Consider the following 144,179-nt stretch of genomic DNA (forward strand, 5'->3'; position numbering starts at 1 on the left):
GACATCCAACTGTCTTTCAACTAGGCATCCAACAAACTAAGACATCCAACTGTCTTTCAACTAGACAGCCAACAAACTAAGACATCCAACTGTCTTTCAACTAGGCATCCAACAAACTAAGACATCCAACTGTCTTTCAACTAGACATGCAACAAACTAAGACATCCAACTGTCTTTCAACTAGACATCCAACAAACTAACACATCCAACTTTTCTTTTCTTACCTACTTTCTATATAACTTCATTCTTAGATGCTTCTATAGAAAGTAGGTAAAACAACAAAAAAGTTCTCTTTGCCCTATATAGCGGGGGGGGGGTAACGTTTTCTTTTCCCTATAGGAGTTTTTTTTTAACAGACTTTCTATAGAAGCAGCTGGGAGGTGCGCTGTTCTAAGTGAGCGTGGATTATTGAATTAATTGATTGATTGCTAATTTTATTACTGTCCGCCTTTTTTCAAACTGGTTAAGTTTAGGCACTCTTTCGAAGTTGGTTAAGGTTAGAGTTTGGAATTAGGGCTGGTGGTCCATCGCCCTGCTCTAAAGACAAACTCTAACCTTAACCAACTTAACCAAGCTCACTTAAAACAGCGCACCTCCCAGCTGCTTCTATAGAAAGTAGGTAAAAAAAAAAAATGTAAAACAAATTTGCAATCAATCAATTCACACGATTTTTATTTTGTTCCACAATGACTCATGACCCATCAATTACATCATCCAACATTGTTTAAGCAACTAACACATTCGCCGTGACAGAATCGTTTTTCATTTAGTCTTTATGACCCTATTGATCCATATCCTTTCGTAATGTTTACTGTCCGGTTTGTCCGCCATCTTGCTTCACTTCTAAAAACTTGCATGGCGGAGTGATAGTAATGCGGTTGTGGCCGGGTCCTGGGACCAAGAGCGTGGGGTTAGTACAAATACCCACGTGTAAGTTGACTGTTTCAGCCAATTAGAATCGAGAAATTTGCATGCCGTTGTATAAATAGCAATAAGGTTGGATGAATGCGGCAGTTGTATAAAAGCCATTACAGCCATTAACGACCACCCCTAGGCATGGTCTAATTCTCACAACCCACTCCTGCGCGTGATGTAATGCTTAAGTGACTAATTGTAAAGCGCTTTGGATACAAATATAAAAAAGCAGCCATTTACCATTCTACTAGCATAGGTAACACATGCTTATAATTTCTGCCTCCAATAATACATTCACAACTCTTTTTGGATGGGCTAAAATGAATCCCAGTTAATAACAAATCAGATGGGCTTCTTAAAAAGGGGTGGCCTATTCCATTAAGGTCATTCAGCCAAATGTACACAATAATGCAAAGCTTTGCGTCATACAGGTCCACATTCATATAATTCTGAGTTAACATTTGAAAACCAGTAAGTAGCTAGTTACTGTATCTATAAATTAAGTTATTATTAAAACAAACACCATAGAAGAGAAAAAAACTCCCTCACATCATGATAGTTTCCCTTGACATGGCTTTATATTTACAGTCATCTTAAAACCATGATGCAACCTCATCCTTGAGCTGCCCCAAACTGAGTTAGTCAGTCTGTGAGGAGCCTTCCGAGCCTATGATCTGATGCAGCATGGTGAACGGGTTAGGACTGCACACCACAACACCCTCCTCCTAGGCAGCGTGTCGAAGGGTCTATAAGCAAGACACTTAACCTCTAACTGCTCCCGATGAGCAGGTTGGCACCTTGCATGGTTGCCTCCGCCATCGGTGTGTGAATGTGTGAGTGAATGTGAGGTACAAATTGTAAAGCGCTTTGGATATAAATGCAGCCATTTAACATTTACAACACCACAATATCACAACAACAACCCCACGACAACACAAGCCCAACACAACACCATAACAACATGACTCCACAACAACAATACAACACAACTACAACACACCATCACAACAACACGCCCTTCAGGTCCGGAGGGTCGGCAGCACCGGGAGGAGGGCAGGCGCTGCAGAAAGGAGGTTAGGTAAATAAAGAGCTCCGTCCCGGAAAGCTGCTCCCAGAGACACACCCTGGGACCTGCAGAGAGAGCAGGAGTAGGAGAGGACAGATAATAGACACAGCAGAGGTAGGAGAGGACAGAGAAGAGACACACCCGGGGACCTGCAGGGGTAGGAGAGGACAGAGAAGAGACACACCCTGGAACCTGCAGAGAGAGCAGAGGTAGGAGAGGACAGAGAAGAGACACACCCTGGGACCTGCAGGGGTAGGAGAGGACAGAGAAGACACACCCTGGGACCTGCAGGGGTAGGAGAGGACAGAGAAGAGACACACCCTGGGACCTGCAGGGGTAGGAGAGGACAGAAAGATAAGATATTCCTTTATTGATCCCCTTGGGGAAATTCAGGCATCATAGCAGCATGGGGAGGGGAGGTACAGGTAGTAAAAACAAGCAGTGTAAACAATATAACAAATCAATATAATTAACTAACTAACTGAAATATACAGTATTCACATAAGGTGCAGTATGCATAAGGTAGTATTAGTCCTTTTTAGGTTCCTAGTAGTTGTAGTTGGATGTCTGGCAGCAGTCCCTGCCCACTGTTGTGGAGCCTGATTGGCGCTGGTATGAAGGACTGGCCGAGGCAGTTAGTTGAATGTCGGGGGGGTATGAGTCTGTGACTGAACGTGCTTCTCATCTTGACTAGCTCATCTTAGAGGGGGTGGGAGGGATTCTCCAGGATAGCAGCCAGCTTCCTTCTCACCCCCCTCTGCCACCACCTCTAGTCTGACCAGCTCGACTCCCACCACAGAGCTAGCCTTCCTCACCAGCCTGTTCAGTTTGTTGGTGTCCCTCAAGTTGATGTAGCCCCCCCAGCATGCCACAGCATAGAAGAGGACGCTGGCCACTACAGACTGGTAGAATGACTGCAGCGGTCTATTGCAACCATTAAACATCCTCAGGAGAAGAGACACGCCCTGGGACCTGCAGAGAGCAGCGGTATGAGAGGACATAGAAGAGACACATCAGGGGTAGGAGAGGACAGAGAAGAGACACAGCAGGGGTATGAGAGAACAGAGAAGACACCCTGGGACCTGCAGGGGTAGGAGAGGACAGAGAAGAGCGAAAAAAGGAGTGGACACAGGACGAGGGACTGATTTTATCATTCATACCTAGAGAGCTCAACTTCACCACACGGTACATTGAGCTGAGGCTACCTCCTGGGGTGGGGTTCAGTGAAATGAAGCAGGCTATTCTGTCGCGGCCCCACAGTGGTGGAACATAAACAATAAATAAATAAAAGGTTTTAAAGCAGATCACAATGCTTGTGAAGAGGAAATGTAGAGGTCAGAAAAGAACAGCAAAGGCGTACTTCACCAAAAAACAATGATTTCTTTTGCACACAATGTCATACACACATCCAAAAAGTCAAACGTTTTGCACACATTCTTTATTGGGAGTAAATGTGTTTGAATATGGACACCAGTGACTGATTCCTTGTCTTAATTACAGCATCGTGAAAATAACACCTAGTCTTATAGAGGATTCAATGTCCTCGATGACGTCACTGGTAGCCATATTCAAACTAATTTACTCTCAATAACTGTCAAACTACACAAAACCACACTACAGACGGTAATGTGGTAGTGAAAGAGTTAACCTTCTACAGTGTGGTTGTGAAAGGGTTAACCCTTTGTCGTGTGGCAGTGAAAGGGTTAACCTTCTGTATTGTCACAGTGAAAGGGTTAACCACTTGGTAGTGAAAGGGTTAAGAGGGTAATAAAAGGGATATGATGGTTAAACAAAAAGCTAAGTCAAATGGCTTCTCTTCTAAAAAGAAAGTCTAACAGGATATGTCTCGAGTCTATCCCAGAGCTTTGGGCCATAGACGTTAACACAGCCACACAGTGTATTGTTGGAACTTAGTCTTCAGCTAGAAGAACGGCTGTTAAAGGCCTATAATGTCAAATGTGAAAATATCTCACCATCAGTGTGATCCAGTACTTGTCCAGTACTACATGCTGAATCTACAATATCCTGCATTATCTTTTTTGTGTTATGCAACTTTGGGAGTAGACAGAAACAGACAATTTACTTGCAGTATGACCCTAGAACAGTCTACCCGAACAGCTGAGGACAGCGCAAAACTGTTGATATATAGCCTATACTTTGATACACGTGTACCTCGGACATCTGGGTGCTCCATCATGTAGACAAGGGCCCAGCGGAGGGTGGTTGCCATGGCGTCTATCCCGGCCAGAAACGGGTCAACCGCCGTTATAACCATATTGTCTTCAAAGAATGTCGCGTCTGGGCTCGACCCTGCGCACAGGGCACCAACCAACCCTCTGACATTTCTATGTAGGCTGTGGACACATGAACCCTCCAACAGTCGCAACTGAGAACGAATCACTGTGGAAGTTCCGCTGTATGACCGGCTCACCTTCTGTTCTCCGCAGTTCCTCTGAAATCAGGGTACCCACTCTTTTTGAGAAATCGTTTTTCCAGGACATTTCCAGGAATCTTTCGACAATCCAGGACAGCACTTGCTCACAAACGGTCATATGATTTACTGGTAAGGCCCTAGTATTGACACATTTAACCACCGTTTTATTCCTCTTTTTTAATGATGCAGGATTCATGATGAAGTGTCTCACGTTCATTACAGGTGAGAGAAGATTATACTTCTTCAGCATTTACCTCCTTTACCACCGCACAGAAATTAAGCATTTCAAAAGTGGTTACCAATGGTTACAGGCAGCCATGTTGGAAGAAAGAGAACACCAGGCATTCCACAGATAGGCCTCTATTGCAATCAGGAATTCAACAAACCACACTCAAGACACACAATAGTTGTTTGCTTTTTCTTTATTTTTATTTTTTTGCGTTTTAGGTTTTTCCTTTTTTTCTCTTTTTTTTCTCTTACTAGCCATCTTGTTGGCACTACATAATTAGGGGTGACATGTAAAGATTGTTTTTAAAACAAATGTCTATTCAAAGCCTTCGTCTTGTGGCAAGCAAAGTATGAATACAGCTAATAAAAATAAAGGTTTACATTTTCCTCCTTACTTTACACATAAAATAAAAACACTTTTTGAACCCCCTCAAAAATGGGGGTATTAAAATATTTGACATTTGTATCACAAATCAATGCAATGAGACGAGAGAAAAAAAACTTAAAAACTGTACAAAAATGATAAAATTCATTTTATAAAGAGTTCTTCTGACAAAATGATGCAAAGTTAGATTACATTGTTTTGCTTTGTTATGGTACAGACCACAAGCCTAATAAAATGGAGATGCAAGTTTATTTTTTCTGCTGGATGAAATTCAGATTGACATGGTGCCGGCCGTGGTGGCCCAGGGGGACATGCTGATTGGGGTGCACCACAGAACCTGAGCAGGAAGGCAAAGGTCAAAGGTCAAAACTCAATGCTCACAGAGACTTTGAGGTGTTATTTGAAGAGTATTGAAAAGGTGTTCATTGTGAAGCGACTGCAGGCTTGTAGAATCCCAATCGCAATGCATCCAAACGGCTTCAGAGTATCGCGACAGTATGGAATCAGGAGATGAGCATATTGCATACTGAGGCCATGGTTAGGCGTCGGTTACACACAGGGTGTTTTCGTTTCGCTTAAGATGAGTTTCGCTTTCCAGAGCGCAACGTAGTGACAGCCGAGTTAGACATTGTTTTGCGATCTGAGCACTTTCGTTTCGTCAGAACGAGGCGTGGTCAGACCGCAACGGATCGCGTCTCGAATTCAGCACTGAGCATGAGGTAGTTACCTTGGATGTGCCAATACACTTCCTGCAAAAAAATCAACAAGCCACCATCTTTAAATGCCTCCGTGAGCTATTTAGCCAATGTAGCACTTATTTTTCAGCAAAGAAAGTGCAATAAAAGTGCAATAAACAAAACGGATACATTCACTGTGTGTTCTGCCTCTCATTTGTTGATGAAACAAAACTAACATCAACACAATTGACCACCAAGAGCGGATATTTTAGTCTCACAAAAAGATCTCCGATGTTGTTAGCTACATGCTAACGTGAATGGAATATGCCAGTACAACAGTATAGCATTGTGGCTAGCAGCTATCGTTAGCTCACGTTAGCCAGCCAGCACCAAACTGATGATATCAGGAGCTATCAGTAGCTAGATAACATTAGACAATGCCTCATGTATTAAACAAAGGTGAATAGATGACTGGGCCATTTTGTTTAATGCTTGTTAAGATTGAAAGAGGAGCTCTGAGCTAACAGGGTCCGATAGCTAACGTTAGCTCACGTTAGCCAGCTGCTCATGCAATCGTTAATGCTAGCAGAATGAATGGATGTAAACTTTATTTAACATATTGCAGAATGGGTACAATACAATACGGCTCAATACAAACAATTGTTAAGGGAATGCAGACTGTTGTAGCTTGGACTGGGGTCCTTATAACAATAACTTGACAACACATGGTAGCTGCAGCTATTTGGGACAGCTCTGTCGTCACCGGACGTTGGTGAGGGCACGCAGATGTCGGTATCTACTGCGCATGGGCGTTGAGCAACAACGGCTCCGCGCAGATTACATGACACGTTGTCGGTGAGTTTTGGCGAGTATCCAAAACGAAAACACCTTTTCAGCGTCGTCAGTAGGGCAACGTGTTTTCCTGCCAAAACGGCATTTCTATTTAACTGGGACAGCAAACGTATTCATTCAGCAACAAAACAAAAACAAAAACACCTAGTCTAAGGCCATGGTTAGACTAGGTATTTTTGTTTTCGTTTTGTTGCTGAATGAATACGTCTAATGTTATCTAGCTCCTGATAGCTCCTGATATCATCAGTTTGGTGCTGGCTGGCAAACGTGAGCTAACGTTAGCTGCTAGCCACAATGCTATACTGTTGTACTGGCATATTCCATTCACGTTAGCATGTAGCTAACAACATCAGAGATCTTTTTGTGAGACTAAACTATCCGCTCTTTGTGGTAAATTGTGTTGATGTTAGTTTCGTTTCATCAACAAATGAGAGGCAGAACATTTATCAGTTTTGTTTATTGCACTTTCTTTGCTGAAAAATAAGTGCTACATTGGCTAAATAGCTCACTGAGGCATTTAAAGATGGTGGCTTGTTGATTTTTTTGCAGGAAGTGTATTGGCACATCCAAGGTAACTACCTCCCCGCGCATGCTCAGTGCTGAATTCGAGATGCGATCCATTGCGGTCTGACCACGCCTCGTTCTGACAAAACGAAAGTGCTCAGATCGCAAAACAAATGTCTAACTTGGCTGTCACTACGTTGCGCTCTGGAAAGCGAAACTCATCTTGAAAACAAAACGAAAATACCCTGTGTGTAACCGACACCTCAGACTAGTAATGTCTAGAGCAGCGGTTCTCAAAATATGGGTCGCAAGCCAAAGTGGGGTTGTGGGTAGGTGATTGTAGAGTACGGTAAATAAAATAAAATTATTTTTTAAAATTATGTTCTGGCAACATATTTTTGCTAAATATGCCTCATTTTATAAATGTGTATTGATAACATAGTGCCGTAATACAATTTTCTAATAAATATGCATGATCAAGTTCAACATGTGCTTTTATTTTTATATTCCTTAATTCCACGTTGAAATGATGCGATACATCGTGGGTTCGTGGTATGAAAAAGCTTGAGAACCCCTCGTCTAGAGTGAATAATAACATGCATAACAATGGTGACCTCTAATCTAGTTACACAGGAGCTATGTGGATGTGTTACGGTGTGTTAACTCAGGTTGTGTCACTATTTTAACATCTATATGTGTCCTTCATTCCAACAGCCATCAGACTATACAATGCATCACTGTGCCTCACTGCATCACTGAGGACAGAGTGGCAGTTACCATCTTCCTGGACTTAGTTCGAAACAGCACTGTGCAATACTACACCTACTGTGGACCTCAGTATATTTTTACTGTATATTGTATTCCATTTTTATTCTACTCTTATCCTAGGCAACTTGATTTGATTCGTTTTATTATTCTAATTCGTGACCTGTTCTGTCTAAATGTTTAAATGTTGAGCGATTTGCAGTGTCAAATTTCCTACGGGATAATAAAAGTATTTCTATTTTATTCTATTCTATTACAAGTACAACACACCCTGTTTTTTAGTGTGTAGCCTCTCTCACCTTGGGCCATGAAGGGCTTGCCGGGCTGGAAGCCTCCGTTCCCTTGCTGGAGGAAGTTCTGGGGCATGCGGTAGGGCCAGGATGGGGGGATGGAGAACTGGGGTGAGTTATTGTGCTCCCAAGACCGAGAGCCTTGGGTTACACCCCTGAACGGTCCCTGGTAGCCCGGATCTGTAGAGACAAGAGAGAGAGGGGTAAAGATAATCAAAAAACATTCAACAGCATAATAAACAACAACAGTATAATAACTCCTAAGGCTGAGATCACTTATCGATAACTGTGAAATCGATAATTGGAGTCACTTATCGTTTTTTTTTTAATATACTTTTCTTAAAAAAGAAAAACAACTATTATTTAACGTTAGTTTGTGTGTGTGTGTATGTGTCGTGGGCCAACTACAGAATAGCAAAAACTACAGTGATTGCACGTGAAACACACAAACTAACATTAAATCGTATTTTTTTTAAGAAGTATTTAAATTTGTTTACACCTGCAAAATAACAATAAAAAAAGAAAATCTATATTTATCTGTAATTGTCCCGATTTATCGATTCTTCCAAATGGCATATCGTCTCAGCCTTAACACATTGGTTGCCAACAACGAGATTTCTCGTTATTGACCGCCATGCGTTGGTTGCCAATAACGAGATTTCTCGTTATTTAATCGTTATTTCTTTTATTAGCGATATCCATTCATTGTTCATCCGTCCAGCCTGACGTTATCATTGGGAATGGCTCTGAGCTCGAAAAGGGCAAATACCGCCCCCTATCGTCTCCCGGATGGTAATGCACATTGTTGGATTGGATTGAGTGAAAAAGTGCATCAGAGAAAAACTCAGGTCCAGGGTTTCCCCATCTCTGGCAAGCAGTGTGTTACCAGATTCACTGGCGAGGCTCGGAGCAGCTTTCGATTATGCGTTTCGGACTATAACGTTGGATCAATAAACGCGATCAATATTTGGAATGGCGATCAGGAATTGGATTCATCTTTTTGCAGAACATATGATCTGAGGTAAGGAATCTATGTTACCAGTTTTGGGTTAATCAGAGTTGTTTTTCACAGGGGCGGTCAGGTGGCGTAGCGGAGATTGCGCTCGTCACCAATGCAAGAGGCTGCGGTCTCGACTCCCGGAGTCAGCATTGCCTTGGCTTGGGCTGATCGCTATACTAACTCGTTTGGCTGGGTTAGGGGGAGGGAAGCCGTGGGTGGGAAACTGCCGTTGTGGACAGCGACGCCTACAGGGCAGGTCTGGGCGCTTGCTCAGCGGAGGCAGGACTTGAGGAAGGCAGCGTGACCTCCCACGCGTTACACTTCACCAATGAGAGCCCTCGCTGCCAGGTGAGAAGAGAGCCACTGGCTGTCGCCGCACGTGTCTGAGGAAGCGTGCCGATACTTCAGGGTTCCCTTGTACCGACCAGCAGGAGAACATGCGCACAACAACCAGGTAGGGGAGGGGGGGGGGAATTGGCACAACGACTAAATTGGGACGGGGAGAAAACAGAGAAAAATCTGATACACAAAAATTAAAAAAAATAAAGTTGTTTTCCACAGCGTTCACAATGTGTGTGTGTATTTTTCAGCCCGTTTTTGTATCATGCATAAGAACACAAATACTCTCGATAATCTAGCGTTTATTTGAAAACTATTCATAAATCAGCCGGAAAATGACAACGTGTTTTGTGTATTCCAGTAAATGGCTATATTTTTTTCTTTCTAGAAATCTCCAAAACTATACTCTTATTCAAAACGGAAATGTACTGATGAAAAAACGATCTGTTTCGTACATGTTGACTGCAAGCAAGTCATTGTTAAGCGATTAGACACACAGCCATCATTTAAGATATAGTTTAATCGCTTGCAAATGTGCTCATCCTCCCATTGATTTAACGTGCTGGCATCCAAGCGATAAATCGTCATATCCGGCTGGCAACCAATGTGTTAACACATTCAGAGCCACGCCCTTATGACCATATTAGGGCTAGCGCGCAAACACTGAGGTCAATGGGCGGACGGGGACATTTGCGAACGCTTAAACTACATTTTAAATTATGGCTGTGTCTAATACACCCGTCGCTTATCAATGACTTGCTTGCAGTCAACATGTACGAAACGGATTGTTTTTTCATTGGTACATTTCCGTTTTATACCGTTTTGAATAAGAGTATAGTTTTGGAGATGTCTAGTAATTCCAGAGAAATTCCACGATAATAGCTCTTTAGTGGAATACACAAATCACGTAATTTTTCGGCTGATTTATGAATCGTTTTCAAATAAACGATTATCGATAGTATATGTGTACTTATGCACGCTAGAGAAGCGGGCTGAAAAATCGATTATCCATGTCGTGGTCAGCGCTAACGTTACGCACACACACACGCTGCGATGGCGGAGAAAAAACATCTGATTAACCCAAGACTGGTAACAGAGTCCTTACCTCACATCAGATGTTCTGCAAAAAGATTAAAAAATCGTGTTTATTGATCCAACATTATAGTCCAAAACACATAATCGAAAGCTGCTCCCAGCCTCCCCAGTGAATGTGGTAACAGCTACTGCTTGCCCGAGAAGGGAAACCCTGAGACCGGAGTTTTTTTCTGATGCACAGTCCCACCCAATCCAATGATGTGCAATACCATCCGGGAGACGATAGGCGGCGGTATTTGCCCTTTTCGAGCTCAGACCCATTCCCAATGATAACGTCAGGCTGGATGGATGAAAAATGTATGGATATTGCTAATAAAAGAAATAACGATTAAAACCTGAGTATTCTCTGGTTTTCTCGGGTCTTGGCACTCAACGCATGGCGAGTTAACCCGACTAATCTCGTGGTTGGCACTGAATGGGTTAAATAACACTATACAAATATATACTTCCCAGTGTTTTTGTGTGCACCACAACTACTGTGTTCCCATCACCAGTGTTGTAATAAACAATAATGCCTGTTTCAAGCCACTGGTGCTTCTTACCTGAGCAAACTCTCAGCATAGACAGAGGGAACGTACGTCTAAAATTGTACAACAGATTAATCAGTTTTTAAAACCCACTCAGTCTGTGGTCAGATACAACAACATGTACAACTAGGGATGCACCAATATTCATCAGATACAACAACATGTACAACTAGGGACGCACCAATATTCATCAGATACAACAAGTACAACTAGGGACGCACCAATATTCATCAGATACAACACGTACAACTAGGGATGCACCAATATTCATCAGATACAATAACAAGTACAACTAGGGACGCACCAATATTCATCACCTTTTCACTGCCTCTCCAATCCAATTAATTAAAAACCAATTATCGTTTGACCAAAAAAAGGGACACATTATGGAAAGTGGGTTTTTGCCTAGTCTGTGTGGATTTGAGTCTGAAATGTTCTTTAGGGCAAATTGAACATTTGACCAGGGTTTTGAAGTCTTCAGATTAAAAGAATTACTGCCCTTTGTGACATCACATGATAGGGGTGTGGACATTTCTCGATTCTAAGATGCATCGCGATGCGGACGATTCAGCATCGATCCAGTGACGGAACATAATCGATTATTAAAATAAATGCTTTCCCCCTCTCTTGCTAGCTTTTATGTTCTTTTACAATGTAGTGCTTTGGGATTTGCTCCACAACTATAAAGCACCCTACAAATCAAATATATTATTATTATTGTATTATTAACACTTTCAGCACCACGCTATATCCCCATCTGCGCTGCCGTGGGCCACGCTTAAAAAGATGGTCATTTTCACGGTGCTTCACGATGTTTGCAGAGCTATATCTATATTCTATATTATAGCTATGGAGACAATACTATGGCTCATTTGACAGTCACTATCTCTCGTTCAACATGTAAAAAAAATTGTAAATTCTCTCATGTATACGTTCGCATGTTACTCCGTGGTGAATATTGTATAGTTTCAGAGTGATCCGGGCTAATTCCTGGAAGCTGAGTTATGGAGCGATATGTGCATTTTGCGAAAGTCGTTTGTGTTGCTCGCCTGGACACGATACTATTTCTAAATCAAAGGTATATAATAGGTATTATGTTTCATCATGAAGGCATCAAAAGGGGGGGGGGGGGGGTCGTTTTGTGATGCTCTGATCGTCAGCAACGGCATACGTTTTGGAGTACATGACATATGATCGTTGCGATCGATGTGAAATCATTGTAGGATCAAAGTAGGATTGATGTAGTAAGGGAATTATATATGAAAATCTGCAAACTAAATCCTTACCAATCAATTTCTTTACTAATGTGTTTGTAAAGGTGTGTAGTAAGATGTATTAAAAAGTTGAAGTTGAAATCCTGTATGTTTTTTCATAACAACTGCTCAAAGTTGAGGTACCGAATACTGATTTCTGAAAAATCTAAAATGTTCTGTTTGGCATTGGGTAACTTGTGAGGGGTCAAACTAGGGTTTTTTCATGATTCTGAGTTGATTGCAATCATGTATTTTTCACTAAAATCATTCCTTGGTTGAAAAAAGGCCACGCCCACTCTTATATTTAAATTCAAAAGTAGCTTTATTTGTAGTTATAAGTAGTTACAAGTGCTGATCACTTTACAGACTCCACATGCTGAGATGCACTTAACGCCATTCCTCTTGCAGCTGCACCGCCGGTTGCTGCAATCTCTGTTACAGTTGCAGCTTGTGAACTGCAGTAGCTCCTCAGGAGCCATGGGGTCTAGTGTTGGGACTGGCTCATAGCCATGTACACCTAATGTCCATCCATAGTCACTGGGGTTCAGAGACATACTCTGCAGAAAGATCCAGTCCTGGGTTTGTAGGTAGGCACGGAGAGAATACTGTTCAGCTGCACCCTCTGTTGGAGGTAGAGTTTCTGGTTTGATCAGCCCTGCCGCTGCCTTCCGTGATAACATGTTGTGTCGAATTTCACCCAAATCAGTACCTGGTGCATGGTAAATGTACTGGAAGATGGTAGTACCAGCCTGTATCACTGCATCATTAGTAGCTTGTGTGTCAATGAAGATGTCCATGTGTTCATCAATGTCCCCTGCACAGAACCTGCAAAAGAAATGCACTTTGAGATTTGTTTAAAATATAAAGTGAAATAGAAAAAAAATATACATTATTATTATTACCTGTCAAATAAGGTTGTTTTCCCATGGCCAGCTATTGCAGAAACCGTATCACAACCAGTGAAGATGTGACAAAAGAGCAGGTAGCATCTCTTTCTTTCAGAGAGAGCTTCACGGATCCTTCTGACATAGGAGCCCTTTGATGTTGTGAAGAAGAGTGGATGGTTGGTGCTTGGAATATGGTGTACTAGCATCACCAGCACATCTGCACCTTCTGCCCGCACCTGAAAATAGAACAAGATATGCAAAGCATGTTGCACTATACAATACCAGATAAAACTATTCAAGTTTGAATACTCGAGAGTGAATACTTTTGTTTCCAAAGTAATTGCAGTTTATAAAAATAAAATAAGCTACCTACACAAATGCTACTAACCTCAACAGTCATCTGTAGCAGTGGCCAATGCCTCTCACAATCGAAGTGTCAGCATGTCACACTGCTCCACTGTGATGTTATCTGAATGTTGAAGAGGAGGTGGATTAGCTCACTCTTGTTATTGGTGTTGTCCAGGAACTTTGCTCTTGGTGTCCAGTGTATCATATCCGGTCGAATCTGGAGATCACAGCATGACTTCTTAGCGCGCCAAATGTGGTCATGATCTTTTGGTGATCGGCTGTAGCCATCAAAGACAACAATGATCTTCTGAGAGCGGCGGCCTGCTGTACGTAGCTCAAGTAACTGTTGGCAATCTCCTGCCAAGTCTGACCTTGTTCCCACTTTACCATGTAGAGAAGCCATTCGCCATCAACTACAAGAGTGGAGCAGGATTGGTTAGTGAGGTCAAGTGGATCAGTTAACTCCTTCAGGCTAGTCTTGGAAAAGCCTGCCTTGTTCATTTTCTGATCTTTATTGCTGAAGAGGGACAATGGGAAGGGAGTCAGCTCATACTCCAATCATGGCTGGAGTAACAGACCACGTGGTTTCCATGGGCAGTGAAACTTTCGAATGTCTCCTTGTAAGCAGGCAAAGTTTCGAGTTGCTTCATGAGTTGACAGTACAGCCGTGCACCCTTGGTATATTGATGATGCCCTGCAGCCACAAAGATGTCCAGCATCCTGCTAACAATGCAGCACTGGTGGCCGTTGTGATCTGCAAGCCGCTCAATTCTGATGAAGACATTGATCACATCTACCATGTAGTGGTACTGCACCCAGAGAGCAGGCGTTCTTCCTCCTTCAGCAAGTCTTTTGAAGGTTTCTTCAAACCGCTGTTCAAACAGTGCCACTACTGGATCTGTGTGTCTGGCTCCCATCTTCCCATCAGCTACCTTCTCCATGAAAGTCCTCATTTCACAGAGTTCCTCCTCGGTGAAGGCATGTTTCATGACGTGCTGATAGATGGCTGCATCGATGAGGAGGTGAGCATGGATTGCCTTGTCAAAACATCCTCCATCCAGGATGTGGTTGGCTGTCGTACTCCCTGGATAGATCAGCTGGATCAGCTCCAGTAGTCCAGAATCCTCCATGATGTTTCCAATGGATCCAAGGTATGACTTCAGCAGGTGAAATCCACCCAACCTCGGCATGATAGGTAGATTTGTCTGTTTTATGATGTCCACAGCCTTCAGCCAGATCGGAAGATCGAATGTCACTGTAGTGACTCTGTCTGCAGAGAGCCGTGTGCACTCTTTGAGAGTGGTGAAGATGGTGTTGAGGTCATTAGGGTCACCATCAATGATTGGGAGGAAGTCGATCTGTGTGCGCTGCTTGACATCATCTGCATGGATACTCTTCATCCAGCCATTCAAGTTAGAGTGTGGGAACTCAGGATCCTGGGCTTTGATCACCCACCCTGCTGCCCAGAGTGTATCGCCCGGAGTGAGGAATAGCTGGTCATGTGTCACAGAAGAGGCAAGCTCAGTAATGGGAAGAAATGTGATGATGTTTATCCCTGTCCTTGTTCTGTTGGTGAATGGAAGAATCTTCACTTCAGCTCCTCTCAGGATCTTAGCTTTGTCAAGTGCCTTCAACCTCACTCTGTGGACAGCTGTTGTCGTCTGGGGATCTGGCAAAGATGGTGCCGGAGAGGTGACTTTGATCCAACCCATTGAATGGAAAGGAGTGTTTCCCTGAATAGAGACAATGTTTAAATCTATATTGTCTCCGACAAACTGAGTGAATACATTGGTTGTTTCCCCAACCTCCATGGCCTCCATGACCACCCGATTGTCATGGCTAGTTTCACTTCCACTGGCTGTTGTAAATGATAGATCCTCAAGTGCAGAGTCAACCGCAACCTCATCATCGATCTGCTCATCAGTTTCTTGGATGCCATCTCCATTCCTGTCATTAAGGAAGCAGTATTTTGCAACATTGACAACTAATCATGGAGTAATACATCATGGATTTAACGTTAGCTAGCTAACCATGTTATTGCGCCTACTGTTACACAGCTAACAAGTAAGCAAAGTTGACAACTTGTACAGTATGTTACATTACATTACCAAAGTAGTGACATGAAATATTTCAAGTAAAGAATTTAGATAATACTTACATATCAGGCGTAAAAAGCAGGCTGTCCATGATCAAATGAAGGTTGCAAATGGCTTCAGCATGTTAACTCTAAACTTCCTCACCCTGAATGCCAACCAACTAGCAACTACCACTAAACAATAATAAGTCCTAAAAGGGCAAATAGTAAAATAATCAAACAATGTTTATGCTAGCAGTGGAAAGGCATTGTGGGGGGGTGGAGGGGCCGAGCAGGAATCATTCCACAAAGGAATGATTTTAGTGAAAGATAAATGATTGCAATCAACTCAGAATCATGGAAAAAACCCTAGTTTGACCCCTCACAAGTTACCCAAGGCCAAACAGAACATTTTAGATTTTTCGAAAATCGGTATTCGGTACCTCAACTTTGAGCAGTTGTTATGAAAAAACATACAGGATTTGAACTTCAACTTTTTAATACATCTTACTACACACCTTTACAAACACATTAGTGAAGAAATTGATGTAAGGATTTAGTTTGCAGATCGGTCAAATATTTGATAAAATGCCCTTACTGGAGGTATTCCAAAATGAATATTCCAATTGTCTGATCGCGATTTCCAGTATTGATGTCCATCGGGTCCCTGACATGAAATGGGACAAACTATGCATCAAGTGTGCTGGACGCGTTCCAAGTGGCTCGAATGAAGCATTTCACTTGCCCAGGTCCCATTTCTCCGCCCGGACCATATAAAATGTAACAGTGTGAAATAAGGTTTCAAAGAGGAGGCGATACTGCTACCTAGCAGGATTCGGTCAGCATTGCAATCTCGAGGTCTCAGAATGAGTCCCAATGATATACAATGATAGTGAGACTGTATAGAATATTAAAATCGAATAAAAGAAAAACCGATGAAAACCTGAGTGCTGAGTATAGTCAACTCCGAGTAAACTCATAGAAAATACAGCATCAGGCTATTCTAAAAGTATTGATACTAATAAAAAAAGTATTGAACCGTTTTTAACAGCTGGGTATCAAGATCTTTCTAGTATCTGTATCATGCAACACTAGTAAATACATTCATTTTGACATTCTGATTTAAGGCAAGACACCCCAGGTGAATAGGCAAATATACTTTTTTTTGTTGATTTTGAGATTGTTATACTTTGCTTCTATGAAACTACTAGTAAAACGTCAATAACACACATTTTGTTGTTTATTTTACTTCATTTTGCCTTATTGCATCCATACATGTGCACATATTTAACACTTTCGCGGCCACTGGGGCCCGTCTAATATAATGGTAGAGGGCCAGCTTTTGTAAACAAACATGGGGGTGTTTGTAGAGCTAAATCTATACTTTATAGTATTGCTATCTGTCCATTTTCATTGTCAATTGAGTCCATAAACCGTCCCTTCAAAATAGCTTAAAGAAAAAGAAAAATGCATCAATAGGTTCTCGTTTTATAGCGCCGTGAATATAAGCATTATAGCGGATTTGGTCTAGTATATTTTCTGGAAGGCTAGTTATAGAGCTAATAGCTGCTAACGTTATATCCAATGGCATTTCCGTTTTACAGATGCTACAGAAATAACTCAAACTGCATATGATCCGGACGATCCCAAAGCATGTATGCATGAAAGGGGGGACGTCGTTTATTATTATCGATTACCAATAACCGTGTTCGTCTAAGTAGCCACATACGCTGGTCGGCTGGTTGAGTATCATAGCAAGCTCTGATCAGCATGTAATTTACGTGAAAAAGATCTTACCATGAGCCGGTTGGATCCCCCCCCGAGCATTTCCCCGTTATCGATCGCCATCTGGTAGATCGATATGTCCATTGGCTGATGATAAATCCCCTTATTGCATGGTGAAATCTGCGATTCGAAACGTAATCCAAGCTACAGGCTGCAGATCCAGAATCCAGCTAACTGAAATCTCCGTTGAAAGAAAAAAAATAGACTGATCCGTTCGCCCACAGGGCACACTGCAGTAGCGTGATAGCACCCCTAAGAGGATCTGGCCAGTATTGCACCTTGTCAAATTCATAGAGTAGGGAAAATCTGCAGTGCCGCTCGGCGACCTTGAATAGGTTATTAAAATGGAATAAAAGCAATAACAACTTCCCACGGAGATCTCCGTGATTCTGTCCACAACGCATGGATTCGAAACACGGATTTCTCCGTGCTTCGTCCCCAATGTGTTAACACTTTGATTGCCTAAGGCTAAATTCATGATATACCATAGGTTGCCAGCTCTATTTGTCTATGTAGAAGTTCCCCTTCTTTGCAGGGCTATAACTTTTTAAATTCTATTGCTAAATTGCCATTATTAGGGCCCATTCAATGTCCTATATGTATTGTTCAGGGTGTACGTTAAACTTTTTCATTCACATATTCATACTAAAATATGATCTAAAGTATAAGTATGTTTTCATCTTTCTCCAGAACGTGATTTATAGCCCCAAATGCATTATATTGATGATCAAATAGTTTGATAGCAATCGGCGCGATATAAAAAAATCCAACTGGACGGACTTCTGGAAGTTACTACACGTAATCTGATGTTGACCGGATGGCCGAGGGGGCGTTTATAATTCCGTGGGCAGTGTTATACCATTCATCTAATGTGGGTCAAATGTTCATCATAGCAGTTAGTATCGTACACATTGAAAAATAACGCTGAATCTTACCGTATCTTCCTCGCGCCGTTGGCCGATGAGCGTGGAACAGACATTTTCCTATTATGGGATATAGAAATATCCGGTCCATTTCCAGGTTGTATAATAATATATACGTCCAAATCATGTTGTTTTTTCGAGTTATTTGCAGCGATCGATGTTCACTGTGTGAAGACTGAGTCTCTCTAACATTAGCGAGTGCCCGGACCACATATGGAGTGAGTCCTGCCGGGTTAAAGGTAACATCCGTTTTTTCGATCTGCCGATCGGCCACCAGATGGCGGTCTTAAACCGCTAGAGGATTGAGAGGAGATCACACTTGTGTCTCAGGGCCCCGGAAAGGAAATATGATTCCGATCACAGATTTTTGAAATATTGATATCAAAGACGAGTTACGGCGCCTTCGGCAACTTGAGCATGGCGGGGAAGGACGCCTAAAAGCGTCTTCCGGCAGTTAAAGTGTTAATAGGGGCCTCATTTGCAAATATAAACATAAAATTCTGAAAACGTGCAATATATTTTTTCTTAGTTTATATGTACATAACAAACTGGGAAACTTTCATAGTGATATCTATTCATATTTCTTTGCCTATTAGGGGGTACTACACTGTTACTACACTGTTTGTAGCCTGTGTGTAGTTCTGTTCAGTTCAATAACATCATTATTATTATTATTCAGTTATCAGGCATGTGTTTAGGTTGTCAATTACTAATAGTTTGATTAGGTATTGCGTTTGTAAATAGCTACAAAAAAAAAAAAAAAAAAAAAAAAAAAAAAAAACATAATTCCTCTAATAGTGACCGGTTTTCAATTACAAACCGGGTCTCTATTAATGGCCGGGTGCGCTCTTGAGCTAAGCAATTATAAGCCGACCTCCTAATACAAGCCGGGTTACTAATATACTGAGCTGCATACTGAGCTGCTAAGGTAAAGTTACTTGATTTCACTTTGAAAACGTTGAAATGACCAGTGACCACCTGTAATTGCACTGTTTACTATTTCATACAGTACTTTGTTTCAATAAATGAACCCAGTACATTTTACTGGGTTCAAACTGACACAAAATGTTGATTTATTCATTATGATCTGTTTGAAAATTTGAAATATAGGCCTCTCTCTTATACATGCCTCCTCCTAATAAAAGCCTGGTACCCGCTACAGTTTAAGCAAATACAAGCCCGGGTCACTATTAGAGGAATTACGGTATGGCATTTTACAATACAGAACTTTGAAGGCGTTTTCCCAAAAATTAGTTTTTATGCATTTTTCTTACACGCAAGGGTAGACATGTACCATTCCATAGCACCTACACACACCATACTTTCCACATTTCTTCCTATATATATATACCCTGCATCTTTTTACAGAGGGGTTTGTTGATATATCATTCATAGCCTGATTTATAGTACATTTAGACCAAAAAACATGGCGAAAATTGATTTTTTTTATGACTAGTCAGCATTTCCTGATTCATGGGATGCTAAAAAGACATATCCACAATCCCTTCTGTAAAATGTTCACTGTGTTATGCGTCAACATAATGAAACAATTTTTTTTAAATCTGGCATCATCCAATGTTGGTATTTATACCCAAACGTCATATGCAAATTAGTGCATATTTAATTAGGTAATGCCTATTTTGCATATATAAACATAAGACCTCAGAAAACTTGCAATACATTTTTTCTAAGTTGTTATGTACATAACAAACTGGGAAAGTTTCATAGTGATATCTATTCAAATATTTTTTTTGCCTATTCACCTGGGGTGTCTCACCAGCTGGGTATCGAGATCTTTCTAGTATCTGTATCATGCAACACTAGTAAAGACATTTATTTTGACATTCTGATTCAAGAACTTTCTAAATAAAAGAAAATTTATATATCTTGTATTAATTGATGAAAAAGTAGCCATGTGCAGTAATATAGACTATAAAATTGAGGATGTAATATATTATTGAGCTGCATTGAGATGCATCGTAGAATCTAATCGTGGACAGCTGAATCGTAATCTAATCGAATCGTGAGGCCTGTGAAGATTCACAGCTCTATCACATGGGCAGTTATTCAGATTAATCGATTTATCCATTAAGAGATATCGAATATCTTTCAATGTTTAAACAAGATGTTTCCTTGATTTCGTACACGTTACGCGCGTCTCTTGGAATCAGGTTTCAGTATTCCTAGCCCCTCTAGCCGGACATGATAATATACAGTGCCAGCGTCAGTACGGCGACGGGTGCATCCCTGCATAGTACAACACAGCCGCAGAGCGACACCCACAGAGACAGAGCGACGCAGACGGACAGACAGACACAGAGCGCCGTGATCACCCGGTGAGTACCTGACTTGCCCACGGTGCCGTTCCCCACCAGTGACCCCTGCTGTGCCAGGTGATTGTGCCAGTGCCCATCGCGTCCCCCCGGCACCACGCCCATGCCCAGCTGCCTCCCCCCCGCCGGCTGGGCGAAGATGATGCTGGGGTCGTTCAGGTTCATGGGGCCGCCCCCCGACACCCCGGGGTTCCCGTTGCCGGGTGCCGCTGGGGGGCGCAGGGGGAACTTGAGGCCCGGCGGGGAGGGGGCGGCGCCGGGCGAGGAGGACTGGAGGACGGGTCCGTGGATGGGCCAGGACGTGGAGGGGAGGTGCACGGGGTGGTGGGGCTGGTGCTGCTGGTGCGAGGGCAGGAGGCCCAGGGCGCTGAGGGCCCCCGGGTGGTACTGACCCGGGTGGGGGGTGGGAAGGTTGAAGAGGGGGAGGGGGACCTGGGGGTGGGGGGGCTGCTTGGGGGGGCCGGAGGAGGTGGTCTTGCTCTGGGGGGAGCTGGAGGACTGAGAGGAGGTCTGGGAGAACGGAGCGGGCTGGGGGGAGTAGGGGGGCGTCTGCCGACTATCTGACTGTCAAAGAAAAAAGAAAGACAGTGTTAAGAGTCACTAAAGGGGACAAAAAGATGTAACTCAGGGTTTCTTAAACTTTTGACATGCGACATTCTACAGGCTAGTAAGGCTGCCTGGCTTTCACAGAGGCCTCTGTGAATCGGATATTATTAGTAATTTACAATTAAATTGGTAATTTTTCTACAGACCCTATTATCATACCAGGGGACCCAACAAAAATGGGTCAATCTGGCTAAAGTCAACGCTCTGTCCTCAGTCATGTTCAACAGAAATCTCCATAACATTTTATGACGCTTACACATTCTGAGGCCTGTCTGGTCCTTCCAGGGCGGTCCGGGGTCGTCTGGGGGATGGGGATGGACTGAGAGCTCACCGTGGGTCTCACCATATGAGGAGCTAGGGGGGGGGGGGAAGAGAGCGCAATATGCTTGAGTGTCTACAGCCCCCTACTGGTCACAAAAACAACTGCAACTTTTTTTTGTTTTAACTGAAAGGTTAGTCTTGTGAACACAGACTGCTGCCAATTGCTGGAGGACTAACAGCTGGTGAACTAGAGAACTGTTACGACCTTCTGACTCTAATAATAAACACTGTTAGGACTTATCTGATTCTTAATTATAAACACTGCACTGGTGCAGTGTGTTACTACTGCCACTTACTACTACTACTACTGTTATCACTATTATCATTATTACCGGTACTTGCACTTTGTTCTATGTTCTACCCCCCATGCTGCTATGACACTTGAATTTCCCCAAGGGGATTAATAAAGGAACACTTGACATTTCTAAACGATATTGAACTGACTAATACCTGGTCCCCTCAAAATGCCTCCTACAGGTGTAATACCCTCAGAGTGAGGGTGCTGGTGTAATACCCCTCAGAGTGACTCCTACACGAGCCTGCTGGTGTAATACCTGGTCCCCCGGCGGTCCTCTGTCTGAGATGACGGTACTCTGGACAGTCCCTCCGTACGTGTCCCATGTTGCCACACTGGAAGCAGCGCCACTCCCTCGGCTCTCGCTCCTCCTCCTTCACATCCTCCTCTTTGTCGTTCTCCTTCTTCTTCATCCTATGGGGGGTTAAATGTCAGAGAGAAGACATGTTTAATAGATCACATTCGCATTCACACACACAACATACAGACTAGGGCCGTCACGATTAGTCAACCTAGTCGGCGATGAAATGTCATCGATTTGCATATTCATGATCGATGCGTCGTATTGTTAATTGTATGTGCCTTTTGCGGTGGAAATGGCAGACATTCAAAGTCATAACATGCGCAACCAGGGTTCCCACGCTTGCCTTGAAAACATTTTCCATGCTACCTCCTGATTTTCCAGGTACCATATTAAGTGATGATCTATAGGCCCCTGAAGCTTTCCGCCCCATCCGCGCCCCCCCTCCCCTCACACACACAACCCCCTAGGACACCTGACTACTTACTTGATTTAAAAGATGTGCCAGTCAAGCCTATATTGTAAATGCTTAGAGATTATGTCTTATTGATAATATCAATGCATGAAATAATGCAACAAGCTGTAGATCAGTGGTCCCCCCTGATCCGGCCTGCCTCCACATTTGGCCCGGCCCCCTAGAGCCCCGGAGCTTTAAAAAAATTAATACAAATAAAGATTTTTTTTGTTTAAGATGGCAGCATCCCCATTGTCGGTGCTGAATGTTGGGTAGTGTTTGATATTTCTTTTTGGTTTTTAGTACTTTTAAACATCCATTTTTAGTAAGTAGTAGTTTTCATTTGATCCTATACATTTTTCATTCACCGATTTGTGGACTTTTTTTTAGTGTCCTGAAAAGCGCCTTATAAAAAAAATGCATTATTATTATAATTATTATTATTATTATCATCCAGGAGGGAAAGACACTTTGGATAGTAGGGACTGCATCTCTGCCTGTCCTGGCCAGGAAACACTTTGCAACTGTGATCTCCTCTGGCAGTAGTCATGGATATTGTAATGTGTGGCGAGGGGTTGCAGCAATTCCACTGAGAGAAACTGGTCTGAGGCTGGATAACATGTATGCCTCTCATAAGTTGTTCTCCAACTCATGAGAACCTACTCTCAAGCTCTTGCAGCATTCTGTCGAGGACTGGATAGAACAGTCTCTCTCAGCTGATCTCCTGAGCTGAGGTCTGCGCTTGTGCCACAAGATGACTCAACTACATACTCGTCCATCCTTTTCTGCTTCCCCCTTTGGCTGGTAGTATGTTCCTCAATCCAAAGGCCATTACATATGGCCTTTGTCCTGTCATACATGTCCACTGCCATCTCTGAGGTGCGATAACCTTTGAGTGTGTCCTGCACTGTGCTTTTAAATAGTACAGAGCTAGAGCTAGGTGGTCTGTAGGTAGTAGGTACTGTATATTTATTTCATAAATAGTGTTATTTATTTCATTAATAGTGTTATTATTTATTTCCTTATTATATGTTCTCTCTTCCACTCCTCTCCTATCTCATCCTGTCCTCTTCTCTCCACACCTCCCCTCTTGTGTCCGCTCCCGTCTTCTCTTCCTACTCTTCTTAACTCCTCTCCACTCTTCTCCTCCGTCATCCTCTACTCTCTTATCCTCCTCTTCTTCGCCCCTCTTCTCTTCCTCCTCCCTCTTTCCTTCTGTGCCTTCCTGGTCCCTCCCCCTCTCCACTCCTCTTCCTCCTCTCTACAGTCTGAAGATCTGAATGGTCATGATCAATGATTTTTCAAAAATGTCTCACCCCAAATGTTCCTATTATTAGTATAATTTATTTAACGAAGAAAATGAAAAATCACAAAATAGTTAAAAGTAGAACAAGACTAGACTGGTCATGTCAACTAGTATAGAAGTAATGTCACAGCCTAATGTGAAAATGTATTGGTAGTTAGCTATCAATGCAAGCTAGCCAACACTAGCTAGTTAGTTAGCAAGCTGAATGTTGGCTAGCAAGATTGTACTGCATGTGTTTGCTAACCATCATTAATGAATCCAAATTCAAAACAAACTCCCCTAAATGTGGTGAATAACACGGTTTTAGGAAAAGTCAATGAGTGAAATAGTACATATGGGGATCAAACATAGTTCTAGTATTTTAAAAGCAAGGTAAAAATTACCTCAACAATTCAAGTCAAGTCAAGTCAAGAGTTTTAATTGTCACGGCATACAAGTATACAATGAAATGCGGGTGATCTTGCCCGCAACAATGTGCAATACAGTGGTACAACATATAATAGAATCCAATAAAAATACAGTGGTACAACATATAATAGAATCCAATAAAAAAACAACAGTGCAATAAACAATAAACAATTCTAGTGTAAGCTGCTAGCTAGCAAGATTGCACTGCTTACTAACTAACGTTGATACACCCAGATTTACCACACAGTTAAAACACAGCTACTTGCACAAGAAGTTTCACTGTAGATGTCAAGGCTCCTGTGTTGGCTGGGAAATGCATGTATTTGACCGTTCTATTGAGATCGCGAGTAACGGTTCTCAGTTATTATTCCGGAAGTCCACCAATCCGAAACTATACTTTTAAAGTCCATATCACCAGGTTGCCTGCATCAATTCCAACATCCAATATACCAGATATGATGCCAAGAGCATGCTCTAAAAGCTGTTCACATGTAAAGGGTTTTTATAAACTCATCTTAATTATGTGCTCAATAGTTTCATTTGATTACTATTTTACACATCATCCAATAACATTTTCCAGGACAACTGTTTCAATTTCCATGTAAGTGTTCACTTTTGCTCAGTTTCCATGACTTTTCCATACTGGAAAATTAAAAAATTAATTCCATGTTTTCCATGTACCGTGGGAACCCTGGCAACGTGTAATCTAACTAATGCGCAGTGAATCACGTTAAAAATAGAATTAACTTCTCTTAGACCACTAGTCGTGGTTCTGCCTAGAGCCAGGACTCGACAGTCCCGTAACTTCCGTGTTACCGTGGGCGGTAATAATCTCTCTGGCTGGTATTTTTTTTTTTATCTAAAGCTAAAAAGGATACTCATTAAACATTTTGAAATATTCAATCGAAATAGATTTTTCTGGTAAATGAATGGTCAATGATTAATCGATAAAAGAATAAACTGATTAATCGATAACAAAATAGTCGTTAGTGACAGCCCTAATACAGACACAAGCAACATAAAGACACTTCAATTATAAAGCAATTAGGTGCTATAGATAACATTCAGCCACTAGATGTCGCACTAGAGCACCAGCATGTCATTTATCCAATCAGGTGCATTCCATGTGGGGAAATGCAGTAGTAGATTATAATTGTACTAAACATAAAACCGCAACTTTCAATAAATGTTCATATGTTTTGTAGAGTGGTTTTGTTGTTGTAGCCATCTTTAGGATTCTCCATTCAAAAGCCCTCATGACACAGAGCATCTGTGCTCTGGTACCACTACTAGGTAGGGATGCACCGATCCGATATCGGATATCGGCCCCGATATGACTAAAATAGCTGGATCTGGTATCGGTAAAAAAATATATATATATATATATATATATATATATATATATATATATATATATATATATATATTTTTTTATATAATATAATAAGAAATAAAATAAGAAATTACAATTCAGTACATTTATATCTATATGTTAATTTGTTACATTTTGTTTCACTAAGTTAGGAAAGTAATGTGTTAAGTCAAGCCTGATGTTGACTTGCACAAAAGAATGATCCCAGTCTCTTACACACAGTGAGGCATACAGTTTATTAATTGAACAATGGGTATCGGATCGGTACTCTGTATCGGCCCATACCCGAAGCCCAGGTATCGTATTGGGACTGAAAAAGTCGGATAGTGATGCACTGATGTGAAGATTGTGGCCGATACGATAACCGTTATTAACACTTTCATTGCCAACGAAGAGAGATCTCGTTTTTTTTTTATTAGCGATTTGAATTCATATTTCATCAATCTAGCCTCACGTTAGTGCTGCAAACTCTCTGAGCTCCATTGGGAAAATACCGCCCCCTATCATCTCTCCCTGTGGTACTGCACCCCTTTGGAATGGATTGAATGAAACACATGGGGGGAAAAAAATCCTGCTTCCTTCTCAGACAAGTCACCCGAGAGGATCAGATTCATTGCCGAGCCCCAGAACAGCGTGGAATACATATTTCCAGTACCCAGCGTTGGATCAATAAACGCGATCGATATTTGGAATGGCGATCAGGAATTGGAATAATCTTTTTTATTATTATTTTATTTTTTTTTACCAGTCTTAGGATAATCAGAGCTTTTTTCACAGAGATATCAACGTGTGCCCTATGTGTGTGTGTGTGCGTGTGTGTGTGTGTGCTGATCAGGAAATGAGAGAATCGATTTTTCAGCCCGCATCTGTAGCGTGCATAAGTACACATATACTATCGATAATCTAGCGTTTATTTGAAAACGATTCATAAATAGGCAGAAAAATTACAACGTTTTTTGTATTCCAGAATATTCCAGTAAAGGGCGTTTCCGTTTATCACAGAATCTTTATATTTTCCTGAAACTTAAACAAAAACTAGCGTTTTTCAAAATGGTATAAAAACGGAAATGAACCGATTAAAAAACAATCCGTTTCGACAATGTTGACTGCAAACAAGTCATTGATAAGCAACGGCCAAATTAGACACATTTTAAGATGTAGTTTATGCGTTCGCAAATATGAGAGCGCTATCATTTTAGTGGGTGGTGTCACGGAAGCACTAAATCGTGCGCCCCCTGCTGGCATTGAAAGTGTTAATATTGCTGTTCTGGTCGATACCGATATTTACAGATGTCGATATCTCTGTATAGAAAACACTTTTTTATGATAATCAAATAAAGGGCTATTTTCCAAAAAGGATTTTATTTTTATTTTTTACTTTTGTAACTTATTTTCAGAAATGACTGATATTTTTTTACTATTTAAGAACAAAACATGTAAAAAATAAACCATTAAAAAATTAAATTAAATTAAATAAAAGATTTATAATTTTTTTTAATATTGGCCCTAATTTGATATCGGAACAATACAGATGTGGAAAAAAATTACCATATCAGCCGATATATCACCACTAGGTGCATCCCTACTACTAGGACACAGCGCTATAGAACAGCAGCCGGTCCTGTGTGGCTCACGTACCTGCGTCTCTTGGGACAGTCCTTCATGTAATGGCCGATCTTGCCACAGATCCTGCAGCACCGATCGTTTGGCGCAAGCTCTCCGTCCGTCAGCACCTTGGAGTCGAAGAAGTAGTCCTGACAGACAAGAGGAACAAAAGAATTTAGGAAGAATTAGCTTCCTTTTAGATGACAAGCAAAAGAAACCTCTCAAGTTTTAATCATCATTCTAATGATGATTAATTTAATGCAAACCTTTATTTATTCTCGAAAAGACAATTGAGGTCACCCTCATTTTCAATGTCGTTGAGACTTTACAGACATTTCAATGCACACAGTTCTACAATATAAATAACAATAAACAATAATAAATATTAATAACTAAAGTACTATTTTTTTCACACGTGGACTGCAGTCCAGAGTGGCCCACAGCAATTAGTAGAAAATTAACAGGCATAAAATCAGCACACAATTGACAGAATAAAAAACAATGCATAAATTGCAGAGATAAGAATAGGTATAAAAGACAATAAAAGTAGTGCAATGTAAACGTGCAGACTTAAGAATAGGCATAAAATAAGTACAATGTCACTCAAAGGCATGTGAACCCCCCCGGAACAGCCAGTCCCCCAAACAAATACCCCACACATCAATCCCTACCATCAATCCCTACATTTCTATAACCTTTATTTACCCAGGCAAGCAAGTAAGAACAAATTCTGATTTTATTTATTGTCAAAAGTATGCATAATGTTGTGTTATTAGCATATACTAATACTTTTTAAGTTTCTGAGAGTAAATACACATGTAACACCTCCATTTTCCATGATTCTAGGATGGGGAATCCATATACCGGTATATATATATTTTTTTTTATTATCTTTATTCGCCTTTTTCTGGCCGTGCAGGACCGACAGCTTTTCTTGGCCACGCAGGACCGACAGAGGAGAGAGGGAGAAACGGGAGGAGAAGAGGGGCATACGGCCACCAGGCCTAGGAAACAAACCCGGGGAGACCGCTTCGCGACTCAGCGCACTATGTGGTGTGCTACTGGAAATCCATTTCTGATGTTGTTATGACCATTCTGGCTGGTTGTGATGTTGATAATCATTTTGCTATACCGAAGACATAGGCCACAATGTACCCTTCTATATGAAAAACGGGGGTGTAATTAAGTCTAATGAAATTGTGTGATACGAATTTGACCTTAACACTTTGATTGCCAGCAGGGGGTGCGCTATTTATCGCTTGAGTCAATGAGAGGGTGAGCACATTTGTGAACGCATAAACCAGGGCTCGAGACTAACGGCGTCCCGTCGTCCCTTGGACGAAATTTGGGACGAACAGAAATCTTTGCCGGGACACAAACGGGACGAAGAGGATTATTTTCTTTTCACAGGAAATGTCAATTAGCCGACTGTCAGTGCGCGTATATATTGCTGTCAAACAGTGCGTGTCTCGTGCTGACTATTATTGACAGAGAGACGGCAACATTATCATGTGGGGCTAAACATTGCCGAATCCAATGACTATCTCCGCCTCCCAACGCAGCGATACGCTAATCCAGCTCCTGCCCATCATATCGATACTCTTATTTTGAAAATCCTGTGGAGGGTCTCATTTCCGCCTAAGCGCAGCTCCAGCTATAATAACTATGGCTCCGGCAGCTAGCAATGCTCAGTTCATATCGATACTCTTCTTTTGAAAATCCTGTGGTGTCGTGACTCATATCCGCTCGGCTCACAACACAGCAGTACTCGTCTCAGTAGTAGCAGTAGCGTCTGGAACACGCACATTGCAACATAGCAAGGCTAGTGTGCCTATTTCACCACCCAAAACAAATCCCTGCCGTTTTATTCCGCAACGGGTCAAATGCATCTAACATGCTTTGCAATCGTCGCCATTCCTTTATGACCACGTTGTGTTTAACACTTTGACTGCCGGAAAACGCTTAAAAGAGTCATTCCCGGCCATGCTCAAGTTGCAGAGGACGCTTTACAGCGTCTTTAATATCAATATTTCAAAAATCTGGGATCGGATTCATATTTCCCCTCCGCTGGCCTGAGATCCACCAGGAGGACCCACTGAGCTCTCTGGCGGTTCAGGAGTGCCATCTGGTGGCCGATCGGCGCAATCGCTTAACAGGAAGTGCCGTAGAGGTTGTGCTGGTCTGCCATATTACTTCCGGGCACTCGCTATAGGTCCCGGGACTCGATCTCGACACACTACATAGCGATCGATTGCCAATAACTCGATAAACAACATGATTTGGACGTATATACCATTATACAAGCTGGAGATGGACCGGGTAAATAGACATCCCATAATGGTAAAATTTCTACTCTACGATGATCGCCCAACGGCGCGCGGAGACTGGGGTGAGTTTTAGCGTGTAAAATTACCGTCTTCGATACTAACTGCTATTATCAACATTTGACCCACATTAGATGATTGGTATAATGCTGCCCACGGAATTATAAACGCCCCCTAGCCCATCCGGTCAACATCAGATGACGTGTAGTAACTTCTAGAAGTACGTCTAGTTGGAATTTTTTATATCGCGCTGATTGCCATAAAACTGTATTGCATCATCAATATAATGTATTTGGGGCTATAGATCATGTTCTGGAGAAAGCTGCAGAAAGAGATGAAAACATACTTATACATTAGACCATACTTTACTATGAATATGTGAATGAAAAAGTTTAACGTTGCTACACAATGAACAATACATATAGGACTTTGAATGGGCCCCAATAATGGCAATGTAGCAATAGAATTTAAAAAGTTATAGCCCTGCAAAGAAGGGGACTTTCTCTATAGACAAATAGAGCCGGCAACCTACGGTTGATAATGAATTTAACCCATGGCACCCAAAGTGTTAAGACCGGAATTAACGCTACGTTAGCGTAAGCTAACAACAAGCTAAAACCCTGTTCAGAGCGATAGAACAGCAGAGTGGGGAAGGGAAGGAGGGGGCATTCTCCCTTCTGTGTGTGCGTTTGAAAAGATCATATGAAGTCAGACGATTATATTATATTGATAGTAAATGTACTGAGGGTGGACAGATAATGTTGATATTTAAACATAAAAAATACAATACATAATAAATGTATTCATGATCATCATGCAACATAAAACAATTGCAGGAACGGTTTGGGAGAGGAAGGGGTTTTAGGTTGTGTTCCAAAAAAAATTACTTAAAGTTTAAAGCTCAATATATCAAAACGTGGCACTTTATAGTGAACAGGAGGTCTATTTGTATTAAAAACGATAAATAGTTTTTCATTTAAATGTCTGGAAGAGCTAAAAAAATATATATATTTTCGTTACCTTTTTTGAGTTGATCTCTAAGTGTTACTGATTGTGTTAAATAGGCTTATGATATCATCTCATATCGATTGCAGGCACCTGCATTGTATCGTATCGTGGCGTGGCAGATATCGGCAAATATTGTATCGTTGTCCAAAGAATCGATATCGTATCGTGATGAAACTGGTGATTCCCACCCCTAGTAGAGTCCATACACCCAACACCAAATCCCATAATTCCTTACACGTAACGTGTCTGGCTGTGTGACGTCAACTTGTCAGCATGAAAATGACAGCCAAACATGGCACTGCAACTAAATAACACAAATACAACAGGCACATTTGTGACTGGTACAAATATAACACGATTTATACTTGTGCTACAAAATGTTGGCCTGTGCTACAAAACTATCAACCTCTGTAGCACCAGTGCTATGTGCAAAAAAAGTTAACGTACAGCCCTGCCCTGAGTCTAAGGTAAGGACACATTTAAATCACAGAAGTGTAATGTTAGTCTATTGGAACTGTATACAGTTATTGACACGTTCTAGTTATAGCTGCTTATTATCTTTGTGCTTACAATAATCAAAAGGTACGGTACACAGTTGGTCTCACTCTGTGCCATTATCAGCACAAAATATAAGTCATTGCGCCTTTTTCGTTCCTATCCTTGACAAAAGCATGTATGTGAATAATGATCTGTATATGTTTCGTTGTCTAAAATAAATACCATACCATAATCAAATCGACGTTGATAGATTATATAAAAAAAAAAATGGGACGGTTTACATTCACTTTGGGACGGTTAAAACTGTATTTCGGGACGGTGGTGAAAAAAGTTAGTCTGGAGCCTTGGCATAAACTATATCTTAAATGATGGCTGTGTCTAATACGCCCGTCGCTTATCAATGACTTGCTTGCAGTCAACATGTACGAAACTGATTGTTTTTTCATCTGTACATTTCCGTTTTATACCGTTTAAAAAAGAAATCTGCAGCAATCGCCCTTTACTGGAATACACACAACACGTTGTAATTTTCCGGCTGATTTATGAATCGTTTTCAAATAAACGCTAGATTATCGATAGTATACGTGTACTTATGCACGCTAGAGAAGCAGGCTGAAAAATCTATTATCCATGACCTGGTCAGCGCTAACGTCATACACGCACACACAGACACGTTGTACAGTGAAATATGTGAAAAAAACATCAGATTACCCCAAAACTGGTAAAATAAATTGCTTACCTCAGATCAGATGTTCTGCAAAAAGATTATTCCAATTCCTGATCGCCATTCCATCGCGTTTATTGATCCAACATTAGACCTTGAAACAGATAATCCATGCTGCTTTCGGTTGCCCCAATGAATGCAATAGTCTCGGGTTACATGCCTGAGAAGTAAAATGTGGAATCCGGAGTTTTTTTTTCACATGCATTTTCATTGAGTCCATTCCAATGGGTGCAATATGATCCGGGAGACGATTTCCATTTTATACCGTGATGAATATCAATATATTTCTAGAGCGTTCCGTCTCATCTCAATAAACTCCAGGAAATCGAGCTTAAATGTATTTCCTTAGAAATCGTGCCATTTGTCGCTTGATTTATGAATAGTTTTCAAATAAACGCTAGATTATCGATATTATATGTGTCGTCATGCACGAAGAGAAGCGGGTCTGAAAATCGGGGTCTGAAAAAAAACTGGGCTGGGGCTAGGACTTGGGCTGGGGTTAAGACTGGGGCTGGCGCCGTTTACAGCAAAGTCGAGCCGTCGACCGCAGAGACGGATGCAGATCGTAGAGCAGGGCTGTACACTGCGATGATCTCATCGCGAATTGCCCCTTTAATTGGCCGTTGCGATTGGTAAATATTATCTGGGGGCGGGCTTGCGAGTAGTGCTTTCAAGCCTTGCATTCGCATTTCACTCCTAAATTATCCAAGGCGTGTGATGACGCGATGCAGTCACTCACGCGAGCTGAGCAGTGAGCACTCAGCAGGTATGATCAGCGGGAACAATCGACTGAGCACTCACTCTGATAGACTGGCTGACTGTCTGATTTAGCTATGAAGAAAAGTAACATTAGTATTGCTTCATATTTTCGACGCGTTCGACCTCCTATAGTGAGCCGAACTGAACTGAACTCAGACACACTGAGAGAGCTGCGGCGTCTGCTGCTCCTCCTCCCTCCCGGTGAGACTCGGTGAGCCTGCCAGCCGGCTAGCTACTGATAGCTATCAACAAATGCTCCAGTAAGTCTAGTAGTGCATGATAGCTCGCGTTAGCTTACTGTTCAAAACGAAACGTCCCATTAAACTAAATAGTTCAGATAGCTCCTGATATCAATGTCTAGTTATAACACTGAGTCGCGATGCGTATTCGAGCTGAGGGCACGCTGAATATAGTCAATAGGGTCCAGCTGCAGCGCCGGATAATCCTGGCCGTAGCTGGAGGCTACAGTATAGGGTCCAGCTGCAGCTCCGGGGAATCCTGGCCGTAGCTGGAGGCTACTCGAGTACACACAGACAGTGGAGCTGGTTGCATATAGCGAGCATTTAGACTTGTTGCGTGGTGGCGATGTCTCGCAGATAATACAACTACAAGTATGATTATATAATATATATATTTTATTAAAAAAAAAATTATATAAAATAATTTGTTTTCTTTTTTTTTTTTATCAAAAACAATCGATATAAATAATGGTAAAATTGTTATTTAAAAATGTGCCCCTAAAAAATATTTTTTGCCCCTAAATCTCTCATTTAGGGGCAATTGTGGCCCTAGTAAAAAAGCTTAGCGTACAGCCCTGTAGAGGCGGGGCTTGTGGGGCCGATCGTAGAGGGGCTTGTGGGGCCGATCATAGAGGAGGGGCTTGTGGGGCCGATCGTACAGGCGGGGCTTGTTCTTTGGCTGTTGTCAGCAGTTTGCAGGCCCTGTGCACAAGAAGGGAGCCTCGTTTGATATGGCCTCAGCTCTGACAACACTGGTTGTAGGGGGGAGAGTCAATCCCAGCACTGGCACTGGTGTATATATCTCCCCACGTTTCAGCAGCCGTACTTGACCTGGCCCCTGGTCAGACGTGTACTAAGTACTTCTCTGCAAGTTCTGTGTCCTGCTCTGACAAGGTCTGACCTCCCCAAAGTGGGTCAGATACTGCACTGGGTCAGAAACCAACGCTGCATGTTTGGTCCCAACCTTGCTCATGCAGTCATCTCCAGTGAGTATGTGTGTGTGCCTTGATCACCGTCTTGACCAGTGGCACGGCCAGAATGGTCATAAGAATATCAGAAATGGATTTCTCATCCAAGAATCATGCAAAATGGAGGTATTGCATCAATCAATCAATCAATCAATCAAATTTATTTATAAAGCACATTTCACATGACGCGTGTCAACCAAAGTGCTGTACAGAGGGTAAATACACAAGATACATATAGACAACAATCACACTCCGTTTTATGGGAGGGCACACAGGCAAACACATAGAAAAACAGGGCATGAGTCAGTGAACGGGAAAGGCTAGTAGGTAGAAGTGGGTTTTGAGCCTCGATTTGAAGGCATCTATCGAGGGGGCGAGCCTAATGGAGGTGGGGATGCTGTTCCACAGTTCAGGGGCTGCGATAGCAAAGGCACGGCCCCCCCTGAGCTTGAGGTTAGACCTCCGGACTGTCAGGAGCCTCTGATCGGCTGACCTGAGGGACCTGGTGTTGGAATAGGGGGATAGGAGGTCTGAGATGTAGGAGGGTGTGTGACCATTAAGGGCTTTAAAAACAAATAGGAGAACCTTAAAATCTATCCTGTAGCGTACTGGGAGCCAATGAAGGGAGGCAAGGACAGGGGTGATGTGGTCTCTCTTGCGGGTTCCGGTCAACAGTCTGGCAGCAGCGTTTTGTACCAGTTGTAAGCGGGACAGGGAAGACTGGTTAATGCCTATATAGAGGGAGTTGCAGTAGTCTAATCTAGATGAAATGAAGGCGTGGATGACTCTCTGAAGGTCTGCAGGGGAGAGAAGGGCTTTGAGTTTGGCAATGGTGCGTAGTTGGAAAAAACATGCCTTTACCACTGAGTTTACTTGTCTGTCAAATTTAAATTGTGGATCAAAAATGACCCCTAGGTTCTTGACATACGGCTTGACCAGGGAGGACAGGTTGCCAAGGCTGTTGGTAAGGGTGGTGACAGCGTCTGGGGGACCGAAGAGGATTATTTCGGATTTGTTTTGATTTAGTTGTAGAGAGTTTTGTGCCATCCAACATTTAACATCATGTGTATTGCATGTGTATTTACTCTCTGAAACAAAAAAAGTTAGTATATGCAAATTAGCACATGAGGTTTTATGAGGTAATGCCTACTTTGCATGTATAAATATAACATTTCAGAAAACTTCCAATACCTTTTTTATTTGTTGTTATTTAAGTAATAAATTGGGGAAGTTTCATAGTGATATCTATTATTTTATTTCTTTGGCCTATTCACCTAGAGCAGGGGTCAGCAACCTTTTTGACATGGAGTGCCTGTTTGAAATATAGTTGTAACTAGTGTGCCTCAACAATAGTCCATGCATCGTAATTTTTTTTTCTCATAATCAGGTATTTTTAATGATAATTTGTACATTATTACATCATTATTGTTATTATTATTAACAATATTATTATGATGGTTGTATCGACCCTAAATCTGAGTTGGGGGGGGGGATGCAATGCAGACAAACAGCTGCATACAGTGCGACCATTTCACTCACATTTGCCCATTCATTTTTGGACACATCACACACCATCGGTGTGTGTACTGTACGTGTGCTGTCATAGCTCCACCTACAGGCCTAATGGAGAACACCAGGATGTGAATGGAGGGTGAATGTGAGGTATATCGTGTAAATAAGTTGATTGATCGCAAGACTACACTGTAAAAAAAATAAAAATAAAATTACCAGAACTTACAAATATTGAGTTCAGTTACTGTGCATTAAGGTTTTCAGTTTTCAATCCATAATAAGTTAACAGAAAAATAAGTACACAACCACATTATTTCAACCTAATAAAACTATGTTTATTGTCATTGTTTTAAGAACACAAGTTGACTTGGTAATACTCACATTTTAAGTAAAAAAAATGGCTTTTAACATGTGCAATGTTCAATGAAATAGAAAAATAAATAATAAAGTGTTGATTAATCCCACTGGTCACAATGGTGACCGTAATAATGTTTTTGTCATAAGGCTCTGCAAATGTTACTGAATGATGTAGCAATGTATTTCCAGCTAAATTGAAATAATAAACAAATAAAGGGTCTCAATTAAATATGTGGTAGTAAAAAGAACCTGTGGGAGGATTTCAACAAGATAAATGCGACAACAGTGCAAAATATTTCACTATAATATTTCAAAGCAAAAAAAAATATATATATATATATATATAATTTTTTTTTAATGCTGCCCCCCTGTGCCTATGAAAATGCCCCCGCGTGCCTATGCAGACACGCGTGCCTAGGGTTGCCTACCCCTGACCTAGAGAGTCGAAGGCAGCCATTTTTTATTTGGCGACTGCGGCCATTTCGCCCACTGTGGTGGACCATCACCTCTGTGATTTCGCATGTCCAGGGACCCCTTGACTTAGTCCAAGTGAGAAATTGTGTCAACCCCAAATTGCGAGCAGGACTTATTGGAGCTACTGGATTAAATGCATACTATACGATCACAACGCCGTTATTGTAATGCTTTTTGGTAACAATAAGTTTGTTTAAAGCCTTTTGTAAGGCAGTCTGTTCTGTGATTTGAAGAGGTTGTTGCCCAGTAAATGCACTTGAGCTCAACCTGAACGTCTGCATTATTTGTCGAACAGAGAGGAGTTACACTGTGACCGTCATGTAACTTTTGTTGTTACATGCTATATGATATGTAGACTTTGTAATAGAGATGTTCTGATACAATTTTTTCCTTCCCGATCCGATTCCGAAGCTTTGGGTATCGGCCGATAACGAGTACTGATCAGTGTGCCAGTGCATAAATTAAAAAGAAAAAAAATTGTATATTATATAAATTATAAAACTTAAATTTTTTTTAGCTACATAATATACTGTTTTATATATACCGTTTTTGAGTAATAACTAGAAAGTAATGGTATTTATTCAACAACAGGTGATTGTATAGATTAGTATCATTAATTGACAACTATGCTCAATGAGTTCACCCACGGAACTGTTGTTGGTGTTGGGACATTGGTTCCGCACGGACGTTATACGTTGTTGCACTTGCTATCCAGTCGGCTCCAGTGTGCTCATCATCGTGTCCATGGACCAGCATGTCTACAAGTTTCAGCAATTTAAATGCAAGACTTTTTAAGACATTTTAATGCCAGTTTTTGCAATACAATGTTGCCAATTTTGCAAAAAAGAAAATACGCAATAAATGTGAAAATATCAACGGTTGCAACTTACTCCCTAACAACATACTGTAAACAATCTAAATTGACCCAAGTTTATTTCCAGTTGCAGTGTTGTGCAAATATCAATAACGGACAGGAAATATACTGGGCCCAAGCTGTTCCCTAGCAACACAATTACAGTGAAGCAATACCGTATTTATTAGTTATTTATGAGTAAATATGCAGTTCAAAATGGAACAAGGCAAAATAACAATCACTGGTCGACTTTAACAACCATTTGTCCAAATATGTTTATTAATGTGAACAAATATATTCGTCCTTAATGATATTAATCACTACAATAGTCCTACAGCCAGAGTCTGAAATTAACTTCTTTGGCTGACCTACAAAAAGCCTACTTTTCATAATAGTGTGTTATAGTGCTATCTGTAAGAGTGTGGCTTCTATGGTTGGGCTGGCCATGTTGAGACTATATCAAGGTAGAAAATGCCTATTTCTATGCCAACGGTCATTTAAACCCCAGCTGTATTATTATAGTGGCTTTTAAATAAACAGGTAAATCCCCATCCTAGATGCAAAATAAGAACAGTCATGTTTAGCCTGAACCTAGTAAACCTTCTCTTGTAGATTGCACTGATTATTGCCCTACTTTTTACAGCAACATATTTGGTGGAGTTAGACCATTTTCTACCCGGGCAATATTCCCTACACATCATTTAACCTATATTGTTCCTTGTATTTATAATCTGAATAGGGAATACGCGAGGGGCCGCATGATGAGAATCACCAGCACAGCACTGGCAGTTCAGGTGATGGCTGCAACGACACCCGTTAAGGATCATGAATGAGACTAGCTCTGAAATACAGATTAGCTGGAGAAATGGCTATATGAGCAGATAGGGAGAGCCCTCAGCCAGGGGGGATTAGTAATTGGCTAGCTCCATAGTGGCCAGACCATCCACACAGATGCAATAGCCAATGACGTGAGAGTGGACGGTGATCATGAAGGACAAAGTTTGAGAACACGAATGGCAAAAACCAAAGATTGTAACGTGATAATGAGGCATTCCAATTGAACTCTTATTGATTTTCTTTGCCAAAAATTCACTTTACATGAATTTTGTGCCTGGTGTTAATTTTGGACCCTGCTTATAGCATTCAATAAATACATATTAAAGACCATCACAAACAGAAATGCTTTTTTAAAAAGACCTTTAAATTAGTAAGAATTCATTTAACACATTTTAAGACTTTTTAAGGACCACCCCGGTGGACACAGTGAAGGCTGCACAGAAGCCATGAAAGTTGATTATTACACTTTTTTGTAATTTTATTTATTTATAAAAAGAGACAAAGAAATATGGGGGGGGGACAATGATATATTTATTATTTATTAAATATGTTAAGGGTAAATAATAGGGTATATATATATAGAGAGTATAGGTAGCACCGGTTAGTTTACTTCCTCTCTGGGCAGAGATGTTTGACAGTAGAACGCAAAAAGTGGAACTCTCTGCGTAGGAGAATGGGCATTTTCAACTATGGAAGTTCTAAAGTTAGAACATTAAAAAAAAATATTAAACATACACACGGAAAGGGTTAAACACACATGTTTGCATCATGCTATAGTGCAGTGGATCCTGTGTGCAACCTACCGCCTCCATGCTCGGCTGGGGGTAGAACGGAGTACCAAACAGCTTCCTCCCGTTAATGAAGGCCTTCATGATGAAGTTGGTCACTGGAGGAAGAAAACACAGAAGTCTCAGAGGGGCCGTTTTCAGCTCTGTTCTATTTTTTTGACAGGCGTCCAGGTTTTGGAGGAGAACAAAAAATAAAACTCAAAATACATTAATTAGGAGGGGAAACATGACTTTCTGAAGGACACCCACAGTGGGGGGATTATTAGGGCGCGCAGCAGTCCGCGTCCTGCTATTTTTCAAATAACGCAACTGTCAAATGTGCTGGCACAGAGTTCAGCACGTCATGCAGAGGACAAACCTCTGTTCCACTTTGTAACCGCATCTAGGTCTACAGCCCGGCCTGCACGCCTTTGTTAAACCAGACAGACCTAGTCCACTTGGGACATAATGAAATCCAATGCTAACTTTCTGGTTTAAACAAATATTATATATATATATATATATATAAAAATCATTCCAAAATAACAAAATGGCCGTTATATAAACTACACTAAATGTCGTTATGTCGTCAAACAGCGACATCTAGGCAAAAGAGCCCTTCTATTGGTACTGCGCTTTGTTTACAACTTTTGTTTTTGTCGATGTGCGGATTGGATTTCAGTAGAACGCTGCGATCATCAGCTGCTGGACTACTAGAGGCTCCCAGAAACAGTCAAAAGAGGATCGGTGATGCAGCCTTTATAAACGACGCCCCAAAACTATGGCACTATGGCACAACTCGCTAGATATCTTCAAAAGACAGCTTCTCTCTTTGCTAAGGCATTTAAATGAAACATCAGGGAGACTTGATATCTTGACACAAATTGTATTTTACCTTCACTATTCTTATTCTGCCTACTTTTATGCACTTCCTATCAAATTCATGTGTCAGTTCTATGCTAATTTGATCTCACTACCTCTTATGCACTGTAATTTCGTTAAGAGCGATGCACTGCTGTTGTAATTTAGAACTGAAGTTTGTAAAGAAACTCAAAGTTAAGGGTGATGCACTGCTCTGTTGTTCTATAACGCCAGCTTTTCATTATAACTTTTCACTGTGCGTGAGGTTGTTTGTAGAGCTAAATCTATATTTTATATTATTGCTATGTGTCCATTGTCAATTGACAGTATAAACCTTCCCTTCAATATGCCATAAAGAAATAATTGTTTCATCAATACGTTCCCGTTTTATAGCGTCGTGAATACGAGCGTTATATCAGAATGGTCTGGGATAATTCCTGCAAGGCTAGTTATAGGGCGCTAAGCTAATAACGTTAAAATGTATGGCGTTTTGTCCCTACACAAGCTAGAGTTAAAAATAAAAATGCATATGATCGGTATCATGTTCCACCATGAATGCATGAAAGGGGGGCGGGGGAAGTAGTTTCTGATTATTGATTACCAATAACGGCATTCGTTATTACAACATCATACGCTGACCGGGTGGATGGCTATGAGAACAAGGCCCGATCAGGCACCAGGTCTTAGGGCTGACCTTCAAAGGGGGGGGGGGGAATAATTATATATATATATATATTTTTATCTTATGTTGTGGGACTTGTACAGCACTTGGTAAATGTTGTTTTTAAATGTGCTCTATAAATAAAGTGGATTGGATTAATTAATTAAGTAGTCCATTTCATGACTGTGACGCAGCCAACAAGGTTTCACTCGGCTGCGCTGCCTGGGTGCAGTGGGGCTGCTCTCACAGCCAACGACATGACATTACATAATTATGTTGCAACCTTCGTCTATCAAGCAAACAATTATATAAATATTTATATGTAGTTGATAGAGACAAAGGCAGAATTAGACTTAATTAAGCACGTTTTATTAAGACATATTTTTTTGTATTTTATTTTTTTATAATTTTTTAAACAAACACATAAACAAACATGACAACACACGATAAGATATACAAGCATTAGTTGACAGTGCACATCCAATGAAATCACATTTTAGTTAATTGTCTTATATAGGATATACCCTTAATACCTGTTATCTAAAAACCTACACACATGCTCCAGCTCGTACCCCCCCCTCCCGGACCCCCCATTGGATAATCCATCCATTTTCCCTCGCTCCTAACCAGACATTACCATTATATGCTAGCTTTTATTTTCTCCACCACTTCTAACCACAATGTCATTTTGGATTCATTGAGAGCCAAAATTCTTGCTGTAGATATTTCTTGATAGATCACATCGAGATATGTAATAATCCAGACGTTTCGGCAAATTTTTTCCGGTTGAAACCATTGTGATGCTATCAGCTTTTTAGCCACTGTGATACCCGATAAAACCAATCTCTTTAGCTGTGGATGTACTGCACACTCAAAAACATCATTCAGCAGTAATACAGAGGGGTGTACAGGTATATTCCAAGTTAAGAGATTTGATAATTGCTGGGTCACCTCTTTCCAGAATATCTTAACTGATGGGCAGTCCCCTCGTCCCCATTTGTACATAAAGAGCATTTGGAGTCTTGTATAAGACCCATTTTTTTCAGTCTTATAGGAGTCAAGTATGTCCTGTGAATATAGTTAAGATTGATTTGTTGATGATCCGGGTTCCTTGATGTGAGTCGAACATTTGCCCAGGCTTCTTGCCAATCAAAATCACTTTCCAGGTCTGGTATATCCCTCCTCCAGACGGAGACATATTTTTATATGGGTCGGGACACTTTAAAAAAGCAGCACAATGAACACAAATCTGTCCGACATAGTCTTAAATAACAAACGGCATTGCTTCGCTTCTTCGTCGACATGTCTGCTGCACATGTCCTTGTTGTTTTCAACACAGATAATCTCCACGTGCTTGTTGTAGAGAGGTGGAGTCGAGGCGCTGCTTACTTTTGTTTCATTGGAATGGAGGCGGGAAGGCGCCGCTTACTTTCGTTTAATTGGAATGGAGGCGGGAAGGCGCCGCTTACTTGCGTTTCATTGGAATGGAGGCGCAAGATCTTTCGATTTCTTTTTTAATGTTCGAAGCTCGTGCCATCGAATGAAGCTTCGAAGCTTCGAAGTATTTAAGACAGCCCTACCAGGTCTGAAACAAGGATTACTGCATTCTCGAGACAGTGCCACTACCAGGATCTGGCCGGTACTGCACTTTCCGAGTCCCAATATGCCTTTTTTTATTGAACTATTTTATCACACTTTTTTACTCAGTCTATTCCATTTTATTATTACTGCATATTTTTAAACTGAATCAAACCGTAAACAGAGAGGCCTATTGGGATGTTAGATCCTAATGTGAAAAACTGTGATTTGTCTTACCTTGCTGGTACCTTTTTTATGCTCGCTTTATACAGTATCTCTGTCTGCACTTTATGCTCATCTCAGGCTTTGGAGAGAGCTTTGGAGAAGTTCACAGTATAAAAAGTTCTATTCCAAACCGCACATCAGACCAAAACAAAAAAAAGTAAACAAAGCACAGTACCAGGCGGGGCTCTTTTGCCTGGATGTCACCGTTTCGACAGCATTAGAAGAGTCTACCTTTAAGCATTTTTTTACCAAAGTTGCTGTAGGACTTACTTTTCCGAGAGACTCCGGCACCAAGATTGTGGTTCAAGTCGAAGGGATCTGAGGAGAAAAACAAGTGGGTGAGTGAGTGAGTGGCACTGACCATGACATCATTAACCCTTTCACTGCCACACTACAGAAGGTTAACCATTTCTATGTGTGGCAGTGAAAGGGTTAACCTTCTGTGTATTGCCGCAGTGAAAGGGTTAACCTTCTGTGTATTGTCGCAGTGAAAGGGTTAACCGTTTGGTAGTGCAGCAGTGAAAGGGTTGAGCTTCTGGCTCTCGCTGGAAAGAGCTTCTGGTGCCTGGGTACGAAGTTTGTGTGTGGGAAGTAAAACATATAAGGGGGCCTATAAGGGGGTCTTAGCCTCCCATTTCCTGTAATGTTAGTTATTTATCATTACTTGGAAATTCATTAGCTCAGTGTTTACTCTGATATCACTGGAGGAAACCAGTGGGTGAAACCGATAATTATTATAGTTTAAAAAAACATTTCTGGGTGTCTCATGGTTTCCAGTGTGTCCCTGCACACCAGACACGGATCACATTTCAAATGTCGTGAGATTTTAAAAGAGCATGCACAGATTTAACTTTTCTCGTCATCAGACTCCGGACGTCACAAGAGTCCCAGAGGGTGAGATTTAGAAACATTAGTAGCGGGGTGTAAAACAGAGGGTAGCCGAGCAGTCTTGCGTCATTCAATTACCTTCGATAGCTATGCACTTGGAGGTCCACTGTTTCTCGAAGGTGGTGAGGCGCTTCCGCTGTCGTATGCTGATGACGTGCTCCTTGAAGTCAAACTCCTCTGTGTAGAAGCGCAGCAGGCCGAGCCACAGCTCACCGACGGACTCCTTGTTCTGCTGCAGCTCCGGCAAACGGCGGCGCTGTGTGTCGGCGGGAGAAACATTCTTATTTACTTAACGTCACAGGTGCTGTAGACATTATATGACATAAAAAAAAAGTGCTGTAGATGAGTGTTTCTCAACTGGTGGGTCGGGTCGCGGATGTGTGTGTAAATTTTTTCTTTTTTACAAATTTTTTAAACAAAAGTTCCCTGGGATGTTAAGCTAAGACGGATATATTATTTATTATTTATTATTATTATTATTTTATTTCATTGTGTTTTTAGCCCTAGTTGCACTTTTGTTGCACTTTTTTTTTTATATAAATCATAGTGGTTCAAAAATGTGGGGTCCCGAGGCTAGACCAGTGAGAACCACTGCTGTAGATAACATTCAGCCACTAGATGTCGCACTAGAGCAACATCATGTCATTATATACAATCAGGTGCATTCCACGTGGGGAAATGGAAGTAGGGAGGGATACATAGTACATGTAAACAGCATAAATGTTGGACCCTCCGATACATTCATTAAATCAAAACAAATTTGGTTGAAAAAGTTTTATTCTGCACCTTTCTAAAAAGCTCTGTGGATGTATTTTTTTTAAGGCTGTTAAAGTTAACGCGGTATTAACGCACGATTCTATTAACGCCACTATTCTTTTTTAACTCACAAATAACTTTCTGACTCAAAGTGTGTGTGTGTGTGCGTGTAGGTGTGTAGGTGTGTAGGTGTGTGTGTGTGTGTGTCTGTGTGTGTGAGAGAGAGAGGGGGGGGGGTGAGTACTCAGCCTGTGTGGGTGAATGTAACAAGTTCCTAACATTTTCTTTCCCCTATTATTTCATGCACACTTTATTCATTGTTTTAAATGATTCTTTTCTTTTAAGTTATTTTGTGCATCACTCTGTTTTGAATTTGATGCAAATTTGCAATGCATGAGGGTCATCCTTTTGTGTTAAATGGCTGCATAAAGCAAGCATTTGTTGACTCTAATGTTGATAAGAGTATTAAAACTTGGAACTTGAAAAAGATCCGTTTAAGGTAGATAAAAAAGATTTAACAAAAAAGCGATTAATCGCGAGTTAACTATGGACAATCATGCGATTAATCAGATTAAATATATTAATCGATTGACAGCACATTTTTTTTTTAATGATTACTATTTACGAACATTAAAAAAAATCGATCTTGGGGCGCCCAAGTGGTCGCAACACGGCCGACACGGGTTCGATTCCCGGACCCGGCGTTCTTTGCCGAATGTCTTCCCCTGCTCCGTCTCCCATTCCTCCTCCTCTCTCTCTCTCTCTCTCTCTCTCTCTACCAGACTGCCCGGTAGTTAAAAACCAATAAAAATCTACAAAAACATAACTTGTCCGAAAGGACGAGTAACATTTAAAAAAAATCTATCTAATCTATAGCATAGGGTGCAACAGTACACAAAAACCACAGTTCGGTACATACCTCGGTTTTGAAGTCACGGTTCGGTACGGGTTTTCGGTACAGTGGGGGAAAGTTTGGCTTTCCATGTTCCACTCAGGGGTGATGTAGTGTGCAGTAACTAATTGTACTTGTAGGGATGTCAACGAATATTCTATATTGAAATTAATAATCAACTTGTTAAAAAAAATTATATATATATTATATTAGATTGTGAAAAAAACAGTCCCCGGTGGGCGGTCGTTAGTGGTTAACATACCATTGTATTCGTTCGGTACACAGTCGTACTGAACCTAAGATCCAGTACTGAAACGTGTACCTTTACAACCCAGTATAGCACCTTTAAGTAATAAAGTTCCAAAATAATTTTCTATCCGCAAATCAAACTTTTTTTATACGGTAAAAGATTAGATTCTTGAACACTTAACACTTTGGATGCCACGGGTCCCCGTCTCAAAACATGGTTGAATGCCAGCACCCACTTCAATGATGGCATTGTGAATGCATAAACTATGTCTTAAATTATGGCTATGTGTCTAATCTGGCCGTCGCTTATCAATGACTTGTTTGCAGTCAACTAGGGCTGTCTTAAATACTTCGAAGCTTCGTTCGATGGCACAAGCTTCGAACATAAAAAAAAAAATCGAAGTTAAAAAAAAATTCAAACAAAAACTTCAATTTTTTTTTTATTACTTCGGTGTGTGTGTGTGTGTGTGTGCGTGTGTGTGTGTGTGAATGGGGCCATTGGGTGGGGCCGGGGGACAAATACACTGGAGGAAAGTAACCCAGCTCAGCACTGCCCAAATGATATCATCACTATTGCCTGTTTGAAGGATATCATCCTCAAAACCACCTACACGCCTATTCTCAGTCCTTGCCCCACAATGGTGGAATGAACTACCCACCCCAGTTAGGACAGCCGAATCCCGCCCAATCTTTCGCCGTCGACTAAAGACGCACTTCTTCAACCATTATCTGAAATAAAATTAAAATAAAATAAAAATCTAACCCTAACTAACCTTACTGTCATGCACTTGTCCTAATAAACTAACCTACACTGTAACACACAACACTTTGATGAATATTGTTACTCAGCTGATAGAGTTGTATCCTTCCTGATGACCTGTCGTACAGAACTTGTAAGTCGCTTTGGATAAAAGCGTCAGCTAAATGACTAAATGTAAATGTGAATGTAAATGCCTTACATAAGAAAGAAAGATACTGGGATGAATAAACAAAATAGGAAATAAAATGTAGAAATGCATGCAATACATAAATAAATATGAATCTCCATATATGAAATAGAACATTTAGATAAGCTGCTACTGAGATGTTTTGGTGAGTTCTTTGTTTTTTTGTGGAAGTAGCCCTTCTTAAAAATGCATGAACATTCACTGATAATTGGTCTGTAGTGGAGTCTACAAGGTCTACATTGCCGGACCTTGTAGACTGACATAATTCTGTGCATAGTTTAGTCTACACAGGCCATATTTCAAATAATCTAAATCTTACTTCATTCATCTTAAACATTCTTGATTTGGGGGATTGGTAGTTCCCATGAAATCTGAAGTTGTTCAAACGACAACAGCGATCCACCTTGAATTAAATCACACAGCCGTGTTGGCTGCGTCACAGTCACGAAAGGGGCTACTTAATTCATTAATCCAATCCACTTTATTTATAGAGCACATTTAAAAACAACAAAGTTTACCAAAGTGCTGTACAAGTCCCACAACATAAGATAAAAAATATATATATATATATATATATATATATATATATATATATATATATATATATATATATAAAAAAAAGAAAAATTATAATTTCTTTTTAATTCGAAGCTTCGAATTAAAATCGAAGCTCGGCCCCGAAGCTTCGATTGCCAAAAAAAATTCGAAGGTCAGCCCTACAGTCAACATTTTCGAAACGGATTTTTTCTTTAAATAATCGGTTCATTTCCGTTTTATACCATTTTGTAAAACCCTCGTTTTCTTGAACGTTTCAGGAAAATATAAAGATTCTGTGATAAACGGCCTTTACTGGAATATTCTGGAATACACAAAACGACATTTTTCTGCCTATTTATGAATAGTTTTCAAATAAACGCTAGATTATCGATAGTATGTGTTGTGTACTTATGCACGCTAGAGAAGCGAGCTGAAAAATCTATTCTCTCATTTCCTGATCAGCGCACACACACATACGGCACATGCTGATATCTGTGAAAACAGCTCTGATTATTTTAAGACTGGTAAAATAGATTCCTTATTCTCAGCGTTGGATCAATAAACACGATCGATATTTGGAATAGCGATCAGGAATTGGAATAATCTTTTTGGAGAAAAATTACGTTTTGTGTATTCCAGAATATTCCAGTAAAGGGCGATTATCACAGAATCTTTATATTTTCCTGAAATAAAAAAAAACAAGCGTTTTTCAAAATGGTATAAAACGGAAATGAACAGATTAAAAAACAATCAGTTTCGACAATGTTGACTGCAAACAAGTCATTGATAAGCAACGGCCAGATTAGACACATAGCCATCATTTAAGACAGTTTATGCGTTTGCAAATATGAGAGCTCTATCATTGAAGTGGGTGGTGGCACTCAAGGGGGTAAATAGGAAAACACGGCTGGCACTCAAAAGTGTTAAGGAGAGGAATGTTGTAGACGTGGAAACGTTATTTTCAAGGAGATTGTACATTTCTTTATTTACAAACCATCTGATCAATAAATCAACCCATACTACATAAAGCATTTACTGACGATCACGGAATTATAAACGACCCCCTAGGGCTGGGCGATAAAACGATAACGATAACTATCGCTGTTGTGAAGGATCAGATTAAACCGAATATGTATATTTATTTATATATATATATTTAATTGTATTTGTATATCGTTTGATATCCCCTGTATATTCCTTGTACAATATGCATTGAATATCCCCGTTTCTACTAAACAGCCCATAATAGTTTCATTCTACCATTGGACTAGAACCTGGCGCCAGGTTGCCATACCCCTAGGTTCAAGTTCAATCGTGCCGCCTAACATGTCGAGGCAGCCCCCAGTTCCGCTCAGTAATATGCCGGGCGAAATACGTGTGGTACTATTTGTTCATAGCGCATATATATATGACGCTCGTAAAGTAGAACTTTCTTTTTAGTCCAGTTCTTTACCCTCCAACAGAGTGACAGACGCAAAAGCCTCCCCACGAAGCACGTGCGGTGTAGTAAGGCCTACTTGGCCCAGAATAGGCATTGAGATATCGTGTAGATTAATAGTTGAATGGTCATAGTTTGGCACCATACCGTCGAGTTGGACGTATTCTATTAAGCTAATAATAGTCTATTTATGTATGGTGCATCGTTCGGTTCGAGTTCTACAGTTATCAGTACCCCCATCGTTCCTGACGTTATCTGGACGCTTATCCAGGCTGGTCAGACCCCTAGTGGTGATTGCATCCGAGGAGCTCCGGGTCAAGAGCGACTGGACCTGTATATTGGATTACTCTACCCGACGACGGCGAGCCTTCCACGGCTCTTGGATTATGCTTTATGTGCTTTGATTATTCCATGGATAAAGGCCAACACTGTCGAGTGTTGGAATTACCCCCCGGAGAGGACTACAGGTGAGGCGGCGCTCTACACGTGAGGTCGCACCACGTCTCTCCGTTGTGGACCGGCAGATACCGTTCCACAGAGGGTCCAGCTGTGTTCGTCTACGGCCCGAGGTTCTGTGGGCACTGGGTCTAAGACTTTGGATTCTCCCAAGACACCGTCGGCCAGATGGGATACCGCCAGCGACTTCTCTAACCCCCCCCTCCTACTGTATTACAACCAGCGGGACCCCCTCCCCCCCTTAGTGTATCCAGCTATAATTATTTAAGTACTATCGCTATCGTTTCCTAAATATTCCAGGTTGTATACTTACTCCCTGCGCAACCAGAGATTGGACATTCAATGTTGATTTACCTACGAATACTCATTTGCCATAAAAGTGCATACTTAACATTTCAAATCATAAATGTAATTAAGTGAATATTGTGTACACCCTTTGCTGTATTAAATATTCGATTTGGTCCATTTGTGTTGGTTCGTTTCATCAGGTGGGAAAGTGTTCATCATACTTATATCTTGTACTGGGTGGCCAGAAGTTAAAGTACATGAGGTAGTGGTATTAAATATCATATCTAACAATACAGTCAGGGAATTGTACCCCTCAGCTACAATCGCGATAAATTATTTCCTCGAAATAAACATGAAACGTGGTCGCAAAGTTTCGATATATCGATTTTCCAAGCTTGGATATGAGCACGCACTAACAACCAATCGGTGAAGGAGATGGCCGAGAGCGAAGGAGACCAGGAAGGAGACCCAGCGCTGCACCTCTGGGTAGAGAGGTAGGACTCACTCAACAACAAGGCTTGCTAGGCTAACTAGCTTGCACGGCGACGTTTTATATATTTACGTGCAGAGTATGTGTGCGCTGTGAATTCTGAGGCCACGTTCATAGTAGTGTGGGGTATACAGTGGACGTCGTTTCAATATATTGTGGCGGAAGAGAGTATTTTAGTGTCATATTTATTACATTGCCATGAGATATTCCGCTTGTCGGCTAACTTACATTTACATTTACATTTAGTCATTTAGCTGACGCTTTTATCCAAAGCGACTTACAAGTTCTGTACGACAAGCCATCAGGAAGGGCACAACTCTATCAGCTGAGCAACAATGTTCATCAAAGTGTTGAGTGCTACAGTGTAGGTTAGTTTATTAGGACAAGTGCATGACAGTACGGTTAGTTAGGGTTCGATTTTTTTTTTTTTTTTTTTTTTTTTTTTTTTTAATTCAGATAATGGTTGAAGAAGTGCGTCTTTAGTCGACGGCGAAAGATTGGACGTGATTCGGCTGTCCTAACTGGGGTAGGTAGTTCATTCCACCATTGTGGGGCAAGGACTGAGAATAGGCGACTTCTCTTTGATGACCCTCCCGGAGCTTGGATAGGAGTAGGTCTGAGGCGGCCAGAAGATGCAGAGCGTAGGGGTCTTGAGGGTGTGTAGTTAGAGACCATTGACCGGAGGTAGGCGGGAGCGGTTCCCTTTGCCGCACGGTATGCTAGGTCGAGGGCCTTGAAGCGGATTCGTGCAGCAATGGGGAGCCAGTGCAGGTCCCTAAGAAGTGGGGTGACATGGGCCGACTTCGGTAGGTTTGAGATCAGGCGGGCCGCTGCGTTCTGAATGAGTTGAAGAGGCTTAGTGGCAGTGGCCGGGAGGCCAGCGAGCAGTGCATTGCAGTAGTCGAGGCGGGAGATGACTGTTGATTGGACGAGGAGTTGGGTGGCTTCTTTTGTCAGGAAGGGGCGTATCCTTCTGACGTTGCTCAGGAGGAATCGGCAGGTTCTGGTCGTCGCTGCGATGTGAGCAGAGAAGTTCAACTGGTCGTCGAGGACAACACCAAGGTTCTTGGCGGTCGGGGACGCAGTCACAGCTGCATTCTCGACTGTGATTGAAAGGTCGGTTAGGGGGGAGGATTTGGCCGGCAGGTGGAGCAATTCTGTTTTGCTTAGGTTCAGTTTGAGGTGGTTGGACGTCATCCAGGCTGAGATGTCGGACAGACAGGCCGAGATCCGCACAGAGACGTGGATATCTGAGGGAGGGAAGGAGAGGAAGAGTTGAGTATCGTCGGCATAACAATGGTAGGAGAAGCCATGAGACGTGATAATGTTACCCAGTGATTTAGTGTAGAGGGAGAAGAGAAGGGGTCCTAAAACCGAGCCCTGGGGGACACCCGTCCGCAGGGGGCGGGTGGCCGACAGGGTCCCTCTCCATGACACTTGGTAGGAGCGGTCATTGAGGTATGATGACAGCCATGTCATCAACTTCTAACGTGCGCGGACTGATGACGACATCAACTCGACTCGAGACATTCGCAGCAGCATAATAAGACAACAGGCTGGCTAGGCTAACTAGCTTGCACGGCGACGTTTTATATATTTACGTGCAGAGTATGTGTGCGCTGTGAATTCTGAGGCCACGTTCATAGTAGTGTGGGGTATACAGTGGACGTCGTTTCAATATATTGTGGCGGAAGAGAGTATTTTAGTGTCATATTTATTACATTGCCATGAGATATTCCGCTTGTCGGCTAACTTCTAACGTGCGCGGACTGATGACGACATCAACTCGACTCGAGACATTCGCAGCAGCATAATAAGTTAATTAAACTTGACATACATTATATCGACAATAATTATCGATATCGAATTATATGAAAATAATTTAATAATTTTATCGCGATAACGTTTTTAGTCATATCGCCCAGCCCTACGACCCCCCCCCCCGTTCATCCGCGCATGATGAGTCATAACGTTTAGGATGTACAGTTGACATTTTTAATATAGCGTGTACCGGCAATAAACGGCAGTTGATAATCTATATATGAGTTTATGCCTATAACTCACGTTCTAGGAATTACTGCAGAAAACGATAAAAACATACTTATATTCTAGACGGTATTTTTGGAAGAATCTATGAATGAAAAAGTATAACGTTCCTACATCCTGAACGATAGATAATCGATGTTGAATGGGCCATAGTAATGTCAATTTAGCAATACAATTTAAAAAGTTATAGCCCTGCAAAGAAGGTGAACATCTCCATAGGCTTAGACTGGTGGCAGTGATCATACATTGATGGATAGAAGCGTGGCAGTCAATGTGTTAAATACCTCATGTACAACGTCCAACCTTAGACAAAGCCCCACTGGAGACATAATTGGTCAAATAATCACAGAGACGCTCACCAGTTCGTCTAGGTCGTCGAAAAAGAACGCATTCCAGCCGTCCACCATCCTCTGTGGAACGTTCTGTCCGTCAAAGATCTAAGGACAAGAGTGATGATTTTCAGAGAAAAACAGCATCACTGCCATACTTTAAGTAAGACTCATTTCTTCTCAAAGGTTATGGGTATAGTCTATGGGGAACAAAAACTTAAATTAATTCCCACAGTTTGCACAACTTCATTCAAGAGTAGGAAATTAATGTAGAATTTGGAAGGAATACTATTTAAAATATTCTACTTTAAGGAATTATTCTACTTTAAGAATAATACTTTTAATACTTATTCCTACATAAAGTAAAGTAGCAAGGATACCAGTGTGCTCGAGTATTCCTTCCAAAATCTAAACAAAGTATGTTGAAATAGCTGTGTGGTACCTCCTGGAGGACCGGGATGACGGGGGGCTGCCTCTGTTGCAGGAAGTAAAGCACCATCAGGATGTAGGCGTAGGACGAGAGACTTCCTCTGGACGCGTCCCCGATGTCACAGCGCTACAGTCACCAGAGACAATAGAAGAGAAGGTCAAATACTTACAGGAAAACTCCAACATTTTGGGAAATTAGCTTATTTGCCATCTACCCTGGAGTTAGACAAGAAGATGCATACCTTTTTCTTCTCTGTGCATGCAGTAGGAGTAAGAAGACGTTGGGAACTAGGCTAATGGAGGAACCTACTTCCAGTGACTGGCGCTAAGCTAGGCTAACGGTGCACGTCTTCCTACTCCTACTGCATGCACAGAGAAGAAAAAAGGTATGCATCTTCTTGTCTAACTCCAGGGTAGATGGCAAATAAGCTAATTTCCCAAAATGTTGGAGTTTTCCTTTAACAAACAACAAGAACACACACGTCTCATTAAGTGTAGCAGATGATGGCGGTAATGGTCACACACCTTCGCGAAGAATTTCATCGTGTATCCGAGGAACTGCACGCGTGGATCTAGTGCGGCGTACGCAGCGAGCATCCTGGTGTTATGTTGAGCCTGGAGGGATTTCAAACCAATATATATTATAGGTTTAAAAAAGGTGGAATCTGTAATGCATGTTGTCAAACAGCGACCTCTAAGCAAAAGAGCCCCTGCTTGGTATTGCACTTTGTTTACTCCAGACGTGCGAGTTGAGAGTTTGGTAACTTTAGAAACTTGAATCTCTGCAGACCTCTCTTGGCAGAGTCTGAGCTGTTGCCAGCCAGCAGTAGCACCTCCCCTATAACCACATTTGGATATTGTATCCGCCACATTGCCATGCTCCTGTACTACAAGTCAATTCATGAAGCACCATGAGCAAACAAGTTCCATCACAAAGTACACAAAAAAAACAGATTAAAGTCAAACCAATGACGAGGGGAGTGGGAGAGGAGAATCCTATAAATCCATACAATTAAGACAAATTCAGGTGCGTGAGTGAGAGAGAGATTAGATATACATCTTTATCTGTGCTCAGACACCAAAAGCACCAACCGTAAACACAAGCCACATAGGGTCACGGATACACACACAGCAACCTATCGAAATGGATGGATACCCAGTTTAAGCATTGGAAAACCCAGAGAAGAAAACAACACTCATACTATAAAGTAGGCATAGGTGGTTCCCTTGTTTTCATACGCACTACAGAGATTTGCCAGAGAGATACTGAAGTGATTCATAGCGTTCCTGTCATACGATAGGGCGAGGGAACAGAGTGGTCCCTGGGCAGGCTACCTGCTGTAGAAATAGGCTGTGTTGTTCTACCATCAGTTTTAAGTGGTCCCTGAATATGGCACGGTTATTACTCTTCAGTTCCCCAAGACAAAAACACAACCGAGAGCAGAGAGTTGGAGAAAAGTTTGCGACGGCCACTACAACGACTATCACAGAGGTTCAGAAAATAAAATTACCAGAGTATTGTAGAGGCTGATGTCTCCTTCCAGGCCACTTTGTCTGTGTTCGAACTTCACAATAGGCACTTTAGCTGTTGTGATAGGCAGGATGTTCCTCAGACCTAGAAGAGAAACAAGGGCCATCACCTTCCTGCTTGATACATACAATTGAAACAACATTCTGCAGTTATTGGGGAGAAAGCAAGAACAAAATGTTTTTGTTCTTACCTATATGCTTCTTTAGGACTTTAGCGAGGCCTTCGATGATCTCTTTGCAGTTTAACTTCTGTTGAAAGATTAAAAAAATTAGAAGTGTCAGGATTTGATGAAATGGAGATCATTCATGTCCAGCCACTCACTGCCTCAATCTTCTCGCCCTTCCCCCCCACGTTTACTGAGCAACATCAGCCCCCCCCCACTGTCCCCAGTGCCCCCCCGCTGTCCCCCCAGTGCCCTCTGTCCCCCCAGCTGTCCCCCCGCTGTCCTCCGAGTGCCCCCCGCTGTCCTCAGAGTGCCCCCTGCTGTCACCCCAGTGCCCCCCGCTGTCCTCAGAGTGCCCCCAGCTGTCCCCCCAGCTGTCCCCCCGCTGTCCTCCGAGTGCCCCCCGCTGTCCTCAGAGTGCCCCCCGCTGTCACCCCAGTGCCCCCCGCTGTCCTCAGAGTGCCCACCGCTGTCCTCAGAGTGCCCCCCGCTGTCCTCAGAGTGCCCCCCGCTGTCCCCCCAGTGCCCCCCGCTGTCCCCCCAGTGCCCCCCGCTGTCCTCAGAGTGCCCCCCGCTGTCCTCCGAGTGCCCCCCCGCTGTCCTCAGTGCCCCCAGCTGTCCCCCCCGCTGTCCTCCGAGTGCCCCCTGCTGTCCCCCCAGCTGTCCTCCGAGTGCCCCCCCGCTGTGCCCCCCGCTGTCCTCCGAGTGCCCCCCCGGCTGTCCTCCGAGTGCCCCCCGCTGTCCCCCCAGTGCGCCCGCTGTCCTCCGAGTGCCCCCCGCTGTCCTCAGAGTGCCCCCCGCTGTCCTCAGAGTGCCCCCCCACTGTCCTCCGAGTGCCCCCCCGGCTGTCCTCCGAGTGCCCCCCGCTGTCCCCCCAGTGCGCCCGCTGTCCTCAGAGTGCCCCCCGCTGTCCTCAGAGTGCCCCCCGCTGTCCTCAGAGTGCCCCCCCACTGTCCTCCGAGTGCCCCCAGCTGTGCCCCCCGCTGTCCTCCGAGTGCCCCCCGCTGTCCCCCCAGCTGTCCTCCGAGTGCCCCCCCGCTGTGCCCCCCGCTGTCCTCCGAGTGCCCCCCCGCTGTCATCCGAGTGTCCCCCGCTGTGCCCCCAGTGCCTGTGTACAATTCTTGTTTTCAAAAACCAAGGCCTGCGTCATATGAACATGCCAACATTATGGGAAATGTGCTTACCGACATTTTCCTCTCTGTGCGTTCAGTAGAAAGCTATCCGGCTGCAAGCTAGCCTAGCACAAATCAATGGAATCGGATAAGGACCAGCTAGCCTAGCTGTTGGTCAAGAACTCCTAGTTGTCCTTATCAACTTCCATTAATTTGTGCTAAGCTAGGCTAGCTTGCAGTCGGGATAGCAGTCTACTAGGGGTGTAAACTGTAAAGGTACACTTATCCATACCGAACCGTTTCAGTGTGTACCGTACCGAACAGCTGTGTAGTGTACCGAACGATACAACAGTATGTTAACCACTAACGACCGCCCACCGGGGGCTTTTTTTTCACAATCTAATATAAATTATTTATTTTAATAACAAGTCTGTTATTAATTTCAATATAGAATATTCGTTTGACAGCCCCACAAGTACAATTAGTTACTGCACACTACATCACCCCTGAGTGGAACATGGAAAGCCAAACTTTCCCCCACTGTACCAAAAACCTGTACCAAACCTCGACTTCAAAACCAAGCTACGTACCGTACCGTGGTTTTTGTGTACCGTTACACCCCTATTGTCTACTGATCTATCTTGTGACACGGCCCACCCACCTCTGCGGTCTCATGGCCCTCCAGGGTCATGCAGATGTCAAGGTCACTGTCGCGGAAGCCGAAGCCATTCTTAGAGGAGCCAAACAAGCACAGCTGAGCTTTGTCTATGGGGACATTGGAGGGAGAAAAAAGGTTTGAGTTGTTAATGAACTATTATCATTTCATACAATGTACTGCAGCCTTCACCTGTACTTCGGTGCTACACAGTGGTGATAGATGTGGTGACGAAGGCGGGCGAGCCGCTACGTTGTAAATCGCTTAATGTCGTAGGGCTAGAAAAGCGCTATATTAATAATAACACACTGAGGGACACTAACACTGAAAGTTTGTTTTCTAGCCAGGTGTGCAGAGTAAACACCACACCTGTGACTAGGGATGCACAGATATGAAAATTCTCGACCGATACGGATACCGATTGTTCAAATAACACAATCGGCCGATACCGATATTTTGTTATTTGTGTCCTGGCAAAATATATATATATTTAAAAAAAAGAAAAATTTAAGAATTATAATATAATAATAGTAATGTATATTTGTATGTCTCTAAATGTTTTGATGAATTGAAAATGGAGGACCCTTATTTAAACAAAGGAGTATGCAGGGTTTTAGTGTTCCAGATTGTGGACCAGATTGGCCCGAAACAAATTGAGTCAATTTTGATTGACAGTTGATTCTGCCAATTACGTCACACCGCTTGCACCCACCTCTGCTGTTCTTGCTACCAATCGGAAGCGCTTATTTGCTTTTTCACTTCCTGAAAGTGCGCCATTGCTCTACTCGAGACTCAAAACTGACTTTTCCGAGACAGTAAGTTAATTTGACTTATTCTAGTCTAATGACTAGATAGTGGACCTAGATTTATCAATAGCAATATATACTGTATGTAACATTAATGCCACAAAACAAATGCCTTTGTTAACACTTTGGCTGCCATGAAACGTCTTTAGACGTCATTGCCGGCCATGCTAAAGTTGCCGGAGGACGCTGTACAGCGTCCTTATATCAATATTTCAAAAATCTGCGATCGGATTCATATGTCCCCTCTGCTGGCCTGAGATCCACCAGCAGAACCCACTGAGCTCTCTGGCGGTTCAGGAGCGCCATCTGGTGGCCGATCGGCGCAATCGCTTAACAGGATGTGCCATAGAGGTTGTGCTAGACGTCCGTATTACTTCCGGGCACTCGCTATAGGTCCCGGGACTCTGGCTCGTCACGCTACACAGTGATCGATTGCCAATAACTCGATAAACAACATGATTTGGACGTATATACCATTATACAAGCTGGAGATGGACCGGGTAAATTTACATCCCATAATGATAAGATTTCTACTCTACGATGATCACCCAACGGCGCGCAGAGACTGGGGTGAGTTTTAGCGTGTAACGTTACCGTCTTCGATACTAACTGCTATTATCAACATTTGACCCACATTAGATGATTGGTATAACGCTGCCCACGGAATTATAAACGCCCCCTAGCCCATCCGGTCAACATCAGATGACGTGTAGTAACTTCTAGAAGTACGTCTAGTTGGAATTTTTTATATCGCGCTGATTGCCATAAAACTGTATTGCATCATCAATATAATGCATTTGGGGCTATAGATCACGTTCTGGAGAAAGCTGCAGAAAGAGATGAAAACATACTTATACATTAGACCATACTTTACTATGAATGAAAAAGTTTAACGTTGCTACACAATGAACAATACATATAGGACTTTGAATGGGCCCTAATAATGGCAATGTAGCAATAGAATTTATAGCCATGCAAAGAAGGGGTACTTCTCCATAGACAAATAGAGCCGGCAACCTATGGTATATCATGAATTTAACCCAAGGCAACCAAAGTGTTAATGATAACGTTGATGCAGTAGCGCATACAGTATAGTAGTGTTGTCACGATACTGGAATTTCGACTTCGATACGATACCTTGAAAAGTATCGATACTTCGATACCATAAAAAATAATAATAATCTTTTTTTTTTATTATAATTTTTTTAAACAAATTTAGCTTTAGTTGCTGGTTGATTCTCCTCAGCTTATATCTGGTACTATAAGAGAAGACAAATATAACACTTTTAAAACCCTTTGTTTATCTTTAGATCACACATTTAAAAATAACTGTTCATCTCACTTCAATCATTTTTATTGCAGATGCATAACATGGTATTTTCTCAAGCAGACAGACACTGTAGGGCTGTCCCCGACTAAGGATTTGGATGGTCGACTAGGATTGGCCAAGATTTGCCGTTAGTAGACTATTGGTGGGTGCTTAATGTCTGAAGGAGTCGACTGAAGGCTTCTTGTCCTCTGCAAAAGCATGCAATTGGTCCACTGATGGATACATCTTGATATTTGTCTAGTCTAGAGTGTGTTCATTAGATGGGTGAAATCCTCCTTCAGTGCCTCTGTGCCTGTTTTCGTAGGCAGGTTAGCCACGCTTCTAGGCCTCTTTTCTTTTGGAAAAAATTTGTAAACTTTTTTTTTTTCTTTTTCTCGACTAAGAGGTTGGCCAGTCGACTACGGCTCCTTTCGACCGATTAGTCGACTAATCGATTAATAGGGGTCAGCCCTAAAACACTGTAATCTGTGTTGCATGTACCTGACAAACTGAACTGTTTGTATTACAGTTAGTAACAGTTTCGATTTTTATTTAAAGATAACACGAGAGAGAGAGAGAGAGAGAGAGAGAGAGAGAGAGAGAGAGAGAGAGAGAGAGAGAGAGAGAGAGAGAGAGAGAGAGAGAGAGAGAGAGATCAGCTATGCTCGGAGCATTTAGTAACGTTACATTTTCAACAAGATTGCTGCTATTTAAACACTTCATGGAAACGGGGTAACGTTAACCTTATGTCGACTGTAGTATTGTATGACCTCGACATAACGTTTAAACGTTAACGTTACTCCGTTTTCATGCAGTAATTATAAAGGTGGCCAGCTAAGCTAAGCTAACGGAGCAACGACTAACAGTAGCTAACGTTAGCTAATAGCTGTAACGTTACTAACAACGAATCAGCTGTTGATATTATGCGCCATCAGTAGACAACGTATCATGTATTAAACTAGAGTTAATGGTTTAATGCTTCAGTCACAGTGACGTTGAAAGAGCAGCTGTCACGAACCTCTTTCATTTCTTTATGGAGATCCGCGTTGGCACTGCTCTGTAACACCGCTTGCAAATGGGCATCGTGGCATCTTTAGCTTGTCCTTCGTTGTTTACTTCAAACCCGAAGTACCTCCAAACAGCACTTCTGCTGTTTTCTTTATCCACAAGCACAAGTTGCGGAGGCTCTGCATTTGCCATCTTCAGCTAAAATGTTTGTTTACAAACTGAAGACGACTCTGTGAGGGGGAGGGCTGTAGGAGGCGGAGGGGCAAGCATGCTCTGAACAGCGTGTCAACAACTTGCGGTAGAACACTCGCCAGCTGGTACCGATACTGCAGAAAGTATCGGTATTTCGGGAAATGAGTATCGAAACCGTTTTAAATATTCAGTATCGATATGTATCGATACTTAGATATTTTTGACAACACTACTACAGTATAGTGCGTGATCGTGTATTTTGTATGTGGTTGTGTTGGCTGTAACGGTAACCACGTGAGAAATGTTGCGTGTGTATGGGGGGGGGGTTGTGCAGTTAGATACTTAGCCCTGACTGAAACCCCGCGGTACGCTACTGAAATTGACGGATAATTATTGGCCACTGCCATCGGTACATTTTATCTTGTCGGCCGATAAGCCGATTGCAGTCAACAAGGCACATATCGGCTGATACCGATACGCGACCGATATATCGGCACACCCCTACCTGTGACTGAGGCACCGTACACACCGCTGTACTCCTTTCGGATGAACCTCTCCAGGCCGACCAGGATCTGCTCCCTCTTCTGCTGCCTCATCAGGCATGGTGACAACTCATCTGCAGAACACAAAACGCCAAAAGAGATTAGGGCTGTCCCCGAAGCCTGTTTTTGGGATTCGAACTTAGTCAGGGTTTTTCGAACGGACGTTCGAACCTTCGTCTTTAATATTTTATTTAAAAAAAATTTTATTCTAAAAATAGTTTTTATATATATATATCCTCAAACTAAATCCTCAATTTGAATAAAGTGATTCATCAATTAATATAACTCATCAGTTTTAATACTATAATATTAGTGTAGCCTAATTTTTTGCTGCAACTGTGAAGAAAACCCCCATTGGTTTAAACAGAATGAAGACAAAAAAAAATGAAATTTCTACTTACATTTTTTTAATAAAAAATTCAAATGTTGATTTAGAATTCGAATGCCAATTCAACGAACGAAGGTCCGAACATTCAAACGTTTGGGCGCAGCCCTACAAGAGATCCTCCTGAGTGAGATTTTTGCAACCAGTTACGATTGTGAAGATTTGCCGATATTGATTTATTATGTTATGATGGGAATTATTAGGCTTTTTAAATCAACTCTGAAGTGATATACAGTACTGTGGCAGACCGGCTGGCGCGGTAATGGAAGGCCGCTATGTATCGGCCAAGGTACTGGGGCATATGCCCATATTAGGGAATCCGAGGAAACTCCCGGCAGAGCAGAGAGTGTCTGTGCCAGGTGCGCAATCAACACACAATCAAGCAGCATAGAAAATGGAGACAGAATCATTGGAGTAGCTGAGGGCGAAACCTGTACGGAAGTGAGGAGAGCGAGAAGAGGAGGAAGATTGTCGTCTGTGTGACCCCATGCTGTGTTTATCTACTTTTGGAAGGAGGACCCTGCTGTGTGCTATAACCACAGATCATCTTGAGAACCCGCCTGTGTATCGACCCCTGCTTGCCAAACGTCTCTTCTGCCAGATTAGGCCCCGCCCGTATGAGAACCGGTCTGTGTACCGGACCCCGCTAAGGGACTAAGGCGATTCTCAAGCATTACAGACTGGCTGACGCTCTCACCAACCTCTCCTTTTCCCCCTAAAAAGCAATAAAATTGCTGTTAAAATTGTCTCTACTTTGTGTGCCATGTGTATTTTATTAATTCCAATCTGGTGACAGCTCAAAACACCCCAGAGTCTGTCACAGTACAAGTAAATATAAATGAGCCTGCAACTATACATGGTAGTAGTAGGGATGGGTACAGAATCCAGCACCACGCCGGTACTACAGAGTACCGATTCACTTGAGATGCACCGGTGCCACATTTCGGGGGGAAAAAGAAAGTCAGATGACGTCAACGTTTCATTTACCACGAAACCTATGAAGAGTGCCGCACGTTCACGCCAATGTCCACGCCAATGTCCATGCGCACAATACACGCTTACCTAGGATTTCACTTGATTCAACAACAACAAAGCACTCTGGGCAATGGCAAGCTGAAAACGGTCTCAAGTGTGATTACACTTTACAAAGCTAGATGCAGACAATGCTCGCTGCAATATTATATATATATATTAACAAATTGTTCTAAATAAATAATAATGATAAATTATTTGAAGTTTGGACACTTTTTTTTACAACTGAGGTAGGTAGATACAATTTTTAGAGACTAAAGTACCGTAAAAGATACCATTGGGTACCGGTATCGATTCACAGGTACCGGTAATGGTTCAAATGTGAACGGTACCCAACTCTAGGTAGTAGTAGTCGCTAGTAGCAGATGGATTGCAAGGCAACATACTCCTTGGTGGCTAAGTAAGGGATAATCAAGTAGGTGTGCGTTTAAGTGGTTTTAAACGGCATCTCAAATTTCCCCAAGGGGATCAATAAGGGAATATCTTATCTTGTCTAGTCTTTTAACACATTCCTGGCCAACCACATATATATACGTTATTGGGCGGCGTCTATGCCTTCTACAACGCTGTTCGGTTACCGGGTTCCTCTGATTGGCCACTAAGCCCACGTGACCCTACGCTAGCACGCCCCCATTATCGCCGCCAGTTATCACGTACGCCCGCGCATGAGCTGCGACAAGCGCCTTCAATGACAGAGCTCTCATATTTGCGAATGCATAAACTATATCTTAAATTATGGCTATGTGTCTAATATGGCCGTCGCTTATCAATGACTTGTTTTGTTTACATCAGGGTGAACGCTGTTGCATTCGCAAATATGAGAGCTCTGTCAATTGATAAGCGACGGCCATATTAGACACATAAGATATAGTTTATGCATTCGCAAATATGAGAGCTCTGTCATTTAAGTGGGTGGTGGCAGCGTAACAGCGTTCACCCTGATGTAAAGTAGCGATTTTTTATTGGTTTGTCATAACAAACCAATTACATAATCCAACATATGTGTAAAGAAACAACATATTCCAGTTAACTGTATATTTTCTTAATGATTCATTACGGTATAAATTAGGTTAACTGGAGCTGCGTATTGCAGGCTCTCATATTTGCGAATGCAACAGCGTTCACCCTGATGTAAACAAAACAAGTCATTGATAAGCGACGGCCATATTAGACACATAGCCATAATTTAAGATATAGTTTTTTTTTGATCAATTTTTTTTTATTATTAATTACATGAAACAGGACAACACAATAACCACAGTAACAAAAAACATAACTTCACAGGAGAATAACAAACAATAATAATACAGAATAATAAATTATAAGACAAAAAGAAAAAGAAACAGCGTCCAACCTATCAAATATAGGTGGCTACTTCAATAACAAAAAGGGGTCTTCAAGACATGGCAACCTTTCCCCACCTTTACAAAGTGGAGTGACTTAAAAGATTGTTTATGAGAGTGTTGTCACAGATTTACTGTAGATAGCCTAGGTCCCTTACACATGTTCAAGACTGCCAAACTCGCAGACGGTAAAGTGTAAGAAGAAAGAAATTCCTCTTCCAAGTTGGTTGACAGGTCAATCAGTCTGCCAATATTAGTCCCTTGGGGAGATGGCATGTGAATTGACATATAGCGCAGAATAGCTAAATACCAACCCCCCCTAAAATCCCCCCAGCCAAAGTTAAGAAGGACAAGACAAAAACCAAGACAGACAAGACATTTCCTCCTCCCCCTCCCCAGAGACCGCCGGACCCCCCCGATCAAGCGCCCCAACCCCGCTCAGCCGCACACGGCGGTCTTTACCTTCTCAGCTGCTGCGAACCACAGGTCAATGCCAGCCTGCCCTACCCCAATCACCCGAGCCGTGGATATCTCAAGATAAATCACATCCAATAGAGTTAGGGACCAGTTGATCATTGTCAGCTTCTCAGGCTCCTTCCATCTCATTGCTATAAGCTTCTTCGCTGCTGTGACGCCCGCTAGGACAACCCTTTTCAGTTGTACGGACGCGGGTAGTGTCGTTATGTCGTTCAGGAGTAGCGTAACAGCTGTGAATGGGATAGTTAAGCCACACAGATCTGAAAGTTTGTCCGTTATTGACCTCCAGAAACGGGCCACTGGTGGGCAATCCCAATACATATGCATATAAGTGCCAGTGGCCTTTTGAGAGCACAAAGTGCACCGAGAGTCGGTTATCAGTCCCATAGCAAATAGCTTCCTAGGTGTAAGATAGGTCCTATGAATATAATTAAAATTAATTTGCTGGTGATTGGGGTTGCGGGAAGATAATGCCACATTTGCCCAAACATCATCCCAGTCAAACTCGGGGTCCAACTCCGGGATATCCACACGCCAGATTGTATCCAATGATAAATTTTTATACGTGGATTGAATTAAGAGCGTATAAAAGTCTGAGACAAACCCTCTGGATGTCGTTCTGTCCACTATGAGCCTGAGGAAGGGGTGTGGTTGCAAAGCTTGAGCCCACGGTACGCCATGCGCCCTCAGTGCTGACCTTAGTTGAAGGTAAAGAAAGAAGGACTCGCCGGGAAGATCATAAAATTCTCTTAAGTCCTGAAACGCACGGAGGCCGTTCTTATCATAAATATCCTCCAGAGTATGCACTCCCCTCCTTTGCCATTGAGGAATATTAACCGGCTTGTGTCCAACAAGTAATTGCTGGTTATTAAAAATTGGAGAGTCCAGGTGCCAAGGGCATTTAACCCCACACGACCTCTGTACATTACGCCACGTTTGGATCACGTGAGTTATGATCGGTCCATACCTCAGCCGGCATTTCGCAATAGAGACAGTGGAGTACACTACATCCTGCAATCTTAGCGGAGACACCGCCGCCGCTTCTAAGGAGCGCCACGATACAGCCTCTACAGGGTCTAGCCAGCACATCAGAGGTCTCAGTGAAAAGGACCAGAAATAAAGTTTAAAATCAGGGATTGCGAGGCCCCCATCTTGTTTCCTACGTTGAGTAGTAGCCCTTTTGATTCTCGGGCGTTTGTTATTCCAGACAAACTTAGATACCATCGATTGTACCTTGCGCCAGTGGTCTATTGGAGGGGGCAGGGGGAGCATTGAGCTAATAAAATTTATCCTAGGCAGGATGTTCATTTTGATTATGGAAGCCCGGGCTTGTAAGGAGTTAGGAAGGGACGACCACCTGTCTAGATCCTGGCGTATTTTATCATAAGTACCCGTGAAGTTGTACTTAGTAGTTTGGTTCAGCGTGGGGAATATCTCTATGCCCAGGTATTTAAAATGTTCTACTATGGGGATATCAGCTGGTAGTCGTACCGCCTTGGCCAGTTCATTAAGAGGTAGGCAGGCTGATTTGTTCCAGTTAATCTTAAAACCTGACAATTTACCAAAGTCGTCGATTATCCTCAATAATTTTGTGGCCGACCGGGAGGGGTCGTCCATGAAAATCAGCAGGTCATCCGCATAGAGAGCAATTTTGTGTGGAGTATTGTTGACCATTATGGGGACGATGTCCTCCGATTGCCTAATAAATTGGGCCAAAGGTTCGAGGGAAAGCGCGAACAGTCCCGGGCTCAGAGGGCAACCCTGTCTAGAAGATCTGGAGACTGGAAAGAGTGTGGAACAGTTTTTGCCTGTCAGTATCATCGCAGACGGCGAGGCATACAGGACTTTAATCATATGAATAAAACTCTTTCCAAGACCCATGACCTCAAGTACCTTCCACAGGTATGACCACTCAAGTCTGTCAAACGCCTTCATGGCATCCAAAGACAGAACTGTGGATGGAGTTGTATTGTCTTTACTGTTATCGATTACATGCAACAGCCTCCTAAGATTATCTGCAGCCAGACGCCCCGGGATAAAACCAGTTTGATCGCAGTGTACCAATACAGGCATAAATCTCTGCAGGCGACGGGCCAGCACCTTGGCAAACACCTTTAAATCGGCCCCGAGAAGACTCAAGGGTCTATAGCTACCACAATCATTGGGATCTTTGTCCTTTTTGAGAAGTAAAGAAATCAACGCCATATTGACATCTCTTGAGAACTCCCCTTGTTCGATAGCGTAATTGATCATATCGAGCATCAATGGACCCAGTTGGTCCCAGAAAGCTAAATACACTTCGGGTGGAATACCATCCCAGCCTGGCGCCTTACCCCTCTGCATTTCAACAATAGTCTCCCTCAATTCTACGAGAGTAATCGGTCTCCCCAGTTCCTTGGCCTCTTCCTCAGAGATGTGGGGTATCTCAAGCCCGCCGATGAACGATTCAAATCTAGAGTCATCCAGATTACCCTCTGAGCTATATAACAGTGAGTAAAACTCTTTAAAAGTGTCATTGATCTTTTTCGAATCAGTAGTGACTGCACCCTGGCTCGTCCTAATCGAGGGGATATCTGAGAAATGATCATTTGAGCGTATTTTCATTGCCAATAGATGGCTAGGTCTGGAGCCGTGAAAATAGTAATTTTGTCTTGTCCTATGTATCAAAAACTCAGACTGTTGTTTAAGTATGGAGTTTATTTCTTTTTTGACTATCTTACGTTGTGTGTTTAGTCGTTCATTATAGTCAGTTTGCAAGGATGCGTATAGGTCCGCATATAATGATTCCAGTCCTTCTAGCTTTTTTGACCGGGATTTTCGCAAATTGGAGGCAAATAGTGTGACATGACCCCTGATGAATCCTTTCAATGCGTTCCACAGGACCCTAGGGTCTTCTACTGTGCCAACGTTGATCTGCAAAAATTCTGCTAGTTTACTCCTGAACTCAGAACAGAAGTCATCGTTCTTTAGCAAGGTCGAATTAAAACGCCATCTGGGAGCTCTTGCGGAGAGCCTGCCAAAGGTTGCCGTAAGGAAAATCCCCTTGTGGTCTGAGAGAGCCAGGGGAACCAATGAGACATCGAAACTATCAAACATATTAGGGGACGCGAATGCATAGTCAATTCGAGAGAAGCTTTTGTGTCTGGCTGACAGGTGAGAGTAATCTCTGAGGGTGGGGTTGCATAAGCGCCAGAGGTCTGAGAGCCCCGTGTCTTTGGCCCACATCCTGAGGGCCTTAGAGGCCCGTTTCTGGTCGCTCGTTTCAGAGGGCCCAGACCTATCCATCTCCGCATCCCAGCACGCATTAAAATCGCCACCCACAATGAGAGCGTATCCATTAAGTTCCAACATATTCTTCGTGATTGTATTATAGAACGCTGAATCAAATGTGTTAGGAGCATACAATGCTATTATAGCCATCTTCCTATGCAAGAATTCAACTTTTGCTATAGTAATCCTTCCCTCCGTGTCCGACCATACATCCAAGATTTTGATATCAAGGTTACGTCTTGTAACTATGACTACTCCTTTCGTCTTATCATCGGCTGAGGATGCGGAGATAACGTGATATTGCCGATTTGCCAGTCTTGACACGTCACCTACCATTAAATGCGTCTCACTAAGGAGAGCAAGGTCAATATTTCTCCTCTTCAATAGCCAAAGGACACTGGCACGCTTGTGTGGGGCGTTAAGCCCTCCTGCGTTCCAAATTAAAATATTCAATTTAGCCATGGTCGAGCTTGTATAAGTGCGTAGAGAACATACCCGTGCAGCCAGGCTGAGTACAGAGGTGCCGATCCCGGCGGGCCCGGACGGTCAATCCCAGGAGTTCAGAGGAGGAACACTTACACATATATAAGACAACAGTACATAGAACACATAAAAATACCACCCCAGCTACAGCCCCCCCCCCTTCTACTCTAAACCCTAACCCACCCGTCCTACTATAAGTTCCTCTATACCCACTCTCCAATCCCCACCCTATGCCCCACCCACTGAGGATGGTCATCTTCCTATCACTTCCCACTAGAGACATGGATCAATAAGACGCTTCCCACTCCCACCCCCCTCTAGTTAAACCCCTGAGTAAACCCCCACTAGTCCAATAAACACAAATAATAATAAAAATTAAATTCAATAAAGATATCGGTCGAAAACCACCTGAGCACTGGCCCTAACATAAGACAACCATAATGGTAAAAATAGCCATTATTAAATAATAACTCCACATCAACCTGCAACCATCTATTTCCGAATCTGCGCTTCAACGTCGCAATGTTATGGCCCAAATGGGTACAGGAAAATTCAAAACAAAATTAAATTAAAGCATCCCCGCCGATAGTCTAAGGCAGGATCGGGTCACAGGTTAATTGTGCAAAATTGTGTGAACAATGTCAATTAAACAATGACAAAAATAAGAAAGGGAAAAAAGGGGTTATGGTTAAAGTGCACCCCTGAAGCAGTCCCTCTGATCAGGCACAACGGCTGACATGACATAACCTATGTAAGAATCGACAATAATAGGAAAAGGAAAAAGAGGGTTATGGCTAAAGTGCAAGCAAAGTTAAACTTGACCCAGCCTGTTATCACATATTTATGTATATTCGTTCGAGAGCCAACATGAACCTTGGCCCTAACATGACAGCTATAATGGAAAAATTAGCCATTATTATATAATTACTCAGCATCAACCCTGTGACCAACTACCTCGTAGTCTGCATATTAATGTTGCAACATTATAGTATAAATGGAAAAAGGAAAATTCAAAACAAAATCAAAGCATATCAGCAGTTAGTCTAAGGTAGGATCGAATCACAGTTAGATTGCTCATTCAAATGCCATTAAAACAGCGACAATAATAGAAAAAGGAAAAAGAGGGTTATGGCTAAAGTGCAAGCAAAGCTAAACCTAAGCCAGCCTGTTATCACATATTTTATGTATATTCGGTCGAGAGCCAACGTGAGCCTTGGCCCTAACATGACAGCTATAATGGAAAAATTAGCCATTAATATATAATTACTCAGCATCAACCTGTAACCATCTACCCTGGAGTCTGCATATTAATGTATCAACGTTATAGCATAAGTGCCTCACGGAAAATTCAAAACAAAATTAAGGCGAGTCAGTAGTTAGTCCAAGGTAGAACCGGATCACATTTAAATTGCTCATTCAAATGCCATTAAAACATATAGGAAAATTCAATACAAAATTAAATTAAAGCATCCCAGCCGATAGTCCAAGGCAGGTTCGGGTCACAGGTTAATTGCTCATTCAATTGCCCTTAAAACAGCGACACTAATTATTATATAATTACTCAGCATCAACCTGTAACCATCTACCCTGGAGTCTGCATATTAATGTATCAACGTTATAGCATAAGTGCCTCACGGAAAATTCAAAACAAAATTAAGGCGAGTCAGTAGTTAGTCCAAGGTAGAACCGGATCACATTTAAATCGCTCATATAGATGACATAAAAACAGCGACAATAGGAAAGAAAAAAAAAAGGAAGAGAGGGTAATGTCTAGAGTGCAAGCCATATAACCATATAGCCATTAAGTGCAAGCCATACCCGACCCAACCTGTTATCAAATATTGTTTATGCATATTCAACCGACCTTGGCATCTACCTTGGATCACCAAAGCTCAAAACAACCTGGATATAAAAATAAAAAGCATACCAGAAGTTAGTTAGGGACTCGGTCACTCTTGAACTGTGCAAACCAATGTCCCTTTGAACAGCAACAGCAACCAAAATACGTAACCATTAACGAATGTCTCAGCGCAGACCATAGTCGAAGCCCGCTGGCTAGCCCGAGGCTAGCGCGTAAGCTAGTGACGAATCCGGATAGCACGTTAGCCTACTATGTACATTGTTCAGCTAGCTCGTTAGCTTCCAAAGAGGCGATACACAAGTACGACCATGAGGTCAGCTTTAGCAAGTAACAGAAGTCATTGGGAAGCCCCGCTAGTTGGATGGGCAGAGGACAGTTAGCATGTCTGGGCATGACAGCAAGTGTTTGTGAATAGTCGACCTAATCAATGTATATAGGCCCAAACCGCCAAGTCACTCACCCTCCATAGATATCAAGCAACAGACTCGGGTGTCTTCGCGAGATATTCCTTCGCTTTAGCCAACGACCAAAACAAACGCTGACCACCGACCTTCTCCAACACAGATAGTTTCGCGGGAGCGAATAACGTGGGCCTCAGGCCTAGTCTCCATAGCTTAGTCAGGACCACCTTGTACTCGGCTCTCTGAGCTTGAACCTCCGGTGTAAAGTCCTCGAAAATGGCCACTTTGTGATCGCCAAACCTCAGAGTACCCCTTCTGGTACGAGCCGACCGCATGATGATTTCTCTCTGTTGGAGTCTGTTCAGCTTGACTATGATGGGCCTCGGTTCTTTGTTCACGCCGGGAGAAAACCTGCCCGCTCTATAGGCCGACTCACAGATAGGAGGCGAGGGGAGGACGTCCGTCCCTAGTATCTTCTGCAGCAGTTCGGGCATGGTCTCAGAGAGACGGCCTTCACCGCTGGTCTCCGGTACTCCAACAATCCTGACGTTGTGGCGTCTATCCCGGGACTGCATCTCCTCCATCGCCGACTGTAGTTTGTTGACTTCAGCCTGCCTAGCCAGCAGGGCGGATTCAAGACCCGCCATCTTCTCACATTGTGATGATACCTCCGTCGTTAGCATGGCTAGTTCGTTAGCATTAGCCGATGAGGCAGCGTGAATCGTCTCCATCTTGTCTGTCAGCGGGACTACCGCCAGCCGTATTTCTTCTGATATCTCACGACGGAGGCTGATACAGAAATCCGCCAGCACTTGCTTCTGTGCTTCAGCGATGCGTGCCTCAGAGTCTGCGTGTACTTTCTTCTGTGCTTCAGCGATGCGTGTCTCAGAGTCTGCGTGTAGCTTGGTCATGACCAAGAGCACAGCTTCGCTTAACTCCCCGACAGCGGGAGACGGTACGGCCATGCTCGGCGGTGTCGGTGTCGTGCCTAATTCTTTCATGGCTCTGGTTTCCACCCCCGCCATCGTAGAAAGTCGAAAAAAGTTGATGAATGTATACTAAACACGACGACCTAGCAAACAGATAAAAAACAAATAAAAATAAAATAAAGACTAATGGGGAGAAACGTATATTCAGCACGGTAGAAGGGAGCTCATGTGAAAACACGTCTACTCCATGATCGCTCAGCTCCGCCCCCCCCAATTTAAGATATAGTTTATGCATTCGCAAATATGAGAGGTCCGTCATTGAAGGCGCTTGTCGCGGCTCATGCGCATGCACGGGCGTACGCGATAACTGGCAGCGATAAGGGGGGCGTGCTAGCGTAGGGTCACGTGGGCTTAGTGGCCAATCAGAGGAACCCGGAAACCGAACAGCGTGGTAGAAGGCACAGGCGCTATTGGGCGCCATCCTTAACACTTTCGCGGCCACTGGGATCCGTCTAATCTCACTCTATAAGGCCAGCTTATCATAACAACCTTTCATTGTGCGTGAGGCTGTTTGTAGAGCTAAATCTATACTTTATATTATTGCTATACTTTATATTATTGCTATCTGTCCATTGTCATTGTCAATTGACACTATAACCGTCCCTTCAATATGCCTTAAATTAGTGATGCACGAAATATCGGCCGATATGGCCGTTTTTTTACACAACGGTATCGGTCCGATATCAAGATAGGGCTGATATAAAAAGTAAAAAAGCTTATTACATTTTTTTTAACATGTTTTGGCCTTAAATAGTTTAAAAATATCAGTCATTTCTGAAAATAAGTTACAAAAGTAAAAAAAAAAAAAAAATGCGTTTTGGAAAATAGCTCTTTATTTGATCATCATAAAAAGTGTTTTCTATACAGAGATATCAACATCGGTAAATATCGGTATCGGCCAAAACAGCAATATTAATATCGGTTATCGGTATCGGCCACAATTTTCACATCGGTGCATCACTACCTTAAATAAATAATTTTTTCATCAATACGTTCCCATTTTATAGCGTCGTGAATATGAACCGCAATGTTCTGGGGTATTTCCTGGAAGGCGAGATACAGGGCGCTAAGCTAATAACGTTCAATCGAATGGCGTTTCGGCTATACACAAGCTAGAGCTAAAACTCAAAATGCATATTATCAGTATCATGGTCCATCATGAATGCATGAAGGGGGGGGGGGGGGGGGGGGGGGGGGGGCGCGGGACGTCGTTTCTGATTATTGATTACCAATAACGGCATTAGCCTCATTCGCTGATCGGCTGGTTGGCTATCAAAGCAAGGCCTGATCAGCATGAAATTTACGTGAAAAAGCTCTTAACGTGGGCCGGTTGGATCCCAAAAAGGATTTCCCAGTTATCGATCGCCATCTGGTAGATCGATATTGTCCTTCCAGGCTACATGCTACAGGCATAGCTTCAGGCTAACAGGAAAATTCACTGCAGGATGAAAAAAAAAACGTCCGTTCTGCCACAGGGAACACTGCATTATCGAGACAGCGCCCCTATGAGGGTCTGGCCGGTAATGCACTTTTCCGAATCCCAAGAGTAGGGTAAATCTGGAGTGCCGCTCGGTGACATTGAGTAGGATATTACAATGGAATAGAAGCCAAAACAACCTTAACACGTATATATACACGTGGTTGGCCCTCAAGCGATGGATCCGAAACACGAATATATACGTGGTTGGCCACGAATGTGTTAAACGGCCAACCACGTATATATATGTGTTACCACTCGGTTTTGCTTTTATTCCATTTTAATATCCTACTCAATGTCACGGAGCTGTATGTTGGCTGGAAACGGCATATCGGGACTCCGAAAGTGCAGTACCGGCCAGATCCTGGTATTGGCGCTGTCTCGATAATGCAGTTTCCCTTGTTGCAGACGGGGTGTCACCTTTTTACTGCCGTTATTGGTAATCAATCATCAGAAACGACTTCCCCCGCCCCCCCCTTCATGCATTCATGGTGGACCACGATACCGATCATATGCATTTTGATTTTTAACTCTAGCTCGTGTAGGGCCGAAACGCCAATCGATTTAACGTTATTATCTTAGCGCCCTATAACTAGCTTTGCAGGAATTATACCAGACCATTCCGATATAACATTCATATTCACGACCAGTGATGCCAGTAACTAGTTACTAAATAACTAGTTACTCTAATCTGATAACTTTTTCAGTAAATAGTAATCTAATTTACTTACTTTTTACAAGCCAGTAATCTGATTACAGTTACTTTTGCAAGTGGCTGTGCATTACTATTTAGTTACTATCTCATAATGCTGATGATAAGAGAGCCAGCGGTACAGTCAGCTAGACCGGAGATGGGACGTGCGCTCGCACACGCACAGCCACACACGCACACATGTTTACGTTTATAGCTGATTTTAGAATGGCTTCAGCATGAAGTTAAATCAACTATCCAGTTAGTTTTATAGTGTAATTTGGCTACTTGAGAGAGAGTGATAGTGAGAGAGAGAGATTCATGTTACGCGCGACTTGCGGAGTACGCACTGAGTCCGTTGTCTCAGAATGGATTTGGTAGAGAGAGAGAGAAAATAACTGTTGTCATTCTTATGTTGTGGCAGCAGCAGGGAAGGCGACGACGACTTCGTAACCTAGTTACTTTCAAAGTAACTAAGTTATTTTGATAATCAAGTAATCAGTAAAGTAACTAGATTACTTTTTAAAGGAGTAATCAGTAATCAGATTATTTTTACAAGTAATCTGTGGCATCACTGTTCACGACGCTATAAAATGGGAACGTATTGATGAAAAAATTATTTCTTTATGGCATATTGAAGGGAAGGTTTATACTGTCAATTGACAATGACAATGGGCACATAGCAATAATATAAAATATATATTTAGCTCTACAAACAACCTCACGCACAGTGAAACCTTGTAATGAAAAGCTGGCCTCATAGAGTGGGATTAGACGGGCCCCAATGGCCCTGAATGTGTTAACCGTTTCCCGGCCAACCACGGATAAATCCGTGTTTCGAATCCAACTGTTGAGGACCAACCGGCAAGGTTGTTTTGACTTTTATTCCATTGTAATAACCTACTCGATGTCACCGAGCAGCACTGCAGAAGTACCCTACTCTTTGAATTCGAAAAAGTGCATTACCGGCCAGATGCTCTTATGGGCGCTATCTCAATAATGCAGTGTTCCCTGTGGCAGAAGTTGTCTTGTTTTTTCTGGACCTCCAATGTAGTTTTCTGCTAACCTAAAGCGATGCCTATAGCTTGGAATACGTTTTGGGACGCGGATTTCAGTGTGCAGTAAAGGAATATATCATCAGCCAATGGACATATCGATCTACCAGATGGCGATCGATAACTGGGAAATCCTTTGGGGGATCCAACCGGCCCACGGTAAGATCTTTTTCACATAATTACATGCTGATCAGACCTTGTTATGATAGCCATCCACCCGATCAGCGTATGTGGCTACTGAGGCTAACGCGGTTATTGGTAATCAATAATCAGAAACAACGTCCCCCGCTCCTCCCCTTTCATGCATTCATGGTGGACCATCATACCGATCATATGCAGTTAAGAGTTTTAACTGTAGCTTCTGTATATCCGAAATGCCATTGGATTTAACGTTAGTAGCTTAGCGGCCTGTATCTCGCCTTCCAGGAAATATCCCAGCCGAAATCCCTTATAACACTTATATTCAAGATGCTATAAAATGAGAACGTATTGATGCCGTCTAGAGTGATTTTAGACGGATCCAAATGGCCATGAATGTGTTAACACTATGGTCGCCAAAAACGCCTTACCACGTCATTCCCCGCCATGCTCATTCTGCCAAAGACGCCGTACCACGTCTTTGATATCAATATTTCAAAAATCGGTGATCGCAATCATATTTCTCCCCCGGAGACTTGAGATCTACTGTTGATCCCCTCTCAACTCTCCAACGGTTCAAGAGCGCCATCTGGTGGCCGATCGGCGGATCGCTCAAACCGGAAACAGGAAACGGAAGCTGGTGCTCATTCCAATTCAGTCCGATCACTCGCTAATAGTCCCAGGACTCGAGCTAGACACAATGGATAGCAATCCGTTACCAATAACTCGATAAACAACATGATTTGGACGTATATACTATTATACAACCTGGAGATGGATCGCATATTTCTACATCCCATAATAGGAATATTTCTGCTCCACGCTCATCGCCCAACGGCCCGAGGAAGCTACGGTTAGTTTCAGCGTTATTTTTTAACGTGTTCGATACAAACTGCTCCAATGATCATATCACCCACACTAGATAAATCATCGAACGTTGGCCACGGAATTATAAACGACCCCCCCCCCCATCCGGTCAACATCAGATGATAAGTAGTAACTTCTAGAAGCACGTCCATTTGAAATTTTTTATCTTGCGGCGATTGCTATCAAACTGTATTTGATCATCAATATAATGCATTTAGGGCTATAAATCACGTTCTGGAGAAAGCTGCAGAAAACGATAAAAACATACTTATACTTTAGACCGTATTTTAGTATGAATATGTGAATGAAAAAGTAGAACGTTGCTACACCCCGAACAATAGATACTTGATGTTGAATGGGCCATAGTAATGTCAATTTAGCAATACAATTTAAAAAGTTATAGCCCTGCAAAGAAGGGGAACTTCTCCATAGACAAAAAGAGCTGGCGTGGGATGGTTTATTAAGAATATAAGCCTGGCGACCAAAGTGTTAAGGAACGTGGACAGTGGAGCGCCTCTGCAAAATTTTAAACTGTTTAACGCACACCTACAAGTTGATTATTCCGCTATACCATGGTCATTTTGCCAACAATATATAATAAAAGCATTCACAACTTTTGTGTTTTGTGTTTTCCTTCCCGGTCATTAGTTTATCAAGTTGATAAAGTCAGCTGTGTTGCCAAAGCTTTGACAGCTGTTCTCTAACAATGGATGAAAAAAAATTCCACTATGCTTCTTTGACTTGTGCCTTCAATCAACAAATCTCATCTTGCACCATATGTATTTCAAAATGTTGGCCAATATTCAAATCCTGTATTCATCCTCTCAAATCAGGCCCTAATGGTGAACGGTTTGCATTTATGTTGAATGAAGTAAGAATCCACTGCAGTAAAAATATCCTCACCTCGAGTGGTGGTAGTAAGGTTGACTGACATGAGAATGTCCTGCTTCAGATCCTCATTTTCGATATACTGCACATAAACGATGAGCACAGCCTCGTCTGCGACAGTTGTAGTTTCATCAAGTTGTATGGCAAATGGACCCTTTCTAAGCTTTTCTGACAGCTGCTGCTCGCAATCACTTGACATCTTATCAATTCTGTCTTTCACTACATTGTTCAAGAGTGGTACTGATTTTAGTTTATCCGCCACCTGTGGGCCGCACAGTTTCTAAACCATTTTGATGCAGGCTGGTTTGATGAGCTGCTCGCCAATATTGTGTGGTTTCTTTGCTTTTGCAATTAAAAGCGAACACTCAAAGGAGGCTTCGGTAGCCTTCTGTAAATCACTGCCACCCCTGCTCCACGCTACTCCAACATCAACGGGCTTGTTCGCCTTGAGAGACTGTTCTTTCCTCCGAAAAAAGTCCGGATCCTTCCCAACGGTTTCTGGGTGCTTAGACGCCTGATGTCTCTTCAGCTTGCTGGGCTTCAGGCTAGAGTTTGCCAACTTTTCTCCACAAATCACACACTCAGGTCGTTTGTCTGGTCCCTCAGTGAAGCCCATGGTGATGTAATTTTCGCGATTGCTGTAGGTCCTAACTTTTTTTGCAGATAAGCTGCCGTCATCTCCTTTTCGTTTGTCACACATTTTCGCCTCTGGCGGCTGACTGCAGACGAGCCGAGAAAGTTAACTAGCGTGCTAGGCTAGCTACGGAAAGTGATAGTCAACTGATTCGCGTTTTAGCGGCTACCCGGTAGCCTACTGTTAACGTTAAAAAATCATGTCTAGATGTTTATTTATTTATCTTAATTTGTTATTGTAGTAGAGAGACTATTCATGCTTCTGATGATAAAAATATGCTAATTAAATATTTATCTGAAAGAAGAAAAAAAAATAAAAAAAAAATACCTCAAATCATCTGTGGTCTGGCGGACCCCAGGTTGGGAATCACTGGTCCAGAGGACCGAGCGTTGTCAACAAACCGATGTACTTTCTAACAGCTATATATATACTTTATAGTATTGCTATCTGTCCATTCTCATTGTCACTTGAGTGCATAAACCGTGCCTTCATAATGGCTTAAAGTAAATAAAAATCCATCGGTTGGTTGTCATTTTATAGCGCCGTGAATATAAGGTTTATCGCAGTTTTCGCCTCGTCTTTTTTCTGGGGAGCTAGATAATAGGCTAAAGGCTAGTCACGTTATATCAAACGCCATTTCTGCTGTATATATACCAGGGCTGTACGTTAACTTTTTTTGCACATAGCACTGGTGCTACAGAGGTTGATCGTTTTGTAGCACAGGCCAAAATCTTGTAGCACAAGTATAAAATGTGTTATATTTGTAACAGTCACAAATGTGCCTATTGTATTTGTGTTATTTAGTTGCAGTGCCATGTTGTCATTTTATGCTGACAAGTTGACATCACACAGCCAGACACGTTACGTGTAAGGAATTATGGGATTTGGTGTTGGGTGTATGGACTCTACTAGGGGTGGGAATCACCAGTTTTATCACGATACGATACGATATAGATTCTTTGGACAACAATACGATATTTGCTGATATATGCCACGATATGATACAATGCAGGTGCCTGCAATCGATATGAGACGATATCATAACATAAGCCCATTTAACTCTTTCAGTGCCACTCACGAGATTTCTCTGGTTTTTTTTATAGGTGGTTGCGTGCCACTCACGAGATTTCTCGGAATTATATATATTTTTTTTTTTGCGATCTGAAAAATTATTGCATCACCCGAGCCTACCCGACTATAGCCGAGCTGCGCCGGTGATCACTGTGGAAAAAAGCGCCCCCTGTCGTCTCCCAGATGACATAAGTGATTTTGGAATGGACTCAATGAAAAAAATCCGGTACTCCACATTTGCCAGTTCACTGATCCAGCCGGGGTTACCACAGTTCATTCTGGAGCCTCAGATCCCCGCGGATAATGGAGATCTACTGTGTCGCGTTGGATCCATACACGTATCGATTTTTTTGAATGGTGATCAGGAATTGGAATATACCAGTTGGATACCATCTGATGTCAGGTAAGGACTCTATGTTATCAGTGGTAGGATAATCGGAGTACGTTTGATGAAGTTATAAGCTGTTTTGTGAAATGTCTTCTTTCGGTTTCACTGTAAAAGTCCAAGAGGAAATCAACGGAGCGATTATCAGTGCGCGGCCGTAATGTGCTTGCGTGCACGTATAATATTGATCATCTAGCGTTTATTTGAAAACGATTCATAAAAAGGCCGACGAATATCAACGTTGTGGAATATTCCACTAAAAGACGATTTTCATAGAATGCTCCAGAATGAGCTGTTTTTTATATCAAAACGGGGGCTTTTCTAACTGCTCTGAAACGGAAACGACGCGATAAAAAAACAATCTGTCTTCACAGCACTGACTGGAAAATAGTCTTTGATAATGCGATGGGCAGATTAGACACATAGCCAAAATTTAAAACATAGATTAGGCGATATTAACGTTAACATTGGCGCCGATGGTGGCATTCAAGCGGTAAAACGGAAAACCAGGCGTGGCACTGAAAGAGTTAACACAATCAGTAACATTAGATCAACTCAAAAAAGGCAACGGAAATATCATTTGACATTTTTATTTTTGACCTCATCCAGACTTTTAAAGGAAAAACAATCTATTGTTTTTAATACACATAGACCTCCTGTTCACTGTAAAGTGCCACGTTTTGATATATTGAGCTTTAAACTTTAAGTTAAATGTTTTGGAACTCACAACACGCAACCGTTTTATGTTGCATGATCATGAATACATTTATTTTGTATTGTATTTTTTATGTTTAAATATCAACATTATCTGTCCACCCTCAGTACATTTACTATCAATATAATATACTCGTCTGACTTCATGTGATCTTTCCAAACGCACACACACACACACACACACACACACAGAGAAGGGAGAATGTCTGCCCCCTCCTCCTCACTCTGCCCGTCTGCTGTTCTCTCTATATGGCTCTGAACAGCTTGTTGTTAGCTCATGCTAATGTAACGTTCATTTCGGACTTTATGACGCGAGGATTGCAAAGCATGTTATATGCATTTGACCCGTTGCCGAATAAAACAGCAGGGATTTGTTTTGGGTCGCGACAACACTATCCACTAGCTCTGTTTCAATGTCCGCGTTCCAAACGCTGCTGAGACGAGCTGCTGCTGCTGAGACAGACGAGTCCTGCGGTGTTGTGATCTGAGCCGAGCGGATATGACGTCACTGCTCGCAACTCGCGGGGATATTGTTCGCTAGGGATTATGGGATTTGGTGTTTGATATATGGAGTCTTACGCAGAAGGGACATTGTATTTAATCGCACAAGACTACAAGTACCAAGTGGATAGCGGGCCATCGCACCAGTGCTATTGAAGTCAATCCTTTCATTGCACAGACTGACGTCAGTGTCGCACGTGCGACATATATATCGCACTGTACACCCCTGATATATACGAATGAAATAGAAACAAACTGCGTAGCATCCGGACTATTACAGAGCATCTATGGATGAAATGGGGGCGGCGGGGGACGCCGATTACTATTATTGATTAGCAATACCGTGTGCGTTCAAGTAACCATTTTCACTGATCGATCACGTTGCATTTTAAAACAATGTCCAATCCAGCTGTAATTTGGGGGAATAGTATCCTACCGTCAGCCCATGTGATCGCCGGCAGCATTTCGTCATTAGTCATCGGAATCTGGTAGATCGATATGTCCATTGGCTGATCATAAATCCCATTATTCCAGGCTGAAATCTGCGTTCGGTAACGTGATCAAAGATGGAGTATGTTCGGCTGGGATCGAGGCTCATATGAAACGCCCACAGACAGTAATTTTATTTTTATTTTTTTTTTTATATAAATCGCCCTCAATGATACTGCAGTGGAGCGATGGCGCCCCTAAGCGGATCTGGCCGGTATTGCATGTTTCGAAAATCAAATATGCGGGTAGGTCCTGCAAGTCGATCGGGGACGTTAATAGCGTTATTAATATGGAATAAAACAATAACAACTCGCCGGTCCACAACGCATGGCACCGTAACACGTATAACTCGTGGCTAGTCCTTAAAGTGTTAAGGAACCTACTGGATGTCATCTATATGGAAATCTCTACTGAAAGTGTAATTAGGATGGGACAGGCCAGCATTGAGCTGTGGACGATAAAGTAAAGGCCACTATCTAGCAGCAGAGCTGGGTTGAGGTGTTGGTCCTGGGGGGTCCTGGGGTGGGGGGGGGGAAATGTCTTTTGTGGTGTCTGTAATAGTACAAGTTGGTTTTTATGTTCTGTATTTATTATTGCTAATGTCGTTATTGTTGCTTTTATTATTGTTGTGGTACCGTGTGGTATTTTTATTATTATTATTACTGTATTGTGTTGCCTTGTTATATGTTTAAAATGGAAATATACAAAATATTTGATAATAATCGCACTCCCCGACTGTCCCGACGAGGACTTACGGTAGCAGAGTCTGCAGAGCCCATCCAGGATGTCCCTGAAGCGCTCGGTCATGGGGGGCAGCACCTTGAGCTCGATCTTCTTGAAGTCCTCGGGGCACTCGTCCTTCAGGTGACCGTCTCTCTTGCAGATGCTGCACACGACGGTCGGAGGCTGCGGAGGAGGAGAAATAAAAAAAACACCAAATTATTCAACTTTTTTTTTCTTCTTTTTTTGGAAATTAATCCCAACCCGAGCAAAATGGCCAGTGTGTGAATATGGCCAATATACAAACACACAGCCAGTGATTTTTCTAACAGGTTATAAAACGGCAAGGTAATCGTGAAAGTCAGCTCTGGAAAGATATGGTCGCGGGCAATGATAGGAATTAACTTTACCACAATTCAGAGTAGAAATAATTCTAGAATAATTTAAATATTCAGATTGGCTGTTCTCCCATGTTCTCAAATTGAGATATTTGGCTCTTCGGTGCATTCAGTTATGTAGATTAACATGCACTGTTCCGGTCACATTTACTAATATCCCAACAACAAAAATCCCATCATAATAATAATAATTATGTTTAATCAATTTCAATCACCTTCCCACCAGTGAAAATCATCCTGTCAAATATATAGCGCTGATCCTCTGGTCTACCATGTGCCTCCTTTCCAGAAACGCAGCTCTCCTCTTCTACCACCTCCTCCTTCTCCTCTTCCTCGTCTTCATCACTGTCCAGCAGATCACTCAGGGAGAGGGACACCCTTGTGGGCCTTTCCGTGGGACTGTCCCCCTCGCTGAGAGCCATGTCCGAAAGATTGGCGTCCAACGTCTTCTCTTCCCTCTTCTGGGACAGATCCGAGCCATCGTCTTCATCACTCCCGTCCTGTTCGTCGTCGTCGTCGTCCTCCTCCTCCTCCTCCTCCTCCTCCTCTTCCTCCTCCTCCTTCGTCTCGTGCAGACCTGTTCCACGGCTCTGACTTTTCCCGACCAACACTCCTCCTCCCTTACCAGACCCGTCTTCCTTCTTCTCTGCCTGTTCTTCCAGCCACTTCTTACTGTGCTTCCTGCGTCTCCGGCGCTGCCCGCTGGCCCTGCTCAGGGGGCAGGCGAAGTACTTATACGCGGTGCGGAAGCGCTCCTGGATGTACTCGAACACCATCTGACTGTTGAGGCTCCTCGCGACGTTCCTTTTCAGGGCAAACGGATCTAGAAGGGAAAAAAAGGACATTATGAAATAAACGTGAAAAAGGGGAATGTAATCCTACTCTAGTGGGAGCTAGGGATGTGCATGACTGACCAAAATGTCTACTGTTAACACATTGACCGCCGGAGGTCACTGTGGGCGTATGGCCGTTTGTGCCAGCGCTTTGTTCAATGAAGAGAATGCCGTGTTTTGCGAGTGCTAAAACTATATTAAATATTATAGCTATGGATCTAATAACGTTGTCGATTGTCAGTGAGTTTCTTCTGGTCAACTGTAACATGCAAAAAACTATTATTTTTTCATCCGTACATTTCAGTTTTATACCGTGGTGAATATGAGTATAGTTTGAGTGATTCTGAGTAATCCCAGGAAAAGACGCGAAAACAGCCCTTTAGTTAAATCCACTTATCACATTGCCATTTTTCGCCCGATTATCGAATCTTCCTGAAATCAACAATAAATTATCGTTATGATGTCTCCTCATGCACGCATGAAAGGGGGCTTAGAGCGGGCGCAATAGCGAATAAAAGAAATAACGCTCATAACGAGTTAACTCGTTGTTGGCGCTCAACGATTGGCGGGCTAACATGAGTTAACTCGTTGGCGCAGAAAGGGTTAAGACCGAATATACCAAAATTCGAACCCCCCACGAAATTGTTATTTTCTGTTTTCAGTTTAAATTCAGTTAAAATGTTCAGTTTCAGTTCAATTGAGTTATTCTTTTTAATATAATGAATCATTCAAATCAAAGGGTACATAAATAGGCACTTCAGATAATCCTTCAGAACGTTGATCGGCTCAGCTGACCCGACAATAAATCAAAATGACACCATTCACCATCATAGCCTATAATAACAGCATTGCATTGGCCTATCAACCGGTTTTAATAAACAAACAAACAGTAGCATGTGCATCTTAGATCAATTAGGCTATGACAATTAGGCTGCCTCTAAATATAAAAATGTATTAAATAAGAATGGTTTGCTTCACTTAAAAATAGTAATAACAATAAAAAAAGAAATTCAATGTATATGTTTTGACTCTGACTAGGGGTGTAACGGTACACAGAAGCCACGGTTCGGTACGTACCTCGGTATTGGGGTCACGGTTCAGTACAACAGACAAAAAATATTTATAATAATTATTATTAACCCTTTTCTCGCCAATGACGTGTTACGACGTCATTCTCCGCCATGCGTAATCTGCCAATGACGTCGTACAGCGTCTTTGAGATCAATATTTCAAATTTCTGTCATGGCAATCATATTTCACCCACGGAGACTTGACGGGTGCTGTAGATCTCCGCTCAACTCTCCAACGGTTCAAGACCGCCACCTGGTGGCCGATCGGCGAGTTGCCAAAACCGGAAATGAGCGGCCGGAAGTGGTGCTCACCCATATTTCGGCGTATATTAGTATTACAACCTGGAACTGGACCAACTAGATCGACATCCCATAATAACGATCTTTTTGCTCCAGTAGCATCCCCCATCGTTACGAGGAAGCTGCGGTGAGTTTCAGCGTGTTTGATAATTATTATCCATACAAACTGCTCTGATCTATATATCACCCATACTACATAAATTATTTAACATCGGCCACGGACTTATAACACCCCCCCCCCCCCCCCCCCCCCCCACTCCGGGCACCAGCAGATGATAAGTCATAACGTCAAGGACCACGTACAGTTGAATTTTTTTATCTGGCGTCAATCGGTATCAAACTACATTTGATGATCTAATATATGTATTTATGGCTATAACTCACGTTCTATGGAATGCTGCAGAAAACGATAAAAACATATTTATACTTTAGACCGTATGTTAGTATGAATGTGTGAATGAAAAAGTAGAACGTTGCTACATCCTAAACGATAGATACTTGATGTTGAATGGGCCATAGTAATGTCAATTTAGCAATACAATTTAAAAAGTTATAGCCCTATATGGGCGGCTACGTGGCGTAGTGGGCAAGGCGCTCGCCACGAATGCGGAGACGCTGGGCTCGCCTGTTCGAGCCCAGCGCTCCACATTGCTTTCAGTTTAGCTGGTCGTTCATACTAATACACATTGGCCGTATTAGGGGGTGGGAAACTGATGGGTGGGGATCGGGCGTTGTGGACAGCGACTCCTACAGGTCGGTTGGTGCGCCTGCGCAGTAGAATCAGGAAGTGTCGGGGGCAGCGTGAGCCTCCCACACGTTACTCCTCGCCACTGAGAGATCGAGCTGCGCAGGTGAAAAGATGCGACTGCCGTTACCTCAAGTACCGGAGGGGACTTGTGCTATGTATGACTTAGTCCACATTGCAGCCGGCTTGTGGGAGGCAAGAAACAGCGTTCGTGACATAGCCCTGCAAAGAAGGGGAACATCTCCATAGACTTACAATACTGGCAGAGAAGGGATTAAGATGAGAATAATCTCCGGCAGATAAAGGGTTAATATAATTTCTCTTTTTAATTTTAAATTGATATATTATATTTATGATAATTATTATTATTAAATAGAATAACTTTCTATAGGCTTGCCGTGGTGGTCAGTGATACTGGTGCCATTCTGTGTTCAGGCATCCACTTGCCTACTGCCCCTTTAAACTTATCCTTGCTAAGTTTCAGTTTCACTTCCAGAGAGAATTTAACATTTCACGACGAGACTGAATACTAGAGAACAGATGACATATTACAACAATGGCAGAGGATTATTTGGATTTAAACACAGTGGAGCTCAGATGATCTGTCCGGAAAAGTATGTTTCTTCTTTTTATTTGATTGTGCCTGCGAGTCCGGCGGGGGAGAATGTTGATGTGTTTGTTGGCGCGTGTGTGTGTTTCTTTCCATTGGTTTCATTTGGTTAACGTTATTGGGCGAACAAGAAAACGAAAGAAAACTGTAATGACCCTGCAGCTGTTCCAATGTAAATGTGCCTCTCCTCCGTGCACTTTCACCGCTCTGAAGTCTGACTCGGTGGGCCCGGCCACGCACGCTGTTCTCGCACGGACCTCGCGAGTGCCTGCATGTGGGTGTTTGCGCTGTGGGGCGTAATCGTCGCATGGGTGCGCGTACCGCACCGTGGCGGCCGTACCGTAAATTCACGGGACGAATACACGTACCGTTACACCCCTAACTCTGACATGAAAATCGAAAGAAAAAATACCAATGGTTAAACACTTCAGATGTTTAGGAGTTGAAGTATTCCCTACTATAAGCCAAACGGTGAAGTACAATTACATAAAATTCCAAGATAAGATCAAATACGACTTTGACAGGTGGTCCAAACTTAAAAACTCAGTACAGGCACGGGTATCAATAGTTAAGATGGATGTTTTACCTAGAATCAACTTCATTAGCTCAATGTTACCGTTACCCCCTCCTGATGGTTACTGGAAGAAATTACACTCCACCGCGTACAAATTTATTTGGAATAACAAACCTCCACGTATAAAAAGATCCACCGCACAGAGAAACAAAGCCGACTGAGGTATGGCATTTCCAGACTTTTAACACTATTTTAAAGCGTACTCTTTAAGACCACTGACAACCTGGTTTGATTCCCAAGCATCTGTATCCTGGAGAAACTTAGAAGAAAATATAGTAGCACCACATAGACTGCAGGACATAGTATACACCATATTATCAATTAAGCAATGCGAATTGAAATTTGGCCCCCTTATTACTCATGTGATCCGGATATGGCGTGAAACACAAAAAAAATATTCTAACCAACATAAATGGCATAGTCATACTCCCCTATTCAATAACAATGCACTCCTGATTGGAAAACGACCTATAAGATACCCTAAATGGGAAAAGCAGGGCATACACACATTAGGAGATGTTTTCAACAAACAGGGTTTTTGTAGCCATCAAGACATACATAAAAAAATTTATCTCACCAGTTCCACATATTATTTTTACGCACAGTTATTGGTTTGTTTGAAGGCTCATGGAGTCCCATTAAGGATACCAATTGAGCACCACAGATATCACAAATTCTTCTATGAAAGAGAGACATCGAGAGGTTTCATATCTGATTTTTATCATCACTTACTAACGTCCTCGTATGGAATCCTCCCCCTAGATTCAGTCTGGAGGAGGGATATACCAGACTTGGAAATAAATTTTGATTGGCAAGAAGTCTGGGCAAATGTTCGAATTGCGTCACGTAACCCGGACAATCAACAAATTAATCTTAATTATATTCATAGGACATACCTGACTCCTATAAGATTGAACAGAATGGGACTTAAACAAGACTCCAGATGTTCCTTATGTACAAATGGGGATGAGGGTACATTTATGCACATGTATCGGGATTGCCCACCAGTTAAGATATTCTGGAAAGAAGTGTCCCAGCAATTATCAAATTTCTTATTTCTGAACATACCTGTACACCCCTCTGTACTGCTGTTGAATGATATTTTTCAGTTTGCAGCCCCTATACAGCTAAAGAGACAAATTTTATCTGGTCTCACAACGGCTAAAAAGCTGATAGCATCACGATGGTTTCAACCGGAAAAAAATTGCCGGAAGGTATGGGTTCTTACCTATCTCTATGTGATTTATCTAGAAATATCTACAGCAAGAATTTTAGGTGTCAGTGAAACCAAAATTGCAATCTGGTTAGAAGTGGTGGAGAGAATAAAAGCTAGCATATGAATTGTAGTGCCTGGTTAGGAACGAATGATAATGGATGGATTATCCAAGTGGGGGTCCGGGGGGGGGTGAGTGAGCGAGAGCATATGTATGTAGGGTATTAGATAGCAAGTACTAGGTATATATCTCGTATAATACATTTATTTAAATGGTGATTTCATTGGATGTTTACTGTTAATGCTTGTGTGTCTAATTTGATGTTATGTTTAAAAAATAATAATAAAGAAATACCAAAAAAAAAAAAAAATCGAATGTAGAGACTGGCACGACTATTAGAAATGTCTAACTCATCCCTAGTGGGAGCAGAGCGCTAGTCCGAGAGGTGCTTTACCCTCGATGGCGAGCCTGCGGCGGGGCCAGTTCTTGGCCTCCCTGGAGAGGTGCTCCTTGAGCCGGATGCTGATGATGTGCTCCTGCAAGGCAAACTCCAGTGTGTAGAACCGCAGCAGCTCCAGCCATAGCTGCCCCAGTGACACGTCTTTGCAGAGGCCAAGGGTCAAGCGGGTCTGTACGGAAACATTTACATTTGGTCATTTAGCAGACGGTTTTATGCAAAGAGACTTACAAGTTGTGTACAACTCTGGCAGCTAAGGGTCAGTAAGATTGTTTGTTAAACCGTGTCGAACAGTGCTGCACTCTTGAGTGCATAGTAGTATAGACATATTAGCATAGTAATATAAGCACAGTATATTACTTAGTAGTATAGTACATAATAGTAAAAGATTAGTCTTTTTTTTTTTCAGATATTGTTTGAAGAAGTGTGTTTGTAGTCGATGGCAGAACATTTAGTGTGTTTCAACCATCCTGAATGTGGTGGGGAATTCATTCCATCACCGTGGAGCAAGGACAGAGAATAGCCTGCTTCTCTTTGATGACACAGCATCAAAGCTAACAGGAAGAATGTCGGGTGACACGGCTAATTTGGTCTCGTGAAACACAACAGAGATAAATGGAGGCCATAGTAAATTGTTAAAAGGCTAAAGATACCGGGGTTATGGGATCTAAAGGTCACTCACCAAGCCCTCTCCATACTGTTGTTTGCGTTCAGGTTTGTTCTGCTCCGGCTTGGGCCTGGCGTCCCCCCTGCCCTCCCCCCGTCCCTCTGTGCTGGGGGGTCTGTGTTCCCATCGGACAAAAATGTCCAGAGAAATTCCAGTCAAGTGATACTCATCCGCGTGTTTAAGATCAAAGCCTTCGATCTGAAAGAAGCAAGAACAAACAAACAAAAATAGGGTCACGTAGAACTGGGGGGGGGGGGGGGTCTAAGGACAAGCTATAGCTTGTGTGATGACCTAAGTTAAAGCTACAATGTACAAGATTTATTTGTGTGAATTTTCCATCTTAACATGACATGGACACCCCAACTCAGATTACTGCAAGTGAGTTTCATTGACCAGTGTAGCAGCAGTGCAGACAATATTCCCTTTTAAAGTTTAACAGAGAGGCTCCCCGTTCTAACCAATCGGAGAAGGTCAAGGGGACTACATTCATACAATAAGAACGTAATTTAATAGTTAAGTAATTTAATAGTCTCATTGGGTGGAATTTGTATGTGGATGGGTCTACGCAGTCTCGTTCCCAAACTATCAAATCTTACATATCACAGCTTTAATACAAATCAAAATATGGGGACTAGTTCTGTGACCATTGTAGTCCTTTCATTTAGATTAGTTAACGTACCCAGTGACCCAGGTAGACGGGGAGGATGGGTTCCTTCCTCTGCTGCAGGAAGAAGATGACCATGAGGGCAAAAGAGTAGGAGGGGAGGCCTCCTTCTGCCTGGCAGTCGATGTGGCACAACTGCAAGAGAAGAGACAAAAAAACTGTTGGTTAGTTAAAAGGAAAACTCCAACATTTTGGGAAATTTGCTTATTTAACATCTTCCCTGGAGTTAGACAAGAAGATACATACACTTTTTGTCTCTGTGCGCACATTTAGCTTAGGGAACAGTCGCTCCGTTAGCATAGCTTAGCTTCATCACTGGAAGTGAGGCAGATCCGGAGCCTTACAGTGTATAGTTTCATTGATTGAAAAGTTTATTAACAGATTGCAGAATACACTCCAAAACGTTCATGTAAACATGTTGTGACCTGTGTATTCACCACGTGGAGAAATAAAAAATAATTGAATTAGACAATTACGTTTTATAAGCAAATATACTCTGAATTTTTTTTTTGCCCAACCACTACTCTATGAGCGCAGCCAGTGATTTCAACGTGACGCCGTGTTTGTTTACATTCTCATTCATTCAAAAGATCCGAACCGATTGAAGTTTATGGATACCATGACTTGAAATCCTCTTACCTTGACGATTAAAAGCCTCCCCAATTTAGAAAACAGTAATCCAATGGCTGGTATTGTTATATACCGGACGCTCTGAGCTAACCGGAGCTAACACAGACCAGGATCGTAAAGCATATATAATGACTTCCTTTCTGGGGTTGTCAAAATAAAAGTGCGACGTTTATAGCAGCGAAAAACGTTTATTTTGTACATTATCTAACGTTAACACGAACCTAAACTAACGTTACAACTAACCTAAAGTTAGTTTAGGTTCGTGTTAATGTTAGATAATGTACAAAATAAACGTTTTCCGCTGCTATAAACGTCGCACTTTTATTTTGACAACCCCAGAAAGGAAGTCATTATATATGCTTTACGATCCTGGTCTGTGTTAGCTCCGGTTAGCTCAGAGCGTCCGGTATATAACAATACCAGCCATTGGATTACTGTTTTCTAAATTGGGGAGGCTTTTAAATCGTCAAGGTAAGAGGATTTCAAGTCATGGTATCCATAAACTTCAATCGGTTCGGATCTTTTGAATGAATGAGAATGTAAACAAACACGGCGTCACGTTGAAATCACTGGCTGCGCTCATAGAGTAGTGGTTGGGCAAAAAAATAGTTCCGAGTATATTTGCTTATAAAACGTAATTGTCTAATTCAATTATTTTTTATTTCTCCACGTGGTGAATACACAGGTCACAACATGTTTACATGAACGTTTTGGAGTTGTATTTAGAGTGTATTCTGCAATCTGTTAATAAACTTTTCAATCAATCAATCAAACTATACACTGTAAGGCTCCGGATCTGCCTCACTTCCAGTGATGAAGCTAAGCTATGCTAACGGAGCGACTGTTCCCTAAGCTAAATGCACGCACAGAGACAAAAAAGGTATGTATCTTCTTGTCTAACTCCAGGGAAGATGTTAAATAAGCTAATTTCCCAAAATGTTGGAGTTTTCCTTTAAAGGTGCTATATAGATAATATGTTTATGCAGAGTAATAAAGTACTTTTTTTAGAAAGAGCTTTTAGAAATGTGCGTAATAAAACGATTGCTTTCCACCCACAAACATTTATTAATTAAATGTATAATTTAAAAAAGAAATTGCGGTTCCAAAATGTATGTTGTTGTTTACATGATACTTCCGACATGCTGGTGCTCTAGTGTGACATCTAGCGGCTGAATGTTTATGACTCGGAAATGGGAAATGAAAACGTGGTATCCATGCCTCTCTAGTTGATATATAATTGTAATAAAAAGAGGATTCCTAAAATTAGAAATTACCCAATGCATAGACATTACAGTATACTCTCATAGAATATGTTGCACATTGGGAAGCTATTTTTTTTTCCAGCAAATATGTTGGGTTTTTCTTGAAACATTTAGATGCTTCCTCTCTAGAGACAAATAAAAGTAGGCTAAATACAACAACAAAAAGAATGCAATCTAGGCCGCAATCTAGGGACGGAGCGGGGTCGGGGTGTTGGTCCGGGGGTCCTGGGGTGGGAGGAAATGTCTTTGGTGGCGTCTATAATAGTATAAGTAATTTTTTTTTATGTTTTTATGTTCTGTATTTATTTATTTTATTTATTTATTTAGCTAATGTCATTATTGTTATTATTATTGCGGTATTGTGAGGTCTTATTATTATTATTATTACTACATTGTGTTTGTCTTGTGTATAAAAAGAAAAAGAAATACAAAAAAAAATAAAAAAAAAAATAACAAACTAATAAAACAAAGCAGTGATTTGTATGCATCTCAGCAGCAGTCTCACCCTTGCCCAGTGACGGAAAGCCAGGACCAGAGGCACCACTCTTGGTTCCAGTCTACCCAGAGCAGCCAGGTGGTTGGTGGTTAGACAGGCCACATCATTACCTGCACTCACTTTACACACCAGCTCACTGGGAGGACACACACACACACGCGAGTTACACACCCAACTCTGAACGGTTACGGTAGTAACACCATGTGACAAAAACATTTTCCTCTCTGTGCGTTTAGCAGAAAGCTTGGTATCTATCAACTTGTTAATCAACCGACCTGGTGACGTCCCGACAGAACACAACAGGGACTTTGGCGTGAAAGTCGGACTCCACCTCGGAGTATTGCGCTGGAGAAGAAAAAAAAAGTGTGACAAAAACAAGTTAGTCGTCATAAACAAGATTAACAGCCAGGTTTTACTTTTTTTTCTTTGTTTTTATACTTTAAACTCATTCAGCGCCAAGCACGTAATAATACACGTTTGCTCGCCAATGCTTGAGCGCCAAACATGTAATAATACGTTTTTAGATCCCTTGATCTTTTTCCTCTGATCCCCGTTCTAAAATCATCATCCGGATCATTCTAGCCATCCCTGGCTCGTTTGTATACATTGGAATTGCAATGCCGAATATCACCAGGTGGCAGTATCGTCTGTGTCTGAACTGGAATTGCATTGGTGTGGATACAAGTCTTCCTTTTTTTTGTAAGGGCTCCTCCTCCTGTTTGAACAGAGATTCACATTGATCGCCTTGAAATTCCATTGCCCAAGCGTATTTACCATCAAAACGTGTATAGACATATAGACTGGTAATCGCAATGGCGATGCAATCACTTGGAATTATTATTCTTTTTGGAATACCTTCTGGCTAAGGTAAGGTATATTCTATGGGCTAGATCCACAAAGAATGACAGACGACTACGGGTTTGTGTGTCAGAAGGACCGTGCTGTGTGTACTTTATGTTTAGAAAATGTAGTTTGGAGAACGTCAGGTGTGAAACGCCATTTTGAGACGAAGCATCAAAAAAGTTAAGGCAGGATCGATTAAACGTGCCGTGGCCAGGTATGGAAAGCAAGCCAGCACCCTCAAAGTGTTCACGACTGCTAAAAACCACGCAACTGAAGCAAGCCATCGCATTGCTCAATGCATTGCGAAATGTGGAAAGCCATTCACTGATGGCGAGTATATCAAGGAGGCTTTTCTCTGTAGCTCAGATGTTTTGTTTGAAGGCTTGCCAAACAAAGAGAATCAAATCAAGGATAAAAGATATCCCCATGTCAGCTTGAAGTGTCGAGCGACGCATAGGGTTGGGCACCGAAAACCGGTTCTAATTAGGAACCGGTTCCTAACTTCCGGTTCTGGAACCGGAAGTAACATACCTGCATTTCGATTCTTAAAAAAAAATATTTTTTTTTTTAACTTTGTTAATTAATACCCTAGTTACAGTACAGCAACCAAATTAAACTGCATCAAGTCAACTGAAAATGTGAATAGTATGAAAAAAAAATGTAAAGTTTTCAAAAAAAAATATATATTCTCCTGCGAAATAAGCTGTGACCTGCACCTCAAAGAATCGGAATCGAGAATCGTTCAGAACAGGAATCGATATGGAGAATCGGAACTGTTCAAATCCAAACGATGCCCAACCCTAGCGACGCATCAACGAAATGTCAGAAAATATCAGAGAACAGCTGGATTAAAAGATGCTCCGGTGTGCAGCTTAAAGTGACCAACTACAGCCCCCAGATAACGGAGCTCAGTAAAGCAAAACTGTTTGTCTGCATTGCACCCCCGCCCGAACTCAGATGTAGGGTTGATACAACCATCATAATGATATTGTTAATAATAACAATAATGATGTAATAATGTAAAAATTATCATTAAAAATACCTGATTATGAGAAGAAAAAAAATACGATGCATGGAATATTGTTGATATGGCACATTGGCACAGGCACACTAGTTACAACTATATTTCAAACTGGCACTTCATGTCAAAAAGGTTGCCGACCCCTGCTTTATAGTATTGCTATCTGTCCATTCTCATTGTCAATTGAGACCATAAACCGTCCCCTCAAAATGGCTTAAAGAAATAATGTTCTTGTAGAAATCGTCGGAAAGGAGAGACGCACAATTTCTATCTTGCAACCACACCAAGTAAGTAGTGTGTCATTTATTATCTTCTTAGCACAAGTGACAGCTGTCAGATCTATGCCGTGCTAAACTCTGACAGCTCCGCGTCACCAAAAACATTTTATGAATGACATTCCACCAGCGCGTCTTCTCTAAGCCCAACCCCCAACCAACCTCATTAAAGTGACAGTGCCCCATCAATACATCAAAACAATCTAATGGTGAATTATGTCCATAGCACCCACTACATACGTCCCCCCAGAATTCATCATAACAAAAGAAGTCAATGAACAGGAGGGCGGAGAACCCTGCCATAACGGCTCCGCCTGACCCCTGTAGCGGCCGGCACCGCTGTAGGGAAAACCTTAAGGGCCCTACGGCCACTCGGGCACAGGATAGGTGGCGAGGGGGTCTCGTGGGCCTTACTCGGAAGACTGGGCAAGGTAGGGGGTCGTCCCCGCCGTGGGGGCTGGGCCAGTCCAACAGGTTTGCCCAAGTCCACATGAGCCGGTTTAAGGCGGTCTATGGAAATGTGTTCCAGCTTCCCGCCCATGTCCACCACAAAGTACTTGTCTCCAGCCTCCTGGACACGGAACGGACCGTCGTATGGAGGTTTCAAGGGGTCCCGGTGGGCATCGTGACGGATGAAAACATATCCCGCTGACTGCAGACTTGTAGGGACGTGCGACCGGGGAAGGCCGTGCTGTGAGGTGGGGACCGGCGTGAATACCTTAGCCTTCTCCAGAAGTGCTGTCCGCTGCTGGGCTGCACACCAGGGGGCAGTAATGTTAGGGATGAAATCCCCTGGCACCCGCAGAGGCTGACCGTAAACCAGCTCAGCCGAGGAGGTCTGAAGGTCTTCCTTGGGGGCCGTCCTGAGACCAAGCATGACCCACGGGAGCCGGTCGACCCAGCCGCTGTCAGTAAGGCTGGCCCGAAGTGCTGCTTTCATTGAGCGGTGAAAGCGCTCGCATAACCCATTGGCCTGCGGGTGGTATGACGTAGTCCGGTGTAGCTTCACGCCCAGGCTCTTGGCGACCGTGTTCCAGAGCTCGGACGTGAACTGTGGGCCCCGGTCTGAAGAGAGGTCGGCTGGAGTGCCAAACCGGGCGACCCAGGTTCCAATAAAGGCTCTGGCCACCTCGGCGGACGTCGTGCCTGACAGTGGAACTGCCTCTGGCCAACGGGTAGTCCTGTCCACCATAGTAAAGAGGTAACTGAAGCCGTGTGAGGGGGGCAGGGGGCCCACTAGGTCAACGTTCACGTGGTCGAACCTCCTTTCAGGTACAGGGAAGTGCTGCAGGGGGGCCTTGGTGTGACGGTACACTTTAGCGCGCTGGCACTCCAAACAGGAGTCAGCCCAGTCTCTTACATCTTTTCTAAGCCCAGGCCAGACAAACTTGGCGGACACTAGCCTCTGCGTAGGTTTCTTTCCCGGGTGGGAGAGGCCGTGAACAGCGTCATAAACACGCCGCCTCCATCCTGTGGGAACGATGGGGCGGGCCTGTCCCATAGAGACATCACACAGGAGTGTGGTGCCAGCGCTGTCAAAAACCACATCCTCTAACCGCAGGCTTGAGGTGGCTGACCTGAAATCCTGCACTTCAGGGTCGGTAGCCTGGTCCGCCGCCATACCGGTGTAATCCAGCCCCAAGTGGATGGCGCCCACTACAGCCCGGGAGAGGCAGTCTGCGACAAGGTTTGCTTTACCTGCCACATGTTGAATGTCAGTAGTGAACTCTGAGACATATGAGAGCTGTCGCTGTTGACGGGCGGACCATGGCTCAGACACCTTGGCCATGGCGAACGTCAGCGGCTTGTGATCCACGAAGGCCGTGAACTGGCGGGCCTCGAGCAGGAAACGAAAATGGCGGATGGCAAGGTAGAGGCCGAGGAGCTCCCGATCGAAGGTGCTATACCTCCGCTCGCTGGGGCTTAACTGGCGGCTGAAAAAAGCGAGCGGCTGGCAAGCCCCGCCTACCCACTGTTCAAACACTGCGCCCACGGCAAAATCTGAGGCGTCGGTGGTGATGGAGATTGGGGCCTTAAAGGAAGGATGTGCCAGCATGGTGGCGTTGGCTAGGGCAGCCTTGGCATCCAGAAAAGCTTTGTCTCTCTCAGCAGACCAGTCGACCGCATGTTTTGGCGCTTTACCCCTAAGGGCCTCATACAACGGCCGCATAATCCGAGCCGCCTGGGGAATAAAGCGGTGATAAAAGTTGATCATTCCGAGAAACTCCTGCAGTGACCTAACCGTGGGCGGCCGGGGAAAATTCATCACCGCTTCCACCTTCATGGGAAGAGGGACCGCTCCCTCTTTAGTGACTCTGTGCCCCAGGAAGTCAATGGTCGACCGCCCAAACTGGCATTTGGCCGGGTTGATTATCAGTCCATGCTCATTTAGCCGCTCAAAAAGCATCCTGAGGTGGGACATGTGCTCAGCCTTAGAGGCGCTGGCTATGAGGATATCATCCAAGTATACAAAAATAAAATCCAAGTCTCGTAGCACAGAGTCCATAAGGCGCTGGAACGTCTGTGCAGCGTTTTTGAGGCCGAATGGCATGCGCAGAAATTCAAATAGTCCAAATGGAGTTATGACTGCTGTTTTGGGGACATCCAGCGGTTGGACGGGCACCTGATGATACCCACGCACAAGGTCCACCTTGGAAAACATTAATTTCCCTGAAAGGCGGGCAGAAAAGTCCTGAATGTGCGGGACTGGGTACCGGTCCGGCGTCGTAGCATCGTTGAGCCGGCGGTAATCCCCACACGGGCGCCACCCGCCTCCCGGCTTGGGGACAATGTGGAGGGGGGAGGCCCATGGGCTGTCGGAGCGACGGACAATGCCGAGGCGTTCCATGTTCTCGAACTCTGCCTTGGCAATGCTGAGCTTGACCGGGTCGAGGCGCCGAGCCCGGGCATAGACTGGAGGGCCGGTCGTGGCGATATGATGTTCCACTCCATGCTTGGCTGTAGATGATGAGAACGTGGGCCGCGTGAGGCCCGGGAACTCGGCGAGAAGGTGTTGAAACTCATCTGCGGCGGAGAGCATGCTAGAGAGTCTGATGGAGTCTGCACCCCCAAGCGCACCAGCATAAGAGCAGAATGTAATGGCATCAATTAAGCGGCAATTTTTAACATCCACTAACAGTCCATAATCACACAAAAAATCAGCGCCTAGAAGAGGGACGGCTACATTAGCTGTGATAAAGTCCCAGCCAAACCGTTGGCCACTAAAACACATTTCGACATACCTGGTGCCGTATGTGCGGATGGGGGTGCCGTTGGCGGCCTCCATGGGGGGTCCGTGTCCGCCGGATAGGATGTCCACTCTAGAAGCCGGCAAGACGCTCCTCTGCGCGCCCGTGTCGCACATGAAACGCCGCCCGGAGATGGTGTCCTGGACAAACAGTAGCCTGCCAGCCTGACCGACGCTCATGGCCACTAACGAGCGCCGGCCCGGGCATTTCCCGGCCCACTGAAGCTGCACGGCGGGCGGCACTGCTTGGCTTTAGGTCCAAACCGTGCATGGTAATAACACAGCCCCGCGTTCGCGTCACGCTGCTGGCGAGGGGCTGTCGCTGCTGCGGTGAAGTTCCAGTCTCCCGGCGGCGAAACAAAGGCTTGGGTTGGGAAAACTGCCGCTGCACAGTGCTGTTGACCAGCCAAAAAAAACTTATCAGCCTCCTCGGCCAGAGCGCGGCAATCGTCTATAGTGGTGTTGGCCAGAGCGGCCCGAACCGGAGAAGGCAGCTGACGCAGGAAAAGTTGCATGAAAAGGAAATCAGGCTTGTGCTCTCCCAATAAATCCAGCATCCTATCCATGAGCTCCGATGGCTTGCTATCACCGAGCCCTTGCAAAGAAAACAATCGGCTGGCCCGCTCGGTATCGGAAAGTTCGAATGTCTTTAACAGATGAGACTTGATCGTGAGATATTTATCTCGAGCCGGAGGGTTCTTTAGGAGGCTCACCACTCTGCTGGCTGTCGAACTTCCCAGGGCTGACACCACATAATAATATCTTGTTGTATCCGAGGTAATCTCACGCAGCTCGAACTGTGCCTCCGTTTGCGCAAACCATGCCGAGGCTGACGACTCCCAGAACTCAGGTAATTTCAGTGAAACTGCGTTCGTAGACATGTTGCCGCGGAAGCGTCTTCAAAACGTATAACAGGGTCACCACTGTAGAAATCGTCGGAAAGGAGAGACGCACAATTTCTATCTTGCAACCACACCAAGTAAGTAGTGTGTCATTTATTATCTTCTTAGCACAAGTGACAGCTGTCAGATCTATGCCGTGCTAAACTCTGACAGCTCCGCGTCACCAAAAACATTTTATGAATGACATTCCACCAGCGCGTCTTCTCTAAGCCCAACCCCCAACCAACCTCATTAAAGTGACAGTGCCCCATCAATACATCAAAACAATCTAATGGTGAATTATGTCCATAGCACCCACTACATTCTCATCAATACGTTCGCATTTTATAGCCTCGTGAAATATAAGCGTTATATGGGATTTGGGCTAGTATATTTCCTGGAAGGCGAGATACAGGGCGCTAAGCTAATAACATTAAATCGAACAGCGTTTCAGCACTACAGACGCTAGAGCTAAAACGCAAAATGCATATTGTCGGTATTCATGGTCCACCATGAATGCATGAAAGGGGGGGGCGGAGGACGTCGTTTCTGATGATTGATTACCAATAAAGGCGTTAGCCTCAGTAGCCACATTCGCTGATCGCCTGGTTGGCTATGATAACAAGGCCTGATCAGCATGTAATTTACGTGAAAAAGATCTTACCGTGGGCCGGTTGGATCACCAAAAGGATTTCCCAGTTATTGATCGCCATCTGGTAGATCGATATGTCCATTGGCTGATGATGAAGTTATTCCAAGCTACAGGCTACACGTATAGATTCCAGCTAACAGTAAACTCCATTCAAAGTCAAAAAAAAGAAAGCACCGTTCTGCCACAGGGAACACTGCATTATCGAGACAGCGCCCCTACGAGGATCTGGCCGGTAATGCACTTTTCAGAATTCCAAGAGTGGGGTAAATCTGCAGTGCCGCTCGGTGACATTGAGTAAGTTATTAAAATGGAATAAAAGCCAAAACGGCGGCCGAGGCCAGTATCTAAATACAAGCCATTGTATTTAGTGTCGACGTGATCGGACATGACCGGATAGTGTCGAGACTTACAGCTGTTCTTCAGGATTTCCAACACTTGAATCAGCACATCTGGTTGAGTCATCTGAAGGGACAAAAATAGGAATATAAATATCTTGGTTGATGGTCCTAAAGATCTCAGTGGTGTTTGCTGTGTGGGATCTGTGCATTTATACTTTTCTTTTCATCTACAGGTTTGCAGTAAAACATGCAATTTCTGCGTCTTCCAACCCCCCCTTCAGTGACCACATGATATCTCTGGTGGGCTCTTGCAGAGTCTCAATTATTTCCATGGAGCTCCACTATCTCCACCATCATCTTCGAGTACCGTCTGTTCAAACCAAAACACTTTGAAAATAAAACGCAGAGACCTACTTTGCGTGCACTGTGTGGAGTAGGCTTCAGCATTTAGTTCAGGGCCTGTACAGACTGAAGCGTGGCCCCATTGACTTTGCATTGAATTGTGTGGCTAACTAGGTGGAACTGTGGGTATCCAGTAGGCCTGTCCCCGACTAAGGATTTGTATAGTCGACTTTGATTGGCCGAAATTAGCAGAGAAAAAAAATCAAATCCATTTGGGCTGTGGGGGGTGCTTAATGTCTGAAGGAGTCGACTGAAGGCTTCTTGTCTTCTGCGAAAGCATGCAATTGGTCCCCTGATGGATACATCTTGATATTTGTCTAGTGTGTGAAATGCTCTTTCAGTGCCTCCGTTTTCTTAGGCAGTTAGCCTCGCTGGTATGCGCACCATTAGCGTTAGCCACGCTTCTAGGCCTCTTTGCTTTTGGAAAGAATGATTTTGCATTCGAATAAGAGGTTGGCAGTCGACTACGGCTCCTTTCGATCGATTAGTCGAGGTCAGCCCTAGTATCCAGTATGAAGAACAGCATGGATTGTGCTGAGAAAGGACTCTACCAAATCTTCCTGCTCCGATTAAATCAGAGAAAGATTGAGAAGAAAAAGAAATAGATATAAATCAGTCCACATTCACCATGATTCTATCATTAGTTTCTAGATTGATTAGGTGAAGCAGAAAACTTACAGTGGAGGGGTAGGTGACGTCGATGTTGACATCACTCGTCTTGAAGGCAAATCGGGTAAGACATGAGCCATAGAGACGAAGGGAACAGGCTGGAAAAAGCAAAAACACTGATATTGGAAAAAATAGATACATAAATCAACATTTCATACCATTAAACCACTAGGCTGAAGGTTTTCAGGATTATCTCATGTCTACTTTAGTTAGTGATATAGCCTGATCTGTGCCACATGCACATTTCCCCACAGGGAATACATTAAGTAAAGGTGTTTGGATCAGGCAAAGTGGTGATGTGATAGGACCAGGCAAAGAGGGAATGGACCAGGGAAAGAGATGATTGGACCAGGCAAAGAGGTGAATGGACCAGCGGGAGAGGTGATTGGACCGGGGAACGAGGCGCTACCGGAGAGGTGCTGCTGGATCGTCTCCTCCATCCTGTTGACCATAGCCTGTCGGACCTGGAAGTCCTCTTCTGAAATCCCATGTTGTTCAGCCGTTTCCAGGACGGCTGCATCGACGGCCCTCAGCTGGGCCAGGGAGGGGAGGGGCAGGGCGCGCAGTTCATTCTCCTCCTGTTTCTCCTGAAGCAGCAGCACAATAACAAGGTTATTAAGTAACCCTCTGAGACCAGGACCAGCAGCCTTTCAGAATGGTGTTCTAAAAGAGAGAGTGATGAATCACAGAAACTAGAAAACTGAATGTTTCCATTGTACCATGTGCGTCGGTATGTACGGTCAGGTGGACAAAACTGAGCCATTGAGTCACTGCACCAATTCCTGTGCATGCTTTGTACTTGGGTGAACGTCTCCATTACTGAAAAGGCTCAAATCTAGGGACATACCAATATCGGTTCCGGGTCCAATACTGTGCTCATATACTCGTAAAACTACTCTGATACTACTACTCCAGTGCCATGTTTGTTCAGGAAAACACAAAGTTAAATGTTAAATTAAAATACAATTATATTTAAATATAATATAAAATTTAGGGATGTCCGATATTATCGGCCTACCGATATTATCGGCCGATATCGGCATTAAAATGTGATATTGGAAAATATCGGTATCGGTTACATTTCTATAACGTTTATTTACTAGGGCCGTCTTAAATACTTCGAAGCTTCGTTCGATGGCACAAGCTTCGAACATTAAAAAAAAATCGAAGTTTAAATTAAAATAAATAAATTAATTAATTCTTTTTCAAAAAAAAAAAAAATCAAATTTTTTATTTTATTTTTATTTTTACTTCGGTGTGTGTGTGTGCATGGGGCCATTGGGTGGGGCCGGGGGACAAATACACTGGAGGAAAGTAACCCAGCTCAGCACTGCCCAAATTATATCATCACTATTGCCTGTTTGAAGGATATCATCCTCAAACACATATACACCACCTACACGCCTATTCTCAGTCCTTGCCCCACAATGGTGGAATGAACTACCCACCCCAGTTAGGACAGCCGAATCCCATCCAATCTTTCGCCGTCGACTAAAGACGCACTTCTTCAACCATTATCTGAAATAAATTTTTTAAAATAAAATAAAAAAAATCTAACCATAACTAACCTTACGGTCATGCACTTGTCCTAATAAACTAACCTACACTGTAACACGCAACACTTTGATGAATATTGTTACTCAGCTGATAGAGTTGTATCCTTCCTGATGACCTGTCGTACAGAACTTTTAAGTCGCTTTGGATAAAAGCGTCAGCTAAATGACTAAATGTAAATGTGAATGTAAATGCCTTGTAGAATTCCACACATAAGAAAGAAAGATACTGGGATGAATAAACAAAATAGGAAATAAAATGTAGAAATGCATGCAAAACATAAATAAATATGAATCTCCATATATGAAATAGAACATTTAGATAAGGTGCTACCGAGATGTTTTGGTGAGTTCTTTGTTTTTTTGTGGAAGTAGCCCTTCTTAAAAATGCATGAACATTCACTGATAATTGGTCTGTAGTGGAGTCTACAAGGTCTACATTGCCGGACCATGTAGAATCCGGACCTTGTAGACTGACATAATTCTGTGCATAGTTTAGTCTACACAGGCCATATTTCAAATAATCAAAATCTTACTTCATTCATCTTAAACATTCTTGATTTGGGGGATTGGTAGTTCCCATGAAATCTGAAGTTGTTCAAACGACAACAGCGATCCACCTTGAATTAAATCACACTGTGTTGGCTGCGTCACAGTCACGAAAGAGGCTACTTAATTCATTAATCCAATCCACTTTATTTATAGAGCACATTTAAAAACAACAAAGTTTACCAAAGTGCTGTACAAGTCCCACAACATAAGATAAAAAAAAAATATATATATATATATATATATATATATATATATATATATATAAAAAAAGAAAAAAAATTTAATTCAAAGCTTCGAATTAAAATCGAAGCTCGGCCCCGAAGCTTCGATTGCCAAAAAAAATCGAAGGTCAGCCCTATTATTTACCCAGGCAAGCAAGTAAGAACAAATTTTGATTTTATTTATTGTCAAAAGTATGCATAATGTTGTGTTAATTCCACAACAAGAGATATGTAATGTTAATTACCTGAAATTATTGCATTTTTTAGGGGGGGGAACCCTGCATATATCGGTATCGGTTGATATCGGTATCGGAAATTAAGAGTTGGACAATATCGGTATAGGTAAAAAAGCCAATATCGAGCATCCCTAATTAAATTATATTTAAAGTTGCATTTAAGCCCTAGCCATATTTTCAGAAAATTCACCTAAAAGTACATACCCAAGTAAATGGAAGATTGCTCCACCTCTACCAAGATCCCTTTGCATGTTCTTGGTATCTAGGGACATCCATGGACCTCAGCCAGGGAATGTATTCCCAGTGTCAGGAATATTGTGTCTGTTACTATGTTTGAGTAAATTGTAATGACCCAAAAGGAGAATATAAATTATTATCTTTTTTCATCTTTGACGGTGAATAACACCATGCAAAAATTTACCAAACATTTTAAATGCTCATTCAGCACCTTCTTGAGATCAAGTGTACAAAATATCTAAGCAAATGAACAAAGGGCAGATGATTTACAGGGTTTTTTGTAGATACAATACTGAATTATGCCATCCGGACACATGCAATATGAATATAGAATATCACGAAAATCACGTCAATATTTCTAAGAGAAATTATTGGACTTCTGTTGTAGGCGGCTGGTGTGAGCTGGGTACTGTAGTTTTATGAAATTTAGACGTCTATCGAAAGCCCTGGGTCTTCTTTCTTAAAACTACAACGATTTCATGAGTGCTTCCTCTTGTGTCTAAATCATCGGTTTTCCGGTGCAATGCTCCGAGATATTTATAAGCTCATATTTAGCTAATAACACTTAACCTCTTCCGCCTGTGCGGTCCGTCGGCGGACCGCAAATGACATCTGGTCATAAATCAATATTTTCCAGACTGTTCTATAAAAGTAGCGATTTTTTTCCCAAACATATTAAAGTATAAACATCATGATCATAACCATGTCACAACAGCATTTAGAATGTATATTATCATCAATACGTTAGTTTAGGAATAGGTTAAAGTGTGTATTAGATCGATTTTCCTCTTCGAAATGTCTGTATAATCCGCGAGAGGCGACCATTTTGTAAAACCTTGAATCATGGGAATGGCAGTTTTTTGTTGACATTTTGTAGCGGAGATCCAGAGCTATGGATTTGCGTTGGAATTTTTCAAAACTACACTTCCTGTAAAGTACTATGGGGTTCAAGGTTCAGAGTTCTGTATGAATTATTTCAATAACTCTTATTATTCGGGATAATAATTCTACCACAAAAGGTAACGTTTGACAAATATTGAAGCACAGTTAGTTTCTCTTTCCAATTGTTAGCATGCAGCAACAATTAGATTTGAAATTAGTTTCAAAACGGTTGCACTGTGGTACAGTACAGTAGATTTCATTATCTGTTCTTATGATACTAAATCCATTTGAAAGATAATATATATATATATATATATATATATATATAAATGTGCAAATTGGCTATAATAAGGTAGTTTATATGCCTGCTATTCTATAATAATATTTCAAATTGCATTGGTCCGGATGGGAGAATTCAGTACTGTATCTACAGAACCTTCCGTTTAATCATCTTTCCTTTATTCATTTACTTAGATTTTTTGTACACATGATCTCAAGAAGGTACTGAACGAGACCAGTGGCAGTTTTTAATGTTTGGTCATTATTAGCATGGTGTTATTCACTGTGAAAGATGCAAAGAAAAATCATAATTCCTATTCTCCTTTGTTTCATCACAATTTAAGCAAGCCTAGTAATAGACACAATATTTCTGACACTGGGAATACATTCACTGAGGTCCATAGATGTCCCTAGATACCAAGAATATGCAAATGGCCCTTGTAGAAGTGGAGCAATATTCCATTTACTTAGGTATGTATTTTAGGCAGATTTTCAGAAAATAGGCTCCGGGTGGAAGATGATCATTGGTAGCGCAAACGTAGTGTTGAAAATACACATTGACTGTCGTTTTGATAGGGTTCGGGTCTTTACTCTTGGCTACATTTGAAAAAGAAACGCAACATCTGTATTGATCCATTTGTGACGTGAAATGAATCTGTGTTGGGTTTAAGAGGTTAAATGTATATTTATGTATTTATATTTAACTTTAAATGTCAGCAGGACTTCCGGTATGGCGAGAAGGGTGTAAGACGTGTTTTCCCTCTCTCCCTCATGTTTTTTTTAATTCCACGTTTTAAGACTACAAACTGTCACAGTTCTTTTTTTATATGCAAGTATCGATACAGCTAACTAAATATTTGTCCTCGCAAAGATGACATCCAAGACTCCAAAACCAAAACGGGGCGATGTTCAGAAAGAAGGAGGCTGACGACGCTTTTAGCAAGGCCTGGCTAGCCACCCTGCTTGAAAACCACAAAGAGGCTATGACCACCGAGTTCAGAAAAGCCATTACCACTCTGGAAAATAAACTTGACCAAATTAAATCGGACGTGGCCGACAACGGACAGCGGGTCAAGTCCTTGGAGGAGAATGCAGAATCTGTAAGCGAAAGAATTGCGTCGCTAGAGGCTACATGTGCCGATCTGAGGGCTAGCCATGCTATGCTAAAGGCTAAAGCGGAGGACCTCGAGGTCGACGTAACAACCTTCGGATCATTGGACTACCAGAACAGATTGAGGGCCCGAGACCAACATCCTTCTTCGACACCCTTTTATCCCAGGATTGAGAGGTTCGGCCTGGTTCATAAACTCTCATTGTATGCAGATGATCTCCTACTTTATGTCTCCAATCAGTCATCGTCCATCCCGGTTATCCTGGATATTCTAGAAGAGCATAGGCCACTCTCGGGGTACAAACTTAATCTCCAGAAAAGTGAATATTTACCCGTTAATGCATCTGCGGAACGGCTTCCTCAATCGCTTTTCCCCTTTAAAAAAGGGCCACGGAAAGATTCACATATCTAGGGATTTTTATGGCCAAATCACAGACAGAGCTCTTCGCAAAAAAATTCCGTCCTCTACTGGAACGCTTTAAGTTAGATCTGACGAGATGGTCCTCTCTCCCCCTCTCACTTCTGGGAAGGGTCAACTTGATAAAGATGGTGGTCTTACCCCGATTTTTATATGCTTTTCAGCATATACCAATATTTATTAATAAAGCCTTTTTCACTTCGATTGATCAACTTATAGGTTCATTCCTGTGGGGTAACAAAAGAGCACGTATTAAGAGGACGATCATGCAGCTTCCCAAATCAGAAGGGGGTTGGCTTTGCCTAATCTTCGCTATTACTACTGGGCATGTAATATAAACAAACTCCTTTACTGGAGGACCAGGAGGGAGGAAGAAGACCAACCCCAATGGGCTCAGATGGAAGTATCCTCTTCAAAGTACCCACTCTGGTCTGTGGCAACATCCCAACTACCCATTTCAATCCCTATTAAACAGGTGGCTCGGAACCAAATCGTAACGAATACTTTGAAAATCTGGAATCAGTTAAGGAAACAATTTGGCCTACACGCTCCGTCAGGGCTAGCTCCAATCTCTCGCAATCACCTATTCCTACCGTCCTGTATTCAGAAGCTGGGCGAACAAAGGTTTGCTAACCATTAATGACCTCTACTCCGGAGGTGTGTACTCCTCGTTTGCAGAATTATCAAAAAAAAATTGGTCTTCCAAACTCCCACCTTTTCCGTTTTTTTCAGATCAGACATTTTGTTCAGAACCAATTCCCACAATTCCCTGGCCGTCCTCCAGACTCTAGGACTGACCCTCTCCTATCGCTCGGTACCGGGCGGAAAGGGCTCGTCTCAATTATATATGATAAAATATTTTGGATGAACCCAACTTGCTTAGACTCCCTAAAAGCCAAATGGGACGAAGATCTGGGAATTATCATTACAGATGAACAATGGGATCATATATTAGACCTTGTACACACCTCCTCTATATGTGCAAGACACAGTTTGCTGCAGTGTAGGATCCTGCATAGGGTTCATTACACTAATGCGAGGTTAGCAAAGATATACCCGGATAGAACGGATACGTGTAATAGATGTAAACAATCTCCAGCCGATTATATGCACATATCTTGGACGTGCCCCAAACTCAGAGTTTTGGACTGCAATATTTGATACACTGAGTAGGGTCCTGGGTGTGACGTTAGACCCTGATCCACTCACTGCCTTTTTCGGTATCCCGAATACCCCTTTGATCGCATCTAGGGCTGCAAAACGAGTTGTGGCGATCACTACCCTCCTCGCTAGGAGACTTATTCTCTTTAAGTGGATACACCCTTCCCCACCCACTCACAACAGATGGATACATGAGATACTACATTGCATTAGGCTTGAGCGAATCAGATTCTCCCTAAAGGGCTCCCTTGAAACATTCCATGTGACCTGGCAACCATTTCTGCAACACATCGATACCCTGACTATCAATGAAGAGACTTAGAAAGGATAGAGCTTTACACCTCTAACTGCACTTCCATATCTTTTATTATTATTATATTCCTATTTTTATTTTATTTTTTAGTTCTTTCTTTATCTCTTTTTATCTAAATATTTGTGCACAATGCAGATGGGTCTGATTGATATTGTTGTTGTTTTTTGTTTTTCTTTCCCAGCAACATCTATGCTGTGTGTTTGTATATTTTGCAGATGTGTTTGTCCATAACCTCGGTGTGGGGGGGATGGGGTGGGAATGAGGGAGGGGAAGGGGAAATGAGAGGGAAATAAAGAAAAAATATGGAAAATGTATGATATCGACAACTGTAAATGTTCAAAAAAAATCCTGAAATAAAGAAAAGAAAAAATAATGTCAGCAACAGCATCATGTTGTATATTTAATTTGTTACAGTGAGGAACATCTGATGAAAATAAAACATGTTAAAACTGGGATGTATATGCAGGGAAACCAAAAGGAGCAGTATCTTCTACCATGATGTTCTTCTTGTGTCTCTTCTCCTTGATGTGCTTGTGGGCTCCCTGGATGTTCTCAATGTGCACGGAACACAGCTTGCATAAGTACTGGAAGTTTGGATAATCAGGAGACTGCTGTGAAAAACAAAAAAGGAGACGCAAAGCGGCCATCAGTCTTAACCCATTGAAACCGGGAAACACATGTGTGTATATGCAGGCTATATAATGCATTATTAGCAGGCGTTTTAAGTCTAAATGGATTGCGCTGCTAAATGCTACTCTCCCTTCCCTGTGTTGACATTCAAATCACACTAATCTAGGAGACATTAGGCCCCATCCACACGAGCGCTGGATTTAATGTAACCATGATTGTATGTGCGCAGTTGCACTGTTCGGGCACACACAACCGGAGTCTTGCTACACTGCAACCGCGGTCTTTGAAAACCGGAGTCCAGGGTGACGTTTTGCGCACATCCCGGTTGCAGTGGGTGCGTGTGGGCATAGCAACCGAGGTTATTCCCAGTGTTTACAGCAGAGCTGTCGCAATTATTTCCCATGTTCACGGCAGACTGTCGCAAACAATAGCAAGTTAGCAACCAAGCGCGGGGTAGAGAGATTAGAGCAGAGCCAGCTACACCAGTGTTTACAGCAGAGCTGTCCCAAGTAGCGTTATATGAAAATGATTGTAACAAACTTTTGTTCGAAACGTATCGTCTGTGTTGAAGAGTGTTGTGATCGACTGATGTCTGTTGTCGCATTCCTGACCGGACGCTCAGAGTAAACATGTAGCTGCGGCTAAACTAAACTCATGTGTTGTCAAGTTATTGTTATAAGGAACCCAGTCCAGACTGCATCCCCTTAACAATTGTTTGTATTGAGCCGTATTGTATTGTACACATTCTGCAATGTGTTAAATAACGTTTGCATCCATTCATTCTACTAGCGTTAGCATGTAACTAACAACACCGGAGATCTTTTTGTGAGACTAAACTACGCTCTTGGTGGTAAATTGTGTTGCTGTTGGTTGTTTCATCAACAAATGAAAGGCAGAACACAGTGAATGTATCCGTTTGTTTATTGCACTTTTATTGCACTTTGCTGAAAAATATATATGCTACATTGGCTAAATCATAGATGTATATAGAACACTAGATAGCTTGCCCGCGCTGCCGGCCAATGGAGAGCGACGTCACTGAACCGCCGCCATCTTGGGAGGGTCAGCCTTGAGTGAGAGTGAGTGAGCTGCACAGACAAAAATACTCATAACTCGCTGAAATATTGACGGATTTACAAACGGTTTGGTTTATTACAAGCATTATTAACACTTTAGTTGCCAAAGGACGAGTTTAGGCGTCCTTCCCCGCCATGCTCAAGTTGCCGAAGACGCCGTAACTCGTCTTTGATATCAATATTTCAAAAATCTGTGATCGGAATCATATTTCCTTTCCGGGGCCCTGAGACACAAGTGTGATCTCCTCTCAATCCTCTAGCGGTTCAAGACCGCCATCTGGTGGCCGATCGGCAGATCGAAAAAACGGATGTTACCTTTAACCCGGCAGGACTCACTCCATATGTGGTCCGGGCACTCGCTAATGTTAGAGAGACTCAGTCTTCACACAGTGAACATCGATCGCTGCAAATAACTCGAAAAAACAACATGATTTGGACGTATATATTATTATACAACCTGGAAATGGACCGGGTATTTCAACATCCCATAATGGAAAACTGTCTACCCCACGCTGATCGCCCAACGGCCCGCGGAGACTGGGGTGAGTTTTAGCGTGTAATATTACCGTGTTCGACACCAACTGCTATGATGAACATTTGACCCACATTAGATGAATGGTAAAACGTTGCCCACGGAATTATAAACGATCCCCCGCCCATCCGGTCAATATCAGATGATACGTAGAAACTTCTAGAAGTACGTCCAATTGAAATGTTTGATCTCGCACAGATTCCTACCAAACTGTATTTCATCATCAATATAATGTATTTGGGGCTATAAATCACGTTCTGGAGAAAGCTGCAGAAAGAGATGAAAACGTACTTATACTTTAGATCATATTTTAGTATGAATATGTGAATGAAAAAGTTTAACGTTGCTACACCATGAACAATACATATAGGACCTTGAATGGGCCCTAATAATGGCAATCTAGCAATAGAATTTAAAAAGTTATAGCCCTGCAAAGAAGGGGAACTTCTCCATGTTAAATAGAGCTGGCAACGGATGGTATATCATGAATTTAACCTTAGGCAATCAAAGTGTTAACGTGGCTATGATTCAAGCGGTTTGTAAAAAAAAAACGTAATTTTTTTTTTTTTAATAAGTATGCAGTATCATAACTACATATTTGATGTTTATAGCAAACCAACCAGTTTGTAAATCAGTCAATATTTCAGCGAGTTATAGGCCTGCCGCGATAAGCAATAAATCGATTAATTGCCGCGATAATTAAAATTAATGCAATGATTTTGACGGGCGCGATTAATTGCTATTTGCGCGTTTGTTTTAATGAGGCGGAACCAGTGCCCCTTGTCAGTCACTGTCCCGTGTTGGGAGGCGGGCCGCTGGCTTTACTACAGAGCACAGCACAGGAGCTCCGTGGGGCAACGCCACATAGTTTAACTACATTTCTCAATAGTGTTGCTCCTTTTAACCAAGTAGCGTTATTTTATTTATAGTGTAACGTTAGCTATTTTTAGACCCAAGTAGTTACTCGCTACTGCCCGGAGAAACTGGACTGCTAAATAAAGATGAAAGATCGAGTGTTGATTCTCATTCAATGCTAACAACATTAGCTAAATAGCTAACAAACGAAATACAACGTATAGCATAGCTACAACACAGAATAACGTTAATACAATTACATGCATCATTGTTTACAATGAACGGGTGGGGCTAGTCAAAGGACTGGACACGGGGACAAGTTAAACATGAATTCATTTATTATAACCTGGTATGTAGTTTCGAGTCGTGCTGCAGTGCCTACGCACCACAGCTATTCTATTATATACTGCTTTGACGCTTCCTCCTCATCGTTGATTGCCTGTAGTAGCTGCATCTAACGTTAGTAGCTAACGTTAAAACTAACCTAAAGTTAGTTGTTCACCAACAATCTCAATATTAGTTTTATCATTAGCTCAAAAACACAGAACCGGACGAGACAAGTTGTCGGCTCATAGGTTCTGCTAGGATAATCACAACAATACTTCCGGTCCGGTCGGTGGGCTTCAAAATAAAAGTCTAAAACACCGGAAAAGACGGAGCGGTGGGCTTCAAAATAAAAGTTTTGGGAAATAAATTTCCCAAAAAAAATTCTCTAACCGGTCGCAATAATATCGCTTATCGCGATATTTTCGGGGGCAATTAATCGCCCAGCAAAATGTGTTATCGTGGCAGGCCTAGCGAGTTATGAGTATTTTTGTCTGTGCAGCTCACTCACTCTCACTCAAGGCTGACCCTCCCAAGATGGCGGCGGTTCAGTGACGCTGGTGACTCTGCCTTAAGCTATCTAGTGTTCTATATATATCTATGGGCTAAATGGCTAACGCAAGGTATTTAAAGATGGTGGCTATGTTGTTTTTAAGCAGGAAGTGTAGTGAGCGTTCAACCTTTTCTGATTGGTTGAAATGGCCTTCATGTCTGAACAACATCGCCGCCTACTGCTTTGGCATTGTACTACATGTATCGGTTGCTGGTTTTCCAGTCGCCATTGAGTATGCGGTTATTCACCTGTGGACAGAGGTTTATTTTTTTCAAAACTTCTGTGTCATTAATACCCGTGATCGTGTGGACCCGGCCCCCACCTAGCTCATTTACTAGGCTTGATCTGTAATTTCTTTGACTGTGTAAATACTAGCTCTATGCACATAATCAGACTCTTGAAGAGATTGACTTGTAGGTGGAAAATAAAAGTATTTTCTCACTTTTATAACTCATACCTTAAAAAAATGTAATAGATACAGCTTTAGCTAATGGTTACAAACACAAAATGTAAACATAGCGTGTATAGCATCAAAATTCAAATTCAGGTGGTATGAGCTGGTTTCACATACATGGATCAGGCCTAGACATGGCAAAGGATTTCCCCCCAAATGAAGCAATTTTTTTTAAATCATCATCATCAAACCTTTATTTAACCAGAAAATAAAAACCCATTGAGACAGGTCTCTTTTCCAAGGGTGATCTGGCCAAGGCAAGCACAAATTATGACAAAACATACATAACAAGACACGATACACATACAGTAGACTTAACTACCATACAACCGATATTTTAAATGAAGTCAAAAAATATATATATACAAGCACAATAAAACAATAGCAATCAACCAAAATTTTAAATTCAACATCAAAGCAGGAGCAGCAGGTGGAAAGGATTTCCGTTATTTTAGTTTAAAACAACACAAGAAGATCGGAGATGCCAATTAGAGACGTGTCTGGAGGTCATTCCAGGCCCAAGGACCACAATTTTATTAAAAATAAAAATCTAAAACTACTCTTAATCCACATTAGGCTTACCGCGGTAGTCGTGATAATGGGTTCATCCATAAACTGAACATGTCTGGACAGCAGCTATGTTTAGGTTTCACTTACAGAGTAGTTTCAACTTCACATGAAGGAGAAAAAGAAGGCTCTAGAGACGACACATTACACAACAATCCCGGAGGAGTTGGCAACATTTCAGATTAAACCCTGTAGCAGCGAAAGCGCGACTAGAGGGGAGCTCAGAGAACCAGTCCAGCCCAGCAACAGTATGTGATCAATCCGTCAATGAACAGATTATTCAGGTTTGCTGTCAGTCCTTTTATTTTTTTAATTAGAACCTATCGTCAACTCTGCCTGTCCAACAAATGGATACTAATATTGAAAATCAATTCAAAACAAACGTAGACAAACAGACAGTGGATCAGTGTAGCGGTGAAGATCAAAGAAAGCGCTCTACATATATGGAGCGTAATTTTGTTAAAACGTCAGTCTATCTTCACTCATTCAATCTGATAATGAAAAGCTCTCTCCTCCAGTTCCATCTCAACTCCTTACCTTCAACAGCCTGTGGATGTAGTCCCTGTGGAGGCGCTCCTCGGCCTGCCGGAGACCCAGCTGCTGCTCCGTCAGGGACCCTCCCTCCATGGCTGACCCTGCCGATGTGCCCCCCTCAGCGGGCCGACCACCCAGCAACGGCCCAGCCCTAGTACCTGCACAGACAGACCAACGCTCCATGAAGACACAGCGTTGCATTTGGTCCAAAGAAAATAACCACTGCAAGTGAACTTGTTACTGTATAACCAAAGTCTGTCATGAATAGCTGCCTAGATGTGTGTATATTACAGCCCCTGCGTGCTGTGTATCAACAAATCCTTAGTATATATATTAACAATGCCTTCCTTCGATGAGATATAAACTGTAATAATATGTATTATGTTACATCATTTGTACAGGTTATTGGACATGTTCATAGATCTGTTATAAATATATATTGCTCTGTACAAAGCTTTAACTAGTCAAGACACTAGGCGACAGTCTTGACAGTGTTCTTAAAACAACGGCCAATGCCCAGTACAGCTTGATTTAGATATGACATATGTCTAGGGATGCACCGAATGGGAAATTCTTGGCCGAAACCGATACCGAAAATAGAAAAGTTGGCCGAAAACCGAATGCCGAAAGGCCGAAAATGATTCATAGAATAGAATTTTTTTACCAATGTTGTGGAACATTACGATTATGGAAAAATATATGATTATGGCAAAACTTAATAAATAAATAATCACTATTATGGGTCCATAAAACATTTATTCAGCACTTCTGAATGCATACAGTACATCTTTTCTCTGGCTGCCGCGGCGGACATCTGTGCTCTACTGAGCGCACCTTTCTAATCCCCAGATGAATGTGCTCTCTTGACTCGGCACAGTAGACGCGCGACGTGTATGCTCGAGAAAGATTATATTATCAACGACAAGACAGCGTCAATGTGAGAAACACTATCCCCCCCCCTCTCGCTCTGAAGAATATGCATATTAGATCACTCAGTGATTAACCGCGACGGGCATATAGTAAAAAGGATGTTAAAGACGCATTTATTGGACGCATTGCGCACAGAGTTTACATAGAAACACCGCGACTCCCGACAGCGCGACATCATCACAACAACACGCGTTAGGTTACAGGTTGTTTCTGTTTCGGTGATGTATTTTTGGTGAAAAAAGTTAAAAACGCTTTCGGTCGAAAGCCGAAAGGCCATTTTTTTGCCATTTTCGTCCGAAAACTTTCGGTGGCCGAAATTTCGGTGTATCCCTACATATGTCCAAGAAAAATCACATCTTGTTCTTTTCTTGCTAATCTCGTCTCCCGTCTTGTGTGAGACACGACAAACCCCCTAAACGCATCTTTGTTTTCCTTTTCTCATCTTTGTTTTAATTTGTCATTCCCAGCTGGTACTTAATTGTAAGTCTGACCAGAGCTCTCACCTTCTGGTCAGACGCTCTTGTGTACACATGTCTCTGATTGTAAACTGAGGATACTTTTTCTGTGGCCACAGAAACAGAAATAAACTGTTCTATTTTTATATAAAATTTGACTCGTCTGAAATTCTACAGTTCAGCGTCTTGACCCATTTTAAATATTCCACACCTAAACATAGCAAAGAACACAGCAAAATGTACTTTCCGACGGTTATACAAGGTAGGAAAAGTATTCAGCTTGTAGTAGGACTATAGAACAGAAAACGTGTGTTTATTCAGGTGGAAATGTGAATAGAAAGAAAACTCCATTGGATATCTTTAACACTTTGATTGCCCAACCCGAGTTTTCTCGGGTTTACCCCCCACTCACGAGAATTTGTTTTTCTTTATATTAGCGATCTGAAATCATATTTCATCAACCGAGTCTACCGTTGGAAATCCAGCCACTCCAGGCGCTCAGATGTGAAAAAAGCACCCCCTATCGTCTCCCAGATGGTAATTCACCCTGTTGGATTGAACTCAATGAAAATGAATGAGAAATTTTACTTCTCACTCACGCAGCCGGGGTCGATCAGCTCCACTAGTGAGCCTCAGAGCAGCGGGGATTATGCGTTTTTACAGTATACACTGTGAATCAATAAAAGGATAGATTTTTTCGAATGGCGATCAGGAATTGGAATAATCCATTTGGATACCATCTGATCTCAGGTAAGGAATCTATGTTACCAGTTTTAGGATAATCAGACTCGTTTTCACTGAGATATAAGCTTTTATGTGATATGGCTGTTTCACTGTGCGAGCGGTCAGGAAATAGGTAGGGATGCCCCGATCACGTTTTTTGCCACCGATACCGATCACAGATCGTCGTGAGCCATATCGACCGATACCGATCGTTTTTGATAAAAAAATAAATAAAACTTATTTTATATAAAAAATAAAATTATAAAATATATATATTATATAATTAGACTTGTACTTGTATTATCTGCGAGACATCGCCACCACGCAACAAGCTCCACTGTCTGTGTGTACTCTAGTAGCCTCCAGCTACGGCCAGGATTCTCCGGAGCTGCAGCTGGACCTATACTCGAGTAGCCTCGAGCTACGGCCAGGATTCTCCTGCGCTGCAGCTGGACCCTATTGGTATAACATTACTGTGCTCAGCAAGCCCTCAGCTCGAATACGCGTCGAATCAGTGTTATAAGACATTGATATCAGGAGCTATCTGTAGCTACTGCTAGCCGGATATATAACGTTGATACAGCGCCTCAGTGAATTATTTAGTTCAATGGGACATTTCGTTTTGAACAGTGAACTAACTTGCGCTAACGTGAGCTAACAGAGTATCATACACGTCTCTACTAGACTATTGCTGGAGCGTTTGTTGATGTCAGGAGCTATCGGTAGCTGGCCGGCTAGATACCGTTCGGTTAGACAATGCCTCATCATGTATTAAACTAAAAGTGAATAGTTGACTGGGTCATTTTAACGGTAGCTAACGTTAGCTCAGGGAGACGCCGTCCTCCCATCCCACTAGACTAGACCCGTGTTTACATGCGTGCGGGAGGGGCTGGAGGAAGAAGCAGACGCCGCACCACCCAGCGAGTGAGATCGGTTTTGACCATCGGCGAAAATAAAGCATTATCACAGATCACATATTTATACTGATTATCAGCCGATAATGATCGGTGGCAGATCGATCGGGGCATCCCTAGAAATAGGAGAATCGATTTTCAGCTTGCGGCCAGAGCGTGCATGCGTACACATATACTATCGATAATCTAGCGTTTATTTGAAAACGATTCATAAATAGACTGAAAAATGACAACGTTCTAGTAGGGCTGGGCGATAAAACGATAACGATAACTATCGCGATAAATTATTTCCTCGAAATAAACATGAAACGTGGTCGCAAAGTTTCGATATATCGATTTTCCAAGCTTGGATATGAGCACGCACTAACAACCAATCGGTGAAGGAGATGGCCGAGAGCGAAGGAGACCAGGAAGGAGACCCAGCGCTGCACCTCTGGGTAGAGAGGTAGGACTCACTCAACAACAAGGCTTGCTAGGCTAACTAGCTTGCACGGCGACGTTTTATATATTTACGTGCAGAGTATGTGTGCGCTGTGAATTCTGAGGCCACGTTCATAGTAGTGTGGGGTATACAGTGGACGTCGTTTCAATATATTGTGGCGGAAGAGAGTATTTTAGTGTCATATTTATTACATTGCCATGAGATATTCCGCTTGTCGGCTAACTTCTAACGTGCGCGGACTGATGACGACATCAACTCGACTCGAGACATTCGCAGCAGCATAATAAGACAACAGGCTGGCTAGGCTAACTAGCTTGCACGGCGACGTTTTATATATTTACGTGCAGAGTATGTGTGCGCTGTGAATTCTGAGGCCACGTTCATAGTAGTGTGGGGTATACAGTGGACGTCGTTTCAATATATTGTGGCGGAAGAGAGTATTTTAGTGTCATATTTATTACATTGCCATGAGATATTCCGCTTGTCGGCTAACTTCTAACGTGCGCGGATTGATGACGACATCAACTCGACTCGAGACATTCGCAGCAGCATAATAAGTTAATTAAACTTGACATACATTATATCGACGATAATTATCGATATCGAATTATATGAAAATAATTTTATAATTTTATCGCGATAACGTTTTTGGTCATATCGCCCAGCCCTACGTTCTAGAATATTCCAGTAAAGGGCAATCATCATGGAATGTCTTCATTTTCCCATGAAGACAAGTGCTTTTCAAAATGCTAGAAAACAGAAATGAAGCGATAAAAAAACAATCTGCTACGACAATGTTGACTGGAAAATGAGTCTCTGATAAGCGACGGGCAGATTAGACACATAGCCATAATTTAAAACATAGATTAGGCGATATTAACGCTAACATTGAAGTGGTGATGGGCATTCAAGGAGGTAAAACGGAATTAAGCTTGGGCAGTGAAAGTGTTAAGAAGAAAATAAAGGGAAAACGGTTTTAAAAAAAAACAGGGCTCAGGGGGTTAAAACACATGTTGGAACTTAACACACCAAGGGACTCGTCCTTCAGCAGAGCGGCGTTGCTGGACTTGGTCTGCTCTGTGAGGACCTTCTCTGGTGTTCTAGGCTCCAGAGCAGCGCCAGCCGCCCTGCCCTCTGAGGGGCTCTGACCTGCAGACAGAGGGGCCCTGGAGTCAGGACCTTGCCCTGCAGACGGCTGCCCTACCGCTCTCCCTTTGACCCTCTCCCCAGAGCTGGTCCTCCCAGTCAACCTACGGGACCTTCCCCTCCCCTTATCCTGGGGACAATCCACAGAGGTCTTGCCAGCCCTGCTGCCTCCCTGGCTACCTATGTCATGGTCATCCTTGGTCGTGGCAGGGCAGTGCTTGCTGCGGCTGGCAGACTTGATGCCCTCCCTCTGTCCCGGAGCCTCTTTATTGGGCTTGATGGGCTGAGCTTGGGCTCCCCTTGCCTCACTGCGTGACGGCTTCGCTGCTTTTAAGGGGCTTGAAGACTCATCCATGCCTGCCTGCCTCCTTCTGTGTGTTTGTGAAGGAGGAAACAACACCACGAGGATGAGGATGACCAGGAAGACGCAAGCCAAATGAAACCTGGGAAGAGACACGTGTATCATAAGCTCTATGGTAAATCGGCCAATTCAACAACAACAACAGTTAACGTCACTAGTCTACGATCAGATCACGCCAACTTAAACCACCACCCCGACACACCAATGTAATTAAGTATGCATTTGTTTTATTTGGGCATCCAGCTGCCCCCCCCCCCCCCCCCCCCAACACCATATCATAATAAACAGAAGCCAGCCGTGCAGTGATGCCAACGCTACCAGCTACACTTCAGAGTCAACAACGAACGAAGCAACGAAGAGTCGTTATTAGGCTACTGCACGAAAAAGCACAGCAATAAATTAAAAACAAATAAAAAATCCTCCCCGATGATCTGGCAAGCGAGCGTGTTGACTTCATAAGACCTGTTTGCTAACTTAGCCCGTTAGCTCCGCTAGCTAGCTAGACAAATAACACTGCTGGCATAACACATTAGCACAACAACAAGTGAAGCAAGCTGTCGAAGGCAGCGCAAAACAGAAATACGTTAGACCATCTATGGTGGAAAAACATGCGCCGACTTACGTTTACGGCGGCGAATTTAAAAATTCCAATTATTGTTTAGCGGTCTCCATATTCCTGTTAGCTAACAAGTATATTGTTTCTCAAATCCCACGGCCCTCTGATCAAAACAGCAACCATGGACGCCATGTTAAATACATAGCCCCCACTGCATTGTGGGAGCGCTTGAGGAGGAGGAGGAGGAGGGGCGTGGTCGGGACGGACTCTGCCCTCCTCCTTCTCGTTTGTTTCTACTCTGCTCCCGCCTCCCCAGAGCCATAATAATCCTCCCCTACTTCTTCTTCACGCCGGGAGGCGTCTATACTTTCCACAACAAACTTGTGTTTCCGCGTTCGAGTTTTGCGCTCTGATTGGCCAGGTCATGTGACATGTGCGCCAATCGTGGGACGGCAAGTTCTGCGCCTATTTCCGCGTCGAACAGCCTGCAAACTACCTAACGCCTAGTTTATCACTGGTTAAGCTTAGTCGACTCTTTCGCAGTTGGTTAAGGTTAGAGTTTGGAATCAGGGCAGGCGTTCTATCGCCATGCTCTAAGACAAACTCTAACCTTAAAGGCCAACTTGCAGGTTGTATTTTTGTTCAATAAACAATGTGACTAGGCCAACGCTGACTTTCATGAAGAGGGGGGAAAAAATTATCGAAATTGACCCAGTTTTAGCATTTTTATCAAACATTTTGTCGACCAAACCACAAGCTCCACGCACATGCATATTTTAATCCATGGATCAATAACGTGCGTGTGTCATCTTAATGCTGACGTCAGGTGCAGGGCAGCGAGGGGCTCTGAGAGTCACACACAGCTAGTGGCAGGAAGCAGAGAGCCTTGCTACTACTAGCTGAGGAGTGATGAATGAAAATGTATCTGTTTCACCTAACACTATTGCTCCGTGATCATTGTTATATTGACAAGGCTTAACCCGAGGTTCAATAAGATTCCTTTATTGACTCGTTCGTATATCTGCATCCATTCATGTCACTCACGTCTGTCACGTTCCTCTCCTCTGTGTGTCGCCCTCCTGGTGACGTCACAATAACAACGACAATCAAAGAGGTTCAAACCCGAACCTAATACATCACATCCTTCTCTTTAACATTTTTTTTCTTTCAAACAGAACTTAGTATTCTACCTTTGTTTAGCTTGAACTCTTGCTAACACGTCCTATTTCCCAAAAACAAACTTAACCAACATTTCCCAACTTAAATGTTTACTCAGAGCATCCACCTGCTGTAAATGAAATAACATGTTAGTCACAGACAACTTTCACTTTAAAGGACCCTGTAACTTAAACCCACTTGAACCATGACATAATGCAAAGCACTTAATGCGAAAACTTGAATATGAAAATACTCCAACAACATGCATATGAAAACACTCCAGTTACTCTCTGTATCTAGGAGGTAGTTTAACTGGTCTACCAGACCTAGTCTGATACGGCTGCGTTTCAGATTGTCCATCATGTGTCTCTGTTTGGTCTGCAACACCTGTGTTCTCTGCTGAACGTGTGCGTGTTGCCAGATTTTCTCTTGTGTCACAGTCCATGTTCTGGTAAGCATCCTGTTCATTTGTAGATAAGTTCTCTCCTCCGTTTGTCTCAGGTATTTTCTGTTTCTCCTGTACTGTCTCCCATCCGGTGTGCGAACCACATATGAACGTGGTTGGTCATGTTTGTGCAGGACCACGGCCGGCTGCCATGTTTCACCTCTTTGAACCCTGACGTTTTCTCCTGCTTGTAGGTCAGGCAGTCTTTTTGTTTGCCTGTCGAAGTAGAGTTTTTGTTTCTCCTGTTTGTCACTCAACTGCCTATGCACGTATGTAGTTACTTCTGGAGTGAGCAGTGATGTCGAGGCAGGCAGTTTTCCTTTCAGCCGCCGTCCCATGAGCAACTGTGCCGGTGATAGTCTTACACCTTCCAGCGGTGTGTTGCGATACTCCAATAGCGATATGTAGGGGTTGCCATTACTTCCTTCTGATTTCTTCAGCATATTTTTGATAGTCTGTACTGTTCTTTCTGCTTGCCCATTTGACTGGGCGTGACCGGGACTCGACGTGGTGTGGATGAATTCCCAGCTTTCTGCAAAGTCCTTGAACTCAGCACTGGAATACTGAGGACCATTATCCGTGAAGACAACATCAGGAATGCCATGTCTGGCAAATATTGATTTCAGTCCGACAATGACACTGCCACTGGTAGTGTCTCTCAGTTTTGTGATTTCCGGGAACTTTGAGAAATAGTCCACACACAGCAGGAACTCAGATCCCTTATAATGAAAGAGATCACTCCCTACTTTTGACCACAGTCTGTCTCGTACTGGGTGTGGGAGCAACGGTTCTCTCTGATTGTTGTTCCTGTTCTCATTACATATGGCACACTGAGATACCATCTCCTCAATTTGTGAAGACATGCATGGCCAATATAAAATGTCTCTGGCTCTTTCCTTGCAAGTGTGACTCATGGATTTTGTTAATCATTTCTTGTCTCAACTGCTGCGGAACAATGAGCTTCGCTCCCTTGAACATCAGACCATCTGCGTGTGAGATTTCTTCTTTAAATGTCCAATAGGGTTGAATTTCTTTTTGTACAGCACTTCTGTCTTTCGGCCATCCCTTGAGTGTGGTTTCTTTTAGTAGCTGCATTTCGGGGTCTTCTGCCGTTGCTGTTCTGAATGTGTGCAGTTTCTCCTCTGATATCGGCAGCTGCAGAGTGATCATATTCACTTCCAAGTCTTTCTCCAATAGATCTTCTTTCTGCTCTTTCAGGAACGCTCGACTTAGAGCATCTGCAATATGAAGTTTCTTGCCTGGCCTGTAGGTGACTTTTAGGCTGTACCTTTGCAACCTAAGCAGCATTGACTGTAGCCTCATAGAAGCTTGGTGTAAAGGCTTTTTAAAGATGCTCTCCAAAGGCTTGTGGTCACTCTCAACGTGTATGCTTTTTCCATAAACATACTGATGGAATTTTTTCACATCCATAGACTATAGCAAGTAGCTCTTTTTCTATCTGTGTTATGGTTTGACACCGACCCCAAACGCTAACGACACAAGAGAGTAGGATTCAGAGTTGCCAAATACGAGGGCTTGTTTATTTGGTAATAAGAATAAGTGAAACAGGGAAAGCAGGTCAACAAGAACAGGTACAATGAACAAGGGGCAAAGTTCTGCTGCTCTGCAGCTTCTCCCGGAAGGGTAGTCTTGGGAAGCAGGAGCAGACCTCTGTACCGCTCTGCAGAATTCTCACGGCGGATCTCTCAGATGTTGTGCAAGACCGAGAGAGGGAGAGAGGGAACGAGTCAGTGACAGAGCAGACTTGAAACGAGCAGGAGGACAGGGTGTAATATTCTTCGTGTTAACAACACAGTGATGTGCAATATTCCAAAAACAGCCCAAGTGAATATCTTCATGTAAACACACAGTGAGCAAAAATCCAAACACTGTCCAAATGTGAAATAATATCTTCGTGTAAACACACAGTGAGCAAAAATCCAAACACTGTCCAAATGTGAAATAATATCTTCGGCGTGAGCAAACACACAGAGGGAGGTGGAAGATCCCAAAAATATTATTCCATAAAGGAAAGAGCAAAATCGATAATGGCTGGGTGAGTGACTGTTTGACAAAAAGGTGGTAGACTTCAGTGTAAAGGTTACACACGAAAATCGGAAATAGGTCAAGACAGTCAATCTAGAAAAACTCACCCAGACGAGCTGCGTAAAAGGAACAGGAACAACAGAGGAGGCGAGCGCGCGCCACGGAGCAGGTATCCAAGCGAAGGCTTCTAGGAATTCCTGGAGAACAGCACAGTGAAACAGCAGCAACGGGGAAAAACATCCAGTGACAAATCAAGACGATCCAACAACTTAGGGTGGGGAAAACGGGGTATAAATAATGAGGGATCGATTGATTGAAAAGCAGTGACAGCTGGGGAATGTGATTGACAAGCGTGGGGAAGTGAGAGAACCAATCAGCGACGTCTCAGATGACGTCAACGGGGAGAAACGTGTGAACGAGGGAATTGAAATACTTGACAGAAAAAATGAATGAAAACAAAGCGAGGGTGGTTAAAGGAACAGAACGAGTGAGAAAGCAAGGACAGAAACCTCACAGTACCCCCCCCTCCACGGGAGCCACCCGGCGACCAGGCCGACCCGGCTCGTCAGGATGGGCCCGATGGAAGTCGGTGATCAAGCCGGGATCCACGATGAGCTGCCGGGAGACCCAGCTACGCTCCTCAGGGCCGTAACCCTCCCAGTCCACCAGGTATTGGAACCCCCGGCCCCGCCGACGAACGCCCATCAACCGGCGGACCTGCCACTGGGGGTGACCATCCACTAGCACAGGAGGCGGTGGATCAGGAGCTGGAGGCATAAGGGGACTGAGGGAGACGGGCTTAACCCGGGAGACATGGAACACGGGGTGGATGTGCATGGATGCAGGAAGCTTCAGGCGCAGGGCCGCCGGACTGAGTACCTTCAGGACCTCGAAAGGACCGACGAAGCGAGGGTTGAGCTTCTTGGCCGAGGACCGTAGCGGGAGGTCCTTCGCGGAGAGCCACACCCTCTGCCCAGGGCGGTAAGTCGGCGCGGGAACCCGGCGCCGGTCGGCACCACGACAGGCGCGCTCAGATGTCCGGAGCAGCGCGGTCCTGGTGATCTCCCAAACGCGACGGCAGCGGTCGAGGTGGACCTGCACGGAGGGAACTGCCACTTCCGTCTCCAGTGCGGGAAAAAGAGGGGGCTGGTAGCCCAGGGAGGCCTCAAAAGGGGAGAGGCCGGTGGCGGAACTGACCATTGAGTTGATCGAGTATTCAACCCAGGGAAGGAAACGACTCCAGGATGCCGGCCTCTCGGCTGCCACACACCGAAGAGCAGACTCCACGCTCTGGTTCATCCTCTCCGTCTGCCCGTTTGTCTGGGGATGGTAGCCAGAGGAGAGACTGACCGTTGCCCCCAATCCCTTGCAGAAAGCCCGCCATACCTGGGAGGTGAACTGGGGCCCCCGGTCAGAGACGATGTCCTGGGGAAAACCGTGAAGGCGGAACACGTGGTGCGTCAGGAGGTCCGCCGTCTCGGCTGCTGAGGGAAGCTTGGAGAGGGCCACGAGGTGGACCCCCTTGCTGAATCGATCCACCACGGTCAGAAGGCAGGTGTTCCCCTGGGAGGAGGGTAGACCAGTGACGAAGTCGAGCGCCACATGTGACCACGGACGGCTTGGAACGGGAAGTGGCTGCAAGAGCCCGGAGGGTGCCTGGTGAGAGGCCTTGCTGCGGGCACAGACCGCGCAGGCCAATACGAACTCCTTGACGTCGTTCCGCATGGTGGGCCACCAGAAACGACGAGCCAGGAAGGAGAACGTGCGATGGACGCCTGGGTGGCAGGCGAACCGGCTGGTATGGCCCCACAGCAGTACCTGGGACCGGACAGAGTCAGGGACGAAGAGACGGCTCCTAGGGACGTTGCTTGGAGCACGTTGGAAGCGTAGGGCACGCCTCACCACACCCTCGATGCCCAAGGTGATGGCTCCAACCACTCGGGCCTCCGGGATGATGGGAGATGGGTCCTCAGAGGGTGGAGCCCCCTTGGAGTGCATCCGGGACAGGGAGTCGGCCTTCGTGTTGCGGGAACCGGGGCGGAAGGTCAGCGAGAAGTCGAACCGACTGAGGAAACTGGCCCATCTCGCCTGCCGACCGTTGAGGCGCCTGGAAGCGCGGATGAACGTTAGGTTCTTGTGGTCCGTCCAGATGGTAAAAGGCTCCTCGGCACCCTCTAGCCAATGACGCCACTCCTCCAGAGCAGCCACGACCGCCAGTAGCTCCCGATTGCCGGTGTCGTAGTTCCTCTCTGCGGGGAGGAAGCGACGCGAGTAGAAGGCGCAAGGATGTACCTTCTGGTCGGAAGGAGAACGCTGGGATAGGACAGCGCCCAGGCCAGAATCCGAGGCGTCCACCTCCACGATGAACTGTCTCTTGGGGTCAGGGTGGAGCAGGATAGGAGCGGAAGTGAACCTTCTCTTGAGGGAGCGGAACGCAGCGCATGCCGCTGGGGACCAGTCGAACGGCAGAGCGGGGGAGGTCAGCTTGGTAAGAGGCTCCGCCACTTGGCTGTAGTTCCGGATGAACCTTCGGTAGAAGTTTGCGAACCCGAGGAAACTCTGTAACTCCTTCCGAGTGGTGGGTTCCGGCCAATCCTCCACAGCCTGGATCTTGCGAGGATCCGCTCGGGTCAAGCCCTTCTCCACGATGAAGCCCAGGTAGTCGACGGAGTTGGAGTGGAAACGGCACTTCTCCGCCTTGACGAAGAGCCGATTGTGGAGGAGGCGCTCCAGCACCCGGCGGACATGCAGGATGTGTTCCTCGAGGGTCCTGGAAAAGATAAGAATGTCGTCCAGGTACACCACCACGAACACCTCCAGCATGTCACGGAGGACATCGTTCATGAGTGCCTGGAATACCGCCGGGGCGTTGGTGAGGCCGAACGGCATCACAAGGTACTCATAGTGGCCCCTGGGGGTCTTGAAGGCGGTCTTCCATTCATCGCCCTCACGGATACGGACAAGATGATAGGCACTTCGGAGATCCAGCTTGGTGAAGAACGAGGCCTGGGTCAGTGGCTCGAAGGTGGAGCTCATGAGAGGTAGGGGGTATTTGTTCTTGATGGTGATCTCGTTGAGCTGACGATAGTCGATGCAGGGTCGCAGGTCCCCATCCTTCTTACCAACAAAGAAGAACCCGGCCGCCACCGGGGAGGAGGAAGGCCGAATGAGTCCTGCTTCCAATGACTCAGAGATGTAGAGATCCATCGCCTTCTTCTCCGGGACAGTCAGACTGTAGAGGCGGCTGCCGGGAAGGGGAGCCCCTTGGCGGAGGTCGATGGCGCAGTCATAGGGGCGGTGAGGTGGAAGGGACTGAGCCCTGGTCTTACTGAATACCTCCATGAGGTCGTGGTACTCGGGAGGAATGGACGAGGGATCCGGGGGCAACTCACCAGCCGGTCTCCGGGGCGGGGGACAAGACGCCGCCTGTAGACAGCGGGCGTGACAGGAGGAGCTCCAGCCCCTGATGGTACCGGAGGACCAGGCGATGTGGGGCTCGTGCAGCGCGAGCCAGGGCCTACCCAGGACCACCGGGACAAGGGGGGATTGGGTAATGAGGAACTGGATCCTCTCTACGTGGTTCCCAGCAATGGTCAGCAAGACTGGGCCGGTCCGTTGAGAGATGTCGGCCAGGCGGTGTTGGTCCAACGAAAAGATCTCCAAGGGCCTCACAAGGGCCTCAAGAGGTATGTTGGCTTGGGTGGCAAACTCGAAGTCGAGGAAGTTCTCGTCTGCCCCAGAGTCGATGAGGGCCTCCACCGTGGCACGTTGGTCCCCCCAGGCCAGGGTGACGCTCATCAGGTGGTCAGGTGGTGCGCGGCGCTGGGAATGGGAAAAACGGCTCACCAGGATCTCCCGGGGTCTTGGTGAGCCCGATCTTTTGGCCGGGTAGGGCAGTCGGCGATACGGTGTCCCGCACCTCCGCAGTAGAGGCAGAGACCGGACCTGAGCCTTGCCTGACGCTCCGCCTGGCTCAGATGAGAGCGTCCCAGCTGCATGGGTTCCTCCTCGCGCACCGGACGGGGAAGCCTGTTACCATCAGTAGTGTTGGGGACGGGGCGTCCAGGAGTCCGGGGTGCTTCAGGAGGTGACAGTCGGGTCCTCTCGCGCCTTCTCTCCAGGAGACGTCCGTCAATACGGATGACAAGGCTAAACAGCTCCTCGAGGGAGTCGGGCACCTCCCTGGTAGCGAGCTGGTCCCGGACTGCGTCACTGAGCCCCCTTATGAAGGTTAGGCGAAGAGCAGGTTCGTTCCATCCACTCTCCACCGCCGCCAGTCGAAACTCCATGACATAGTCCGTCACCCTGCTGCTCCCTTGTCGGAAGGTCCCCAACCGGGCTCCAGGGTCCAGACCTCGGGCTGGATGGTGGAACACTCTGCGGAGCTCCGCCACGAAGTCTGGGTAGGAGAACAAAAAATCTGCTTCCATTGCCCAGGAGGAAGTGACCCACTGGGCAGCATGGCCTGAAAGTAGGTTGGTTATGTAAGCCACTCGGGACCCATGAGCAGAAAAACGGCTTGGTTGATGACGGAAAACCAACTCACATTGCATGATGAATGTGGCACACTCCTCGGGATTACCGTCGAACAGCCGTGGGACGGAGAGAAGGGGTTCCCGAGGTGCGAGATCTGCTGGGGCTGCGGGGAATGTTCCTGAAGGGTGTGAGAGATGAAAAGTATTAACGGCGTCGCCCAGCGAGTTAAGCTGGGCGAGAATCTCGGACTGTTGTCCCGCCATAGCGGCCATTGAACCCTGCATAGGCAGGACCTGGTCCCTGAGGTTCTGCACCGCAGCCGCAGCCCGCTCTAGTTGGAGACCGTGATCCCTGGTCAACTCGACTTGAATTGCAAGTGCGGTTCTGACCCCCTCTGTGTCGGCTGGGGTCGTCATAGTGGTTGGATCGTAATGTTATGGTTTGACACCGACCCCAAACGCTAACGACACAAGAGAGTAGGATTCAGAGTTGCCAAATACGAGGGCTTGTTTATTTGGTAATAAGAATAAGTGAAACAGGGAAAGCAGGTCAACAAGAACAGGTACAATGAACAAGGGGCAAAGTTCTGCTGCTCTGCAGCTTCTCCCGGAAGGGTAGTCTTGGGAAGCAGGAGCAGACCTCTGTACCGCTCTGCAGAATTCTCACGGCGGATCTCTCAGATGTTGTGCAAGACCGAGAGAGGGAGAGAGGGAACGAGTCAGTGACAGAGCAGACTTGAAACGAGCAGGAGGACAGGGTGTAATATTCTTCGTGTTAACAACACAGTGATGTGCAATATTCCAAAAACAGCCCAAGTGAATATCTTCATGTAAACACACAGTGAGCAAAAATCCAAACACTGTCCAAATGTGAAATAATATCTTCGTGTAAACACACAGTGAGCAAAAATCCAAACACTGTCCAAATGTGAAATAATATCTTCGGCGTGAGCAAACACACAGAGGGAGGTGGAAGATCCCAAAAATATTATTCCATAAAGGAAAGAGCAAAATCGATAATGGCTGGGTGAGTGACTGTTTGACAAAAAGGTGGTAGACTTCAGTGTAAAGGTTACACACGAAAATCGGAAATAGGTCAAGACAGTCAATCTAGAAAAACTCACCCAGACGAGCTGCGTAAAAGGAACAGGAACAACAGAGGAGGCGAGCGCGCGCCACGGAGCAGGTATCCAAGCGAAGGCTTCTAGGAATTCCTGGAGAACAGCACAGTGAAACAGCAGCAACGGGGAAAAACATCCAGCGACAAATCAAGACGATCCAACAACTTAGGGTGGGGAAAACGGGGTATAAATAATGAGGGATCGATTGATTGAAAAGCAGTGACAGCTGGGGAATGTGATTGACAAGCGTGGGGAAGTGAGAGAACCAATCAGCGACGTCTCAGATGACGTCAACGGGGAGAAACGTGTGAACGAGGGAATTGAAATACTTGACAGAAAAAATGAATGAAAACAAAGCGAGGGTGGTTAAAGGAACAGAACGAGTGAGAAAGCAAGGACAGAAACCTCACAATCTGGGCATACCTGCGCTGCGCTGACAGTCAGTGAGAGACCTAGACCCAAAAGCTACAGGTTGCTCATCTTGTAGTAGGACCGCTCCGAGGCCTTCTGAGCTGGCATCTACTGACATAGTCACTGGTTTGTTGACGTCATAAAACTTCAGGGTTGGAGCACTAGTGACCAGCTGTTTGATTTGTTCAAAACTCCTCTTTTGTGGTTCCTCCCAGTGCCACTCTATGTCATTTTTAAGCAGCTTCCTTAATGGTGCACTGACATCTGACAGATTTGGTATGAACTTGGCGAGATATTGAACCATACCATTGAACCTGAGCAGGTCCTGTTTGTTCTGTGGTGGGGGTATTTGTGTCACTGCTCTCACCTTCTCCCCATCTGGTTTCAGCCCACTGGCGCTGAGTATGTGTCCTATGTATCTTATTTCACTTGTCCTGACAGCGCACTTGTTCCTGTTCAGTTTCAAGTTGTATTCCCTTGCTCTGTCTAACAGTTTAAGCACCCTGTGGTCGTGCTCTTCCTTGGTGTCTCCCCATACAAGCATGTCATCTATGATGTTTACGACACCTTCTAGACCTTCAATCATCTGCGCTATTGCCCTTTGAAACACCTCTGGCGCAGATGAAATACCAAACGGTAGACGTAAGAATCTGTACCTAACTATGGGAGTGTTAAAGGTGCATAGCTTTGAACCTTCTTAGTCAAGCTTTATTTGCCAAAAACCCTGATTAGCATCTAACACTGAGAAGAACTTGGCGTTTGGCATACGGGAAACCACTTCCTCCACAGTGAGCAATGGGTAATGCTCCCGTTTAATAGCTTCATTTAAGTCCTTAGGATCCATGCAGATTCTGATTTTATTTGGTTTGACCACAGTCACCATACTGTTAACCCACTCAGTTGGCTCAATCTGCCTTGTTATTACCCCCAATTTCTCCATGCGCTGTAGTTCCTCAACTACCCTGTCTCTGAGTGCGACTGGAACCCTCCTGGGAGCATGCACTACAGGTGTAACAGTGGGGTCAACTTGAATATGATGCTGACCGGGTAAGCAGCCCAGTCCACTGAACAGATCATCATAATCCTTAAGAATGTCACTTTCCTTGGAAATGTCATGCATTCTCTTTACTAAACCTAGTTTCTCACAAGTGGCTCCGCCTAGTGTAGCTGGTACATCCTGCTGTGTAATTTAAAACTCTATATTATGCTTTTGGCCTTTGTACTCACATGTCAGTGCTCTCTTGCCCAGTGGTGAAATCTTTTGCCCAAAGAAAGCAACTAGTTTGCATTTGCTCACCCTGAGTCTGCCTCTAACGTCCAGTTCATTCAGCGTTTTCACTGACATGGCGTTGCAGTCAGCGCCCGTATCCAGTTTGAAAGTCACTGCTTTTCTGTTTATCCTCACTGTTTCATTCCACGGATTTTCCTTGAATTTTGTCTCCATCAGTCTGATGTGTTTTTCCTGCTCCACTTCGACTGTGCCGATGAACATTTCCTCCTCATCACTCGCACTCTGCTCAATTGCATGCAGCTTTTTTATATTGGTGCTGTGGTGGGCCCTGCGCTCTACACACCTTGGCAAAGTGATTTCTCTTGTGGCATGATTTACATGTTTGCCCAATTGCCGGACATGTCCTTGTTCCATGTCTGTAACCACATCTGTAGCAACTTGACTCATCTGGTTCAGTATGACCTGTGCTATCTGCAACTTTACTGTCTTTTGGCCTGACTGTTCTCAGTCTGTTCACATCCACCTCTTCTGTCAGTGCTTTCACTTGACTGGTTGTGATCTCACTCGCACGGCAAATATCCAAGGCTTTTGCTAGTGTCAGATCTGCTTCTCTTAACAGTCTGCCTCTTACTTGGTCATTAGTTATGCTACACACTATCCTGTCTCTTATCAGGGATTCGTTCAACTGACCAAATTCACAATCATTGGCTTTATACTTTAAATCCGTGACATAGGCATCTATTGTTTCTGACTGTTTCTGTGCTTGTGTGAAGAATATGTGCCTTATATATGGCAAGTTTTTCCGGGGCTCACAATAGTCCTGAAATTTCTTCTTCAGTATGTCTATTTTGTCTTTTTCTTCTGCAGTAAAGACAAAAGTATTACATACTTTAATCGCCTCCTCTCCGGCGACATGAAGAAACGTCGCACACTGCACTTTTTGAGACTTTTCTGAGATGCCGCTGGCGATGCTAAATAGTTCAAAGCGCTGTGTCCAATTCCTCCAATTTTCAGCAAGATTGCCTTGCAGACTCAATGGCATCGGAGGTTGAAACTGCGCCATCCTCTTATTCCAATTTAACTTCTGACACCATGTTATATTGACAAGGCTTAATCCGAGGTTCAATAAGATTCCTTTATTGACTCGTTCGTATATCTGCATCCATTCATGTTGCTCACGTCTGTCACGTTCCTCTCCTCTGTGTGTCGCCCTCCTGGTGAATGCCCGATTTAAAATGGTTCTCTCCTCTTTGTATAAAGTCAAAACTGGCTACCACGATAGCTATGAGCTAACTAACGTTACAAGCTCAAACACCTTATAACTACTACTATTGTCGTGTCCATAAGTTCCCTGGCAGAATACTTGTGAGGACAAAGGTATACAAAGAGGAGAGAACCATTTTAAATCGGGCATTCATGCCGGCTAATAAGCTAGACGTTGCGGCATGTTGTTAGCACAATAGTAGCCCGCACCGAGTGGGCTACTATTGATCAACATGCAGCGACGTGTAGCTTGCATGATGCGTGCAGTGCTTTGCCCCACAGGTCTGAGAAGAGGACCTGCACATGATTTACTCGTTCCCCAAACTCCTCTACATGCCCCGATCTAAAATGGTTCATGACAGTAGACATAATGCTAACGTTGGCCAGCGCCATATAGCCAGTAGTACTATGACCCGGACGGGCATAAGGCACAAGTTGCCTGAAGTGACGTCACGGCCGTGCTAGCGTCTGATAAGCTTTTTGACTTGCTCCGTGCATGTTATTCGTGCATGGACCTTTTTAACCCTTTCTGAGTGGCATTTCCGGCGTCAAATGAAAAAAAAAATTAAATTAGATACCAATGATGTAAACTACCCATAATTGCAGAGTAGGGTTTAACCTGCAAGTTGGCCTTTAACCAACTTCGAAAGAGCGCCTAAGCTTAACCATCCAAAAACTTGTGGTCCCACGATTGGGCGTACATGTCACATGACCTGGCCAATCAGAGACGCGGAAACACGAACTTTGTTGTGGAAAATATTCAGGCCGCCGGTTGATTGATTGATTGATTGATTGATTGATTGATTGATTGAACAAACATTGTATTAACAGATTGCAGAATGGGTACAATACAGTACAGCTCAATACACACAATTGTTAATGGGATGCAGACCAGAGAAAGGCTGACGTTCCACTCTACTGGTTAAAGTTGCTTACTCATGAGTAGTACGTTCGTTGATAAAGACAAATAATGTCCACAGCCGCTTCAGTGTAAAACAAAGATATCCAAATGGTTTATTTCTCTTCCACAGCGAAGTCTTTCTTTACCCCTCCCCCATAAGATAAACCCAATGGAAAAACATGCACAACAACAGATCGCTAACGCTGTGGCGTCCTTGACGAAGACGGACAGGAGCACTTGGATTGGTCCCCTGGGGCGGCTCACGTTGACGCCTGTCTGCTCCCGGCTGCCCTTGGGGGGGAAGGATGACGGGATGGGTTAATCGCAAAGACGAATCGCATCGGCGATCCTACAGAGACAATGCATGCGTGTGTGTTCCGGTGTGTGTGTTGAGGATAATTGCATGCCAATTAAAGACCTCTGAGCAGGTCCTGCATTATTATTATTAATGTTTGGTTATGACATCATACGGAAACATCACAAAGGTTCTAGAATGTTTGGTTATGACATCATCACAAATGTTCTAGAATGTTCTATTATGACAAATAAGACGGTTCAATGACTTTATCTAAATCCAATCAATATTCCTAATGCCGTTTCAATGTAAGTGTTGAAGTTATGTGTTATATACGATTGCATGTAACTGCTTAACTGTTTCCACAAGAGGGCGCTATAGGCGTAGCTATTGAAGCTGACGCCAGGTAAGAGGTATCAAAGGAGATGTTGCCTCCCCCTCTGTCTCTTCCTCCGTCGCCTCTCACAAGGCGAAGGTCTCGTGTACTGATGTGTGCAATAGGAATAATAAACCACGCCAAAGGCTAAAGAGAGAAACCTTGTCGTCATGGCCAAATTATTGTCGCTCCATAGGTGACTGTCAACAGGTTATGGGCCCAGATCACGCAGGAGCGAAATAATAAGGGTAGCAAGTTTAGCTGAAGTATAGGCCAGTTTAGCACCGGGAGCACCGCGTGGCTAAGGCTAGGCTAACGGGAGCTAAAGCTACGCCTACCATCAAAAGAGGATGGCGACCAAAGGAAGGAGCAAATGGCCCTCATTCAACGGAAGGGCAGAGGACTATGAGCTCTGGGAAGAGCGAATGTTGTGCTGTATGCACGGAGTGGGACTGAAGACAACGATCTTGACGGCCCCCACGGGAGAAGTAACGGCGGCCGTGCAAGCCCTGGACACCAAGCAAAATGCAGACGCATACTGCGAGTTAGCACCACTGCTAGACGACACAAGCTTGGGGCTGATATTCCGCGACACTAAGGACAAAGGCAGAGAGAGCCTAAAAGTGTTGAGATACCACTATATCGGCAGGGGAAGACCCCGAATCGTATCCCTCTACATAACACTGACCGCGCTGAAGAAAGCGCACACCGAGACTGTGACCGAATACGTCATCAGGGCTGAGCAGATCATTACGGCACTTAAGAGTGCAGGAGAAGCACCGAGCGATGGACTAATGATGGCGATGGTTATGAGAGGACTACCGGAGCTGTACAAACCGTTCACACTACTGGTGACACACGGTTCAGCGGACATGTCGCTGGGGGAGTTCAAGGCCAAGTTGCGAAACTTTGAGGCCTCAGAAGACACACACCCAGTCGCTGCGGAGGCGGGAGAGAGGGTGCTGAAGGCCCGGGCGGCACCGAGAGAGAAGACCAGACCCCCGACGGAGCTGGCGTGTTGGCGATGCGGGGAAAAAGGGCACGGAAAGATAACTGCACAAAGACTGTTTGGTGTAGCTTCTGTAAGAGCACGGGGCACACAGACAAAGTGTGTAGAAAGAAACGTGACCAGAGCGCTCGGTACGCGCATGGACAAGATGGCGGCTGTGGACAAGATGGCGACAACGGTGGACGTGAGACGAGTCGAGACGATGCCCGGAGAGCAGCCGGACGAGAGGACTTCATCTTCGGGGCGCAGACAACGTACGTCACCCAGTCTACGCAGCAGCAGCAGGTCCAAAGGAAGGGACTGATCGTGGACACAGGTGCGTCGTCCCACATCATCAACGACAGGAATCGATTCAAGAACTTTGACAACACCTTCGAGCCGGAGAGACACAGCATGGAGCTGGCAGACGGGAAGCGCATTTTCGGGTTGGCGCAGGGGAGAGGAGACGCACAGGTATATCTCATAGACAGTGAGGGGCGCCGGTGTGCAGTGACGTTAAAGAACGCTCTCTACATACCCTCGTTCCGACAAGAACTATTCTCTGTAAAATCTGCTACTGCGAACGGTGCCAAAGTGTTCTTCAATGAAGGTAAAGATGTTCTTGTAGAGCCTGACGGTATGTGATTTAACATACAGGTGTACAAGAGAATGTATTATCTACAAACAGAGTGTAATGATAACGATATGTGTAATGTGACTGTCAGTCATGATATCCAGACATGGCATGAGATCATTGTACGAGGATTTACTGAAACTGCAAGCAGTGACAGAAGGCATGCACATTAACGGTGAAAAGCATAGACCGAACAAAGAATGTGAAGTGTGTATAGAGGGGAAGTTCACTCAATCGAGGAACAGACGTCCCACGGAAAAAGTAAAGGTACCACTTGAGCTAGTTAACACAGATCTAGCCGGTCCAGTAAGCAACGAGTCCATAGGTGGCTTTAAATATGTACAGTATTTTACAGATGTGTGTACAGGGGCAGTGTTTGTTTACTTTCTCAAAGCAAAGAGTGACACATTCCAGGCCACTGAGAAATTCCTTGCAGATGTAGCCCCTTATGGCAACATAAGATGCTTGAGGTCCGACAACGGAACCGAGTTCACAAATAGAGAGTTCCAATCACTGTTGAGAAGGAACAAGATAAGACACGAGACGTCATGTCCTAACTCCCCGCACCAGAACGGGGTGGCAGAGAGGGAAGGACGTACTCTTTTCGAAATGGCTAGGTGTAAGCTAATAGATGGTAACTTACCGAAGAGTCTATGGCATTATGCTGTACAAGAAGCCGCTTACACCAGAAATAGGTGTTTTAATAAGCACACGGGCACCACCCCGTATACAGCACTGACAGGGAAAAAGTGTAATCTAGCTAGAATGCACACATTTGGATCAGTGTGTTATGCTTACCAGCAGGACAGATGAAAGCTTGAGTCCAGATGGGAAAAAGGACTCTTTGTAGGGCACGACAAAGGAAGCCCCGCTTTTCTAGTCTATTATCCCGGTAAAGGAAAAGTGCAAAAACACAGGCTAGTCAAATTTGTCACAAAAACAACAGGTGAGAATGAGACAGACAGAGGAGCCAGAGCTGGACTCCAGAGTAAGGTGTGAAGAAAGAGAGACACCTCAGCCTAGTGTACTGAGCACAGTTATGCAGACAGACAGTCAGCAACCCCCAGAGGATGATGACGGGGAGCACCCGAGGGTGACGACACGTGCCTCATGCAGTGGGAGGTATCCCTCACAGGAACACAAACCCCCAAAGTATCTGAAAGACTATGCCCAGAGAGAAAGTGACGAGGATGACAGTACACTTACCAGCATTGATTACTGCTACAGAGTAGTGAGTGGAGTACCTCAGACCTTTAAAGAGGCCATGGTGTCCCCTGAATCAAGAAAATGGGAGAGAGCAATGGATGAGGAGATGAGGTCCCTAGAGGACAACCACACCTTTACTCTAACCAAGTTACCAGAGGGCAGACAGACAGTGGGAGGAAAATGGGTGTACTCAATCAAGGAGGGTATTGAAGGTCACGACAAGTAGAAAGCCAAGTTTGTAGCTAAAGGTTACAGTCAGAGGGAGGGGATAGACTACGGTGAAACATTCTCCCCCACAGCCAATCTGACCAGTGTAAGGGTAGTGATGCAGAAAGCAGCTGAGGACAGTTTGAGTTTACACCAGATGGATGTGAAGACAGCCTACCTGCACGCACCCATAGATAGGGAGATATATGGAACAACCTGAAGGTTACGAGAAGAAAGGAGAGAAGCTAGTGTGTAAGCTAGAAAAATCCATTTACGGCCTGAAACAGTCTGGGCGAAATTGGAACGAGATGCTTCATACATGTCTCATTGAAGATCACTTCCTACAGAACCCAGTAGACCCCTGTGTTTACTCAAGGGAGTCAAAAGAGTCAGGAAAAGTGATAATTGTAATTTGGGTGGATGATTTGATCATCGCAGCGGACAACACTAGAAACCTAGAGCAGGTGAAAAGTATGCTCTCCACCAGATTCAAAATGAAAGACCTAGGCAGGTTAAAACATTTTCTAGGCATGGACTTCGAACAGTCTGCCAGTTGTGTAAAAATATCCTAGAAGAGATATGTGGAGAAGATCCTGAAACGTTTTGACATGCAAGAATGTAGGACAAGGGAAACCCCATGTGATCAAAAACTAGACTACCAAGAGGATGCTCAGAAATTGACAGATGTAAAAATGTACAGAGAAGCTGTAGGTAGCCTCATTTATTTGACAACATGTACTCGCCCTGACCTATGTTTTGTAGTGAGTAAATTGTCACAGCATTTTGCTGACCCCACAGAGGAGCACTGGATTACAGCAGATAAACAGCTTTGTTTCAGAAAGAGCAGCGAGGGCTTAGGGCTTAAAGCCCAACTTGCAGATTAAACCCTACTCTTCAATTATGGGTAGTTTACATCATTGGTATCTTATTTCATTATTTATTTATTTCCATTTGACGCCGGAAATGCCTATCGGAAAGGGTTAAAAATGTCCACGCACGAATAACATGCACGCGCAAATCAAAAAAGCTTATCAGACGCTAGCAGGGCCATGACGTCACTCGAGGCAACTTTCGCCTTCCTCTGAATCCACTACAAGGAGTTTGACTAGCGCGGAAAAAGCCATTTCCTTGATCCAAATGGACGCCTTACAAGACGAAGATGGGTTTAATCGTCGGAGAGACTTTGATGGACCTGCTCCATACAATTTCGAGCCTGTTAGGCAAGAGACACCAGCAGCAGATGCCTCTGTCAGACATCGATATCGACAGGAGATGGAGGCATGGGCCAACAACAACAGGTGGAGGATTGCTCAGATGTCGTGGTAAGCCGCACGCGTCATTATCAACAGTATAGAATGAATGAATGAAAACTTTATTTAACAGATTGCAGAATGGGTACAATACAGTACTTAATGGGATGCAGACCAGAGAAAGACTTTGTCTTGTTTACATCAGGGTCCCCCATTTTCAATTCATAGTGATAGCCTAACGTTGCAGTGTATCAATAACAGTTGGTTTCATTGGTAGGGCTACTACTGCATGTCAGCAGTAGCCTAAAGTTCACACTTGTTCGGTGACCTTTTCTTTTTTCTGTCTTTGAACTCAGGTGTCTGTGTGGAGAATGTCAACCTATGACCACTGGTATAGAGAGCGTGTGTTGCAGAGAGATACAGCCCTATTGGAAGCTAGTAGAAGATTTAGCACCCAGACCTGTGAACATCCGTTGTCTAACACAACACCCGGGATTTGAAGGTTCCTGTCTGAATCCTTTCGTGCTGCAGATAGCATATCTCGCCTTCCGCCAGGAGCATGGAGCACTCACCCTCAGGACTTTTGAGTAAGTTGTACAATATTTTATGAAAAGTATGACTCACATCTGAAATGAACATGACCTGTATTTTCATGCCTACTGCAGTGCTATGACACGATAATGTGTACACAGCGTACAGACAGATGGTTCGCTGGGTTTATGGTAAACTTGGTCGCCACAATAGGAAGGTCATACCTGCCTGTGTAGTCCACGCCATCAGACAGGCGTTTCCAGAGGAAGGTGGCAACTACAGAGGCTTCTTATGGCCAGACTTGAGCCAATAAAGTTATTGAACTGAATTGACAGTATTCATGTTTTTCTTCTTTAGATGCCAAAAACATTTGGTCACTATTGTCAAAGATATGATATACTATATGCCATCTGTGTTATCATTTATCAATACAATTGGACTTGCAAGTCATAAATAACCATGCAGGGTTTTGATTAAAAACACAATGATTTTCTCATCATTTGCTTCTTACACAGTAAACGGTCGTGTAGTATAGTCAACATTGAATCTTTTGTTCTACATACAGACCAGGTTGTCAAAATGTAAATACATGTCATTAACAGATATCAAGAAGTAGCATTTATGTCAAGGTGCTTACCGAAAGAGCAGTTGCTTACACAACACAAGTATATCATCACTTGTGTCACTAACAGTAACAGCTGTTCGCCATGGGCACAGTTCTAGGTTCGAATGAGGAGAGGAGTAATATGCACAATTAAGGGAATAGCAGACCAGAGACAAAGTTATAACAGTGACCGGTATTTTATTCTCAAGCGCGCTAGCTAGACAGTTACAATACATACAATGAGGTAGAGTGAAGTATCCTTTTTAGGTTCTTTCATTAACCACTCCTTCTTTCGGGAGGGTTAGTTCGATATCAAGTCCTAGGTTGATTGGAACCACACATTAGGTTTGGTTCAGACGTCTCTGAGGTTATCTCTAGCTAAAAGCTAGGTTCAAGGTTGGATATTGGATGTATCCTTTTAGCATCAGTAAACTATATCAGTTTATCATTTCAATAGGTAAATGTTTAAACATATTAATTTAAACCTAACCCTTATGTGCAGGGAATGCAAATACCTTATTAGGTGAAATGCTCCTCTTACTTTGAAGGTGTACCACAAACAAAGTACCAATAGAAATATTCCAGGTTATAGCTATGCAAATACCTCAATGAGGTAGAGTGAAGTATCCTTTTTTAGGTTCTTTCATTAACCACTCCTTCTTTCGGGAGGGTTAGTTCGATATCAAGTCCTAGGTTGATTGTATCAACACATTAGGTTTGGTTCAGACGTCTGTCACCAGACCCCCACGGGAAGTATCCAGGTCTAAGGCTAAGGTGTGCAAATGCACGGATACACTTCCCAAAGGGGTCAGCCGACCTACCACCACAAATTTCCCCAAGACCACAAACAGACACAGGAGAATGCTCCGAGAATCAGTAAGAAAGATTTTATTGTAGGAAAAATAGATATCTAATACAATGGTTATACTTTAATAATATAAATAATAATAAATAATTAGTAGTTAGCCTATTTAAAAGACCCACGCCTCCTAGGCCTAGGGTAGTTAAAAGGAGGAAGCGCTCAATGCCCTGTCAACCCACCCCCAGGCTGTTGCTCTCACCCACGCTACCTATCCCCCCCCTATCCCCTGAAGCACTACACACGTGAATAAAAGGGTTTGCCCTGCACACGGGTCTATGACTATCACACACTAGTCTAGAATCACACCACACCTCAAAACACGGTTCACTGCAAATAGCTTAAAATAGGTATCGATATCACACCATCTCTCTGGGAGCCACGGCAAATGATTATAGGGAACATAGGTTATGTAAAAAAATACACACTAAGTGTCACACAGCAACTAAGGAGGCTGGGATAAAATAGTGGGGGCTGCTCACCGCTAGGGGTGGTGACTAGGCCTAGAATACTCCTCTCATATCCTAACCTAGGTTTGGGCAGTGGAAGCGCTGAGTTTACAAACACTACAAAAAAGGGTTTAGTTATGACCGGGGCCCGAAGGTGAGGGCCGGAAGGACGCCACCCCCTTCCGCTCCCGTAGCCCCTCACGCCTTCGGGCTAAAACCGTTCTGTCCGTACTGGGGTGTTTTAGTATACTCCAAGCACCAGGCGTATAATAATGTCCTCCCGCCTGTAATGGAAGGCAAAGTCAGTAATAGCAAGGTCCCCCCGTTCCCGGGTTCGTCACAATGCACAAATTAGATATTCTCCATATGATACAACAAAGAGAGAGAGGTAGTTCACAGAGGATGGAGTGTCCAAAATACTGGGTTCAAATCTTCTACAGTTTTACTGGCTTACTGCATGCCGTTCTGATAATTTTCAGCTCCACGCTACTAATAATATTCCTAATTCCAATGCAGTCACTGTTCTTCTATTTCTTCATTTACCACTCGGGAAACAGTTCGCTTGTCAGGCACGTATTCTGATATCTTGTATCCATTTACTCACGGCGTGCAGTGCTGCGACAATGTCTCTCCTGTCTGAGGCCCGTTCCACAGCGGGGGGGAACACCGCAGTCGGCAATAGGAAAATGTTCCACTGGAGAAAAGCACAAGACAAAAAGAGTTGCGTGTCCTCGTACTCTTGCAGCTCTGCGTCCTCTGGTGTCGTCCTCTCGACTCCCGTTTCGTTCTGCTACTGTCCACCATTGATCCTCCTTTCAACAGCGCCAGTACTTCCGGGCACCGCCCCGCCACGCCAGCCAGCCAATCCACTTCTTGTTCCCTCCAACGACGCTCCCCAGCTGCGTAAGAAAGAGGGCACACATGTGTAGACTGCATGACGTTAAGTAAGCTACCACCCCCTGGTGGTCCTACACTCGCCTGCTGTAGCTGTCTTCTGCACAAAATCACCATCCTCCCAAGACGGCTCTCCACTCTCCCACTGGGACTTCCTGGACTCCGTCTAGACAAGAAAGCAGGGACAGCATGGTGCAGTACAGTGACGGTGATTCGAATACCCATCATAGGCCGATATACACTTGCCTGTTATATCAGCCAGGTAAGCCTTTAGGTCCTCTTCCAGACCATCCGGCTACACGTCCTCCTCTTGGGATCCCGCAGGTACATCCACACCCCCATACAGACACCCATATACCCCCACCCGCGACACGTCTCTGAGGTTATCTCTAGCTAAAAGCTAGGTTCAAGGTTGGATATTGGATGTATCCTTTTAGCATCAGTAAACTATATCAGTTTATCATTTCAATAGGTAAATGTTTAAACATATTAATTTAAACCTAACCCTTACGTGCAGGGAATGCAAATACCTTATTAGGTGAAATGCTCCTCTTACTTTGAAGGTGTACCACAAACAAAGTACCAATAGAAATATTCCAGGTTATAGGAATGCAAATACCTCAATGAGGTAGAGTGAAGTATCCTTTTTTAGGTTCTTTCATTAATCACTCCTTCTTTCGGGAGGGTTAGTTCGATATCAAGTCCTAGGTTGATTGGATCAACACATTAGGTTTGGTTCAGACGTCTCTGAGGTTATCTCTAGCTAAAAGCTAGGTTCAAGGTTGGATATTGGATGTATCCTTTTAGCATCAGTAAACTATATCAGTTTATCATTTCAATAGGTAAATGTTTAAACATATTAATTTAAACCTAACCCTTACGTGCAGGGAATGCAAATACCTTATTAGGTGAAATGCTCCTCTTACTTTGAAGGTGTACCACAAACAAAGTACCAATAGAAATATTCCAGGTTATAGGAATGCAAATACCTTATTAGGTGAATTTACCCTTTAAACTTGAACTCGTCCTCTTTACAAGATAACATCAGTAGTTCAGGTATCTTACTGGGCGTATTTACCCTTTAATTCTCCCTTCTTATAGGAGAAATATCAATGGTTCAAGTATCTTACTGGGTGTATTTACCCTTTAATTCTCCCTTCTTATAGGAGGATATCTGTACCCATATATCAAACTTGTATCGATCCGGCACACCGCCTCGTCCCGCATGGGCACACGTGGTGATGGGTGGTCTGGAACTGCTCCCAGGGTGGAACGGGGTGCTGGAAAAAAACCTGGCCAAAACCGCAGGCTACTTTAACTGCAACGCTTCTTCGGTTTTGCAACTGGGGGAATCTTTGTGATACTGTTCTTATTCAATGGCATTAACTATTTATGTCCCTATGACTAAATAGTTATGAATCTGAAACCTGGGTTACACTAGCGATCCTGGTGGCCAGAAGAAAAGCGGGACTTCTTGGCAAAAGATCTTGCCAAGCTGCAGCGGGTGATTCGCTCCGCGGAGAGGGTGATCGGCTGTCCCCTGCCCTCCCTCAGGTCCATGCACGACTCCAGGGCGCTGAAGAGGGCGAGAAAGATCATGGCCGACCCATCCCACCCCGGTCACAGCCTCTTCACCCTGCTCCCCTCTGGGAGAAGGCTGAGGATCCCAAAGGCTGTGAAAGCTCGACACAGACTGAGCTTCTTCCCCTCAGCCGCCAGGCAATGCCTCAGGCCCCCCCCCCCCCCCCCCCCCCCTCGGTACCCCCCCCCCCCCCCCCTCTGCCCCCAAGTGACACTGGCACAATGACATTGACTGCACTGCACTAGTCCGTACTGGATCTCTGCACACTTCACTTTATATATATATATATATATGTATTTTATTTATTGATTAATCCCCCACTGCACTGTTTTCGTTTCTTGTCTGTGTTGGTGTTTGTTTACTGTGAAAAAAGAAAGAATGCATACACTGTATTGCTGCAACAATTACCAATGTGTTTTACACAAATGGCTCAATAAAGGAATCTGAATCTGAATCTGAATCTGAATCAGGTACTGAGTCACAGCTTCAGCCTTGTCAACCTGTTGGAAGGTTCTTGCAATGGAGGGAGGAGCAGCAGCCGCCAAACCTTCACTGACGGCTGTGAGGATTCGCCTGTTCCCTGAACCTTCCCTGTCTACTCTCCTTCACCAGCCCCCACCCTTGCGATTATTTACTCTCCTCTACTCTTCACCAGCCCCCACCCTTGGACTACCTTTCGCAGCTGTCATAGTTTATGATTAGCGCCCCAGAGGGCTTTAAATACCTGGACCTCCCCTCCAGTCCTTGTCGGGTCGTTCTGTGTTGTTGGACTCTGTGTTCTGGACTCTGTATCTGTGTCTGTGTTCATGGAGTTCTGTACGTTACCATCCTGTACGTTACCATCACCTGCCGCGTCTCCGGCGTGAGACGACGTGCCAGCCATCACCACCTGTCGCCGTTTGCCTGGAGTGGGACACGTCTTCGCTCTCTAATTCTCTACGGGAGGTTTTCCAGTGTTCCCACTCCAGACGTCAAGCCGGCTTGTCATCGCTCCCGATTCCACGGGAGGAAGGCGTCTCTTCGTGATCCTTGTTCCTGGGGGTGAGGCTCGTCGTCGCTCCCTAGTATTCCACGGGAGGACGGCGTGTGCCCATCCCGTTCCCCTTGGACCCAGGCTCGGCGTCGCTCCCTAGTATTCCACGGGAGGACGGCGTGTTCCCATCCCGGTCCCCTGGGACCCCCTTTGTTCTGCGCTGCCCGTCTGCAGCATCCGAAGAGGAGGAGGAGGATCTCCGTGCCAGGCCCCGCTGTCGGGCCCCTGTTCCCGTGCCAGGCCCCCGCCGTCGGGCCCCTGTCCCCGTGCCAGGCCTCCGCCGTCGGGCCCCTGTTCCCGTGCCAGGCCTCCGCCGTCGGGCCCCTGTCCCCGTGCCAGGCCTCCGCCGTCGGAACCCTGTCCTCATCCCTGTAAGCAGCTCTGGCCCTCGCCCTGTCCAAGGCCTTAACCCTGTTCTCTGTCCCTGTCTCCAGCCCGCCTCTCCGGGACTCTGTCCCTGTCCCCCTCTCCAGTGCCCCTGGTCCTGGTCCTTGACATTTAGCCCTGGCCCTGTCCCTTAGCCTTAGTCCCTTAGCCTGTTCGCCTCTTAAAGGCACAGTGCCGCATTTTCCATATTTCTTTGACTCTAGTGTTTTTGTGTTCTCCCTTAAAGGGACTGTGCCGCTTTTTGTTCTATAATAAATATTTGCCCTGTTTTTGGCTTACTCTCATACCTGTCTTGTGTTGTGCGATTGGTGTCGGTTACAAACCATAACAGTACGACCCGACCAGTCGACGACCCCAGCCAGCACAGACAGTGTATGTGAGTTAGCCCCTTTTAGTTCCCCTGTTAGCTACCCTGTTCCCCACAGCTAGGACTGTCCTTTCAGCTAGCTTGTTCTCCTTTGCTAGTCCAGCCCTGTCTGCTAGCCTAGCTCCGGCAGCTAGCGCAGCCTCTATGCTAATGTAGCATTACAGCTAGCTTAGGCCCTGTAGCTAGCAATGCTCTGGCAGCTACCCAGTCCCTCTGCTAGCCCCACTTTAGGTGTAGCTTCCCCTGCTAGCATGGACCAGTTTTTTTTTGTTTGTTGCTTTGTCTTGTCCCCTGCCCCGCTGTCTGATTCCGTCATGTTCTGACCCGTCATGTTAGTGTTCTGCCCCGTCATGTTGGTGTTCTGACCGTCATGGTAGTGTTTCGGTCGCCCGGTGGCTCCCGTGGAGGGGGAGGTACTGTGAGGATTTGCCTGTTCCCTGAACCTTCCCTGTCTACTCTCCTTCACCAGCCCCCACCCTTGCGATGATTTACTCTCCTCTACTCTTCACCAGCCCCCACTCTTGGACTACCTTTCGCAGCTGTCATAGTTTATGATTAGCGCCCCAGAGGGCTTTAAATACCTGGACCTCCCCTCCAGTCCTTGTCGGGTCGTTCTGTGTTGTTGGACTCTGTGTTCTGGACTCTGTATCTGTGTCTGTGTTCATGGAGTTCTGTACGTTACCATCCTGTACGTTACCATCACCTGCCGCGTCTCCGGCGTGAGACGACGTGCCAGCCATCACCACCTGTCGCCGTTTGCCTGGAGTGGGACACCGTCTTCGCTCTCTAATTCTCTACGGGAGGTTTTCCAGTGTTCCCACTCCAGACGTCAAGCCGGCTCGTCATCGCTCCCGATTCCACGGGAGGAAGGCGTCTCTTCGTGATCCTCGTTCCTGGGGGTGAGGCTCGTCGTCGCTCCCTAGTATTCCATGGGAGGACGGCGTGTGCCCATCCCGTTCCCCTTGAACCCAGGCTCGTCGTCACTCCCTAGTATTCCACGGGAGGACGGCGTGTTCCCATCCCGGTCCCCTGGGACCCCCTTTGTTCTGCGCCCTGTCCCCGTGCCAGGCCTCCGCCGTCGGAACCCTGTCCTCATCCCTGTAAGCAGCTCTGGCCCTCGCCCTGTCCAAGGCCTTAACCCTGTTCTCTGTCCCTGTCTCCAGCCCGCCTCTCCGGGACTCTGTCCCTGTCCCCCTCTCCAGTGCCCCTGGTCCTGGTCCTTGACATTTAGCCCTGGCCCTGTCCCTTAGCCTTAGTCCCTTAGCCTGTTCGCCTCTTAAAGGCACAGTGCCGCATTTTCCATATTTCTTTGACTCTAGTGTTTTTGTGTTCTCCCTTAAAGGGACTGTGCCGCTTTTTGTTCTATAATAAATATTTGCCCTGTTTTTGGCTTACTCTCATACCTGTCTTGTGTTGTGCGATTGGGGTCGGTTACAAAACATAACAACGGCTCTCAGGGCTGATGGACTTCTGGCATATTGGTCCTTCAAAGAGCCCATCAAATCAAATGCATAGTCTGAAGAGAAGAGAATATTATATTGAAACACACATTATAAAAGTATAGCAGTATTTCCAAATATGCAAATTGTTGATAATTCCAAATAGTAATTGAACACACATGCAGCCTGCCGTAAGATGGTTTGTCTTTGATGGGATGCACATGATGTTCCCCTTTACGGAACCTAGGGTAGGACACTGCGTAGCGTGGTTCTCCAGCACTAGTAGTGGCCACTGTTCTGTTCCCATTGTGGTTGTAATGCATAGCTGCTAAAAGGAGCCTATGGAAAGGAGAAACATTCTATGATAATTAATTTTATGATAATTAATGTCAGAGATGAGGATGAAAACTGAAACGCTCGCACACTGTGGGCTCCAGTTGTAAGAACAGTGCTGCTGTGAAGTTTCGAGAGCCCGAAACATCACAGCAGCACTCGGGTGTAATAAAATTAATACAACTGGAGGCTGCAGTGTGCAAGCGTTCTCGTTCAGTTTTCATGTTATATTTTTTTGCTTAGCACCTGCCCAAGTTTGGTTGTGGATTGCACTAGGGCTGCACGATTTTGGGAAATAATCTAATTGCGATTTTTCTGACAGATATTGCGATTGCGATTAAATTTGCGGTTATAATATATTTTTTTAAGCAGCCCCACAGAGGTTTATTGTAAAATGCGGCTTGGATCTGGCCTACGCGGTGGGTCTTTTCAGGACACCGATCCTGAAAATGTTTCTTTTTACCTGGGAATCGATACCGGTACCCAACGCCGGTACCTTTTTTTCTGTACTTTGCTCTCCCTCTCTGAAGTCTAAACTTCACAACACACAATCTAAAACCCCTTACCGCCCTTTCCCAAACCGATCTTGTATCTCAATGGGACTTCCTGGTTAAATAAATTTAAATGAAAAAAAATATATATATATATATATATATAATAGAATTGCGATAATCTTTTTTTGGCGATTTGATAATTGCATCATTCCAAATCGCGATTTCGATTTAAAATCGATTAATCGTGCAGCCCTAGATTGCGCATGTCTCTCTTCCATTTAGAGATGATGATGAAGGCAGTTACCAAGGAGTGTGCGGTAACTCTTTATTCTACTGTAATGAGGATAAGATCTTGTCATTCAGAATACATTTACTTAATCATTCTGAAATTTCAATGTATTGAAATGTCTAATTTATCTTATGACACTGATCCTTAATAGTCTGACTGTACCTGCTATGCATTCCAAGGAAGGAGAACCCTGTGTGCTTTGGGGGAAAGCGGATGATCAGGGAGTGAAACGCCTCGAGTGAGTAGGTTTGGTTCTGGGGAGATAGCTGCCGTACATCTTTGAGGAACAGTTTTTGAGTCACAAGAGCCTCCAGTTGAACCGCTGCTGATGAACCTGACACATACAAAATGTAACTGAGGGGTACAATTCCCTGACTGTATTAATCAAGTACTAGTATCATTAAACTATTACCGTCTATGTACTACTGGCCAATACTGTACACAAGTATATTAGATTAGAACACTTCCACAATAACATGGTTTTCCACACAAAATACTCGGTTAGAATATTTATTACATAAAAGGGATATTAGATTACATTACTTTGTCACTTTAGATGCGCTTATAAGGCAAATAGAATGTGCAGGCAAATCAATAATGAATATTAAGGATGATCTCTATGGTACTCTGGGAAAGGGGGTACTACCGGTTGTAAGCCAGCAGAGGGGGGCAAAGCTCTATGCAAGTCCAGGGTTCAAGGAGGCGATATCACCCCTGGGTCAGCGGGGAAAAGCAGTGGTAATCTCAGGGTGCGCTCCGCGCAGATGGAAGGTGGAAGCCGTGGAGTCTCTGGTACGACAAAGACGGGCTTGAGTGATGTCCCCACGGGCACGTGGATCCCACAGCAGTGGGTGTAGACGGTTCTCTGCTTCCAGCAGCTTGGTGAAGAATGAAGAATAATAATCCTTGCCGGAAAAGTGGCACTGCTGGCGGGGTGTAAATCCTCCGTGGTGCTGCTGGTCCGGTGTAAATCCTCCGGTTGGTCCGTGGTTCACAGTTGAACTTGACGTTACTCTATCCTATCTGCACGCGGCTATAAGTGCTCTATTATAGACGCACAATTACCCACTTCACGTGGTCTTTGACTCGTAATGAAGGTTTACTAATAAATAGCGAACGATGCGACAAACAGACGTATTAGGATAACACAAGACTCTATCTTGGGGCAATGCGAGCCCTGCTCTGCCCACGTTGCGTAGTGGGTGAGACGTTGCTTGGATAACTGGAACCGAACGAGACTGAACGGGACAATGGACCAAGAGACTAAGAGAAAGTTCTACTTTACTTGCGCCATATATATATGCGCTGTGAACAAATAGTACCATTCGTATTTCAGTAGCCGTATTCATGGGCAGAAGCTGGGCATGTACAGACATATCTCGTCGGTACCTTTGAAGTCAGCTCGAGGGGGTAAGGCAGTGGCGCCAGGGGATCGCTTCCAATAGGAGAACGAATATTATGGTCTGTCCTGTAGACTAAAGGGATATTCAGTGCATATTGTACAAGGAATATACAGGGGATATCAAACGATATACAAATATTATACATGGGATCTCAGGCAATAAATATATATATTCGGTTTAATCTGACCCTTTGTAACAGCCGCACCCTAATTAGTCCCACCTAATTAGCTAAGCAGGGACAGATTAACCGCACTGCCCACTACTCAATGTCTGTGAGGGGTCGGTCAGTTCACAAAGTCAGGGGTCATGGTCGTCATT

At 43.9% G+C, this 144,179-nt stretch overlaps 1 protein-coding gene across 1 annotated transcript; it reads right to left on the reverse strand.

The window, feature by feature from the left end:
• Positions 1 to 4,821: 4,821 nt before the first annotated feature.
• On the reverse strand, positions 4,822 to 115,389 carry tut4 (terminal uridylyl transferase 4). The gene is made up of 31 exons (XM_084308379.1): positions 115,257 to 115,389; positions 114,157 to 114,716; positions 109,667 to 109,821; positions 104,633 to 104,749; positions 97,585 to 97,762; positions 97,185 to 97,273; positions 96,177 to 96,228; positions 89,123 to 89,192; positions 88,857 to 88,983; positions 86,475 to 86,594; positions 85,811 to 85,993; positions 85,126 to 85,300; positions 79,879 to 80,148; positions 79,541 to 79,848; positions 78,963 to 79,113; positions 59,020 to 59,130; positions 55,206 to 55,309; positions 53,460 to 53,517; positions 53,250 to 53,353; positions 52,264 to 52,353; positions 51,752 to 51,865; positions 51,340 to 51,417; positions 42,960 to 43,137; positions 42,264 to 42,311; positions 38,705 to 38,787; positions 27,382 to 27,497; positions 22,162 to 22,316; positions 21,543 to 21,640; positions 20,692 to 21,244; positions 8,126 to 8,296; positions 4,822 to 5,365 (listed from the first exon to the last, which is right to left on the reverse strand). Exons 2-31 carry the CDS (start codon positions 114,626 to 114,628, stop codon positions 5,277 to 5,279), a joined length of 4,617 nt encoding a protein of 1,538 aa, XP_084164505.1. The 5' UTR covers positions 114,629 to 114,716; positions 115,257 to 115,389; the 3' UTR covers positions 4,822 to 5,276.
• Positions 115,390 to 144,179: the final 28,790 nt, after the last annotated feature.

The sequence above is a fragment of the Notolepis coatsorum genome (assembly GCF_963971535.1).
Source record: "Notolepis coatsorum genome assembly, chromosome: 2".
Taxonomy (NCBI): domain Eukaryota; kingdom Metazoa; phylum Chordata; class Actinopteri; order Aulopiformes; family Paralepididae; genus Notolepis; species Notolepis coatsorum.

Bases quoted from the DNA above. Each gene is read 5' to 3' on its own strand.
- tut4 (XM_084308379.1), bottom strand. From the start codon at position 114,628: ATGGATGAGTCTTCAAGCCCCTTAAAAGCAGCGAAGCCGTCACGCAGT. The intron at 52,354-53,249 runs GTAATTTTATTT...AAATCCCTCCAG, and splicing joins TCAGCCTCTACAATACTCTG to GCTCAACATAACACCAGGAT. The intron at 21,245-21,542 runs GTAAGCGTCATA...TTTCTTTGACAG, and splicing joins CCAGACAGGCCTCAGAATGT to TCAGATAGTCGGCAGACGCC.